At 42.8% G+C, this 121,896-nt stretch overlaps 1 protein-coding gene across 3 annotated transcripts; it reads right to left on the minus strand.

Moving 5' to 3' along the window:
• Positions 1-2,190: 2,190 nt before the first annotated feature.
• On the minus strand, positions 2,191-121,114 carry CPVL (carboxypeptidase vitellogenic like). 3 transcript variants are annotated; one of them, XM_047849030.1, is made up of 13 exons: positions 121,092-121,114; positions 117,520-117,705; positions 109,340-109,458; positions 94,832-94,946; positions 93,625-93,683; positions 91,891-91,970; positions 85,496-85,562; positions 71,157-71,279; positions 70,498-70,629; positions 65,415-65,513; positions 63,515-63,688; positions 36,774-36,956; positions 2,191-2,330 (listed from the first exon to the last, which is right to left on the minus strand). In XM_047849030.1, the coding sequence occupies exons 2-13, from the start codon at positions 117,680-117,682 to the stop codon at positions 2,226-2,228; spliced, it is 1,419 nt and encodes a 472-aa protein (XP_047704986.1). In that variant the 5' UTR covers positions 117,683-117,705; positions 121,092-121,114; the 3' UTR covers positions 2,191-2,225. The 3 variants fall into 3 exon arrangements, with proteins under 3 accessions (XP_047704986.1, XP_047704987.1, XP_047704989.1); XM_047849031.1 differs by lacking the exon at positions 70,498-70,629; XM_047849033.1 differs by lacking the exons at positions 70,498-70,629; positions 71,157-71,279.
• Positions 121,115-121,896: the final 782 nt, after the last annotated feature.

The raw sequence follows: 121,896 nt of genomic DNA on the forward strand, positions 1-121,896 counted from the left end.
AGCCTTCCTGCACCGAGGGAACACTACACGGTATTTCAGTACTGTGTGTAGGAACGCTTTTGAATGGCAAAAGCACCAACAAAAAGCACAAAAGTGCCAAAAAAAAAAAAAAAAAACAAGGAAAACAAAAAACACATGGCACTAAATAGACTACAAAAAGAACACTTGTTTGGCCGCAGCTGAGAACATGCACGTTGGGCAACTCAAATTGTTCATCACTTGGTACGTGTTCGTGAATGACCACAAAAGTGAGCAACTATTGGTTTTGGGGTTACAGATACATTTTAGTGAACAGGTCATACGAACGTGACATCTATGAATAATGAAGATTCACTATATCATCTCATGGTACCCTTGTGAAATGGACACTAGTACAGTGACGTGCAAACTGAAAGGAACCTCAGCAATCTCTTCGGGCTGCCTCCTTTAGGACTTGGCAAAGCGAGGACAGTGAGGTGACATACCCAGAAATGTCCACAGCAGGTGTGACACGCATGGCACTTTCCCAGCCACGGTTGGTACCTTTTCCACTGCATATTTTTGGGACCAAATGCAACAATGTAAATGGCAGGTGGGGCCACATACAAAACTCTAGTTTATTCTCTGCAATAATTAAAATCTGTTTTTGATCAGAATGTTTGATTTGACGACTCCTCCTACATGGGCACAAGGAAATATAAATATATATATATATATATTTAATTTTTTTTAATGTTTATTTCTGACAGAGACAGAGCATGAGTGGGGGAGGGGCAGAGAGAGAGACACACACACACACACACACACAGAATCCAAAGCAGGCTCCAGGCTCTGAGCTGTCAGCACAGAGCCTGACGCGGGGCTCAAACTCACAGACCTCGAGATCATGACCTGAGCTGAAGCCGGACGCTCAACTGACTGAGCCACCCAGGCGCCCCGGAAATATATCTATTAAAAAAAAAAAAAAGGAAGATCACGAACCTGAATGAAATCAGGCACAAAATGAGAAGTTGAAAAGACCCAAAATATTTGCAGCAAGAATGAGTTTTGACTTTTTAAATTCAGTTCTCCAGTGAGCCAATTCATAAATGGGTAATATGAGAGGGAAATGATGTTGAAAAAGCCAAACATGCTGTAGAAAATTAGAGATGAGAGCACATGATGCATAAATAGGAAAGATGTGCCAAGATGTGATATTTTAGCTGGAAAATTACTAATGTGTGCATATTTATAAATGTATATATTTTGATGCCAGAGTATCTCAAATTTTTTTGAGATTCCAACAATTACACAAAATTAGTTCGTTCTCTATTTGGCTACAAGAAGCACAGAATTTAAAATCCAAATTGAAAACGGCTCATAACTAATGCGGCCTGCAGGCTGTTTGGTAAATGGGGACACTTGAACCAACAAACTAAAAACCCCCCAAAAAGCAAAAAAAAAAAAAAAAAAACAAAGAAAAGAAAAGAAAAGACACAGATTCAGTGTGTCCTTTGAATATGATCCTCTACGTATTGCCAGTTGGCGCATTGTTACTTTTATATGTAAAATTTCTATTTCAAAGAATTCCAAGCTACCACACTATGACAAACTCTATTGTTACTTACAGAACAAAATGTTGTGACAACTTTACTCCCCTGCTGCACTTTGCACACACTCTTAGAAGGAATTTAAAATTCCTATTCAAGACCTCCGCCTTCCGTTTATCTGTTTCCATCTGAAACACTGTCTCTGAATCCATTCTTCCCATCCTTTCGGTCACAAGATACCATTCCTAATCACGGGTAGCATTTTCTTAAAAAAATTTTTTTTTGTTTATTTATTTTCGAGAGAGAGACAGACAAACAGAGACACAGCGTGAGCAGGGGGAGGGCAGAGAGAGACAGAGAGACACAGAATCTGAAGCAGACTCCAGGTTCTGAGCTGTCAGCACAGAGCCCGACATGGGGCTCGAACTCATGAACTGCGAGATCATGACCTGAGCAGAGGTCGGACGCTTAACCGACCGGCGCCCCCGCATAGCATTTTCTTACAGTTAATTTTATAATGAGCCATCTCTCACCCAAAACAGAACCTTACTTGTTTCAAGGATAATTTTTTATTGATGAGAAACATTTTAAGGCTATAAAAAGCTATAAAAAGGTACTTTTCTTATTTATACGACATTTTCAGGTTTGGAAGTTTTCTTCTCAAAGATTAAGTCCCCTGACCTTTTTTTTTTTTTTTTTAGGACAGCAGCTTATCCATCAATAAGGATCCCATCCTCTCTCGAAAACAAATCGATTGATCATGTCAAAAGATCTCAGCGGCTGGTCGTAGGGTAAAATGTGCCCTCCACCTCGAACAATTACCTTGGAGAAGAAAAGTAAAAGGTAAAAAAAAGTTAGAGAAATGGATGTTCTACATGAAGGGAAAATTTTAGTTCAGATTAAAGTGTTTTTAAAGCTTACATGAAATACGGAACATATTCTATCAATCCAGGCCTTTGGGGCATGCTGATTGTCTTAGATTTGATAGCTTTCATAACAGGTACGTTAAGGTAGGATAAGGTCTACAAGTGTGTGGTTAGCTACTTTAATTTTTTTTTTTTTACATTTTTATTTTATTTTTGAGAAACAGAGTGAGACGAAGCGTGAGCGGGGGAGGGGCAGAGAGAGAAGGAGACAGAATCTGAAGCAGGCTCCAGGCTCTGAGCAAGCAGTCAGCACAGAGCCTGATGCGGGGCCCGAACCCACAAACTGTGAGATCATGACCTGAGCCAAAGTCGGACGCTCAACCGACTGAGCCACCCAGGCGCCCCGTGGTTAGCTACTTTAACACAAAGTTGTGTTCATCTTTCACATGCATGAAGCGTGAGAATTGTCTTTCTCCTCTTGGGAGGGAGCCGTCTGCTGCCCCGTGGTCGGTTATTCTTACCTGGTGAGGACTACCCCGGGGCCAGGTCGGTCCACAACCAGCTGGAGGGATGCACCCAATTCCCCCCCTTCAGTCCGCTGACCCATGTGGCCCTCACCCTGCGCTCTCTACCTGGCATCTCAGCGTTTGCCATTAATACAGGGGATATTTGGATTCTCCAAAAAATTAAAACGACAATAAATGGAAGTCTTTGACACCTGAAATGTTACAAGGCCATCGTTTTGAGTAGCACAGAGTACTACTTTCCCCCCCCACCTTTTATTGTGAAAACTATTCAAACATACAGCACATCTGAAAGAATTTCATAGACTTACCACTTAGGTTCTCTCGTTAACGCCCACGGTACTCATTTTCTCACTGTCCATCTATTAATCCATCTTATCTTTTTTGACACGTTTCAAAGTAAAATGCGGGCATCAGTACACTTCCCCCAGATTTTATGTAAAATTAACACACCCTGAAATGCACTTGTGTTTAATACGGACTCACTGAGTTTGGATGGCACGGTTACCTGTGTCACCTAACAAGATGTAGAACGCATTCTTTTTTTTTTTTTTTTAATGTTTTTATTTATTTTTGAGACAGAGAGAGACAGAGCGTGAGCAGGGGAGGAGCAGAGAGACAAGGAGACACAGAATCGGAAGGAGGCTCCAGGCTCCGAGCTGTCAGCCCGGAGCCCGCGGCGGGGCTCGAACTCACGGACCGCGAGATCGTGACCTGAGCTGAAGTCGGATGCCCAACCGACGGACCCACCCAGGCGCCCCGATGTACAACACATTCTTAAACACATATAGTTAAGGTGAATTCAGACCCTAGTGCTAGGTGCCATACTAATTTAAGAAAGGGGTGGGGTCAGGGTGGGGGTACTGGTCTTTGTACTCAGAAAGACTGTAGGCTCAGCAGCAAGTGCCCCAAGTAGAGGACCAGGAGAGGCCTTCATGATTCAGTACCAAAAGGGAAAGAACTGACAGCGGGTGTTGGCAGGGCTCCTGCATGGGGGAGTCACTGTAGCCTGAGATATTCTATGGCACATGTGGCAACCGGACAGCGGCCAGTAGTGGATGGAGTGAGGGATCCCATTCAGCGCGTTCTAGCTGCTAAGTCACAATCGGCAAGTAAGGACCACTTTGACGAGGCCCTTCGTAGTGTGTTTTACCTGTCTCAATAAGAAGGGAACGGAGGCAGAAAAAGAGTACAGATATATTTCCGTAGTGCATTTATTATATTACAAATCCACCCCCAGCCCCCAGCATCTTACAACCTTGCCATGCGGCCAGTGGGGTCAACATCAGTAGATGAGTTTTGCTTTGCAGCTCACAGCTAGCCCAGGTGTGCAGAGAGATGGTAGGGATCACCATTCACACCAGCCTCGGTGACAGAGTGACACGGAGCTCTTCGGAGGCTTGCCCAAGTCACACAATCGTAACTGAGAGAACAAGCTAGAACCTGGCTTCTGATGCAGACACCAGCGTTTTTATTCAAGTCGCGGTATTTGTACAATCATTCTTCACATTTGAGCCAAACTTTGCAGCTTAGTCACAGAACATTTCACCCATCTCTCAACAGCCCTCTGAGTCAGGTAAGGGAAGCAGACCACCATTACAGACGTGAGCTAGGACTTGACCCTCACATGCGATTGGAAACACCTGCCTCATGCAACACTCCATCAATGGCCGTTTGTCCCTTGCTCCAATGACAGTGGAGCCCATCTACCATTTGTGTTCAAGCTTGCATCTGGGAACCCAACATGTCTTGCTTTGTCACAGACTGAAAGTGAACATACGTGTGACATGAGTCCCTGTAGGTGACTCTGGAGGAAAACTTTTGCTGCCCCCACAATCCCAGGCTAGAATTCTCTCCTGTAGATTCCCATCCAAATCTCCAGCCTTGGCAGAAATCTGATGAGTGATTTTGTGCCACTTCAGCTCAGCTGAGGACACTTAAGAAAGTCATGTTTGTGACAAAACCCAGCTGCTGCTTCGACTGGAAATGAATTTGGCAGCAATGGTCCGGAACGGTGGTATGCTGAATCCAAGAGCTAAAAGGTCAGTCTGCCTCCAGGACCAGAGCTGCAGCTAATGGGGGGGGGGGGGGGGGAGCCTTTATGGCGTGGCTTGGAGTCAGTGTGCAGGAGCAAGACTTGAGGCACAGCAAGCTGTGTGACACTGGACAAGTAATTTACCTGCTCTGAGCCTCAGTTTCCTTAACTGTACAAGAGAGAAGAAAGTATTACCTCTTGGGATAGTTGGGAATTACGTGAGAAATTAATGGAGTAATATTCATGGAACACTTAGCACGGTGTCTGGACTGGGATGGAACTCAATAAATATTAGCCATTGTCATTATTTTTCCAATGGTCCTCCCTATTCAAAAGCCAGGATCAAAATGCTTGTATCAAACTACCCTAAAGCCTTGTATTCCTACATTAGCATCAAGAAATCTGGGTTTGAGTGGGTTGCTGAAAACAGTGGCTTTCAAACGTGACTGTGCCCCAAGATGCTTGAGCTTCTTAAGACAGATTGCTGAGCCCCAACCCCTAGACTTTCCAGCTCTGAAGGTCCAGGGCAGGGCCTGACGCTTCTAACAATTCCAAGGTAATGCTGATGCCGTTGGTCCAAAGACTACTCTTTGAGAACCACTGTTTAGAAAACCTTTTTCCATTCTGTGGCAAACCGGGCAATTCTCTATTTATATCAATAGAGAACGCAAACAGAAATTAACACCTAGTCATGATCTCACCTTAGTGTATTTCTTCCTCATCATCTGCCCTCTTGGTATTTACACACACACACACACACACACACACACGTGCATGCGTGCGCGCACACACACACACACGCACACACTTCCATGACCATGATAATCAAGTGGTGAAGAAGAGATTGGGTTGGGTGTTAACAATTCTTATTCTCAGTAACCTGCATGACCCCCCAGCCCGGGACCAAATCACATCATAAACGGTGCCATGAAGATTGGAAGGAAAAACTCATTTAGGAACAAGGTCGTTTTCGCATGTCACAAAATTTTCAAAGTATATTCCCTAGCAGATTAATATAGAGCATTTTACTGATGTTAACTTCAAAAATAAATTTACGAGTGCCAGAAAAAAACCAAAAGATAAATTTTTGAGTGCCGAAAAAAATCACTCTGTTGTTTATAGCCAAGCTGCTCACCACTCACAAATCAAGGGCACAAACCACGCCACGGTTTTTAGAGGTGTGTAACAAAATGCGACAGGGCTATGATTCCATATTTAAATGTGACAAGATTAATCCCAAGGCTCCCTGGGTAGAATTGGTCTCAGCAACAGAAACTGCGTATGTTGGGTGTTTCTACACGAGAGCTGAAACCTCTAAACTCATGTATTCCAGATGTTCCAGGGGGTCACAAATGTGTCATGAATCTTAAAAGGGTTATGCAAACACTTTCAAGCTTCATTCCACTTTAATTTTTAGAGAAGGATATAATTCTCCCTGGAACCAGAAACACGGACCTGGCCGTAAAGGTTTCCCGGTTGTGCTTTTATAGGCGACAAGATATAGTGGGAAATTCACACTGGGCGTGTTGATGTGGGTGTATCAGGGGAGACTTCGTGGGAGCCTTGGAGGAGCAGATATCTGGACAGACAATGCTGGCTGGGGTGGGGGAGGGACCACACCCAGAGGAAACTGCCCTTGCAAACACAGAGGAGTGCGAAAGTGCACAGACACCCCACAGCCCACGAGCGGTTCCGCACATGAACTGTCAGCACAGAGCCTGACGCGGGGCTTGGGCTCACAAACCACAAGATCATGACCTGAGCTGAGGTCTGACACCCGACCAACGGAGCCACCCAGGCGCCCCACCCTTCTAACCATTTTTATTTTATTTTTATTTTTTTTTAAATTTTTTTTTTCAACGTTTATTTATTTTTGGGACAGAGAGAGACAGAGCATGAATGGGGGAGGGGCAGAGAGAGAGGGAGACACAGAATCGGAAACAGGCTCCAGGCTCTGAGCCACCAGCCCAGAGCCCGACGCGGGGCTCGAACTCACGGACCGCGAGATCGTGACCTGGCTGAAGTCGGACGCTTAACCGACTGCGCCACCCAGGCGCCCCACCCTTCTAACCATTTTTAAATGGACAGTAGCATTTAGTGCATTCACAATGTTGTGCAACCGTCACCACTATCTTGTTGCAGAATGTTTTCATCACCCCAAAGGGAACCTGATATCCATTAGCTATCTCTTCCCATTCTCCTCTCCCTGCCAGCCCCTGGAAATCACTAGGCTGCCTTCTGTCTCTAGGGAGTTGCCTCTTCTGGACATGTCTTAAAGGGTTTAAAGCATGGTAGTGAGTGATATGCTCAGATTTGCATTATAGAAAGATGACTTCTTGTGTATTGGGGGGGCTGATTTAGAAGGAAATGATACTGAGGCAGGGAGGCAAATTTGGAGACCAGCTGTCCAGGGGAGAGAGGATGTGGGCACACGGGAGAAATGGGGAGGAGGGGAAGGAGAAGAGGAATGTCGGGCTGGAACCAACAAAATCAGTGACTAATCAGACATAAAGGTAAAGTGAGAGCATCCCCCAGCACATACACACATCGCCCCATTTCAGGCTTCTGTCCCAGCTTTGCAAGGGGAGATGCTATTAACCAAGAAAGAAGAAAAAGAGGTGAGTTTGGGAAGCAAGCAATGTGGGATAGATTTATAAATCTCTTTTTTCACTACAGGACGATGCAAACCTGGAAGAGAATCTTGCTTGTTATGGTTTCTGATTTATACTAGAGTTGTTTTATTATTTTTACCTTATTTCATATTTACAAAATCTTAACGTTTTCATTTGCAGACCGTAACCATGAGCAGAAACGGAATAAATAGGCCCTGAAAGAAAAAAATATACTAAAAACAAAAGGTACTTGGGAATGAGAATAAAAAAACAAGCCACAGCTTGTTATCAAAACCAACAACGATAACCCTTCCCCTAAAAAAAAGAAAAAAAAAAAAAGCAGAGGTCAAAGTTAAGAGCTGCTCCCAAAACATCCGGGAAAACTTGAGATTTACCAGTGTACGTGTCTAGTGTAGCAATGGATTATTGAACACAACGGGGAAAGGTGCTTTAGCTGACCGAAATGTAGCCATCACAATGGAACACATCCTTGTATCCAATACATAGCTTTGATGCTATTGACAGTTCCCTAAGGGCCTCCTAGATATACCATCTCACTTAATCAGTTACAACAATATCATAATTTAGGATTTCCACTTAAAAAAAATTTTTTTTAATGTTTATTTATTCTTGAGGTGGAAAGAAGGAGCAGAGAGAAGGAGAAGACACAGAATCCAAAGCAGGGTCCAGGCTCCAAGCTGTCAGCACAGAGCCCGACGCGGGGCTCAAACCCACAAGCAGTGAGATCATGACCTGAGCCGAAGTCAGATGCTTAACCGACTGAGCCACCCAGGCGCCCCAAGATGTCCACTCTTGACCATGATGCAATAGCATGTGTCAAACCAACCCCACCCCACAAGAACACCAAAAGCCGAATTAAAAAGAAAAGAACGCTGGGGCGCCTGGGTGGCTCAGTCGGTTAAGTGTCCGACTTCGGCTCAGGTCATGATCTCACAGTTCATGGATTCCAGCCCCGCGTCGGGCTCTGTGCTGACAGCTCAGAGCCTGGAGCCTGTCTTCGGATTCTGTGTCTCCCTCTCTGTCTCTGTCCCTCCCGTTGTTTCTCTCTCTCTTAAAAATAAATAAAACATTTAAAAAAAAAAGATAAAAAAAAAAAACGCTGTTTGAAAACTATCAGAAAGCAACGAGGGCTTGAGAGGCCAAGACCATGGAGAAAAGAGAATCGCGGAGAAGTGAACCTAACATTTTGTGCTGCTTTTCTCTCTGAGAAACTCACCAATGCCTAAGCTTCTCTTGCCAAGAAGCCAAAAAAAAAAAAAAAAAAAAGTGACAGATAAAAGGATGAAAAGCGAAGCAAGGCTTAGGGTGTCTGGGAGACCAAAAAATAGAAAGAAAGAAAACCCCAAAGAAACAAAAGATGTGATTTGAAATTGCAGGCTTGTCATGGAGGTGAACATCACAGGCTTTCTGTTAGACCCATCAAAGACAAGGTTAGCCCTCCAAAACCTGAACTCTAGCACCCACTCGCCATGTGAGCCCCTGACTGAAGCCAGATGATCCGCCCTTATACTAACTGGCTTTCAGAAAAAAAAAAAAAGCCTTTTTTGAAGAAAGATAACATCATTTTTCATACATTTTGTCCAGCATTCAAGAAAACGTAGTGGGCATGCCAAAAGATAAGATCAAAGGTCCAGAGACCAAGGGAAAAAGCAGAAAACAGAAAGAGACCACAGGGATCCAGATACTGGAGCTATCAGGGATAGATTTTAAAATAACCATGACCAGGGGCGCCTGGGTGGCGCAGTCGGTTAAGCGTCCGACTTCAGCCAGGTCACGATCTCGCGGTCCGTGAGTTCGAGCCCCGCGTCGGGCTCTGGGCTGATGGCTCAGAGCCTGGAGCCTGTTTCCGATTCTGTGTCTCCCTCTCTCTCTGCCCCTCCCCCGTTCATGCTCTGTCTCTCTCTGTCCCAAAAATAAATAAACGTTGAAAAAAAAATTTTATAAAATAACCATGACCAAATTATTTAAGAAGTTATGGAAAACACGGAGGAAAAAAAAAAAAAGACATGAGATGACAAAATATTTAACTGTGTTTAACTGGAGTCCTGGAATAAGAAGAGAAGGAAGGAACAGTACAAAAGAAATAGTAAAGTTTAGAGACCGTGAGTAAAAAACTCACCAAAATTGGCAAAAGTCAACAAGCCACAGCTTTGAGGAGCTCTACGAAACTACGTGGGAAAAATCCAAAGAAAACTGACCACATCTGGGCACACAACGGTAAACTGTTAACACCAAAGACAGAGAGAAAATCTTAAAAGTTGCCAGAAAAAGAAATCGCACTTTCAATAACTTCAAAGAAACAAGAAAGCTGACTAGTTAACGGAAACAATGGGAGCTAGAAGACTGTGAAATCCTATCTTTCAAGTTAGAAAAGAAAACAGCTACAACCTAGAATGTCCATGTAAATGACCGCATACAGATATTTTCAAGGAAAGAAAAAACTGGAGAAAGGTCTTGCCGGCAGGTGTGTAAAGAAAGGTTTGAAGATTGTTCTTCAGACAGAAGGGTAATGGTCCCTAATGGAAACATGCAAACACGGAGGAGAATGAAAAGCAATGGAGAATCTACATGTGTACATAAAAATAAATGGATGGCAATAATAATAATGTCTTGTGGAGTACAAACCACATAGAAGTTAAAACAAAACAAAACAAAAAAGACAACAGTTGCACAAAAGGTGGCACAGAGTTAAGGTATTTTCAGGTATTTGCATATCTGGCAAATGATAAATGCACTGATTCAAAGCCAACTTTCTGTTTGTTTTTTAAATTATTTATTTATTTATTTATTATTTATTTTAATGTTTTATTTATTTTTGAGAGAGAGAGAGAGACAGAGCATGAACAGGGAAGGGGCAGAGAGAGAGGGAGACACAGACTTTGAAGCAGGCTCCAGGCTCTGAGCTGTCAGCACAGAGCCCGATGCAGGGCTCAACTCACAAACCGCAAGATCATGATCTGAGCCGAAGTCGGACACTTAACTGACTAAGCCCCTTTTTATTATTTTTTTAAAATTTAAATCCAAGTTAGTTAACATCCACTGTAATAATTGTCTCAGGAATAGAATTTAGTAAACACCCAGTGCTCATCTCCAAAGTGCCCTCATTAATACCCATCACCTATCTAGCCCATCACACTACCCAACTCCCCTCCAGCAACCCTCAGTTTGTTCTCTGTATTTAAGAGTCTCTTGGGGCGCCTGGGTGGCGCAGTCGGTTAAGCGTCCGACTTCAGCCAGGTCACAGTCTCGCGGTCTGTGAGTTCGAGCCCCGCGTCGGGCTCTGGGCTGATGGCTCAGAGCCTGGAGCTTGTTTCCGATTCTGTGTCTCCCTCTCTCTCTGCCCCTTCCCCGTTCATGCTCTGTCTCTCTCTGTCCTAAAAATAAATAAACGTTGAAAAAAAAATTAAAAAAAAAAAGAGTCTCTTATGGTTTGCCTCCATCTCTGTTTTTATCTTATTTTTCCTTCCCTTCTCCTATGTTCATCTGTTTTGTTTTTGAAAGACCACATGTGAGTGAAATCATATGATATCAAAGTCAACTTTCTTAAATCCGCACGTGTGTTGTAATCTCTAAGGACATGGTCAAAGGATGGATAATATCCCTACATTTATTGCAGCATTATCTACAATAGCCAAGTGATGGAAATAGCTCAAGTGTCCATCGACAGACGAATGGATAAAGAAGATGTGGTATACATATGCAGTGGAATATTACTCAGCCATGAAGAAACAATGAAATTTTGCCATTTGCAATGACATGGAGGGAGCTAGAGACTATAATGTTAAAGTAAAATAAGTTAGAGAAAGACAAATACCAGACGATTTCACTCATATATGGAATTTAGGAAACAAAACATATGAACAAAGAAAAAAGAGAGAGAGAGAGAGAGAAACCAAGAAAGAGACTCTTAACTATAGAAAACAAACTGATCGTAACAGAGGGGACATGGGTGGGGGGATGGGTGAAATAGGTGAAAGGGATTAAAAGTGCACTTATCATGATGGGCTCTGAGTTATGGATAGCATTGTTGAATCATTATATTGTACACCTGAAGCTAATATAATATTATACGTTAACTATACTAGAATTAAAATTTAAAAATTAACACAAAATAAAATTAAAGGAGAGATGATAAAACAATGTATTATTAACAAGGTAATAGTGGTTTTTTTAAAAAAAAAGACATTTTGTCTCCAAAGGAAAACACAAGATAGAAGGATGAGAATAAATGGCAGAGACCTTTCTGTGTAACATGAAAAACAGACTCCTGACAATCAGGGAGCCTTGAAATGAGAAGAAATCTGGTGATCAAGTCATACCCCCCCCCATCTTTTTAGAGAGGCACAAAATGAATGCCTCAGAGATGAAGGCCCTTCAATCACATCTCTTAGCCTAATCTCACCAGATCAAATCAGTTAGATGTTTCAATGTGCTATGAATGTCTCTGATTAAAAAAAAAAAAGTCATGGAAATTCTCTTTAAATCAGCTCCAAGAATTTCTATGTTAATTTCAGCAATGTTGGTATGAATGACTAAGGTTAGAACCTTCTCCCCCTTGATCATTTTTGTCAGTGGAAAACTAAAGCACAGGACAGTGTCGTAGGAAGCAATTCGGCTTAGTGGTCAAAAGCATGAACTCAGGATTCAGCAGATCTGGATTTGAGTCCAGCCCCTTGACTTTGGCACAGGGACTTAACTGCTTCAATTTTCTCATCTGTAAAAATGAAGGTAAAAATTAGGGTGACCAGTTGTCCCAGTCTGCCCTGACCGGAGGGATTCCTGGGAATATGGGATCTTCAAACTGTTAAAGTTGAAAAAGGGTCAGGCAAACTCTAAGAATATCTAACTTTTTGTATGGATTCAAAGAGATGCATATTAAACATTGCACAGCACTCAGTTGGTAAATACATAGTAAGCTTGTACCGTGTGCCATACAGACATATATCAACACTCATGCAATGGTCATCAGACTATTATCTCCTTTTTTATCGTCAGAGGAGTATGTTTTCCCTTTAAGAGTGGAGTAAGATCAGAAGTTACAACACTAATAAATATAAAATGTAGTACTATACTTGTTCAGAAGAAGAATTATATTGTTCAGGAGGGACAAAAATTCTCTTCCAGGCTTTCTTTATTTCCATGCTATGAATCCTTCCTTCCCACGGGAAAGGTCCCAATTAAAGTAAGAAAGCAGATTGAATGTGAGCTCAAACGTCTGTCAATATGCTTGACTTAACTGTCTAGAGTGAATTTTATCCCTTAAACCTGCCAACATCATGATCCGTCCCATCCTTTCCCCCCACCCCCTTTTACCACTTGCAATGCCAAACACCCTCTTCTCCCCACATAGAAATGTCAAGCAAGCAAGACCTCACTTGTCTTAGCAGAATGGCAAAAAGCCATTCTGTCTGTTTTTATCCCCTTTGAAGAACTCACTTTACAACCTAGGATTTGATGCAGTTAAAAAAAGCAATCGAAACTTCACTTCCTCCATGTCCAGTTTTATATGTGAAATCCACAAGAGGGTAAAGAGCACAAAATCTAGTTCATTAATTACTCGTACTCAATATCTAGCTTTATGATCTGTTTGTAGTTTTCTTTGGGAGGAGAGAAGGGGGGCGCCAGGGAGCAGAGGGCAGACGTTACGGCAGCAAATGCTCTCTACTGGGGGTGTATCGAGTACGTAGAGTCCGACTCGCTGCCTTCTGGGGAACAGGGAGACAAGAGCCAGCCATCCCGCTGAAGGTTGACCTCCTACAAACATCAGTGCAGGGAGGCTCTAGCATTGTGTGCTGGAGCTCTGGCACTGGCTCAGGACAGCCGATTGTGTCTACTGCTGCCCAACTCCACGTTCAGTGGTGTTATGTTGGTAGCCTGAAATCAACCACAGTGGAATATTTACACCACGAAAATGGGCAAACACTACAGATCAATGTCCCCCCCCCTCTCCCAAGCCAGTTTACCTTCCGACCACTGGTTCTCTGACATCTTGGCTCTCCTGGGGAAAGATGAAACATTAGAGCATTCTTTCTCTGTCCCAAAATAAATAAAAGAAATATCTACTCAAATCAATAAATTATAAGGTCTAAAACGTCTCTGAGATCTTGGCTTAGGAAATCAGATGGGCAGGGTTTCAAATATTTGCAGAAAGATGAGAAGGTCCTGCTGCCTGCTTCCAGTCCTGCCTACCCCCACTGAGTTCTGGTATAATAGGCAATAAGAGTTTCAAGACCACACCACAACATTCATGGATGCTTCTGTTTGTAGTAGATCCCTTGCAACACCCCAAAGCTGGTCCGTTTGGGACAACTACTGACTAGAAAGGGTACCTAGATTCCACTGTGCTCCTGACCCACAGCCTAAGGGGACCCCAGACCCAAAAATATCCCCAGGAATTGAGGATATGGGACACGCCAATGATCACAACATTTTCATGATGTTATTGGTTGAAATAAAACAAGGCACATGGTTTTCACTAGCAAAGCAAAGACTGTCCCAGGCACAGGTAGTGCCTTTGGTCCAGTTGATGATGTGGCGGTTTCTTAACACAACTTTATTTCATTCTTGCCCTTTTCTCGGCCCCACTCCACCCTCCACCTTGTTTATTTTTTGGCTCTGTTTAACATTTCCACAAGCAATTTTGTGGATCTGGTTACACTTCAAATTGAAACACAAAATGTTGCCGTTTAAAAAGCAACCCCAGTTCCCTTTGTTCCTCAAATATCATTAAGTTTTAAAACCTATTCTCCATGTGTGGATAATACTTTAAACGTTAGTCTTCTTAGTATTTATTCACTTCTCATAATGAAATGGTTCTCTGTTAAATTTCAATAGATATTAAAAACCACTCAACAGCTAAGAGAAAATTATGCATCATTGCCTAGCTGTTATACCTCAGTAAATAGATTTGCTACCCAATTTGTATTTTAAATAATACAATAAATTAGCTCCCTGAGTATTAACTAACTGCATATTTGGGTAGCTTAATTTAGAAGCATTCTTTTTATGCTAATCAGCCCTCTCTAATGAAATAGAACCACATGAACTAAGATGACTCTTGGCAAATAATCAGAGTAAAATTGGGAGTCGCTATTGTTTATTATTTCCTTTGTTTTCAGGAAGCAAGCTGTGTGGGGTTTTTTGTTTTTCTTTTTTTTTAGGAAAAAAAAAAAACCCAAACACCAAAAACTCAATTTTTTTAAAGGACAGGACATTCTAGTCAGCCACTGAGATAATGAAACTTCTCTACTCCTCCCATACGTTTATTTCCCAGAATATTTCTCCTTTCTTCTCCTGTGTAACACAGAAAGGAAATCGTCTTCAGCTGACATGAACAGGGCATCCTTTCGTTTGAAGGGAATTGCTTTGAACCATTCATGATCTTAGCACACCTAGTCTATTTCCTAGAAGACACTTCGGTACATGCAATTGGTAGGCAACCACAGCACTCCTTGAGAATTGCATTTTTCACACACACACACACACACACACACACACACACACGAATGGGCGTGAATATAAGGTAGGGGCCAATTTGATTTTCATTCACTGGACATTTACTGGGTGCTGGGAACGGTGCTAAGGGGTTTGCTACATGTAGAGATAAATGATATCGTATTCTTGTCTTCAAGGAGCTCAGTGTCAAGGAGGGGAGAAAGGCAATTAAGGAGGTAAACTAAAGAGAAACCCCAGTGAGGTACATGCACTAGAAGATGTACATAGAGATGTAGAGCAGGAGGTATTCTGGGAGAAGGAGGGCTTCCTAGAGGTCAATTTATTTATTTATTTACTTATTTATTTGTAATCTCTATGTTCGAATGGGGCTCAAACTCATGACAAGATCAAGAGTGGCATACTCTACTGACCGAGCCCCCTAGAGGTAGTTCTTATCCCTGAAAGGCAAATGGGGGTTTTCTGGGCAGCCAGAGGAGCAGAAAGGGCCTTTCCAGGGGGATTGCTGACTAATAAAACAGCAAGGTGGGTCTGGGGAATTATAAGGTGTTTTGTTTCGTTCTTTAGGATTCTAATGGAGAAGGAGGGAGGGTGAGAATTCAGGTGGGGGGAAGAAAGCCCAGGCCAGACTAACCTCTTTACTACTCTATGGAGAGACTTCAGGCTTTATTCTACAGGTAGCGGGGATTCCGTGAGGAGGTTTGAATAAGGGAAAACATGATCAGACTGGCATTTGGAAAAAGCACCGAGAGACGAGTAGAGTGGAGAGGAGGACCACTCTAGCTGGAAGACCAGCTATTGTCAAAGGAAAAAAAAAAATTTAAACCACAACTTAAAACACAGAGTGTTCTTGAATAGCATCTTCTAAAGCCTGTGCCTTTTCTTAAAACACCACAAAGCAAACACAGTTTCGTTTCCGAATGTATAAAGTAAGGGAGCCATCTTTTTAAAAATGTGCCCAAAAGGCTATACGGGTTTTTTTTTTTTACTGTGTTATATAAAATCGGTGTCTTTCTCGTTAAATAGTTCTTTGCGGTTTCTGTGTCAAGCACTAGGATATGAATCAAGTCAGGCTGCTGAGAGGGATCTATAAAGCAGATGCGGCGAATGCTAGTAATACTTATCAATTACTAGTCTTCTTAATTTTCTGGCAAGACACATAGCAAAGCAACTGGCTAAGTCACTTCACCTCCTTCTTGTCTCAGTGGGAAAGTAATGGAAGTGGGGGTATTTTTGATGTGCTGGGAAAAGATTCAGACTCTCCTCCCAATGGTCTAGGTCTTGCCTGCAAATCCGTGGCGTACATTAAAATCTGTTTGCTTTTTAAAAATTTATTACACTTTTTTTAACGTTTATTTGAGAATGACTGGGACAGAGCAGGAGCGGGAGAGGGGCAGAGAGAGAAGGAGAGAAGAATCCAAAGCAGGCTCCAGGCTCTGAGCCATCAGTATGGAGCCTGACACAGGGCTTGAACTCACCAGCTGTGAGATCATGACGTAAGCCGAAGTCAGACGCTTAACCGACTGAGGCAACCAGGTGCCCACGTCTACTTTTTTCAGTTGCTTCTTATATTCAGTCACTGCTGGTGAGTTGAAGTGAAAAGGGGCTGAGGAACTAAATTTCTTATTTTTTTTTAAGCTGGGTATTTCGGTAGCCAACCTTAGCCCTGGACATCCAGAGAGAAAAATGCATCTGCCTAACCAGAGCAGTGCCAAGACTTGGACACGATGTGTTCACTTCAGCCTTTCACCGTGTGTGGAAGCCTTTCCATTTGATGATAGCCAGAGAAGACGGGAAAGACGGCAAGAGAGAAAGAAGACAAACTGAATGGCAGACGTGAGAAAGGGCATTAAGCCCCCCTTCAACCAAACAAGCCCACAGGAGAGAGGACTAAGACGAAGTCCAAGAGTTGGTGAGAAAGTGAAATAATCATATCTCTTATACATTACTGGCAAGAATATAATCCGTTTGGAAAACAGTTTGGCGTTATCTGAGGAAGCTGCAGATGCTCAAACCCTGTGAACTCATCAGTGCCACTTCTAGGCATTATTCTTAGAAGCTCTTGCACACAGGCACAAGGACATATGTTCAAGAACGTTCACAGCAGCAATGTTTGTAGTAGCAGAAAAACTGGCAACAACCCATGTGTCCAGCAGAGGAATGGATGAATGGTATAATCATGCCGTGGAATACTATGCAGCAATGAAAAAGAAACAAAGCACAACCGAACCTATTGACATGGATGAATCTCAGAAAGCACTGAACAGCATAAGCATGTTATTACAAAAGACATATAGAGTAAGTCCTTTTATATCAAATTAAACATGAAAAGAAAAATATTGTTTATGGAGATGCATATCTGTAGTAAAACTTAATTTTTTTTATAAAAGGAAAAGGATGGGGTGGGGGTGGTGCCTGGGTGGCTCAGTCGGTTGAGCACCCGACTCTTGATTTCAGCTCAGGTCATGATCTCATAGTTCATGGGTTCGAACCCCGCGTCAGGCTCTGTGTTAGCATGAAGCCTGCTTGGAATTCTCGCTCCCTCTCTCTCTGCCCCTACCCTGCTTGTGCTCACTCTCTCTCTCTCAAAAATAAACAAATAAGCTTTAAAAATCCAATAAAAAAGGAAACGGATGATAAAATCAAAATCCAGGACGGTGGTTTACCTCCAGAGGCAATGAGGGAAGGGAGTGGGATTGGGGAAGGTAAGTTCTTGGTAATGCTGCATTTCTTAAGCTGGCTGGTAAGTACAAAGGTGTTCATTCATCATTATTTGTTTTATCTCACACAAGTGTTATATTTACTCTTTGGTTACTCTTCAATTTTTAAATTTTTTTTTTCAACGTTTATTTATTTTTGGGACAGAGAGAGACAGAGCATGAACGGGGGAGGGGCAGAGAGAGAGGGAGACACAGAATCGGAAACAGGCTCCAGGCTCCGAGCCATCAGCCCAGAGCCCGACGCGGGGCTCGAACTCACGGACCGCGAGATCGTGACCTGGTTGAAGTCGGACGCTCAACCGACTGCACCACCCAGGCGCCCCCTTTTTCTTTTTTTTTTTTTTTTTAATTTTTTTTTCAACGACTCTTCAATTTTTAATTAAAAAAAAAAAGTAAAGCAAAACCACCTACAGATGCTGCCAAAGTCACAAAAAGGAATCTTTAAAAAATTTAACATGTTCTCTGTCACGCTCTTCTCATCTGTCCAACACAGACCTGATGAGATGGGCCATGTGTCTAAAACAGCAAGTGGGGAGGATATAGAGAAGCAATTAAACGGAAACCAAAGCAAAAATGGGAAGTGCCCCTCTGGCGCGCGGCTCTGAGAAGACCGGGCTGGTGCCAGAATCTAAACCTTGGGACTCTGGTTGCCGCAGAAGAAAATAAATATTAGGAACAAAAATAAACACCCACATACTCCAGGCAGGACAGCAGAAGAGCAGAAAGGAGGCCAGCTAATTGGAGGTTTTGTTTTGCTAGACATTTTTTCCCTCTTTAAATCTAAATTCCTATAGTCCCCTGCTTCCCTGGTTCCATATGTTAGAGGCTCAGTACAAATGGCACAGAAGAAAGACAAAAACAAAAAGGCTGGACGCTTCATTTATTGTCAACAGGGATGTTTCAGATTATTGTTGGACTAGAAGGGACTCATTGCTTTAGAAACATCTCGTTACTCAGTGTATTTTTATATATTATTATTAGACTGCCATGTGGCAAAATGTGGACTGTGTCCCCAGCCCCTCTATTTCTTCTACCTCTCACGGAAATTGTTGAGTAAAGTTACAACAGGATACAGCTGCTGTAGTTTCAAGCCTTTCTGATAAATAACATTTAGTTGAGCCTTTAAAACATAGTATCTATTTAGGACCCTATTAGACTGGGAAGAGAGCTTCTTGCCCTGTGAAAACAGATTAACGCTAGGAGAGGCAGTAGGAATATTTATTCCATGCTTACTAGGTGCCAGGTAAGTGTCAAGTGATATATGAAATATATATGAAATATATTCAATATAGTCAAGTGAGATATATATATATATATATATATTTCTACACACACACATAGATACACGCATTATCTCATTGAATCCTAGCAACTAATCTTTTCATGAGAGAGAGAGAGATTAATGTTATCCCCACTTCCTTGATGAAGAACCTCTTGGAGAGGTTAAGTAACTTGCCCAAGGTCACACAGATAGTAAGTGGTGGAACAGGGTCTAGAGCTGTATCCAATCTTTTAATCTCTGCACTATGTCACTTGTGTATGGCGATAGCAGTAGTTAGAATTGCCAAGGTCATGAACTCGAAATACACTTCAAGGCTACTTGAGAGCTAAACTCATAACTCATAACTCACTCTCCAAAGGTGGTCTATGGTTGGGGGTGGGGAGGATCTAGAAATTATTCAGTAATTCAAATAGTCTAATGCATGGATTCTTGGTCATTTTGTGTCATGTGTCCATGGGTCTACTGTGGCCTATGGACACTTCTCTGAATAATGTTTTAAAATACATTTTATATGGGGGCGCCTGGGTGGCTCAGTCTGTCGAGCATCCGACTTCGGCCCAGGTCATGATCTCACAGTTTGTGAGTTCAAGCCCCGCATCGGGCTTTGTGCTGACAGCTCAGAGCCTGGAGCCTGCTTCAAATTCTGTGTCTCCCTCTCTCTCTGCTCCTCCCCTGCTCATGCTCTGTCTCTCTCTCTCCTTCAAAAATAAATAAAAACATTAAAAAATATTTAAAAGACATTTTACATATATGTACATATATAACAGATTACAAATGAACCCATTATATTGAAATTAACAAAGTAGTAAAAAATAAATTTGCGATATAGCATTATGTGTACTTCCATATGAACACATTCAACAAGAGCGACTAATGGGTCTGGTAACTACCGTAATTAAAAAAAAATTTTTTTTAACATTTATTCATTATTTGAGAGAGAGAGAAAGAGAGACAGCATGAGCAGGGGAGGGGCAGGGAGATAAAGAGAGGGAGATGCAGAATCTGAAGCAGGCTCAAGGTTCTGAGCTGTCAGCACAGAGCCCAACATGGGGCTCGAACTCATGAACCGTGAGATCATGACCTGAGCCAAAGTCAGACACTAAACCGACTGAGCCACCCGGGTGCCCCCGATAACCACTGTTAATTTTAAAGTAGTAGTGATGTTGATAAATGTTGTTTCAAGGTATTTGAAACAGTATGTGTATTTGATATGAAAGTATTTCTGCTTTCAATTGGTGACAGAGTCAAAGGTACTGCTAAGGCCTCTGCGGTTTGTTGCCTACATTCATAATGGGAGGAAATGCTAAATTTCGTAATTCATAATGGAAGGAAATGCTATTTAAGTTTGAAGTCAGTGAACATAAAATGCATTTTTTTCCCTTCTAAGTTCACTGACCCTTTGAATACTAACCACAGATGCTTGCCCTAGGTTAAGAACTCTTACTAAAGAACTGAACGATCACCTAATAAAAATGTTACGTTTACTCTTGATAAAGTTTCAGTTGAAATCATTGCATTTTTATTTTTGCTTTGACATGACGTTAATTGTATCTAATCATCATAGTATTTTACCAATGATGAATATCCAGAAATAAATTCAAGATGCATGGTGGACACCCATCTTTGTCGAGAATCGATCTGGATGACGTTTACAGCAGTCGATCTGGTTGTCTCATTTTTGATAAGTAGCAAAGACACGGTACTATCTAAAGATTTTGCACAGAAGACCATGGCATTTCAGTACAGCACAGAAGTCTGCTGGGAAAAGGAAGCTAATGTTTTGAGTAAATAACAGAGGCTCCCTACGAGTCCAAATTACTAATGGTCTATCAGTATTTTGAGAGAACAAAGACCACTTGTGAAATCTACAATGCACAGCAGGGACTGAGGTCTAAAATTTAGCTTAAGGTTTTGTCTCAGGATTTCAGAGAATCAGAGCCCCACAAGTAGACACTGTTGGCTATAGGACACTCTTCTAAAAAGTGAGGTTTCAGATCAATGGCTGGTTTGTTAAGAGTGAAAACTATGTTCTCAGGTTTCTGGTTGACCTGTGTAAGGAAGTAAAATCGGTCAGGATTTAGAGCAGCCTGTAGGCATCAGAATAGAACTTTATCCAAACATAAGCCACATGGGGTTCCTGCAAGAGGAGGACATTTGGGCATCAGTAGAAGGGCAAAAGACATCACAATTTAGGGTTCCCCCAAACAGGATGCATTAGAATTCTCTAACAAGCTTATATACCGATTCTCCGGTCCTACCCCAGACAAAGTCAGAATATTTGGAGATAGGGCCTGGGAATCTATATTTGCAAGCATTGGCAAAATGCAGCGGATTAACAATGGTCCCAAATTCTTTGCCATTCTTCCCATTAAGAGGAATCTAGGCCTCTTCTGTGATTTGCTTTGACCAAGAGAATGCAGTGGCAATAATTTTCTGGAACTTTTGAACCCACCGACATCTTTGGCTTCTAAATTTGGGAAGCCACCTGCCATGTTGTGAAGCTAGGTCGGGACACTGCATGGTTAGGGGCCATATGGAAAGAGCACTGGAGAAGAAGAGGCCACCTTGGATGTCTCCGCTTTTGCCAAACTCACAGCTGAATGCAGCTGCCTGGGTGGTCTCAGGCTATCTCAGGTGAGTCAGAAGAACCATCGAGCTGAGCCCATTCCACCCACATAATGAGAAATAATAAATTGCTTCTGTGTTAAGCCACTGACTTTTGGAGTGATCGATTATTCTGTTAATAAATAACTGAAAGAGGGAAATATTTGCTGACAATTCTTTATTCTTTTTCCTGAAAAAAAAATCTGATCTTCGCTTGGAATCTTGCTAGGAGTTGAAGAGCAAGGCTGGATCCATCTTTCTAATGCAGATAGACTAATTACACTGAGCGCTTAGGGGAAGTCTGATATTATGCAAAGACCTATATCTCATGTGGCATCAGGCAAACCACCAGCCTCTGATGCCATCCCCACTCCCCCTGCCAACCCTGAGAGCTCACAAGTACATTATCTGGGTGGCCTTTGTGGCACCCTCAGATCCCCCTTTGAAGATGGACCAGCTCCCAGCCTCCAGCCTCCAGCCGTCAGCACCTTCCGGTCTGCCTCAGCTGCAGACAGCAGCCTTTCCCAAGATGATGCCCTTCGGAGGGCAGCCCGCATTTGGTGACTGAGTGAGGTGGGGGGTTAAAGGCTTGGCCATTTTGGCCCAATGTCGGACGTGGATGGAAGAAGACTCTCTCCAGAGCTCCCTGCCGGGTTGGCCAAGGTTTCTCAGGCATGCGTCACTGTCTGATTTCCTCTTCTGTCAATTCTGCTTCCTCCCCCCCCCCCCTTTTTTTTACAGGTGTTGATCCCTAATACGCATCTTATACCCCAACCTTGGCCCAAATGCCTGATTCTGGAGAACTTAGCCCGTGACTACCATGGAGCTCTCTGATGATAGCAAGCCATGGCCATTGCCATCATCGTGGTTTGACCGCTATGTTCTGGTCTTCTGCTCACCACCTGATTCCCATGCGTGGACAGAACTTTTCCCAGATCTAGTGATGGAGACAAAGAACCTATGAATCAGGACAGCACTCTTTGTAGAAAGCGACAGAGCTGGGAGAGAGAGGAAGACTCTGGGTAACAATTTCTGTAACAAAGCCAAAACATGTCCCCAGGGAATTAGCTGCATTTGGTAATCATCATCTCAAATCTATTTAACAGTTACTTTCTTCCATTAAATACTGTTTTAACTTCATCGCCTCCCTTCTCAACTAGTCAAACACACACAAAAAATCACATTTGTTGCTCTTTGCTTACTCTGATTTTGTCAGGGGCACCAAGGACTTGATGAAGCCCTTTCTGGAACTGTTAGTTCCTTGGGGAATAGTTCTTAATGCTCCCTAGGGTGTTTAAAATTCCAAAAAAACCCACAAAACAAAACAAAACAGAAAACAAAACAACAACAACAGTTGTCAGGAGGAAGTCCAAGAGACGCAAATGGCCAGCTCTCTGTCACTCCCTCTGTGGATTATCTGTGGAAAGGTTCCAATCCCAGCCTGGCCTCCCTTTGGACTCAAAGGACTGTGGTTATTCTTGGCTCCGTTCGACAGTTGTGTGTAGTCAAAGAAATAAAACAAAGTGAATGTTCGTTTTAGAAGGGCACACCTGGGAAGCTGGGGTTCTTACTGCTTTCTGTCTGCACATCATGCTTTCCCTCTCCTCCTCCCTCTTGTAAGCACCCTGCTTTCCTTTAGGAAACGGACTTTTCCACGTGGACCGGATGCACTGCCAAGTATACTGGCCATCGCCCCCACCTCCGTCACCACCACCACATACGCACCCCGAGGCCAGACGTGTAGACTAGTCCGGCCAACAGGAGTATCCCATCCCTTCCCCCGACACTGCCCTCACTGCCATACTTAGAGGCATGGTGGCGCAAGGGAAAGGTTGAGATTTGGGTCGTCAAATCTCAGATATTACTACTCTTTGACCCTGTCAAACATCAGACGCTGCCACGATTTGACATTGTCAGATCTCAAATACCACTACCGCGATTAAGCACGTTGCGCAGGTGAAACTTGTGTTTCCTCCTTTGTAAACCAGTAAGTACGATCACGTAATTTACAGGGAAGCGATTAGCATTCCGTAAAACGGTGGCTAAAAAGGGTGTGACAGGCCGCGGGCCCGAGCGCTGACAAATGCGGAAGAACTGGTGGCCGTCATTAGCCATTCCCTTGGGCCCTCCCGACACCCTTCTCGCTCAGAGTTTACAGCACCAGAAGGGGCCCCCAGCCAGTGAGTGGCAAGAAATTCACACGAGGTTTGTCTAGCTCCAGAGTCTATCCTCCTCTCCTGACACCAGACCACCTTCCATTGGTCACGAGTCTCCAAAACAGTGAGGGGCGAGGGGGGCTCCTTGCCTTTGGCTTCTCTTACATAACCTCTAGCAGAAGGTCTCATTCCTGTTGGAAACTCAGGGAGAAGCCCTTGAGGAGAGTATGGCAGCCCACCGGCCTGAGGGTCTCACAAGACACACTCAGGTCAGGGTCAAGGTGCAGTCGTGGCTCAGGGCTTGTGCTTTAGGGGGCTGGTGGTGCTTATTGTGGCTGCCCAAGGAGAACACTAGAATGACACCAGCATGTAGGCTCTCCCTGTGGATACTTAGCTTTTAAGTAGGTGTGACCACAGAGTAAACACCACTTCTCAAACAGCGATCAGTCCTCACAACGTTCCAAAGCTTATCGCCACAACCTCCATTTCAGGACCTCAGAATCAAGCACTGGGCTCAGGAAATAGGTGAAGAAGCTTCTTCCAATAGAGCACCTTACAAGACTCCTTATTTCCCAGGATCCCCTTCCCTGACCTCTCTCCACCCTGAATTCATCCGATTGCTGCCATTTTAAACTTCCCAAAGGACAGCTTTGCAAACGTGCTTAACCACCTTCCATGGTGACAAACATTGTATGTTTCCATTTATTAGAGATACTTAGAGCCGTCCAGTTCACAGAGACAGGAAGTAGAATGTGTAGGACAGTGGTTGGCCAGGGGCTGGGGTTGGGGAGTGGGGAGGTAATGTTCAATAGCTTCAGTTTCAGCTGAGGAGATGAAAAGAGCCATGGAGATGGACGGTGGTGATGGATGCACGATATCATGAAAGCTTTTAATACCACTGAATAACACACTTAAAAATGGGTAGGGTTACGGGGGAATAGCTGGCTCAGTTGACTCTTGATCTCGGGGTCATGAGTTTAAGCCCCATGTTGGCTGTGGAGCCTACTTAAAAGGAAATAAATAATTAAATGAAATTAAAAAATGGTTACGATGATAAATTTTATGGTATTAGTATTTGACACTTTAAAAAACTGGAGGGGAACCTGGGTAGCTAAGTTGGTTAAGTGTCCAGCTCTCGGTTTCAGCTGAGGTCATGCTCTCATGGTTCATGAGTTCGAGCCCCATGTTGGGCTCCATGCTGATGGTGTGGAGCCTGCTTGGGATTCTCTTTCTCTCTCCTTCTCTCTGCCCCTCCCATGTTCATTCTCTCTCTCTCTGTCTCTCTCTCAAAATAAAAATAATAAACTTTAAACAAATTGAAAAAAATTTTGAAAAAGAAAAGCCACCTTCAATGGCTCCCACTGCTTCAACAATGGAGCACTCACCACTTTCCTACCATTGAGGGCACAGGACCTTTCCCAGTCTCTCTCCTGGTTTTCATTCTCCAGGCTCCAGACTGGAAACCAGTAAGCTGTGTGCTCTGCTGGTGGCCTGCTCTTCAGGCACCCACCTTGAGGCTCTGCCTACCATGTTTTCTCTGCTCATTTTAGCTAATTTCAGCATCTGTTCTTTTATCAATATCAGAAGTTCCCAGATGAAGCCATAACTCTTCTTAACATTGGGTGAGCCTGACCTCACCTCCTACTAAGCTCTAGTACCTGTTAAAAACCCTGATGCTCTGTCCATAGGAAGTGGGCACATGCATGTGACTTCACAGCTAACATCAGATGTGAAAACATCAGATGTGAGATTTCCCAGGCCTTCTCGAATTATAGCAGACAGGTATGCAGGTGGCAGTTTTCACTGTGCTAGCATGCAGCTGCTAATGCATCATTCCAGAGGTGTGTACCCTTGTGAAGTAGAAAACTACTGGGCTGGAAGCCAGGAGGCCTGGAATCTAATCCCAGCTCAGTCGTTAAATGGGTAGGAGACTTTGGACAGTCACTTAACCCCTGGGCTTCAGTTTTCCCACTTGGAAAATGAGATCTAAAATTTGCTTCGGCTGTAAAATGCTACCTAGCTGAGACAATCCATCCTGTAATTATTAAATAACCTGAATTGATATTGATAACGAAAATACGAAATAAAAATAACAATGACTCAAACTGCAGTCGGGAAAAATAGGCTTGTTTGAAATTCTGCAAAACTCATGTTAGCAGAAACTTATGCCCAGTAAGATTTGATAAGAATGAAAACGGACCGGTGACTCAACCCTTTCTTTCAATGTGTACATGGAAAATAATTAGTCTCAATAAAATATTTTCAGTGAAATAAAGATGGAAACATTTGAAATGGTTGCAGTGCTTTCTTCAGAAACTTTAGCCTCATGAAATTTATTTTTATTTTCTTTAATGTTTATTTATTTTTGAGAGAGAGAGAGAGAAAGCGAGTGAGCGGGAGAGGGGCAGAGAGAGAGGGAGACACAGAATCCAAAGCAGGCTCCAGGCTCTGAGCTGTTAGCACAGAGCTGGACGCGAGGCTTGAACTCAAGGACTGAGAGATCGTGATCTGAGCCAAAGTAGGATGCTTAACCAACGGAGCCACCCAGGCACCCCTCTGAAATTTATTTTAGAAAGATATTCTTAAAGAAATTCACCAGTGTTATTCTGCTTAAAATTTTATATTTCTAAATGTGGAGTCAAAACTTCCTTAGGGTGAAAATGACAATTCAATGATATAAAAACAAAATAGCGTAATAACAAAATAGCCCGCATTTCAAAAGCAGTGACAGCATGCTCACAGATCATGAACAGTAACTGACTTTTGGAGAAGGGTGGAGAAAGACCCCAAAAGGAGCAACAGGTGGCCATGGGTTGTCACCAGCCAAGGAGAAAGAGGATTAGACCTTTGGTCTACACTGTAACACTATTAAGTCCACACACACACACACACACACACACACTGAAGGTCACTGTACTATTCTATATTGCTTGCTAACTGAACCCTTCTGGGGATTAATGAAAAATAGGTATTTCAGATCTTTCGTAGATATCTTACAGATAACTCAGTCCAAACCTTGCATTTTACAGATGAACAAACTGAGAGAAGCCCACTGCCCCAGATGATGTAATACGGCTGTCTCCAATTCTCAGAATCGCGTAGATACCAAAGGCGTGCTGGCTTCTAGGGAACGAAACGAGTAGGAGGCAACAACCAGCCCTCCTTCTTCACCTGATCTCCGCAGGCTGGCTGGAGCTGCCTTTGGTTTTCCCAGGCATCGCCTGACGGGAACACGTGGGCAGAATGGCGCTCTCTCCACCCCGTTGCTCCCCAGGGACAGCTGTCATCCTCTGAATCGGACATTTTAGGCAACCATCCGGAGACAAGTCTACTTTGGTTTCGATTTTTAAATTAAGAGCTGTGGAGTCTGGCAAAGAGTGAGGTTTCTTTCTTGGCAGACACATTTACACGCTGCTGTTGCTGAAAAGCAAGTCCGTGGCTCAGGCCCGTTTTTTTCATTATCAAACGCTTGACATTTGGGCGGTATTCTCATCCGAAGGCTCACAGAGAATGCCTTTGTTAGCCCCGGAGCTCATTTCCCTCCTTAATTCCCCTCGTCTCCGCGCACCACCCCCAATCCTACACTGAAGCATAAGGGGGGGGGGGCGGGAGTTCTGCCAACATTTTAAAATCACCTACATAAAATGCGGATCCCTGGCCGTGTGGTAAAACACTCCCTATCACAAACACATGTGGGCCTTGCTTCTTTTGTTACCACTTTTTGGCAGCCGGAGGAGGGCCATTTCATCGCTCAATGTGCTTCGCATTCACAAGAAGAGTCAGTGGGGCTTAGTGGGGTATTTGTCACAAGTTCCTGAGTGGCGGCCAATCCCTTTTCCCACCTCTGTGGTGCACACTGCCCCGTAGCCTGGTCACATGGGCACTGCCAAGTGCTGGCATGATCCACGAGGCTGGTTGAGGGACACAGAGACACAGGTGGGCGGAAGCAGCCATCAAGGATCTGGAGGACGTGTTGAGTGTGCCCGGTGGGATTGTCATCATAAAGCAGTGCAGCAGGCGAGGACAAGGGACACGTCCATCGCTCCCTAGCAGTCCCACTTTCATGTTTGCCCTTAATAGCCTAAATCTTAATATTTAAACTTTCCCTGGGGCGCCTGGGTGGCTCCGTCGGTTAAGCGGCCGACTTCGGCTCAGGTCATGATCTCGCGGTCCGTGAGTTCGAGCCCCGCCTTAGGCTCTGCGCTGACAGCACAGAGCCTGGAGCCTGTTTCGGATTCTGTGTCTCCCTCTCTCTGCCCCTCCCCTGTTCATGCTCTGTCTCTCCCTGTCTCAAAAATAAATAAAACGTTAAAAAAATAAAAAATAAAATAAACTTTCCCCCAAGGGTTGATTTTCAATCAAACACTTTCCCTGATCTTGACTTACCATTTACAATTTACCTTTTGTTATGTAGATTCTTATATGTGATTTGGGATAATAATAATAAGCATTTACTATGAAAAGGGTCTGCTCTATGCTAATCACTTGTTGAATTCCCTTAATAATTCTATAAGGATAACATAGAATGTTCTTTTTTAAATTTTTTTTAAGTTTATTTATTTTGAGAGAGACAGAGAGAGAGCACAAGCAGGGGAGGGGCAGATAGAGAGGAGGGACAGAGGATCTGAAGCAGGCTCTGTGCAGACAGCAGACAGCCTGATGTGGGGCTTGAACTCATGGACCATGAGATCACGACCTGAGCCAAAGTCAGATGCTTAACTGACTGAGCCACCCAGGCATCCCACAAACTGTTGTTCTTAGACAACAGAAATTTATTTCTTATAGTTCTGGAGCTGAGACAAAGTGCTGGCTGTTTTGGTTTCTGGTGTAAGCTCTATTTCTGGCTTGTAGAGGGCTGCCTTCTTGCTGTGTCTTTATGTGGCAGAGAGAGGGAGAGCAAGTGAGCTCTCTGGTGTCTTTTGTTTTGTTTTTTCTTTTTTTTTAACGTTTATTTATAGTGAGAGAGAGACAGACCAAGTGTGAGTGAGGGAGGAGCAGAAAGACAGGGAGACACAGAATCCAAAGCAGGCTCCAGGCTCTGAGCCATCAGCACAGAGCCCGACCTCACAAGCCGTGAGAACATGACCTGAGCCAAAGTCGGATGTTCAACTGACTGAGCCACCCAGGCGCCCCTGGTGTCTTTTCTTATAAGGACACTAACCCCATAGAATCAGGGCCTTGCCCTTACAACCTCATGTAACTTTAACGACTTCCTTATAGGTCTTATCTCCAAACATCATCACATTGTAGGTTAGGTCTTCAACATATGAATCAGGAGACACACAATTTAGTCCACAGCAGGTAACTATTATTATTATCCCTATTTTTTAGAACATTGTGCTCAAATATTGCTGGAGGTAACTTCAGAACCTAATGAGTTTCAGTAAGTAACTCTTTTATATTGCACCTAAAGAAAGCTTAACAAATACCTTTCAAGCACATGAAAAAATTACATAAAGGAGTCTTTTTTTTTCCTGAGAACCTCTCTTCTACTGAGCTAACATTCCCCACCCGGCTGGCAATTAAATATCAGAGGCAATATGACAGACATTGGCAAACGCGCTATGGGAACAAAATGAATAAAGTTTGAATCCCCTTCCTGTCATTGGATGATACAGGGTTGCTAACCTTCTCAGGGTCTGTTTCCTCATATGTAAAATGGAAATGACACTGTATGATTTGCAAGGATGTTCTGGTAATATCCACGAAGCGCCAATCACAATGTCCAGCACACGTGCTCCAGAAGCAAAGCTACTTTATCATTACTGAACACAAATGATGAACCCACCCTTATAACTCCTGTCTTTGGTTGGTATATCTTCTGTTCCTTCCTATCTTTTGTTATTTTGCACACACAAAAAAATTATAGTGTGTTTTTCGACTGATCAGAACTACTGAAACACATATTTGTTAGAAAATAACAATAACAACAACAACAACAAACAATCTTAAAAGGCCAACAAGAAGAGGATTGTTTGGAAAATTAATTACATCCATTCAATGGAATATTACTTAAAGATAAGTTAAGAATTTATGCCATAACTCTGAAAATGTGATATATTTGATATAAAATCTGATATATTAAAAGAAGAGAGCAACAACTGCCACTTCCTGTCTTGGCAAAGAAATTTGTTGCTCTCAATCCTCCTGCTAAAACACCAAAACCAACGATAAAAACTAGAAAAGCTGGACAAAATACAGAACACGCCCATTTAAAAGTCATGGTGATCTACCAAGGCAGCCAGGATGTGAGGCGTGTGTGAGTTTCCCATTGTTGCTGTGACAAATTACCACATATCCAGTGCCTTTGTAACAACACACATTTCTCGTAATCCTGAAGGTTAGAAGTCCAAAATGGTCTTGATGGACTAAAATCAAGATGTTGGCAGAGTTCTGTTCCTTCTGGAGGCTCTAGAGGATAGAGCCTCTATCAATGTCTTTTTTTTTTTTTTTTTTTTTAGCTTCTATAGGCTGCTTGAACTCCTTGGCTCACGGTTGCTTTTGCTCTTTTCAAGGTCAGCGGTGTATCATCCTCAAATCTCTGGCTCTGACTCATCAGCCTCTCACTTGTACTTAAAAAAAAATTTTTTTAATGTTTATTTACTTTTCAGAGACAGAGAGAGAGAGAGAATGAGAGACAGAGTGTGAGCAGGCAAGGGGCAGAGAGAGGGAGACACAGAATCTGAAGCAGGCTCCAGGCCCTGAGCTGTCAGCATAGAGCCTGACACAGGGGTCGAACTCATGAACAGCGAGATCATGACCTGAGCTGAGGTCGAATGCTTAACTGACTAAGCCACCCAGGCACCCCTCACTTATTTTTTTGTAAGTAAACTATATCCCCAACATGGGGCTCAAACTCATGACCCTAAGATTAAGAGTCGCATGCTCTACCAACTAAGGCAGCCAGGTGCCTCCTCCCTCATTCTCTTACAAGGATCTTTGTAATTGCATTGGGTCCATCTGGATAATCCAGAATAATTTTCCCATCTCTGGGTCAGAGGATTAGCAACCTTATTTCCACATGTAGCCTTAATTCCTTCTTCCATATGATATAACATATTGACAGGTTCCAGAGATTAGAAAGGCTACTTTGGGGAACCATTATTCTGACTACCGTAAGGGGCCAGGCTTACAAAGTAGAGAGGAGGGCAAAAAGCTAATCGGACATCCTGTGGTCCTTTCACCATAAAAGCAGTGGTTGATTCAGGGCCAAAAGGCTACAAAACCTTTATTAAAGGAATAGATAAGAGGCTGGAAACCTGCGTGGAACTTTGGGGAGACAAAAATTGGTGTTCATAGGCTGCCAAAGAGCAGAGGCCCTGGTTAACGCTACAAATGTCAATTTAGGACCATGGAAATAGACCAGCTAACATACAGATTTAAATATAATCAATTCCAGACTTGATCAAAGTGCTTGACCCCTATTCTAACTGCCTGACAGAAGCAAAGTAAAATCTCTTTGATGGAAAGTATCATCAGCCACAAACTCAAACTATCTCTATAATTCTACCTGCATAATGCCTGACATTCACTTGAAAACTTGTAGGCATACCAGAGAAAAGGATCCGGTTACCATGAAAAAATAGAATCAGGCTAATTGGTGATACAAATCTAAAATTTATCAGCAATGGGCATCAAACTAAGTGGATTAATGTGTTCCCGAAAAATAGATAACAAGGTGAGGAATAGATAATAATGTGAAAGTTGAGATCTATAAAAAAGAATAAAACTAAAATTCCAGAACTATAAAAAAACCAATTGCCATGATTAAAAAATAAATGGGCTAAATAATATATCCGGAATAGCAGCAGAGAAGAACAGAAAACTAGAAGAGAGAATTGAAAATATCAAAACTGAAGAATGGAAAGAAGAAAGAACAGAAATAAAGCTATATGAAATGAAAAGGTCTAACATTCGCATAATTAGGTCTTCATGGGAGAGGAAAGAGAGAACAGAGAACAAGCAGGATTTGAAGAGATAATGACAAATATGACAAAAGATATCAAGTTATAGTTTCAAAAAGCTTAAGAAACCCGTATAACACACACACACACACACACACACACACACATACAGACACACACACACACACACACACACACACACACATACAGACACACACACACACACACACACCCCACACTTAAAATCACAGCTACATACACATAGTCAAATCTTTTGAAAACCAAAAACTGAGAAAATCCTAAAAGTAGTCAGGTGGAAAAAGAAACCACCTCCAAAGGAGCAGTAGTAAAATGGACAGCTTCTGATCGGAAGTGATACAAGTCAGAGGACAACAGAGTAATATCTTTTCTGTGCTGAAAGACAGTAACTGCCTAGCTAAAACTCAATTCCATGAAAAATGTACTTCTCAATCAAAGGTGACACAAAGACATTTTCAGACAACCAACAACAGAAATGGCTGCCAACACAACTTTACTAAAGTAAATAATAAAGAGATTTTTTTTTTTTAAGCAAGGAAAAATAATTCCAGTCTGAAGCATGGAAATGCAAGAAACGCTAAGGGGCAATTGAATGGGTAAATTTATGGGTAAGTCACAGTGACACTGGTTGTGTAACATGATGCAAATAACGGCTTGTGGTGTTTGAATTACATGTAGAATATTTTTTGCTTTTTAATTTTTTTAATGTTTTATTTATTTTTGAGAGAGAGAGAGACAGAGTATGAGTGGCAGAGGGCCAGAGAGAGGGAGACAGAATCCAAAGCAAGCTCCAGGCTCTGAGCTGTCAGCACAGAGCCCAATGCAGGGTTCCAACTCACAAACCGCAAGGTCATGACCTGAGCCGGTCAGACACTTAACCAACTAAGCCACCCAGGCGCCCCCGCCCCCCCCCCGGCCTCTTTGTACTGTTTTTTTTTTTTTCAACGTTTATTTATTTTTGGGACAGAGAGAGACAGAGCATGAACGGGGGAGGGGCAGAGAGAGAGGGAGGCACAGAATCGGAAACAGGCTCCAGGCTCCGAGCCATCAGCCCAGAGCCCGACGCGGGGCTCGAACTCACGGACCGCGAGATCGTGACCTGGCTGAAGTTGGACGCTCAACCGACTGCGCCACCCAGGCACCCCTGTACTGTTTTTAATGATAACACAAAAAGGAGGAGAGTTGGCAAGGAAGATCTAAGGCTCTTGCATTTATCTGGAAAGTGGTAAAATTCTAATTTATATTAGGATTGAATTAAGTCTAGAATTTACATTGTACCCTTGAGTATAATCATTAAACAAGATTACAGAATGTATACCCTGACAAGCTTACAGAATAGGGAAAGAAATGAAAATGATGTAAAACATTTGAGTAATATTAAAGGACACAATGAGGAAGAGAACATTGAAATACAAATAGGACAAATAGGAAATAAACAGTAAAGTAGTAGATTTAAACACAAATATATCAGTAATTACACTAAATGTAAATGGACTATCCCTTTTAAAAAATATTGTCAGGCTCCATTAAAGAAAAACAAAACCCAATTATACACTACTTAAAAGAGAGACATCTTAAATATAAGCATTCAGAAAGATTAAAATCAAAGAACTGAAAAAGGTATCCCATGCAAATATTAATCAAAAGGAAGTTGGCATTGTTACCCTACTATCACCAAATTAGATTTTAGGGCAAGAAGCATCACTAGACATAAAATGGGACATTTCATAAGAATAAAAGATTTAATTTGCCAAGAAAGTATAACAGTTCTGAAGTTATATGCACTTAATAACAAAATACATAAAGCAACAATGGATGTAAAATGAGAATAGAAAAATCTGGGGCGCCTGGGTGGTGCAGTCGGTTAAGCGTCCGACTTCAGCCAGGTCACGATCTCGCGGTCCGGGAGTTCGAGCCCCGGGTCGGGCTCTGGGCTGATGGCTCGGAGCCTGGAGCCTGTTTCCGATTCTGTGTCTCCCTCTCTCTCTGCCCCTCCCCCGTTCATGCTCTGTCTCTCTCTGTCCCAAAAATAAATAAACGTTGAAAAAAAAAATTTAAAAAAAAAAAAAAAGAAAAATCATATGTTAAATATATATTACTTGTAAATAACAGTCATATTATATAATATTACATATTATAATAATATAAAAATATATATTAGAATACTGTACCACAATGAAAATAAAGTGGCAACTGCTACATGCAAAAGAATAGGTAAATGTCATTAATATAAAGTCAAGCAAAAATGCCACACAGAAAGGGCATATAGAGAATATGTCCATTTGTCAAAATTCAAAATCTAGCAAAAGTAACCTCGGATATTAGAACTCAGGACAGTGGATACTCTGGGAAGAAGGGGGAATAGTGACCACAGTGGGGACATTGTTCTATTCTATTTCTTTATCTAGGTGATGGTTACATTTACCTATACATTTGCTCTGTGAAAATTCATTTACCTATACATTTGTGACTTGTGAATGTTTTCTATATTATGCTGTAACTCAATAAATAATTTTATTATAAGAAAGAAACACGGCAGAATCAATCTTATATAACATTGTTAAAATTACGTAAAATTTATGTAAAATTGTGTACATGGGCATCAATTAAAATGCAATTTCAGACATTGAAACGTTGACTTTTTCTTTTCTCTTTTAAAAAAAAGTATTTGAATTGCTATAGAACCTGTTATTTAAATTTTTTTTTTCAACGTTTTTTATTTATTTTTGGGACAGAGAGAGACAGAGCATGAACGGGGGAGGGGCAGAGAGAGAGGGAGACACGGAATCGGAAACAGGCTCCAGGCTCCGAGCCATCAGCCCAGAGCCCGACACGGGGCTCGAACTCACGGACCGCGAGATCGTGACCTGGCTGAAGTCGGACGCTTAACCGACTGCGCCACCCAGGAGCCCCTAGAACCTGTTATTTAAAGACAGACAAATAAATACCAAAAAATGAAGTCCAGATTACTTTCTGCAAATGGAGAGCCTCCACTTGTCCCGGAATTCCAATCTTTTGGAATCAGTCTTCAGAGTTAACCTGCTATTGTGGTTCCCAAGTCAATATCCAGTCCAAGACTGCCTGTGCTCCAGTTTACAGAAACACACAGGACAAGACACAGCTCTCACCGTCTTATCTCCAAATCCCTCTGCAGGTCAACAGACCCTCCACTCTTCATCCTTCTCCGCACCCCCCCCCCCCCCCCCCCCGCGTTTTCAAACCTCACATGCATTCCACCGGAACTGTTTCTACTCTGACTCATTTCGTTTGCCACGGCACTGGTTTTTAATTCTGTGGTGTAATTTATCTTGATTTAGAAACTATAATGTTATAAATTTTCCAACATAGTTTCCCTTTACGTGAGCCCAGAAATATGTCTCTCTACTGTTTCCTTTGTCCCAGGTAGTCAACGTTACAAGATATTTAAATTTCTTACGTTATTCAATGGCTAGAATGACTGGGGCAGGGGAAGGAAGAGTATCTTTATACATTAGACTACCAGTAATTTCTACTTGATCTATCATTCCTTCCAACACAAATGTATATCATAACCCAGTGACCCTTATGAAATTCTTTGTAAACTTATTTACTATCCCAAAGTACCCAGTATGCCTCTGAGATTAATTTCTTTTTTTAATGTTTATTATTTTTGAGAGAGACAGAGCACGAGCAGGAGAGAGGCAGAGAGAGGGAGACACAGAATCCAAAGCAAGCTCCAGGCAACAAGCTGTCAGCACAGAGCCGGATGTGGGGCTCAAACTCACCAACCGTGACATTATGACCTGAGCCGAAGTTGGATGCTTAACCAACTGAGCCACCCAGGCACTCCTCTGAGATTAATTTTTATTTGGAGCATGGATTTGCCTAGTGGTAAGCTCGGGTACTTGGAAAGCTGTAATTCCAAATATTCAAACCTATAGAATTGAGGTCCCATTGTTGCCTCAAATAAAAAATTGAGGAAAGGGGCACCTGGGTGGCTCAGTCGATAAGCATCGGTCTCTTGGTTTCGGCTGAGGTCATGATCTCGCAGTTTGTAAGATACAGTCCCGGGTTGGGCTCTGTGCTGACAGTGTGGAACTGCCTTAGGAGTCTCTCTCTCTCCCCTCCCCCACTCACACATGCTCTCTCTCTTTCTCTCTCTCTCTCTCTCTCTCTCAAAATAAATAAATAAACCTTAGAAGAAAATTGTGAAGGGGTGCCTGGGTGGCTTAGTCCATTAAGCATCCGACTCTTGGTTTTGGCTCAGGTCATGATCTCACAGTTTTGTGAGTGAGTTCGAGCCCCACATAGGGTGCCGCACTCACAGTGTAGAGCCTGCTTGGGATTCCCCATCTCCCTCTGTATCTGCCCCTCCCCTAATCACGCTATCTCTATCTCTCTCAAAAAAAAAAAAAAAAAATCAAACTAGTCTGGAAGATTTAAATTTCTTCTCTTGACTAACTAAGCAAAAGCTTACTAGGGGACATTCTTAATTTCTCCAAAAACTTTCTGGAGGTAAATAGTGTAATCATCACATAGTCACCAAAGGAGCCCTGCTGATCCTTGAGAAGCTGAGACCTGCAAACTAGAGGCACAGTAGATGGGCTTCACCAGGAGCAACATCTGACCTCTAAAGTGGAGGTCACGCTAGGGGCATCAGATAGACAGATTTTGTCCTGGGGCTCCATGTGTAAGACACAAATGTGAGCAAAGAATTGCCAGAAGAGATGACGCCGAATCTAACTCAGGTTGTTTGTTCAAGCTCTCCTTTGTTCCCAAATAGACTAAATCTCTGATTAACGATTTGCCTTTTGGGGCTGCGTATGGTCTTTTTGATCGTCACGTTGTCTCTTGAACAATATCTACACTTTCCTCTTGTTTTGCATGAGGGACTATGTACTTGAGTGAACTCATACCACCCTGCTCTCTGGGAAGTAGGGCTGCAGAAGGCACACTTTGGCTACTGCGTGACTCTGTGTAGGGTCAGCCATGCCTTATTGGTACTCAGGCTTTAGTTCCAACCCGCCCATCCCATTCCTCACAGCTTACAGGTCCCAAAGTGTCTCCATACCTGACAGAAGTCATCCACTTGCCGCACATAACCGGCCACTTCGTTATCGGATTTAAAGATCTTCCAGACTTTTCTTTCTGCCTGCTTGTATTCCTGGGATCCTTTCCACTTCATGGCCATCAGAGAGCGCTCTGTCAGGGAGGCTGCCACAATGATGTCCAGTTGGCCATTGTAGATCAGTACCTGAAATGAAACGGATCCGGGGGCAAATGCGGGATTCAGCAGGGGAAGGCAGCGAATCTATCTACGTATAGATAGTGTGTGCACGAGAAGAAAGGTAACGTGAGAGAGGCCAGTCCAGCAGGGGAGCGGGGTCATTTTTTTCCAGTTGGCCACACACCCCAACAACCTGAAATAAACTCAAGCCTGGTCTCAGCCACTGCAATTCTTCCAAAAGTTTGAACCTTCATAGGAATCTGCACAAAGCCTTCTCTCAGTAGCTGAGCATTCTCTCGGGAGCTGAGAATCCATATTGTTCTCCCCTCTGACATTGACTTTACAGGGGCAACTATGATTTTTTGAGGCGGACAGATAGACGCAGGTCTCAGATTTGTTACACGTTGGAGGCAAATATGTTTGCCATGCAACTTCTAAGACCTCCTTTTCTTAAACATGATAGCCACTTGTCGACAATGAGGAATGTCTTTTTTTCCTAGAATACATTTGTGTGTGTGTGTGTATGCGTGATAAGTTGGTGGATATTATAGGAGAACCAACTCTGAAGCAAGGTCTTGTCTTTTCTCCAAAACTAATATTCATTTGGCTTGAAAAAGAATTCATATACTATCCAATGCCGAGGAAGTGTAAAAATGGCACCACTCTTGAGGAAAGCAATGATCCATTTTTAAAAAAATTTTTTTTTCAACGTTTATTTATTTTTGGGACAGAGAGAGACAGAGCATGAACGGGGGAGGGGCAGAGAGAGAGGGAGACATGGAATCGGAAACAGGCTCCAGGCTCTGAGCCATCAGCCCAGAGCCTGACGCGGGGCTCGAACTCCCGGACCGCGAGATCGTGACCTGGCTGAAGTCGGACGCTTAACCGACTGCGCCACCCAGGCGCCCCAGCAATGATCCATTTTTAACAAAAAGATTTTAACATGTTGAGGCTCGCTGTCCCCGTAACCCCAGATTGTGAAAGGAATTCTATGAAAATAAGCCCAAAGAAATATCTATATATATAGCGCCCTGTTTATCACGTCTTATAATGAAAAACTTGAACACAGTCTAAAAGTTCCATAATTAGTGACTGGTTACATAAACTATGGTACAGATTTTCTATCGGATAGTGCAAAGCCATTTAAAATGTTTCATTGAACCGTGTGGCAATGTGATAAGCAATACTTATCACACACGGTTAAGTATGAAAGCTGAAAGTCAAATATATTTCACAATTATGAGCGTATAAAATAGGTATACATATTTACATATATGGCATGCACCTTTAAAGAAAAGGAATACGGTTGGTTAATTTAGGTGGCACAAAGCTGAGTAATTTTCTCCTTTGTTTTCCACTCTTCTTAGGTTGTTTTTATGCAACTAACATGACCTTAGTTCTCCTAAGACATTGTCACTCAACCCCCAACAAAGAGGTTTTCCTCAACTCCACGCTACCCTTTGATCTACTTGGAAGTTCTGGTTTTGCTCAAGTGAAGACCTTTGGTCGAATCCTCAAATTGGATAGAAAATGTTTCACTGCATATGTTTCCATCTCTGCCCTCCTGGTGCAGGCTTCTTAAAAGGCTTGCACATAATTAAACAGCCCAGGACTTTTACACACTCCAAATCCTCAAGCAGCAGTGGGCCAGGATTCAGCCTAAGATGAAAGGGCCCTGGGCCTCTCATGTTACTCCGTCACCACCACCACCTCCGCTCTCCTGAGCAGAAACCCAAAGGGAAAACTCCTGATCGATTTAAAGCCTCTTTAAAAAACTCAACTCAACTATAGCCATAAAAATGTGCGTTGTTTATACAAAGACATTGCCTCAAAGACCTTGGGTACTTACGGTGCATGCAAAACTCCTACAGCTGTCTTGCCAACAGTATGGAAGCAATTACACATGATCTGTACCAAGGAACAAGGCTTAAATACTCCATCATCCTAGGAAGGCCTGATTAACAAAGATAATTATCTATAAAGTAGTTCCTCTTCCAGAATTCAATGAAAAGATGCTGATTAACTAGCAAATACACAAGTGCATCTGGCTGGTTTCCACTCCGTGGCTACTAAATGAAGCCTGCCTCTTTCTGAGGGTCTCTTGTAGCTATCTCACTATCATCAGTGTATTCTGAAATTGATTTGAATGTGTTCTCCTTCGGGGATGCAAATCCACAGGTCACGGCAAAAAGCAGGCTTATTTGTACAGCATTAGAGCACAGGTTTGTTGGACTGAATTGAAATGAAGTCCATGCCTGAGCCGTACCCTTTGCTATTCAAGACTCAACACAAACGAGAGCACTAACTCTCGGGAACGAGGCCGTGAAGAGCTGAACTGCCTAATTTTGTGCATGTGATGGGTAGAAGGCCCACTTCGGGGGGAGGGTGGGCAATGGAAATCTTCTTTTTAAAGCAAGGAAAACATTTTTAACTTCGAAAGGGCACATAAGTCAAATGCAACAAAAAAAAAAATGAAAGATTAATGATCAAGCAAAATGATTTCAAAGCTGGCATTTAAGGCTGCCAGCATTAAATATAAGAATTCCAGAGCTTTTATTTTTATCTAAATGTCACATTTACTCTCATCAGCCCTGACAGGAATATTTCAGTTGCCTTTAGGGCTGGATGAGTGGGGAGATATCCCAGGATCCAGTAAGCCAAGAGGCTGGGGGGAGGGGTGAGCGTGGAGCATGGGGTGGGGGGGGGTGGTGGAGGTGGGGGTGGGGGGTGGTCCTGAAGCCCAAGGGCACACGTTGGCACACATTTGTTCCACTCCTTCTTCTAGGGTGACCAACAGCCCCGGGTTTGCCCTGGCCTGAGGCGTTTTCCAGGACGCTGGGCTTTCAAGCTAACCCTGGGACAGTCTGGGGCAAGCTTCTCCCCAAGGCTTGATGGTATTTTAAGCAACGAGATCTAAAGACAGAGAGGAGGAGACAGAAATGAAGGCGGCTTTCAGCTACCCTTGTCTTCTCAGTAGTGACTGTAACAAAACCAGGCACAGGAGGATCACTGGCTGCAGCTGGCCTCCAGTGACACGCGAGGCAGCACCCCTAAACACTTTCCTTCCTGTTTCCTCGCTTTCCTTCCTGGACAGCTGCGAAGCCTCCTTTCAACGGCAAAGGCACTCCCTTTGGAAAATTTTCTTTTCTTTTACTCGAGGTCTGACCAGTTAGCGCGGTGAAACGGATGGTTTTGCAAAGACGTGAAAAAATACTTCTTATTAAAACATCAGCGAAGACTATGATTCTTTGTACTCTATGATTGTGACATTGTTTTTTTAAAAAGATGCTTCATCGGGGCTTCCGGGTGGCTCAGTCAGTCGAGCGTCCGACTTCGGCTCCGGTCATGATCTCATGGTTCGTGAGTTCGAGCCCCGAGTCGGGCTCCGTGCAGACAGCTTGGAGCCTGGAACCTGCTTTGGATTCTGGGTCTCCCTCTCTCTCTGCCCCTCTCCCGCTCGCACTCTGTCTCTCTCTCTCTCTCAAAAATAAATAAATAACCATTAAAAAGGTTTAAAAGATGCTTCAAGCTTGGGAAAAGAATACATCAAAATACCAACAGTTAAGGTAGCTGCAGTGTGGGTAATTTGTTTTCACTTGACTGTTTGCTAGGTGGGTTTTTTGTTGTTGTTGCTGTTGTTTTGGTTTGGTCTGTTTTTGAAAATGTGATTAGGGGGTTTTATAATGAAAAAATAATAACACAAACAATAACACTAAGTTTGGGGAACCATGGGTGGCAAAAATGGGTCTTTATTAAGGAATAATTTGTATTAACCCAAATAGTACCAGCTCTCAATTTTTTATGACAACTAGGCAAACAGCATAACTAGTTTGTTTGTAGATGATCTTAAAAATCCATTCCAGAATTCAGGCATTTATAAGAAATGGTAGAAGGTGGTTTCGATTTTAAGCATCTTGTTTGTTTATTTGTTTGTTTATTTGGTAGAGGCAAAGGCAGAGATGAGAAAAGCATTTTTTAAAAATTTTTTTTTCAACGTTTATTTATTTTTGGGACAGAGAGAGACAGAGCATGAACGAGGGAGGGGCAGAGAGAGAGGGAGACACAGAATCGGAAACAGGCTCCAGGCTCTGAGCCATCAGCCCAGAGCCCGACACGGGGTTCGAACCCGCGGACGGCGAGATCGTGACCTGGCTGAAGTCGGACGCTTAACCGACTGCGCCACCCAGGCGCCCCGAGAAAAGCATTTTTATTATGTTCTTTACCTCCCAAAGTGCTTCCACGTACATATGACTTTATTCTCACACTGTTTCTTGAGGTCAGGACGAGAGGAATTACAACGTCTGCCTCCACCTTACTGTTAAGGAAACTGTGACACAGCGAGGGGTCAGAACATGTCTGAGATCCCAGACTTCCAAACTTCTACCCAGAACTCCTTAAGAAAGGAGCCAAATTCCTTCAAACCAACAGGCATTTACTGACTCCCCGTAGCTAAATGTTTTGTGCTACCGAAAGCCTCTGGCAAGGGAGAGTTGGTTGAGTGTGAGACACAGTTCACGTCTCCAGTTCAGAAATAACGTTGGTCTGTTGGTCCAAGTCTGGTGACATCTCTCAGTCATTTCTCACTTTGGCTCCATGGACAATGATGTGTGCAAGGACGTTATCCAGCTGGCAACAGATGTCTCACTTCTGTTGAAGGGAGTACCACTGATGAAGCAGCTGTGGCAGAGCTTGGGCTCCTTGAGAACGAGGCTCTCCTGGCTCCATAGCCCTTGCTCAGTGCTGGGCATCCCAGAAAAAGTACTGACACTGGGAAGAGTCAATTGCATTCTCTAAAGGTTTTCTATAATGCTGTACATCGATCGTCTGTTGCTTTGGCCTGCCTAGGTCCACTCTCTCTTCCCCTGGACTCCCACCCCCCCCCCCAATGGATCCAGCCTTGGTGGAGGCTGTCAATCACAATATCCTGCCTCCTCTGTGCAAGGGATGAGCATGTGACCCAAGCTAAGGCATTCAAATGCTCTTTTCATAAAATGTGAATTGTGGGCAGAGTAACATAGGCTTCCCTGATGAGTCTGCCCACTAGCTTTTTGTCCTAGATCCCCAGAATTTTCCTTAGTCTCAATCCAGTGCTTCAATCAATTTTTTTTTTCTGGGAATTCTGTGACCTATCATGTCATCTGATTAATTTCTTTTATGCTTCAAGCAAGCACAGTTGTTTCTGTTGCTGAAAGCATGAAATCCAAACTCATACACCAATGGACCAGTGCCCCCCAGGCCCCAGTATACAATAACTGGGAACCCCTGGACGTGTGGCTTAACCTCCATGGGCTTCATTCCCTTTTCTGGATATGAATATGGTTAAGACCTACATCTCATGGTAGTGACAGTAAATGAGATAATGTGCACAGAGCTGCTAGCACAGTGCCTGACACAAATTAGTTCAATGAGTGTGAAGTCCTCCTCCTTTTCAGGGGGGTTGATACGCAGATAAGGACTTGAAAGACTCAATGAAGCACTTCTTCTAAAATAAGCCTTCAGAATATGCGTATGGTCCTTCTGAGTCAAACACTTAGTTGCCAATCTCACCCTTGCAGAAAAGGCCTACAGTAGGAGGAAGTCCAGCTGGGATAAACCTGAACTCCATCTATTCAAACGCCTGAAATAACATGCCTTTCACTATTAATTTTACACACATTGGCCGCGATACCTCAGCAGTCTTTTTTTGGTAGTCGGAGCCATGAGTTTATAAATTACTCTTTTAAAAGGAGTTTCAGTTTTGAAGCATAGGGTTCAAGACGGCAAGGAATTTGCCCATAATTCACGGCTAGAAAAGTATGGTCAAGAGCATAGCTTTTAAACGGACAGTTTGGAATCAGAGTGGAACTTTCTCATTCCTCTTATGTTGGGGAAGCTATGCTAAGCATTTTGCATCCATGATTTCACAGCACCCCCAGAAGGCCGATGTTATTTATCCCATTTTAGGGACAAGGAGACAGAGGTACAGGGAGAGGAGGCAAACTGGGGACAGAGCCTCAAGTTCAGATCTGCTTGAGTCCCAAATGTGTGCTTCTTAGCCCTCTTCTGTACTGCCTCACCGTCTAAATCACTGCCCCCAAAGGAGCACGTTGAATAGGTAGTTTATCCTATATTTGTAATTCCACAGGCAGGAAGCAAACCTAAAGATAAGCATGGAATGAAGGATGCATGTTTATAGTTAAGAGCACAGGTTCCGTGGCCGGGTTTGAAATCCTAACTCTGCCTCTTACTAGCAAGATCATCTTAAGTGACTCAATCCATCTAGAGTTCCGTCTCCTCATCTGTAAAATGGGTGGAAGAGAAACATACATGGCAGAGGGTCACTGGGAGAATTACATAACGTAATGCAAGTAAAGCTCCCTGCACTCTGGGCACACAGTGAATATTCAATTAAGCTAATTATTATTATCACCACATTTGAATAGCTCCACATAGCTAGTCAAAGAGCTCCAGGGTTTCCAAGTGAGACGTTATCTGTGGATTACAATCAGGGTTTAGGATGTAAGAGTTAAAATTCTAATACAACCGCCCTAGGTCATCAGTTTAACAAAACAAACAGCAGGGGCGTAGAAAAAGTAGTAGGATGCGTGCAGACAGAAGGCTTGAGCTCCAGCCCCAGCGCAGCCTCCCAAGGCCTGGGCAAAAGAAGCGACCTTGGGTATGTCATCGACCCACTCCGAGCCTTAATTTTCTCCTCTGTGAAGGGGAATATTTATGTTCTAGGATTGCTGAGAGGGCCCGATGGCATGTGAGATGCAAAACGTATCCTGGAGCCTGAAGAGCAGCGGTTTAGCAATGTTGTTGTCACTCCCGTTCAAAAATTAACCTGAAAAGTTAAGTTTCTATAGTGGAGCGCATAACTTTTAAGTGGGCTGCCTGAAGTCGGCATTCAGCTTGCAGATAAACACTCGCGTAGTCTACACAGTGTTGCAATTAGATGCCGGTGTCTAATTACTGGGAGATCTGGCCATGCCGTGCCTGTATTTCCACTCACCCACAACGAGCTAACACTGTATCCACCCCTTCCTCAGTGTCCCCCCACCCCCACCCCCCGCAAGGGTGCAAGAGTACCTGTCATCTATTCAACGCTTATGCCACTGTTTTTCTTAGAAGAGGAAAATATTTCTCTGTATCTGTGTCTTTGTCATCGGTAAAAAAGAAAGATCAGTAGGTCTCGATCCAACTCTCTTCATTTATTTCCTTCCCTTCCAGGATTCACGGGCAGCTGAGTTTCACTTCCATTGAAAATGGAAGGGAAGTGACCTTTTGTCTGAGTTGGAGGATAGAATGCATGCTCAGTTATACATGGAGTGTGTTTTGTTTGTTTGCTTGTTGAATCTGCTCACGTGAAATCTCCACTTATTCGATAGTAAATATTGGTGGGGAGCCTGAGGACGAGACACCCAGGGAACAGGGATCAAAAGATGTGACCCCCTCTCCTCCTAATGCTCCATATTTTTTAACTTTCTAAAAACCAGCGAATAATTAGAAGAGGAGAGGCAAATTTACTCTTTCATGTCTAAGTTTTCCTTAAAAGAGGGGTCAAAAGGGGCGCCTGGGTGGCTCAGTTGGTTGAGCGTCCCACTTTGGCTCAGGTCATGATCTCACGGTTCGTGAGTTCGAGCACCACATCGGGCTCTGTGCTGACGGCTCGGAGCCTGGAGCCTGCTTTGGATTCTGTGTCTCCCTCTCTCTCTGCCCCTTTCCTGCTCCTGCTCTGTCTCTCTCTGCGTCTCAAAAATGAATAAACGTTAAAAAAAAATTAAAAAAAAAAAAGAGGGGTCAACAAAAAAGTCAGTTCCACTTAAATCTTTCTAAAGTCTAGTCATTTCAACACTTCAAACCATAAACCTTTCAAGGTTCTGGATGTATATAAATCAGGTTTTTTAAAAAAATTCCTTATTTATTATTTTTGAGACAGAGAGAGCGAGACAGGGTGCAAGTAGGGGAGGAACAGAGAGAGGGAGACACAGAATCCAAAGCGGGATCCAGGCTCTGAGCTCCCGACGCGGGGCTTGAACTGTGAACCACGAGATCATGACCTGAGCCGAAGTCAGATGCTTAACTGACAGAGCCACCCAGGCACCCCTAAATCAGTTTTTTTTTCATGGATTTAAGTCTCTCAGCAAGAAAACCCCTCCTTTGTAAAGATCTGACGAACAGAATCAGATAATTAACCTTATTTTACACAGTGTATACTCCTGAAGGGTAAATATTTTCCAGGCAGATAAAAAGCAACCAACTGTTAGCCAAAGATAGCGGCAGACCAGTTTGCCTGCAGAGTCCAGTAAAAAGACCCCATGCCTTCTGAAATCAGATTTTGACTTCAAGTTGGGAGGTCCCACGTGATACTCACAGGTGGAAAAAGACATCTGTGCGTTTTCACGGTGGCTATACAACTGAATACTTGAAAGAAGAGATTTGGGGAAGAAATGTATATGAATGTGATTTTGATATATTTTCATTGTCACCGGTAGAAAAGCGCAAGACTGAAAATAAATCATGTGAGGGCCCCTTACTGATCTAAACGATAGCTTCTTTTTTAAAAACCCAAACCGAAACACACGTGTCACCCACAGAGAACACAAAGGTTTTCTCTCTGTTTCCCCCACTTTGCTCCTCCACTTATTAGGACAATTTCTGAAATGCTGCCGAAGGGGCAGCAGCAGTATGACAGGAAAGCAAACTGTGCTTTGCGAGAAGGCTGGATTTTTATTGTTGCATTTTTAGACGAAAGATTTATGCTTCTATTTTGGCCCATTTACAATCCATCATAATACTTTGCAGACAAAGTTATGCTCTTTTCCCAATGATCTAGTGACCTTAATCTCTAACATTTTGTGGTTTCCTGTTTGGGGAAATGATTGAACAGCAGCCTAAGCTATTCCAGGCTGCACAGCATTCCCAGTTGGCCGCTATCTGTCTTAGTTTTGAATGTTCTCCTGTTCACTAATAAAAAAAAAATTTTTTTTAAGAGAAGCTTTCCCTACAGATGCTAAATCAATGAAACTCCTACAAAGCAGCCCTCCACACTTCCTCTCCTGGCCGCCTTACTTATCATTTTTCTATTACAAACTCCAATGTAGCTGGGAGTTCTTTCCTGCCTGAAGCAATTAGCATGACCCACCAGTGCCTTTCTCCTGAACAGAAGAGAATTAACTTCACTAATATCCACTTCGACACAGGGTAATTCCCGAGGGTTTCCCAAAAACTCGACCGCAAAAGAAAAACTGAATTTCAGCTGCGGAGTATAACGTTCAAGAAATGTTCCCGACTGGAGGCAGAGTTGTTATCCTTGCGTGGACGATGCCTCAACCCTACCTACCCACCGCTTGTGCTTTTGGCCCTACTTCTTCCTGGGGATTCTGTGGGGATATAGGACTGCCATGCTCAGGAAGCCTGCATCCCCAGGGCCTGCCTAGAGAGGACTGGTGGAAAATTGTGCAACGATCGAATGCAACAGTAGTCACTTCTGCAACCAAGCTGTTCTTCAAAAGGGATGTAATTTGCTTCCAGGTTTAAGGAAAAGGGAAGACAAAGACAGAGGGGGAAATGAACTTAGAATAAACACCCCCATGTGCCTGCCATTCCCCTACCAGCTGGTTTTGCCAAGACGAGTAAAGAAAAACGAAAGGGGAGAAACAAGTTTGAGTGAGTGTCCGGCGATTATACAAATAATGTCTTTTGGCTAAAGAAAATGCTTCCTGCTTTCTTGCAACTTAACTAAATAATTCAGTTGCTTTGCGAGGGGAACAAGAAAGCAAAGCCAACTTGAAAAGGATCCAGCAAGCCATCACTGCGACCCTGAGCTCTTTGAAAGAAAATTTAACTACCTAGAATAGCACACTTAAAATTACTTCTAATAATGACCCAGAATAATGCATTTCCTCCGGTTTGAATAGAAAAGTCATGGGGGCCCACTTGAGGGGATTCTTTACTCGGCTTCTTCTTCAGGGTCTGCTCTCGGAGCCTTTTCCTGATTTCCTAACCTCTTAAGAGTCGTCTCTGACCCTCATTACAATAACTGGATTAACGAACTGAAATTGCTCCCGGAGCAGGACTGTCCATTCCCCCAGACAAGCCTCTCGAGAGAGGAATTGTCCTCCTGGTCATCAGAATGTCAGCTTCAAGATCACACCAAGGGTCATCTCCAAAGACTGTCTCATGCTTGCCAATGTTATTATTCTACTGAAAGGTAGGCCAAGGAGCCAAATCTTTCCTTTTTCCCCATTATTAAAAGGACTTCATTAATGAGTACACATTTGCACTCAACCCAAGCAACAAGAAACAGCCCCATGGAACAAATAAAAAATGCTATAATTTATAATAATTAAGTCCACAGATACTGACCTACACTAATCAATACAGTGGCCACCAGCTACATGTGGCTGAAACATGGCTAGTCTAAATTGAGATGTGCTATAAGTCTAAGATACACACTGGAACTGTGATGGCTTAGTACAAAGAAAAGAATGTAAAATATCTCAATAATTTCTTTTTTAATGTTTATTTATTTATTTCGGGAGAGATCATGCGCGAGCAAGCACATATGCAAGCTGGGGAGGGGCAGAGAAAGGGGGAGAGAGAAAATCCCAAGCAGGCTCCCTCTGTCAGCACAGAGCTTAACGCAGGGCTCGAGCTCACAAACTATGAGATCGTGACCCGAGTTGAAATCAAGAGTCGGAGGCTTAACCGACTGAGCCACTCAGGCGCCTCTCTCAATAATTTCTTAATATTGATTGCGTGTTGATAACATTTTGGGTATATTGGGGTAAAGAAATGTTATTAAAATTAATTTCACCTATGTCTTTATATATTTTTAATGTTTCTTCCCGAAAAATTTAAAATTACATATGTGGCTTGCGTTATATTTCTATTGGACAGCCGCCATTATACCTTGGGTTTGGCATACCCTGTGAAGAAAATCTGTCCCTTTGTCAACAGCTGCCAAAGGACAGGCACAACTTCCAAGGACAGCCACTCTTAGAGGAGCAATCAGCAGTTCATTGAGCGGGACAAAGGAAACTGGAAAAGAGTTCATGGGCGGGAGTAGAAGTCGTTCCTACAGCCTCAGTTTTTACAGGAAGACAGGAGCTACGGGACACGTTCGAGTCCCCTTCCAGCTCCCGGTTCCTCCACATCGCGGTCACTCAAGTTCAAAAGCAAATAGCACCGCCACAAAATCGAGTGGGTCCACCAAGGTCTTCGAGAGGACAAAACAGGGAAGCGGAGCCCCTGCCACCGTGCAATGTCACCGTTGCCTGCTCTCCCTTCTGCCTGGGCAGGGCAGAGAAATGACCTCCTGCTGAAGCTATCCCAAAGACTGACAGAAAGCAGGGTGGTCTTGTCACAGGAGAAGTACCAAATAACCTTAACGGGCATCAGTTCAGAAGTGCTCAGACACTCCCAAAGGGAATACGGACAGTGGCAAGGCAGGCCCTCCACTACCCCGTGAGTAGAACACTCAGCAAAGTGCGGTCCACTTCAGATTCCGGCTGGCCTTTGACACGTGTCAACCCGTCCACATTCTCTTCTCCCAGCACAAACGTCCCTTCTAGCCTGAGAAAGTTCCAGTTCCCTGCAAATGAGGATTACTTTGCCTTCATATTAGAAGAGGACAAGAGTAAGTAGGCACCCATCCAAAGAGCCAGAAAAGCCACTCCTATACGTCTAATTCCCAGAGGCTGCGAACATGGTTTCCTCAGGCCGCAGGAAGGGCGCGAACACTGCCTCCCCTTTTGAACCAACAGACAAGGTCCACTGCCACTGAATTAAGTCACATTCTGATGGCAGAAGAGGAAACTCACGTGGAAAAAGCACTAAACCCGGAGTCAGATCCTGGAGGCAAATGGGCTCAAGTGATGATGGCGAAGGTTAGAAAAACTAAAACACTGGCTCTGTATTCTGGCTCCGTCACGGCTGCTAGGTGACTCTCTAACACACAGACCACATAAGCGCCCAGTGCCCATCCACCTACTAAACATTCTCCCACACCGGTTTCCGACGGTCCGGTGTTTTACAACATTTCCATGATTGTTTTTGCATCTTCTCCTATTATACTATAGCATGAGGACTACAGATGGGGAAGCTACTGCCGTGTGGTGACATTTATTGCACAAGAGATACTCCTCACTGTATCCAGAAAGGACTACTCTCCTCACTCTTTCCCTGTTTATCTTTTCAAAGTGAAGTCAACTGATACAATTGCCTTTATGTCACAGCAGTTGGGTTTCCTGGCAACTGGATTTAAATATGCATTTCTTTGCTTATTGATGTTTAGATCCCTGGAGCCTACCTAGCAAATGGTACCGTCATTTATTATCTTTCTCCTCATACCACCCTCCCCCTGCCGTATTTGGGTAACTCCAGATTAAATTCTATTTTTCCTACCGCCATAAATCACAAATGTGCCTTCTAAAGTTTTGAGCGTGAGGTACCTTCACACAACAAATTAAAGCCCTTGCAACTGATGACGGTGCTTACCAGGCAAAGCAACGGAAAACAAACCAATTTACGTGGCATGTGTTTTCACACACCTTCAAGAAGTAAGAAAATAAAAATATGTGTTGGTTGTCATTTAAACATTTCATCCCAACATAAATTAATTTTTTAATGTTCATTTATTTTTGAGAGAGAGAGAGAGAGAGAGAGAGAGAGAAACAGAGTGTGAGCAGGGGAGGGACAGAGAAAGAAGGAGACACAGAATCTGAAGCAGGCTCCAGGCTCTGAGCCGGGGCTTAAACCCACGAACCATGAGATCATGACCTGAGCTGAGGTCGGACGCTTAACCGACTAAGCCACCAAGGCGCCCCTGGTCCCAACATAAATGTAAAGGACAAACAAGAAAAGGTATCAAAAGCATGACAAGTTTGGGTGAAATCAAAGTCTGTTTCATAATTTATGAGTATTCTCTTTCCCTTCTATTCATTGAAATGCTTAAAAATTAAAGGAGCCCAGAAGAAGTTCGGCTCATAAAAACATTAGTACTACTCTTGTACTTGGATTATAACTGAAACAGGAAAAATGAATACATAATGACCTCTGCAGTATAAATTGATTTTCAAATGTATGCTATTTTTGTCTGTAAAGTGGTGGTTGCTTGTCTCTAGGCTACGATTACATAAAACAAATGTCCCAGGATTAGCTTCCCTCTCTTTAGTTGTATTTCACTGGGAGCTCCTTCCTCCTTCCAGAAGCTTTTCATAGAACGGGCGCTGGTATCCCTTCATTGTCTTCAAAGGGTTTGGAAGAAAAGTGATCACAGCGGCTTACAGTCAACAAAGGCTGACTTTTCCCATCATGCTTTGTGGAAGCTTAGAGTCCAACTAAGAAGTTGAAGGATCAGACCTATTTAAGTGTTAAAGTTTTCTTGGACGCTAGACATTTATCAAATCTAGTTTCCTGGCCACTGTTGCCATAGCCATTTTGCCATCAGAAGATGTCATTAAGGAAAATGTCACAAGCAATTAGAATGACCACTAAAATGAGTTAGATTTGCTAGAAATATCTCCCTTTCAAATTTCTAACTCACATTCACTAATCAGGACCTGCCCATTTCTAAACGAAGATCTTTTGATAGCCTAGGATAAGTTAATAGAACTCTAATGACCTGGGTGTTAAGATTTTTCATCTGGTGGTAAAGCTGAGAAACATTAAGGTCCTGAATTCTGAAGATGCAATTAGTTGAAACTTAATGAGCTGCAGAATGATAAATGACAGGGAAATGTAACTTTATATTTACAATTTCCTGACAAGATGAACTTTCAAACACAGCAAACTGAGCCCTACCCCAGGGCAATTTAACCTTTAAAAATACAAGCATGTGGAGGTAAGAAGTGGCATTTGGAGATGCACCTCTTGCAACTGCAGTGGTCTTCCAATTTAGCAACAGAAGCAACTTCAAATCCAAGGTCACTGCTTTGATTTGGATCCAAATGACCCTTAGGTATAGAGCTGGAACTCCCGTTCATTCAAATAATGGTTTCACACAGGAAATCCACCCCTGCCCCCACCGCCACACACACACACTCCCCCTCACATTCTCTCTCTCGTGCGCATTTAGTCTTTGAAAATATAGCTTATATATTTTGTGGAAGGCAAGAACTATAACCAGACAGAGAAAGGGAGGTTAAAAATATATTCAGATTTTTCTTTAAAAAAAATATTTTTGGGGGGCGCCTGGGTGGCTCAGTCGGTTAAGCGTCCGACTTCGGCTCAGGTCATGATCTCACGGTTCGTGGGTTCGAGCCCCGCGTCGGGCTCTGTGCTGACAGCTCGGAGCCTGGAGCCTGTTTCAGATTCTGTGTCTCCCTCTCTCTCTCTGACCCTCCCCCGTTTATGCTCTGTCTCTCTCTGTCTCAAAAATAAATAAACGTTAAAAAAAATTATTAAAAAAATAAAAAAAAATTTTAATGTTTTTATTTATTTTTGAGACAGAGAGAGACAGAGCATGAGCAGGGGAGGGGCAGAGAGAGAGGAAGACACAGAATCTGAAGCAGGCCCCAGTCTCCGAGCTGTCAGCACAGAGCCCGACGCAGGGCTCGAACTCAAGGACTGTGAGATCACGACCTGAAGTCGGACGCTTAACCGACTGAGCCACTCAGGCGCCCCAAACATATTCAGATTTTTAAAGAATCATCACAAGAACAGTGTAATTTCTTTATCAGAAAGGCCTAGGGACCAGGGCACAGGGTTCTACAAAGAGCAAGGTATTCAGAGCCAATAGCTCTTATAGAGTACGGGCTGCATTTCCTAGATTCTAGAGATACCCTCCACACCCTACCACATTTTATTCGTTTAAAAATCAAGATACATCTTATAATCAATGTATGAGAGTATATTTGTGTGTGTGTGTGTGTGTGTGTGTGATTCTGCTGCAAGAGGAAGGAACATAATACACATAATATAATCAATGGCAATCAGACCGGTGAATTATCTGCAGTTACTAAAATCAAATAGGAGCTCATTGTAAAGACCTATTATGTTATAAAGGAACAAGCCACTTGTCTTGTGTCTGTGATTTTGTCCTTTTTCCTGCCTTTCCTTCCAAGTTTATTGCACACTATGTGGTAGTTGCTATACTAGGCAACTAAATCAGAACATTTGGTGGAGTGGGCCATGATTAGCGTTTTTGTTTTGTTTTGTTTGAGGCTCCCCAGGTGTTTCTTTTTTTTTTTTTTTTTAATTTTTTTTTTAACGTTTATTTATTTTTGGGACAGAGAGAGACAGAACATGAACGGGGGAGGGGCAGAGAGTGAGGGAGACACAGAATCGGAAACAGGCTCCAGGCTCCGAGCCATCAGCCCAGAGCCCGACGCGGGGCTCGAACTCACGGACCGCGAGATCGTGACCTGGCTGAAGTCGGACGCTTAACCGACTGCGCCACCCAGGCGCCCCTCTTTTTTTTTTTTTTTTTAATATTTATTTATTTTTGAGAGAGAGACAGAGTGTGAGCAGGGGAGGAGCGGAGACAGAGGCAGACACAGAATCCCAAGCAGGCTCCAGGCCCTGAGCTGTCAGCACAGAGCCCGACGCGGGGCTCGAACTCATGAACCGTGAGATCACGACTTGAGCCGAAGTCGGACGCTCAACCGACTGAGCCACCCAGGCACCCCAAGCCTCCCCAGGTGCTTCTAAAGCAAAAGGAGCGATGTACCCCATAACCAACAAGGAAGTGCAGTTTCACAATGGTAAGAGAAGGGCAAATTAAAGGAAGTAAAATGTATGAAGCAACATCTACTCTCTGCCAAGCCTTTTGACCTTACTTCCTTTTTCCCATGACAATTCTTTCATCATCAAAGTTTACTGAGTGCCCGCTATATGTCAGACACAGTGCTAGGTCTTGTATAGAGTGGTGAACAAGAGGGTAAGATGACTGCCCTAATTATGCTTATTGTCGATGAGATAAATAGAATTTTATAGCTTTGGAAGTGAAAGGGAAAATTTAAATTCTGACACTGAACACACCTGGCTACCACTATCAGGGAGCTGGACTAGAATATGATTTGTAAGGTAAATTTGTTGCCCACCAATAGGCCTATAGGGCCAGGTAGGAAAAGATTATTTTGATGACCTGCTATTTCAGATTATGTCACCAATGTCTACCCGTGAGGAAGAGTGATGGAAGTCTCTGAGAGTAGATGGGTGTCTGTCTTTGCCTCCACGATAATGTCTTGCAAATCTCTGTCATACGCTGAAGGAGTTTAAAGGCATGGCCATACTAAGCAGTCCATATGCTCAAAACATGGTCAATTAAACCTCTGCAAAGCACTAATCACAGTCTGGCTCCTTCAAAATTTTATTATGAATACTATATATATATATATATATATATATATATGAATATATTATACTGTATCTGAGGTTAGGAAGCGTAATAATAAACAGATATCCACAAATGCACCAGCCATCCTAAGAACTGGTATGTTACCAATACCATTGAATGTACCCAGAGCACTTCTCTGTGCCAACCTTCTGTCTACCCCCCAGAGAGAACCACTGTCCTGAAGTTGAGGTTTAGAATTTCCTAACTTTTGAAAACAGTTTTGCTACATATATACGTATCTCCAAATAATATGTTATTTATTTTGGCTTGTGTTCGTGGTTCGTTCTGTATGTATTCTTCCGTAGCTACGAGTCCTTATGTTGTTGCATTCATCTGTGGTTTATTAATTTCCTTTAATGACAAAAAATAGCCAAAACTATAAAACCCAAAAGAAAACATAGGAATAAATCTTTGTTACCTCGAGTTAGGCACTGGTTTCTTAGATATACTAGCAAAAGCATTAAGTGACAAAAGAAAACAGAGACAAATTGGACTTCATCAGAATTGAAAACTTTGGGGCTTCAATGGACACCACCAAGAAAATGAAAAGACAGTCCACAGAATGAGAGACAATATTTCCAAATCCTATGCTGGATGAAGGACTAATTAATATTCAGAATACATCAAGAACTCCCACAACTCAACAATAAAAAGGCAAATAACTCAATTAATAAATGGGTAAAGGACTTGAAGAGACATTTCTCCCAAGAATTTACAAAAATGAACAATGAAAAGCACACGGAAAGATGTTCAACATCATTAGTCATTAGAGACACGGCAGTCAAAACCACAAAGGGATAGTTCATACTAAAAATGTCAAAGTGTTGACAAAGATGTGGAGAAATTCAAACTCTCATCCATTGCTGGGGAAATTGCAAAATGGCGCAGCCACTTTGGAAAGTTTGGCAGTTCTTCAAAATGTTAGATGTAGAGTTACCATATGACCCAGAAATTCCATTCCTATGGATATGGCCAAGAGAATTGAGAGAGAATTGAAAACACATGTCCACACAAAAACTTGCACATGAATGCTCATAGCAGCATTAGTCATAATAATCAAAAAGTGGGAACAACTGATGAATGGATGAATAAAATGGGGCATATCCATGCAACGGAATATTATTTGGCAATAAAAATGAATGAAATACTGACACAAGCTACGTGGATGAACCTGAAAGTATTATGCTAAGTGAACGAGGCCAGTCACAAAAGGCCACATGTTACAGGCTTCCATTTATAGAACAATGTCTAAAATAGGCGAATCCATAGAAAGGGTAGAGTAATAGTTGCTGGGACCTGAAGAGAGGGAGAATGTGGGCGTTACTGCTGAAAGATGAGGGATTTTTTGGGACATGATGAAAATGTTCTGAAATTAAATAGTGGTAATATCCTAAAAACCACAGATCTGAACATTTTAAATGGGTAAATTCTGCAGTATGTGAAGTGTATCCTCAATAAAGCTGTTATATAGTACAAAGAATTTCTGTGTACCCTTTATGTAGCCTTCAAATTATTAACATCTAACATAATCACCATAAACTCATTAAGGCCAGAAAATTAATATTGACATAAACCATTTCCTATTCTACAGATTTTATTCAAAATTTTCCATTTGTCACCTAATAAGCTTTTGAGGGTCCTAGATCCAATAAAAGGTCATGCATTGTATGTATTTAGGTTTCAAGTCTCCTTAGTCCCTCAGGTTGGGTTTTGTTTGTCTTCTTTTCTTCTTTCTCTCCTCCTTCCTTCCTTCCTTCCTTCCTTCCTTCCTTCTCTCTCCGCCTTCTTCTTCTTTCTCAACCTTCTTCTTCTTCTTTCTCTTCAATCTCTTCCTCTTCTCCTTCTTCGTCTTTGGTTTTTTGTGACCTTTTGACCAGTACTAGCAATTATTTTGTGAAATGTCCCCCAATTTTGGTTTGCCTGGTGTTTCCTCATGATCAAATTCCTCTTAGACATTTTTTGAAAGAATATCACATTAGTGTTATTGTGTCTTCTTAGTACAATACATCGGAGGCATATAATATTGATCTGTCTCATTAATGGTAATGTTAACTGAGACCATTTGGTTCCTACATGCCAGGTTTCTCTACTGTAAAGTTACTAATTTTTTCCTTTCATCATAAATATTTTGAAGGGGAATACTTTGAGACGACATTGATACCCTGTTTCTCATCATAGTTTCCCTCACTGAATTTAGCATCCATTAGTGATTCTTGCCTGAAACAACTATTACTGTACTATTTGCCAAATAATGATTCCATTATTCCTTATACATTTAGTAATGGGAATATCCCTCCATTCATTTTTTAATTCATTTGTTCATACCATAATGGACTCTGATTCTAAAGCAATGTGTATTCTGTTTTATGAAACAGAATAATCCTTATTGTAGGCTTTTGGTAGATTTTTTATCAAGTCAAGGAAGTCTCATACTGTGCTAAGCTGAATAATCGCCCTTTCTCAAAAATACTCAATCCTAATCCCTGGTACCTGTAAATGTTACTTTATGTAGCAAATAAAAAAGGAAGAAAGGAACAGAGGAACAAAGGAGGAAGACACACTTTGCAGATGTGACTAAATTAAGCATTTCGGGAGATTATCCTGGACTATCCAGAATGTCCCTAAATGCAGTCCCTAAAATGCCTCCTTATAAGAGGGAGGCAGAAGGATATTTGACCATAGACCAGAAGAAGTCAATGTGACCACAGAGACAGAGATTAGAATGATGTGGCCACCAGCCAAGGAATGCTAAGAGCCACCAGAAACTGGAAGTGACAAGGAATGTATTATCCCACAGAGCCTCTAAAGGGAATGGGTCCTTGCTGACACTTTGATTTCTATTCTCCAGAACTATGAGAAAATAAATTTCTATAGTTTATGCCATCAAGTCTGTGGTAATGGTATTATAGTAGCCATAAGAAACTAATACAGATATTGTTACTAGTTTGCCAAAAATCTTATCGTAAGTGCATTTTAATTCTATCAAATCCACTTTTCGCATCTATTTAGATGAAACAAAAATGTTTTTCTTTTTTAAAATTTTAGTGTGGTGGGGCACCCGGGTGGCTCAGTCCGTTAAGTGTCCAACTTCAGCTCAGGTCATGATCTTGCAGTTTGTGAGTTTGAGCCGCATCTCAGGCTCTGTGCCGACAGCTCAGAGCCTGAACCGTGATCCGGATTCTGTGTCTGCCTCTCTCTCTGCCCCTCTCCTGCTTGCACTCTGTCTCTGTCTCTCTCAAAACTAAACATTTAAAAATTAAAATTTTAGTGTGGTGAATTTTATGATAGAATTTCTTTTCGTTTTTTTAAATTTTTAATGTTTACTCAGTTTTGAGAGACAGAGACAGAGCGTGAGCAGGGGTGGGGGCGGGTAGCAGAGATAGAGGGAGACACAGAATCCAAAGCAGGCTCCAGGCTCTGAGCTGTCAGCACAGAGCCCAATGTGGGGCTCGAACCCATGGACCTTGAGATCATAACCTGAGCTGAAGTGGGCCGCTTAACCGACTGAGCCACCCAGGTGTCCCTATGATAGAATTTCTAATACAAAAGTGTCCTTGTATACACGGGATCAACTAAACTTGACCTTTTTTATTCATTGGTAGATCAGGTTGTTTTAATATCCTGTTTAGGATTTTTACATACATGCCCATAAGTGAGATTGTTCTAGAGTTTTCCGTCTTCTTCCTGAAATGTTTTTGGTAACAACATGATAGTGCCCTAGAACAATTTGAGTAGTATTTTCTTTTTTTCTGTTCTCTGTAAAAAAGTCTGTATAAAATTGGATTAATCTAGTTCATGAAAGGCAGAATTTACATATACAACCCTGTTGGTATGGTGTTTTTTTGTGGTGCAATTTTCACCTATTGACTCAATTTATTCAATGGTTAAGGACCATTACGGTTTTCTATTTCTCCTTGAATCAGTGTTTGTAAATTCTATTTTCCAAGAATTCTGCCCATTTTATCTGCTTAAAATTTGTTGCCATAAGTTTTTTTTCTAGTGATACTGCATTACGTTTTAAATCACTATACATGTAGTTTTCATCCTTTTTTGAACGTTACATTTTTGATACCTAAGTGACACAGATTTACATTTTCATTTGTATTTTTTGACATTTTAATGTATACTGTTATTTTTGATTTTTAAACTAATTGTATATGGGCAGAGAATACGGGCTGTATGATGCAAATTCTTTAAAATATTTGAGACTTGCTGATTATGACGTTTAGAGATTTATATACATTCATTAAATCAAGCTCACTAATCATATTGTTCAACTCTTCTCTGTCTTACTGTGTTCCATTTTGGTTAATTTCTTCTAACCCGTGAATCTTATTGGCAGCAATGTCTAATCTGTTCTTTATCGCAAGCACTGGGCTTTAAATACAACAACTGTATTTTTCATTTGTAACAGCTCTTACTGGTTCTCCTTCAAATTGGCCTAGCCCTACTTGATGGTTCCTTGTTCACTGCTTATTTTAAACTCCATTTCTATGCGTGTAAATATTTCATACCTAGTTATTCTCTATTCTGTGCCTCATATTTCCTACATCGGAGGTGCCTTGGATAGCTCCACATTTTATAATTGCTTCCGCTTATCCTTAGCAATGGGTAGCCTGTTTCCCAGCATACTGGGTGATTTTTGATTATGAGATTACATTTGTGTCAAACTTAGCTAACAAAAATCTGAAATATTTTGTTTTTCTTTTCTGGTTTTTTTTCTCCCGTTTTGTTTTGTTTTTCACTTTGAGGTCTCCTTCGGTTAAAAGCATCGCAATCACGTTTGTTGTAATTTGCTCTGAATTTAGTTGTATTTCAACGAAGGGGTCTTTCAGTGTCTACTTTATCATTGTGCTGGAAGCAGAAAATGAGTCTACCTTTTATCAATTCTACTGGTAACTATCTTTTTCACTAGGCAGACAATCAAGTCTTTTCGCTTTTTAACTCGTAAGCTTTCCTTCTTAGAGCAGTTTCGGCATACAGCAAAATAGAACAGACAAATCCATTACATCCCCTGTCCCCACGTACGCACAAACTCCCCCACCATCGACTTCCCCCACCACAGTGGTACATTCGTTACAACACATGAACCTACACTAACACACCATTATCACTCAAAGCCCCTAGTTTCCATTAGGGTTCACTTGCGGTATTGTGTATTTTATGGATTTTGACGAATGTATAATGACATGTCTCCATCACTGTAAGATCATACAGAATAGTTTCACTGCCCTAAAGATCTTCTACACCCTGCCTATTCACCTCACCCTCCTCCCTAACCCCTGGCAAGAAGTGAACCCGTTACTGTCTCCATACTTTTGTCCTTTTCAGAATCTCATATAGTTGGAACATACCGTATGTAGCTTTCTCATACTGACTTCTTTCATTTAAGTTTCCTCTATGTCTTTTCATGGCTTGATAGCTCATTCTTTTTAGCGCTGAGTAATACTGTCCATTGTCTACACTACAGGTCACCTGCTCACCTACTAAAGGGCATCTTGTTGCTTCTAAGTTTTGGCAATCATGAATAACGCTGCTACAAACATCTGCATGAAGGGTTTTGTGTGGACATGAGTTTTCAACTCACTTGGGTAAATACCCAAGAGTATGATTAGTGCATCATACGGTAAGAGTTGTTTAGTTGTACAACAAACACACAAATGGACTGCCAAGGTTCTGTACAAATTTGCATTCCCACCAGCAATGAATAAGAGTTCCTATTACTCCATATCCTCCCTAGCACTTGGTGTTGTCAGTGTTTTGGATTTGGGTCATTTTAATAGGTATGTAGTGGTATCTTATGGTTTAAATTTGCAATTCCCTAATGGCATATATCATGTTGAACATGTCTGCATATGCGTCTATCCCACCTGCATATCTTCTTGAGTGAGGTGAAGGTCTTAAGACTGGGCCTGGTAGTTCAGTTGGTTAAGCGTTGGACTTTGGTTCAGGTCATGATCTCATGGTTCATGGATTTGAGCCCCGGGTCAGGCTCTGTGCTGACAGCTCAGAGCCGGAGGCCTGCTTCAGATTCTGTGTCTCCCTCTCTCTCTGCCTCTCCCTCGCTCAAACCCTCTCTCTGACTCTCAAAAATGCATAAACATTAAAAAAAATTTTAAAAAAAAAATTTTTTTTTCAACGTTTATTTATTTTTGGGACAGAGAGAGACAGAGCATGAACGGGCGAGGGGCAGAGAGAGAGGGAGACACAGAATCGGAAACAGGCTCCAGGTTCTGAGCCATCAGCCCAGAGCCTGACGCGGGGCTTGAACTCACGGACCGCGAGATCGTGACCTGGCTGAAGTCAGATGCTTAACCGACTGCGCCACCCAGGCGCCCCAAAAAAAATTTTTAATGAAAAAACAAAAAGACTTGGGTCCATTAAAGTCTTTGACTATTTTTTTTTTTAATGGGGTTGTTCATTTTCTTATTGTAAAAACTTACAGTGCAGGCTTTCCTACCCTGGCATTGGTTCCTATGGAAGTTTCTGCTTGGATTAAGTTGTGGTATTGGCCTCTTTCTAATTTGTGGAGAAGTGGTTTGCCCTCTGACCTCACTTCTCTCACAGATCTAAGAAGAGTTGTTGACTTTTCGGTTTGTTTAACTTTTTACTTGTTCTTGGGATCGAGTGGTAACTTCTAAGCTCCTTACATGCTGGACTAGAAACCAAAAGTCTGTTAAGTCTTTCTTATTTTTGTGTTTTCCGGGGTTTCCTATATAACTTTTATATATAGCACATGCTTAAGGACTTTTGCTAAAATTTGTTGAACATCATTGATAATAGTTTATATTTTCAAGTACTTTCTAACCATCAGTCACTGTTCTAAGTGTTTTCACATACGTAATCTATTTACGTTCTCACAAGAACTCACCTACAAGTGCTATGATTATTCTCCTTTTATGGATGAGAAAGCTGAAGAACAGAGAGTTTAAGTATCTTCCTCCAAGGGGACACAGCCAGTGCATGGGGAACCAGAATTCAAACTCAAAATATTTGAGAACCCATGCTCATAACCACCATTCTCTACAACACAGCTGACTCCTAAAATTCCTGATAATATTGTGACTTCGATTTAATCACGAAGAATTCCAATAGTCCGAGAGATTATTTCTCTTCCTAGTTATTTTGAAAACTGCTACTATATTTCAATTTACTGCCCAAAGATCTGAAGTTAATGAAAGAGAATGACTTTGAATACACATTCCCTGTAAGGCATTGCTAGAAAATGATTATATGTTTATGCAGTCCACACAGAAACTGATGTGGCCAGGAGTTCTATTAGTTCCCAGAAACTGTCGAAGGTCTCCTCAGCTCATCAGAGATACTTCGTGTTGCTGAAAGTGAATCTAGTACCGGAAAAAGACCTCCAAGTTCCTATGAATCGAAACATGTGCACTGTTTTCTATGACAAATTAGCACTGAGACTTGCATAAATATAACTTTGAGGGTACTAATGTTTTAAGCCAACGTAGGTTGTTCTGATTCTATTGCATATACATTGAGGTTCACCACCATTAACAGACAAGCCAAAGATCATCGTTGCCCTGGAGGCAACCTCAGCTGTAGCAAAATACATAGTCTGCTTTAGAAGCGCCATTTTGTAGTCTGTACTTGGACTGACGGCACATTTTGTTCTCTTTCTTTTTTTTTTTAATGTTTTTAAAAAAAATTTTTTTTTTTAATGCTTATTTACTTTTGAGACAGAGAGAGACAGAGCATGAACAGGGGAGGAGCAGAGAGAGAGGGAGACACAGAATCCGAAACAGGCTCCAGGCTCTGAGCTGTCAGCACAGAGTCCGACGCGGGGCTCGAACTCACGGACCGTGAGATCATGACCCGAGCCGAAGTCGGACGCTTAACCAACCAAGCCACCCAGGCGCCCCTTGTTCTCTTTCTTTATGGAAACATGGTTTATCTGTACCACTGATCTACTCTCTTTTTTATCTAACAACTGATTCAGAGCTTCAAGTCTCAGAAATATTCTGATTTCATTAAAATTCATATTGGTTGGTTTAAGACACATGGGAAACAAGGACAGAGAAGACTACATATCAAAATATTGGGTTGTTTTTAGTCAATATAGTCTTTATCAGTTAAGATAACTGGATACTCCATGGATACTCTATGGCAATTAGCCAATATCAGGAGAGTTTATATTCTCAGGGGAGACGCACAGTCCACCCTATCCTCACGTGGTTGAGAAAAGAACCACATTCTAGTTAAATGTATACAGTGAGAAAATGTATCTCCCAAGGGCACAAAAAATGTACAAACTTCCTTATTTGCTCTCCCCTCAAAAAAACCCACTTTGCATTCTTTGATGTTATATTATAGTCTATTGTTTATGCCTTGAAAACACAAGCGTTCACCTCTTTATGGCCTAATAAATTTGTAGATAAAATCTAATGATTTTTTTTTCAACGTTTATTTATTTTTGGGACAGAGAGAGACAGAGCATGAACGGGGGAGGGTCAGAGAGAGAGGGAGACACAGAATCGGAAACAGGCTCCAGGCTCTGAGCCATCAGCCCAGAGCCCGACGCGGGGCTCGAACTCATGGACCGCGAGATCGTGACCTGGCTGAAGTTGGACGCTTAACCGACTGCACCACCCAGGCGCCCCTAAAATCTAATGATTTATGGAAAAGTTCATAAGATATATTTTCGATGTATCACTAATTTATGGAACTTATTTTTCATTCATTCATTCATTCATTCATTCTTTAGATCTGCTCCAGTGCTGGAAATGACAGCCTGTAATGGCAGCCCTGTGTTCTAAGTGTGCCCACAGTTGTAGAGACAACATGGTCTGAGAGCTTGCAGAAGAGGACGACCAGCTAAGTGCTTTAAACAGGTGTGCAGAGAAGTCTCCAACTGGCAAGCATGAAGGACCCCCCAAAAGAACCAAACACTAGGACGGTTGAAATTCTGACCTCATCCAGCCAGACCCTTTCTTTCCTAGAAAGCATTTCATAAAGTTCTGCAAATTTGTAATGCATTTGTAGACTGCATGGCATCGGCCTTAGATTATTTTCAGTAAAGGCTGTATGTATGTCTAGGGACTCAAATCATCAAAAAAAAAAAAAATGGGGCCTTCTAGGTCTGGCATATTTCAAAATACAATCGAGTAAGGGTACGTGTGGTGATGGACTCCCTTGCACGGTAATGACAGCTGTAGCCTGAATAATCCTGAGGGAAAGTATTCCTAACAGAGACATCGTAGACCTGTGTATTCCTCATGCAGAAAATGGTCGTAAAGGGTTTGGCTCAAATTAAAGCAATCTATTTGGAGAATTTTTTGACCAGTGGAACTAAAGTATCCTGAGGTGAGGTTGCCTTTTTTCTAATTTATACAATTTGTGCTGGAGAGCAGCTGCCCTGTTTTTGGCTCATCTCAAACATTACTCTTGCGTCTGCCAGGAAATAGAGAGGAAGTGGATCACCTCAGGTGGTGATCTCGATCATGAGCACACTTACCCTGCAGAGCTGGCCCATATACCACGCCTGGGACAGATGATAAGAGCCCAAGAAGATCAGAGAAGGAAGTGAGAATAAAGGAGCAGCAAAGAAATTCACAGGATGACTCTTCCCTCCATCACTTGCTCTTGGTGCCCATCCCTCACGGTGAGAATTCTAGGATCCATGACCCCTTTGCCTGAATTTTCAGGGCTTTACGCTTTCACTTTCCTTTGGTACATCCAGCACCAAATCAGGCAGAACATCTCAGACAACGCAGTACTTGAATTTACACTCCTCAAGACAGAGACTCTTTCTCATTCATTGTTTCAACTTGACAGCCTAGCACGCTCTTGGGCTTAACGTAGATACTGAAAAAATCTACTAAGCAATGGGAATGAATACAATTATTAGGTAAAATGCATCTTTTGGAATAACCAGTTGGCTGCATTTATTCCTGACTTCATGGGGATTAATATTATAAAGCAGGCAATAAGGCAAAACCGGCTTCCACAGGCCAATCAACTTCTTGGCTCTGCTGTACTTCTTTTCTCAAGAAATGATGAGAGGTGGCATGTGCCAAAGAGAATTCCATTTTAAGGAACTATCAGGGGACAGTGATTTAATTAGAAGGAAAAAAAAACTTAGTTCAACGAAATCAAACAGTAGGGGAGCTGTTATTTACATTTGTAAAATATCTTAAAGATAAAAACATGGCGGACGTCAAATTACAAACAAAAGAAAGTCACCTCTGCTCTAGATAATCTAAAAAGTTCTTGAAATCAACAGTAAAAGAAGTAACCCTCTTACCTTATAATTATCCATGATTTCAGCTAACCATAGCTTAACGGACTTTACTGTATCTTCTCGCATGTACTTTTCAACTTGGGATCCATCACTAAAAGTCCGGTTTCCCACGTGGATGGCTTGTCTCACTTGTGGGAGGGACAAAAATTTCCCATAGTAATTTTGGTCCTCGGGTTCCTGGCGGAAGGAGACATCAGAAAAATATCAGAGAACATGACTTGGTGACAGGAACAACGTGCTGGGAAAGCTTCAAATTTCTCAGAACATAAACCATCATGAACAAGATGAGACGTGGCTGTTAACTCTGGTCTCCACCCTGACATTTTTAACTTGGGGGTTGTGAGGTAATTTAAATGTTACTGACAATAAAACTGGATGATCTGATACCTTCAGAGCCTAATAGCCAATTTGCAAATGCTCGATTTTCCTTTCTCGGTAACGAAACTTCTGCAGTCTAGGACTCCAATCAACAGCCCCGCTTGAGGCCAAGACCGGAAAAACGGAAGAGGTGGGATTATCAAAAGCAATTTGCTTCTTGTCGGAGGCTCTTCAGGAGGAGGGTCAAACAGACCACAGGAGCCAGGTGGTGGCATGGCGGACTAAAAGCTGGGCATTCTTTTGCATGTTCTTCTGTTTATTAAAACCATACATAGAAAATTATCAGCTAACCATAATTGAAAGTGGGAAATATACCAAGTGTAAAAACAGATGATACCTTATGAAGGACATCAGAAAAAAGAAAAGTTGCCCATGATCCTTATTTAAAAAAAAAAATATTGCATAAAAGTCTGTGGTATTGAAAAGTCTGTGATATTCATCATACTAAAAGACAAAGGAGTAAGTGCTATTTTAAAAAATGACAAAAATCATAAAAAAACTTAGAGTTTGAGATCAATAATTTTGTGCATCATCAATTTATGCTAATTTGTTGAATACATTAGTTTGTAAGGAAAAAAGGAATGTAATTACATTCTGTTTCTCTCTTGCCTACCACATGTTTTCCTCTTGGTAGACTCTAGATCCAAAACCACAGGGTTAGCAAATTCTATTGAAATTAGCTTTGTATTTTATTTATGAAATAGTTAATAAATAAGGCAATTTTAAAAACAAGATACATTGTCATATACACTAGACAAAGATTGTACAAATCCAAATCCCCACTTTGGCTCCCTTGGTTATATTTGATTAATTCTTCACAAAAGACATCAACTTTGGCCTGCTTTTATGAAAGAAAACTACTTGAATACTTTAAGAAATATTCCAGAGAGCTTGAAGTGAGGGCCATACTAAGCGCACAAACCTTCTTAAGTTAAAAGTAAGACAAAGCAAATATTTTCATAAAGGCTTTGGCAGTTTTGATTATCCAAGCTGCCTTAAGTACAGAACAAATAATGTGGACACTTTCAAGAAATTCACTACAGTCTTGGCGTTCTGGAACCTAATACCCAGAACTGCAATACTGGCCTATCCTTGACAAAAGAACTTTTGTATCACAGGTTCTACTGGGGGGAAACTGTTAATCAGAGATTGTTCTGAGTTATCTGGAATATCATACATTCTTGATGGTCAGGTTATAACATATACAACATCAGTGGGGGAAAAAATCCTACAGATTAGTAGACCAAATAATGCACTACAGTTAGGACATATTTATCTAGTATAAAGTCAGCTATAGTATTTCTCTCTCTTTTTTTTTAATATATGAAATTTATTGTCAGATTGGTTTCCATACAACACCCAGTGCTCATCCCAAAAGATGCCCTCTTCAATACCCATCACCTACCCCCCGCTCCCTCCCACCCCCCATCCCAGCTATAGTATTTCTCAAGTTGAAAGACGTTTGGTGTTACCAAAAGGTTTAAGCAAACACTAGTATAGTTTGTAAACTGTTGCAACTCACTACCTTGCATTGTAACAGGTTATAGTAACTAGGACATCCTGTGACATTCTGGAAGTAAGAAGGGCTGTTTGTTAAGTCACCATCTAGTAGTTTATCCAGTACCTAGGTCGGGAGAAAGGGAAGAAAGAAACAAGGAAAACATCAGGGTAGGTAAAAACGTACAGACATTTGTCATTGCGTTGACACTCCTCCGTTGTTTTCTTCAACAACCTTTTATTGCACATCTTCTCTGTGCTAGACACTGTCTCAGGCATTGGGGACACGGCCCTGTGAACACGACAGAGCAAAAGTCCTCCCTAATGTAGCTGATATTCTAGAGGAGGACAATAAGCAAGCATTCATAGGAAAAACATGCAGTAAGGTAAGCGTGAGAAGTCCTAAGGAGAAAAGTAAAGAGCAGAAGAGTAGGGAATGTCATGGGGGTGTGTGGGCCTGTGTGTGTGTGTGTGTGTGTGTGTGTGTGTGTGAGCACAGATGCCGCGGGGAGGAGGAAACAGAGGTCTCACTGAGAAAGTGGCATTTGAGTAAACACCTGTTGGAAGGAAGGAAGTGGACCATGGAGACATCTAGGGAAATAACATTCCAGGCAGGGGAAACAGTGAGCCCAAAGGCCCGACTGTGGGAGTGAGCTTGTCGGGAAGGACAGCCGTAACACGGACGGCTGACCACTCACCCACAGTTTGAGGAGAGAGGGCAGAGGGTATGGACAAATGCGCAGGTGCTTGGAGTTGGCGGAAGTTCCCTTTGGACTCCTGACCTTAAAAAGTGGTCACCAGCGGAGGTGAGAACAGTGGTTGCGTGCTCTTCTCCAGTCACGTGCAGCTGCACAGAGGCAGGCGTGGGGTGCTAGAGTGGCACTTGTAGCCAGGATGGCGGTCCAGCCAAAGGAGGTGGACTGGCCTTGAATTTCAGTTGGGTAATTAGAGAAGCTAAGATTTAGAGGGGTTAAGGATCATGAAACTGTAGTAGGATCAATGGACCGAAAGACAGTGGGGTTGCAGGACGGTTATTTGAGTTTGTATATTCAGAAAAGTGAGCTGGCACAATGGGAATCTGAGATCGTGGAGTGATTTTCAGATTTGTTTTTGGGAGGGGGACTGAACAGTTAAGGTAAAGAGGAGAACAAGATCACTAAAAGAGAGGAAGCTAAAGAACTAAGGGGCCAGGTATTAAAAGGGTCATTCATGCAGATACTGTGATCACTAGAAACAATGGCAAGCATGATGCCCTTGAGAGAAGGACAGTGAGGCAGGAGCTACAATACTCAGAGGATGAGAAGGAGAAAGCCAGAGGGTTGTAGGTAACTACAACAAGAAGTGGTGGGTGGTGGGGCGCCTGGGTGGCTCAGTCGGTTGAGTGTCCGACTTCAGCTCAGGTCATGATCTCGTGGTCCGTGAGTCTGAGCCCCGCGTCGGGCTCTGCGCTGACAGCTCAGAACCTGGAGCCTGCTGCGGATTCTGTGTCTCCCCCGCCCCTCTCTGCTCCTCCCCCCACCTCTCAAAAATAAACATTAAAAAAAAAAGTGGTGGGTGGTATCATGTGAGGATATGAGAGTCAACACTCAGAGCTTCCCGAAGGATATGATCTGGAAGTAGCACTGAGGAGCAAGGACATCCCCTCTAACCTCCTAACCAAGTGCCTTACAGAGTAGGTAAGAAAGAACCCAGCCCCTGCATGGGGACGGGGGGTAGGGGGAGAGTGGCAGCAGCAGGGCTGAAGCAGGCTGTGGGGTAGGGCAAGAAGATGAAAGGGATTGTCATAAAAGAGATTGAGAACACTGGGATGTTTTGGGATGAGGAAATTGAGTCTGTAAGGAGCTCTTATAAAAGGATGAATTCAGCACATTTTCAAAATCGACGATCAGGTGCGATTTTAGGTTTTCTTACAAGGCAAGAATATAGGTTACCAGTATCCTAGTTCTACAGGGGAGGAAACAGGCACACAGACGTTAAGCCACTTGCTAAGGACGCCTTACTAATAACGTCAGACTTGAGATTCAAGCCCAGGCCACGCCTCTTCAGCCCATGTGTTCTACCACACACACCCAAGGGTCACACTGAGGTCTCTCCTAGTCTTCAATTCTTTCTGGCCATGCTCTTGGGTTTAATACAAAATTTTATTATTGTATTAGATTAGTTTTCTGTATCAAAGTTAATTAATCCAAGTTACTAGGGCCACAGGCCTAGGGACCATGTGTGAAAAGGATCATCGCTGTAGAAAGGAGAGGAGGCAGTAAGTATGCTCCAGCAATGCCACGGTCGCTCAGGACCACTGGCTCTGGCTGTGCAGATTGTGCACGTCATGGGGATGCCTGGTGGAGGGGTGAGAAGGGCGGGAGAACCAGCCAAAGTTCTGCTTTGCCGAGCTGGATAACTAGGTTTGGGCTGCATTTGGAGAAACAGCCATTGTGTGAGCCATCTCATGGCTCATGTATGAGACAGCTCATACAATGGTGGCATCCACTTGCCAAGCCCTGAATCCATAGGACTATGTCAGCCCAGAGGGAGACGCCTTTTTCTAAATTGTCCACCCAGAGGGAACACTGTAGGCCAGCAGTAGTCCTGAATGGATGCAGCATTTGGGGTATTTATCTTTAGAAATGATCAACACCAACAGAAGATGAATTCAATCCTTAAGCATGGATCTGATTTCAGAGTAAAAAATCATTTGTTATCAAACAAATAAAGAAGGTGGGTGGTCCAGACCTGTGAAATCCAGTTTCTGGTTGAAACTTGCTTCACAAAAAGAACTCTGTGATCCAGAACATTGTCATGATAAGGGAGACAATACAGGACCAGAGACGGGCCACTGTGCACCTTGCAGAATGTCTAAATGTCCCAGGATTTTTATTTTTATCTTTTTATTTAAAAAAAATTTTTTAATGTTTACTCATCGTTGAGAGAGAAAGAGCATGAGCAGGGGAGGGGCAGTGAGAGAGGGAGACACACAGAATCTGAAGCAGGCTCTAGGCTCCACACTGTCAGCACAGAGCCCGGCATGGGGCTCAAACTCACAGACCACGAGATCATGAGACCTGAGCCGAAGTCAGTGCTTAACCGATTGAGCCACCCAGGTGCCCCTGTCCCAGGATTTTTATAGACTGCCTGAAAGTTAGCCACAGGAGAAATACTGGGGTGGGAATGGTGTCGGGGCGGGGGTGGATTCTAGCTCTAGGCCTTCCAGAATCTATTAAGTGGCTTCTGGCAATTGAAGGCAGGCCCTTTGGGCCTTAGCCTCCTCCCCAAGGAAGTGTGGATGTGTGTGTGTGTGTGTGTGTGTGTGTGTGTAGGGCAGAGGATGATCTATAAAGTTCTCTCCAGCTCTGAGTTACTGCTCTTTGATTAACTAAATCATTTTAAGGGATGAGAGCATCAAACAGGCTCTATTATTTAGGCCTGTGATTTTGACATTTGTATTCTCTCAGGTCTCAGGATTTCTTGGGAGACTTCTATTGCATACACTGAAACACATTTGACGAGTACTTGCTTACTTTCCCAAGTGCCATTTTATCTATTTCCCTTGAAAAAAACAAAGGTTTTTTTGTTAATTCATCACTCCAAATATTGGACCGATGGTCACAGAGACATTGCATACCTTCAAAGATTTCAGGTTTTGTTGTCGTTTTTGTTTTCGTTTTGTTTTGTACTGTATTTTGGTGTCTTTCTGCATTTTTTTTCCTGATGAATCTAGTTTGGCAGAAACTCTAACCTTACAGGGCGTCTCCTCATTACCTCCGAATGCAAAGAATAACCTGAACTTGTCAACTGTTTCACTAAACCTGTGGGTGCTCAGGCTACCGCATCATGCATCATGGACATCTTTTCTGCTTTCCTTATCCCTCAGGGCCAATCAGATGTTTTTCCTCTTAACATCGATAATTCTTGGATGCTTCCTCACAAACACATCAAATATCTCACTTGCTTATTGGTCTCACATGATGTAAAATTTGATATTAATTTTAAATTCTAACGGTTCAATCCTTTCACCCTTTCCACTTACTACAACAGACAGCCTAACACTAGACTGAAAATAGTCATCGCAAGTTGAAAGGCAACCCTCCCTGTCCCCATAAGATCCCTCTTCCTTGGCATTTACAATTGCACAGGAGATTCTGAATCCACACTCTGTAGCCACACCAGGCGCCCTTACTTATAAAATGGAGCATTTTATATTTGCTACCCCCTTCTAAGTTTGTATGTCTCTCGTTTTGATCTGAACCAGCTGACCTGCAGTGCCTAGAAGACTGCTAACACCAGGCCTCAGCATTAATGATACAGGATGTGCTCCCAATAACAAAAAGACCGAAGTCCTCAAAATGCAATCCTTGCCTCATTTACTCGTGTAGAAAACATGATGGCTCTATGGCAAAAGCAGCAAAACAAAACAAAACAAAAACCCTTCAGGAAGACTGTGGATACACGGTCTTTGTGTGCACTGGCAAAACCAAATCAAACCCAAACAAAACCCCGAATGTCTTACTATCTACTATATAGTCTCAGATTTGAAATAGCTCTCCCCCCAACGAAAAGGGTGAGGAATATACCCATATTATTTGATCCTCAAATTCGGCTTTGGGGAAGTAATGTGACAATATTTACAAACACCAGTGGCCCTCTGTAAAAGGTGCTGGTTTCTATACTTCATAACCTTTGTTCCTGACGCACAGGAACGTGTGACATTTGTTACACACTGGGGCCACTTCTCCAGCTGAGACACTGTGTGTGGATACAGCATAGGTTGAAGCACATGCACCCACTTTCTGGGTAGCCTTTCTTCTGATTTCCTTGTGATGGGGTATGCCTTTAGGGCTACACAGCATTTAAAGAAATCAAAACAGTTAACGAAAGACACAGTTAGATAAACACTCCAAGGTGATCGAAGGTTTAAAATACAGCCCAAGTAAATTCAAAGAGGCCGGGACAGTTCTTTTCTCCATTTCCAGCCCACACATCTGCCTCCTGAGCTCAGACAGCATCCCAGATAGACCTTCTCTAACAACAACAAAATGCCTGAGTGCCACGGGGATTCTAGGACCCTCCTCAGATGGTTCTCATTGCTCCAGGGCAACGCAGGCCCCAGAACTCACTTCAAAGGCTTGAAACCACCTCTCCTCCCTGATGTATTTCACGCAGTCATCACACTGCTTCTGGAAGTACTTTCTCTGCTTCTCATCCAATAAGCCAATTTGGTACAGGAATGTTGCATAGCCCCCTATGATCTGAGGAGAGAAGAGAAACACAAATGCCACACGGAGAGAAAGAGAGAAGCTAGGGACCCACTTGCTTGATGAAATAACCCTTTGTAATTCGTTGAGCGCGTGCTGAAATTAGCCAAGCAAGACAATTACACACACACACACACACACACACACACACACAGATCTCACAGAACACACAAACACGTACACAACACGTACAAACATACACAATACACATACCACACACAATGCCCACACATACCACAAGCATACACACACAACCCACATGTGCACAAAATTCACACAAACGGTATCACACACACGTGCGTGCCCCACATTCGCACTCACACCCAATCTAGGCTGACATAGGGAGTTGACAGCTTAAAACATTTTGTAGAAATTGGAAGATGTCAATCATTAGAAAATCAACTGGGCAACATTATTTCCTTCTACCAAGTTAGGTCTCTAAGGTAAGAGGAGCCTCCATTTGACGAAAGGGGATTTAATGTTTTCAGGGACAGAACAGAAAAGAAAAAGGAGACACCTACTGATTCGGGATCAGAATACGCGTCCCCAATAGCAACTCCTTTCAGGTTGATTTTCGTTGTCATCACGGGGTTCAATGTATGGATATAGTGTGCGAGGGCTGGCACGTACTTCCCTGCGTAAGACTGAGAAGGGCGGGTGTTAAAATGAACCATCACAAATTGGTGCTATTAAAATTATGTGTTTATGGGGCGCCTGGGTGGTTCAGTCAGTTAAGCGTCCGACTTCAGCTCGGGTCACGATCTCGCGGTCCGTGAGTTCCAGCCCCGCGTCGGGCTCTGGGCTGATGGCTCAGAGCCTGGAGCCTGCTTTGGATGCTGTGTCTCCCTCTCTCTCTGCCCCTCCCCAGCTCACACCCTGTCTGTCTGTCTCTCAAAAATAAACAAACATTAAAAAAAAGGTATAAAATTATGTGTTTAAGCGAATTAAAGAAAGACAGCAGTATTTCCACATGAGACATACCATATATTTTCTTTACCTCACGCTGTAAATTCCACAATAGCACAGAGCTCTGTCTGTCACTTCTTTTGGCATTCCAAATAGCACCCGTGACATGCAAGTCATGGGTGAGGTGCACAAAAAATGACAAGTGGATGTGTAATAGGCGAACCGTCTAACTTCCTTCCAAAATAACATGGGCCAGTGAATACGATTCCGCCACCCACAGAACCTTTCTTACCAGAAAGCTCCATTGAAAACTTCATTTACAAAGAAAAAGAAACCCCCAAGGCCAAAATTAAGATTTCAAAATACTTACGATGATGCAGCTTGAAAGCAACATGTATTAAAGCAAGAGGAAAAGGAAAGTAGTATTTATTGGCTACTGAAATTGTCACTTGACAACTATCTCTGTTTCCAACCTTTCCAAGTACAAAGTTCTTTTCCAATTTTAAAATATTTTGTGGATGCAAACATTATAATTCTGCTTTTAGATTATGCTGACAAAAGCTACTATTCAGGGAGATTTAAAAAATCGTTTTGTATTTTTTACATTAAAAAGCTTCCTTTTGGACCATCACCTTCATGTCTAATATCAAACTTCGTATGTTCAAAATGAAGCTCTAATCCCCAAGCCTTCCAACAGCCTCTCTATTATTAACTCTGTTCTAACTGCTTAGACCAAAAATCTTGGTGCCATTCTTTCCCCCCGCCCCCCCCCCACCCCCGCCACACACACTCTTCTCTCTCCCCCCACAAAAGTTCATCAGCGAGCCTTGTCAATTGCACCTATTCTGTCAAAATAGGTCCAGGATCCGGTGTTTTCACATACCCATATTTCATCACCTTGCTCCAGGTTTGCTCCTCTTTTGCCTGGATTATTGCAGTGGCCTAACCACCACCCCCTGCCCCCGCTGTTGTCCTTCCCCTCATCCAGTCTATTTTCAAGATGGTGGTCTACTAGAACATAAATCTGAACCCTCTGATGACGTCTCATCTCCTCCAGAGTAAAAGCAAAAGTGCTTTCTTGGAGGCATAAGGGTTGGCATGATCTGGTCACTTCATTAACACTACCCCCTGCTACCTTCTTGCTCATTCGTCTCCAGCCCGTCTTGGACCATAATCATGATTGTGATCCATACTGGCCTCTTCCACCAGGGCCTTTGCATTAGTTGTTCCCGCCAACCCGGAATACTCTTCCCTCAGTGTCCTTATGGTTAACTCCCCTACTTCCTTCAGTGAAGCCTTCTAGGGATGCTTTTCCTCTAAAATTTGGACACCCCCTTTTTTTGACATTTAATATTTCTTTTCTCTATGTTTTCATTGAATCCTATTCACTTTCCTATACACTTCAACTAATTCATCTTGTGCATCGTTATTCTCCCATCCACACTAGAACCAAAGATCCACGAACACAGGGCTCCACGTCTCTTTTGTGGGTTAGTATGTCCCCTGTGCCTGATGCTGTTTATCTGTTAGTGCTCAGCCAACAGTCATTGAATGAATGGTCTTGAATTAACTTACTTGCATTTGAAAAACGCGAATGCATGTGTGTTCAAAATAGACTAAAGGCATCATGTGGGTACTTATGAGTCTGCAGACCCTTTGTAATATTTCCAAGGCTCTGCAGGGGTCTGTAGTTCAAAGGCTGGGAGCCCCCGAGAGCTCTATTAATTCTACACCATAATCGCATGCTGGAGATGCCATTACTCCCATTTCAATACGAGGGCATTGAGGCTCAGAGATGTTAAGTGGCAGAATCAGAATCAAACCTGCCCTGACCTGCTCCCAAACTGACACTCCTTCCAAGGTATGATACAATTACGTAATCTGCGTAATTTATACAGGATCTCCTCACTGATGCAGGCCTCTGTGGAGTAGTAATTATTTAGGCAAAGTATTGACTCAAAACAACGTATCCATTCATAACCATGAGCACATTTTAGAGTCCTTGTGGTAATAAGAAGATGTGTTTACATGCCTGAAATGCAGTTTGCTGCCCCAAAGTGCTATCTTCTCTTGTGAGGAACAATAAGTGAACATTTATCGAATATAATTTCTGTAAGGTGAACAAAAGAGGCCAAATTTCCTTGAGTAACCGTTTCAGTGGTAAACCTGTATTGTACAGTCTTCATTCAGTAATGGTTTATTAGGCAACTCTTCTGTCAAAGGCATCACAGTAGATATTTGAGAAGGCACGAAAATGAATACAACACAAGACTCGTAAAGCTAATGCTTTCTTTTTGAAAAAATATTACAGAAAACTTGACTCAAATATGATAGGGCAAGGGCGCCTGGGTGACTCAGTTGGTTAAGCGTCCGACTTCGACTCGGGTCATGCCCTCCCGGTTTGTGAGTTCGAGCCCTACGTTGGGCTCTGTGCTGACAGCTCAGAGCCTGGAGCCTGCTTCGGATTCTGTGTCTCCTCCTCTCTGCCCCTCCCCTGCTCATGTTCTGTCTCTCTGTCTGTCTCTCAATAATAAATAAATGTTAAAAAAATTTTTTTTAATGTGATAGGGCAAAGTCTACCATTTCATGGATTATTATTCTCACAAGGTGTACCTTGCCCAGCACATAGTAGGACCATGAAGACACATTTGAGAAATGAATGACTAACCTGTCATTACTGCTAAACATTTTTTCTCTATTGGAGGTCATCCCTTAAGCTGTCTTGTTATAAGACCTAGCGATAGAACATCTCTTTGGCTCTTTCTGAGATGGAAGGGCGTGTACTTTAAATTGCTCTATTGAAGGTGATGACAAATTTAGGCGAAAACAGCCACATTTTTATGGCACCTTTCCTCCCCCTCCCCCCCCCCCTCCCCCCCCGCCCTTGACCATCATGTGTATCTGGGATATATCCAGGCAGGAAATTAAGAAGGAACATCCACTCAATTTCTGAGCATCTACTATGATCTACTATGAACAGGCTACCTCCCCCACTTTAATTTGAGCCACCTGACAGTTAACATTATCTTCCTATGTTTTAAAATGATGAAAGCAAGGGTCTATGCGTTTCAATCACGTGCCTGGCTGGGATTTCATCTAGGCTTGGCTGCCTCCACATCTCCCATCTCTCATATCAAATCACATTTCAGTCAAGGGTCCTGGAATAGACTACGAGTCTATGGTCTCCCAAGCTGGGGCTCAGCCCTGGGTTCATCCCCTACAAGCTTGCTAAGTTGGCCATTCAAAGAAAACACGGGTAGTTCTACAACCACGTCCAAAACAGATTCCTCACTGTTCAGTCCACATCTGCTCTCCTAACGATGATGTTTATCTCATTTTTGCTTTCTAATGACTATCACACACTTCCGTGCCCTGTGTCAGTGTGACAAATCCTTCACTGCTGTTTTCATTAATCATTCCATTGGTTGAGTGGCTCAGGCTGTCACACAGTAGACAATTATGGGATTATTTTATGGAAAACAGACACTGAAACATTATAATGAAATTTCAATTATTTTCACTCTCCTCGTGGAGACATTTATTTATTTATTTATTTATTTGCAAGATCGGGTTCGTTTATTCTTCCCAAATCATTTATTTCTCAATTTAACGATCTCTGACCACCACAGCACTTTCAAAGACAACCAGACAATAAATCAAATGTTTTATTTACCCGGCTTTCTCTTTTCTGGATGTATTTTAAATAGAATAGAGACGTATACTTTGGGGAGAGACTAGGTTTGTTCACCTATTAGAAATGAACTCTATGGCCCTTAGGACTTCCAGTCGCAATCCTGTAATTTTATGAACTCTTGTTTCTTTTGTTCTGAGTCCTGCCTATAACGACGATGGGAACAACAACCAGCACAACTATCAGCCCTGTGGTTTCTCCGATCTCTTGCTGGTGTTCATCAATGTGGGCAGCAGCTGGCCGGCGAAGCTCCTAAAGCCTGTGAATTAGCACTAACCCTCTACCAGCAGATCAGACCCTGGCCTCATAAAAGCTCGAAACAGCATCAAAGCGATTATAAAAGAAGAAAAGAGGAAAAGCGTGGCCACTAACTATCTGAGCACATATTGTTTCAGAATTCAGCAGTGACCCTCGAATGAGGACCTCAGCCAGACAAAGGTATTTTTCTAACACAACCACTCAAATTAGGTTAGCCATCGACACGTCAGGATTTTAGTCTGCCCTTATTATTCCTTCCTAATATTTAAAGAAGCTTCAAGCTGCAGTTTCCAGCACCGTTGTTGTGTGGCTCACGTTTTCCCATGGTGACCATATTTTGAGCTCGGCTCTGACAAGGAGGACCAGAGATATTAAGGTGTGTTTGTATATGCTTGTATTCCTGGGGCTTAAAAAAGCAATAAGCCTCCAGTTTTCCTCTTACATCGGAAGGATCTCGGAATTCAGCTCTCAGTCTTGTATTTCCCCCCACGAGAGGAAAAGGTCTCAACATCACAGCTGAACAGTGGTTTTCAATCTCAGTCTGCAATCTTTCTGAGTTCTTAAAGGATGTTTGGAACAGCCTAATGGAAATCACGTTGGGAGCATATTGTACTTGTAAAAATAGTCTAGAGAGAATGTAATGCTTGGTTAATTATCCAGATGTGTGAAAGCACAATGAACTAGGGACTTAAAGAAACTTGTAATTGCGTATTCCGTCGCAGCCCTCCCTGCTTACATGTTCCCGCAACATTCACAGCGGGCTTCCTGTACCCCTGCCACCCGGTTACTTTTAAAGGAGGAAAAAAGATTTCATATCTAAAATCAGCTCCCCTAGAAGAAAAAAAATCGTGTCAGAGAATAATACTATAATGGAAACAATGTCCTCTTGCAGAAATTTCACATATGTTAGCAGTTACTATTGTTTAAGCTGCTCTGCGTTTCTCGTCTGCATTTCTTACTAAAGTTTAGGTTAAAAAAAATAGGTGCAGCTATACTCATTCTCTGCCTTGCTTCTAGGTATACGTTTTATGGTAAAACATGTGGAACCTTCACCCAGGATAACGAGCAATGGCCTTGGAAATGAGACACACCGAAGCCTGGACACAAAGCGTCACTGTCCACGGGTCCTAGTTCCTAAGCCCTGCCTGGAAGTGGAAAAGGCGGAGTTTGTCAGCCTCAGGACTGGTATGTTGAGCACCCCCTGCTCTGCTCTGTCCCCGCTCCCCCAGCCACTCCACCTGGAATGAACATCTCTTTGAAGAACTCACCTATGGGCTGGTCATAACTCCTTCGTGTCCCCAGAAGGACACAGGGCGGGTTACCCTTCTGGAAGGAGTCATAGCAGTGCTGTATCCTCTAGCATATCATCAACCACAGACTGTTGGTGGAACCACCCCCACTTTTGGAGGCGATCAAAGAGAATAAGGGGATAGGCCTTGAAGAGAGCTTTATACACACATTGAAAAACCTCAAAAACGGGCGAAGAGCCCAAGTGTAATGGAGTAACAGATGATACAGCAGCCCAGAAGACAGGACTGAGTGAGAGGGACCTTGACTTCATCTGGCCTCAGGGTAGACTCTTATTTCACTGGGGACCATTATTTTCTCTGAGAGAAGACGTGTGTCCTTAAAATGGCCAGTTGAGAAAATTGATGAATGGGAAAAGCTGGAACTTCGGTATTGTGGTAATCTGTACAACTTCTTAGACATTTCTAGACCATGTGTCATCTAATTTCCAGACCACACTGCTGCAATTAAAAAAAAAAAAAAAAAGAGGGGCGCCTGGGTGGCTCGGTCGGTTAAGTGTCCGACTTCGGCTCAGGTCATGATCTCACAGTCCGTGAGTTCAAGCCCTGCGTCGGGCTCTGTGCTGACAGCTCAGAGCCTGGAGCCTGTTTCAGATTCTGTGTCTCCCTCTCTCTCTGCCCCTCCCCTGTTCATGCTCTGTCTCTTTCTGTCTCAAAAATAAATAAACGTTAAAAAAAAAATTTAAAAAAAAGGGCAAAAAGAATAAAAGAAGGCTCCCAACAAGAGTATGAGTTTATCTAAACATCTATTGTTCTGCAAAATGAGCTTAAAAGAAATGTAGAATCTCTAGGAATAGACACATAAGAAAAACATCTTGATCTGTATCTCTTGGTCACATATTTATGCAAAGGTACACGCTATGCGGCCTTCCAAATGATATATTCTTATTTTTTATTCAAAGGATGCTTCTCTAAAAAAAAAAAAAAAAGAATCCAGCACAGCCAGTATGGAAAACAGTATGGAGGTGCCTCAAAGAATGAAAAAAAGAACTAGCATATGATTCAGCAATTCTAGTTCTGGAAAATATATCCAAAGAAAACCAAAACACTAATTTGAAAAGATAGCTGTGCCCTCCCATGTTCACTGCAGCATTATCTACAACAGCCAAGACATGGAAACAACCTAAGTGTCCATCGATGGATGAATGGAGAAAGTAGTTGTGGTACATACATACAATGGAATATTATCCAGCCATGAAAACTGGGGAAGCCAACCATTTATGACAACGTGGATGGAACTTGAAAGCATTATGCTAAGTGAAATAAGTCAGACAAGGAAGACAGTGTATGATCTCACTTACATGTAGAATCTAAAACACATACACACACACACACACAGAAAACAAAGAAAAAGAGATTAGACTTGTGGTCACCAGAAGCAGAGGATTTGGGGGAGGGGGAGTTGGGGGAAGGAGGCCAAAAGGTACAAACTTCCAGTTCTAAGTCACAAATTCATTTTCAATTCTAAAAGGAATATTGGCAGGTCACATGACCAAAACTGAAACTAGACATTTGTCATGAGCTCAAGAGTTAAAGCGGCTTGGGGGCGCCTGGGTGGCACAGTCGGTTAAGCGTCCGACTTCAGCCAGGTCAAGATCTTGCGGTCCGTGAGTTCGAGCCCCGCGTCAGGCTCTGGGCTGATGGCTCAGAGCCTGGAGCCTGTTTCCGATTCTGTGCCTCCCTCTCTCTCTGCCCCTCCCCCGTTCATGCTCTGTCTCTCTCTGTCCCAAAAATAAATAAACGTTGAAAAAAAAATTAAAAAAAAAAAGAGTTAAAGCGGCTTGGATGTCATCTAATAAAATTCAGCAAGTTCTAAGCTTTAATAAATAATTGCATTCCATGGACTTCAAGCCTTTATATCACTTGAAACTTTCATTTACTCCATAAAACTTTATGATCAAAGCTAAGTCTTTACGATTAAAACTCAGCCTTCGCCAGAAAGACAGAAACGTGCAAAAGGACAAGGAACTTCTTTTATGTTTGTATAAGGTTGATAACCCTTAGACATTCTGCACGAAACAGGGAAGGGATGTTGACTCCCCTCTAAGCGCAGTGCACCTGCTTTCTGGAAGAGGCAGGTCTTAGAGATGGAGGTTTTGAGGCTCCAGACAGCATCTACACAAGCAGGGTTCCAATCTTTAGCCAGTTTCTTGTCTACAGTCTTTGGGCTCCGGAATCCAGCTGCTTAGTCCCAATCCTCGCTGAGTGACCTTGGTAAGACCTACCTCGCCTCTCCAAGCCTCAGTCATCTCAACTGTATGATGGGGATGATAAGAATAGTGCCAGCTTCAGAGGGTTGCTATGACATACATAAAACAGTGCTTAGCCCCATGCCTGCCCTACAATCTACTCTCAGTCTTCTCAAATAAGAGCTACAAATAAAACTAGTGAACTATAGACTCTTGAAGGCCTCCTCCTAGCTGCCAGATTCAAGCCTAGGCTAAAAGGATACTGGTGTGGGCCTGCAGAATAGTTCTCTCCCGCTTCTTGCTTGTATATCAGTGCTGGAAAATTCCCGATTACAACTATGCCTTCTATTCAAATACAAGCATGTTGAGAGTAAGTTTAATTTATCAGATCCTTTCTAATGGACAGTGCGCTGATGGCAAGTCAGAAAGGGGGAGAGGAACAAAACAGTCATGATGGAGAAACAGGACCTGAGCACAATAGAGCCAAGGGAAGAAAGGGAGGCTGGAGGTGGGAGGTAGGGTACCGGAGGGACCTGGAAAATAAAGGAGTAGAAAGGAGGGTTCTCAGGGCCCGGGACACAGAGCAGGGAGACAGGGGCGATGGAAGGGAGATGAAAAGAAACTGGTGAGAAATGTCATCAATATTTTTATTTTGTCCAGCAACAACCTTGCACAAGGCTGCTCTGTAACATTCAACAAACACTTTGCTTAGTAGTGTAGGAAACACATTACACAAACACGGCTCTCACCTACTGGGAGCCTGCAACCCGAACCCAGTGGACCATGATGATTCCAGTAAATGTTGTCAGACTCCATGATCCCAGCAGGACTTCACTCATGCAGATGAAGATAAAGTATCCTATTAAGCTCACTAATTTTTAAATAGCTTCAAAGCTTTGCCTTTATTTGGCCCTCACATTAACCGTGGTTACAAAATTGCCTCTGAGGCAACTTGGCCCCTTCCTCCCGATCAGGGAGAGATGCTCAGTTGTAACCACATATTCTGCCATTTTGGACACGCTCCCCATTCATTGCCACAACCACCCATAGGCACGGAATCTTTCCGGGGAGAGGACGCAAAGCCACACGCTCAGAGAACAATGGGCAGTCCCCCTTCCTCCCGCCGCCACCTTCCTGCCTTCCAGTGAGGGCTGTTTTGCTTTAACTTCTAGCTGGGCCCACGTACACTTGAGAGGATTCTCAAGTGAGTCTGTACCTCAAGAACAAGAGCAATCTCACTAATAGTTACTGGCTCAGAAAGGATAACCCTTATAAAGAAAGTTAATTATGTGAATTAAATGCAGCTTGTTTCTCTTTTTGAAGTACATTTTTTTCATGCCTTGAGGAGGGTGATTTACAGACACATTTGTCTCTCTTTAGAGAAAATTAATTCCAGTTGGTGTTCTGTGCCGAAATGGAGAGAAGGAGGGAAGGAGACAAGGCGGTTCTTCCTTCTGGATCGTACCGCCGGCAGATCCCACAGTATGCCTGGTTGTGGGCTCGCCATGGGCCACACGGCTGTGGCAGGGGGCCTGGGTCGGTCCCGGCACATTTCGCTACTATCCCAAACTTTCAAATATCATCTTCTAAGCCCCACCATCGTTGTTTAGACAAAGCAAACTATTTCTTTTGAAGATGATTTCAAAATAACAGGAGAGACAATGCCACTTCCCAGAAAGACGTGAGCAGAACTTTTAAAATATCTCAGGCCCTGTCTACATGCATTAGGTCATATGCTCTGGAGCCATAACGTATTAATCCAGCTTTTCACCAAGAACGGTAATAACAGTCATCGTGTGTTCGGTACTCACCACAGCCATCACGTCATTAAATATTTGAGGAGGATTATCTAATTAGATGCTCAAAACAATCCTATGCAGTAGGTATTGTTATTACTTCCAGACTCTCTTGCACCAAATTCAGGGTGCTGAACAGCTGCTCCAGACCTTTTGAGATCAGGCTATACCCCTCACTCATAGTACGCAAATGGAAAGGATATTTAGGTCCAGTACATTTGCGCTGAAAAGGAGAAGACCATTTCTTTTCTTTTTTTATTTTAAGTTTATCTATTTTGAGAGAGAGAAAGAGAGAGTAGGGGAGGGGAAGAGAGAGAAAGGGAGAGAGAGAATCCCAAGCAGGCTCTGTGCTGTCAGGGTGGAGCCCAACACGGGGCTCGAACCCACGAGCCATAAGATCATGACCTGACTCAAAAACCAAGAGTCAGACGCTTAACCAACTGAGCCACCCAGGAGCCCCAGAGAAGCATTTCTGAGTTTACTCATTTATTTTTCAATCACGATCCTGCTACTTTAGTGGCATTGTTTGTTCAGCCTCCGGAACGGTGTGAGGAAATTAAAAGTTCTGAACAGATAGGATTTCCCTTTCTTGAAAAATCTATCGCAACGGTTTTTTTTGGGGGGGGGGGGGGATGGAGAGAAGGAGGGTGGGTATTACATTAAAATTGCAATTGTATACAGATGCTATAAGAGTACATCTAGGTAACTACGGTTGAACATCTAGTAAAGCAAAATATCCCTGAAAGTGATCTAATTGAAAAGCCAAGCCCTCCGACTATAAGATGAAAAGCAGAGGCCAGGAGAGGTTAAAGAACTCGCTTGGAATCACCCAGAGAGGCAAAGCCAGCAATGAATCTCAGGTCCCCTGATTATTAACCCAGAACTACTTTTCCATTCTGCCTCCTAACCTTAAAACAGAAGACCAGATGGAACAAACTAGACTGGAAAAACACAGCATTCTAATAAAACAAACCACCAAGGTGTTATTATTTAGTGCTCTTCCTTCTAGAAAGAGATGTGGCCCTGGATTTAACATATCCCCTGTAGCCCCTATGAAAATGCTGCTGTCTGGTGACTGCATCTCATCCCGGCTCCTGCCTGCCCTCGTTCACATCTTCCTTCATCACTCAAAAGGCACAGGTTTCCTTAAAAGTATTCATCCTGGCAGCCAAGAGTGTAAAAAAGAAAACTGTCCCTTCCTACACACATTCAGTTACATGCATGAAACCACCGGGCAGATGTGAAATAGACAAATTTCTCATCCAGAATCGGGCAGCTTTGCTGAAAGTCCAACTTCATGGTTAACAGCATCACCACATTATTTGCAAGGCAGGAATTACACAGTAAGCAGATCGCTCCTCTGGTGGAGGTGGAGACTGGGAATTTTTCAGGGTGGCTTCCAAAATGACAGAGGCATCGCTTCCTGCCCCTTTGCCCCACTTGCCTCTGAAATGGGTTAAAAGTCAAGGACCAGCAGGGAATTACTGGTAGAGATCCTAAATAATCCTGACCAGATAGCTGGCTTAAAAAAGATGTAAGTGGAGTAAGGCAAACAGTTAGAATATCCTTTCCAAATAGAAAAGAACGCAGGCAGAAGATGAGGAAGTTCCTGGTTCCATTAACTTGCCATCTCCTTGGAAAAACTGAGACTGTTTTCACCTTGTCTCCCTTACGGTGGACCTCTGTGGTTTGAGCTTATCCAGCATCCTTCCAGCCCTTCCTCTAGTATCGTCACTGGGGTCTTCCCTGGTGTACCACCCATCTCCCACTCTCAGGCCTTGTGATTCAGAGGCGGAGGGCCTCACTATGATCCCACCCTTCCCAGGGCACTGGGTGGGCCTCAGGCACCATTATGGCCAACGTGTATGTCCATCCCCTTGACCCCAGTTAGTAGTTCTAGAACAGGCATGGGATCCAAATGGGTCACATGAGATTCAGGAATATAGTGGAATTATTGGGGAAGAAAAGTTGAGCTGATAGGTTATACTTAGAACATTAGGATGGGGTAGAGGTGCAAGGCTACCAGTGAAAAAAACATAGCTTAGAATGAAACTAGTGCAGTACAAAGTCAAGTGAATAGATCAAGAGAGAAATTCCTGATGACAACGTTTTGAGCACCCAGACACAGCCATGACCCCCTGTTTTACTTAAGCCATTTTGGATAGGGTTTCTGTCACTTATAAGCAAAAGATCCTTGACTAACCCACCCCTACGCATCTTTCAAAATCCGGTTTAACTGTCACCTCTTCTGTCCGGCCTTTCCTGAGGATCCCACACTGAGAGAAGTAAGCTATTTGCACTCTCCTTGTGCTGTCTGTCTCTCCAGCCACTTCTCTAATCGTCCTTTTCATTCAGTATTTTACCTATTGCCAGGCTTTCAGATTAAGGGTAGGCTCAACGTCTTATTAATGGCTGAATTTCCAATACGGGTCCAATGCCTCAGCCACCGTAGTCACTCGATACAGGAGTGCTGAATTGAATCGAATTTGATTCTAACTACTCTTTCAGCGAACACTGCACCCCTCAACGATTTCCCATCACCCTCGGGATAAAGTCCAAAATCTTCCATGGGCCAGATCATCTTACGTGATCTGTCTGCCTCTCCCATCTCAGCTCCTTCTACAGTGGCCCCGTGCTATTCCTTGAGCACACCAAGCCTGTCCCCACCTTAGTCTTGGCATTTGCTATCCCTCCTTCCAGGAGAGTTCTTCTCTAAGATAACCGCAGCTATCACTCTACCAGTCTCATCCACTAGTCTGCATCTACTAGTCTCGGCACTCTGCCCAGTTGTGTCCTTACCGGAGAGCCTTTCTAGTATCCAGGAGGGCACCTGCACCACTCTGCAACCCTCACCTGCTTCATCTTTCTTCATGACACTCATCACCGCTTGACGCATAGCGCATATGTATCTCTTCACTCATCACTGTCTTCGCCTCTACAATGTATGAAGGCAGGAAATTGTTCTGTTTTGTTCACAGTGGTGTTCCTAGCACCTTGGGATTCCTGGGCTCTCAAAGTATTGGCTGCTATACGTGTTTAAAATAACTTTAAATTTAACGGGATGGGGAAAAAAAAGCAAACCCTAAAACTGAAGCCAACCTAGGCAAGTGAACTTAACTGTACGTTAAATTGTAGCATATAGTGGCTCAGTCGGTTGAGCATCCAACTTCGGCTCAGGTCATGATCTCATGGTTCGTGGGTTCGAGATCTGCGTCAGGCTCAATGCTGACGGCTCAGAGCCTGGAGCCTGCTTCGGATTCTGTCTCCCTCTCTCTCTGCCCCTTCCCCACTTGTGCTCTGTCTCTCCCTGTCTCTCAAAAATGAATAAATGTAAAAAAAATTTTTTTTTAATTGTAACATAGAGGGGCCTGGGTAGCTTAGTTGGTTGAGGGTCCGACTTCGGCTCAGGCTGTGATATCCCTTCTAGTGAATTCGAGCCCTGCATCAGGCTCTGTGCTGACATCTCGGAGCTTGGAACCTGCTTCACATCCTGTCTCCGTCTCTCTGCCCCTCCCCTGCTTGCACTCTGTCTCTCTCAAATATAAAATAAAACATAAAAAAAAATTTAAAAACTTGTAACATAATCAGCCTAGGGAAAAAATAGAGTTAATTATTAGAACTTTGAAATATGGTACTTTTAAACCTGTAGTGAAATATAGTCTAAGGATAACAGTAATTGTAGCAAAAAATATTGAATGTAACTTGGAGGTTTCTTTGTTGGTAGCGGTACTGATGTCACCTTCTAAGATCATTTTGCACATATTGTTAGGATCCAGCAAAGGAATAAATACACTGATGCTGCTGGGAAACACGGTCCACAGTGTGGGAGAAGGGGTATACAAACACAGAATGGGGAAAGGAGAAAAGAACCTCGTGATGTTGAATTAGAATTAAGGGTCAGTATGAAGTCATTCAGTTCCCTGGTTCTGCTTACAAAGAAAGCCTGAAAGAAATGGCATCCCAGGAGCAATGGGCACACTTAGTGCTCAGATGTTGAGAAAAGAAGAAAAGGGGAAGATCTTCTCTGTAGAAGACTACTAGATGACATCTATAGGAAGATAGACCCCCTCAAAAAAAATCACCATTTACAACCCCCCAGTGGAATGACGGATTCAGGCAGGAATCATCAATGAATGCGAAAACTAGAGGGTGACAGATCTGGAGGGAACAGATTTCCACATGGTCTCATGCTACTTATTAATTTCAAGAGAAAAAGGTGCCTTTCCAACGGTGAGATCTGGGAGAGACCACCTGGGCCAAGTGACCAAGTGTAGCATCGCCAATAATGAGACAAACTGATGTTACGAGCCTCCTGACGTGATAAGATAGGAGGCACACGCATCACCCATGTCATGTTCTTGCCGAAATGTTTTCACTGAATCTACGCGTTGAGGAAAGAATCAGCCAAATTCAGAAACGGGACATGCCACAGGGCACCTGGCCTACACTCTTCAAAATCATCATCATGAGACAACCACAACAATATGTCACGGGACTGAGACCATCGTGATATGCAAAACTTTACTGAGCCCTATATTTATTTTTTAAAAAAAGGGTTCTAGAGAACATTTGGGGGATAGAGAATTCTGAATACGGGCTGAATTAATGTTAATATATATTTGTGTACGTGTATGTACATACTGAATGCATGAGTCACCGTACTTCAGTCCCGAGGATATTGGAAGCACACAAGAACACAGGACTTCAACTTACCTCCCCCGTGGCATAAAAGTCATTGTTTTTATATTCAGGGAACAACAGGAAAAAGTGAGTTAGTGCACTGTGAAAAGAAGAACGACAACAATAAAAAAAAATCACATGGAATCAAAAATGCTTAATGCTATGCTACCAAAACTAACCTTTTGACGGTAAGTTTCACATTTGAAGGAAGAGGCCATTAGGCTGTGAGCTCCTGTAAGCGTTGTTTTCAAAATGTCACGTATGTAACATTCCACACCGTGGATGGTTAGAAAATAATTGTGGGCTTACTTTAGGATACTAAGAGGTTGAGACAAGGGGACATCAACACTCTGGGCAGGTTTCCAAATCTCTGGGTTACCAACCTAGATCTTCTAGCTGTTGAGGGTACCCTTGAGCAAAGTGATACAGGCTTTCACCTATTATTACAGCAATTCCTTAAAAAAAAAATTTAATGTTTATTTATTTTTGAGACAGAGAGAAAGAGAGAGAGAGAGAGAGAGAGAGAGAGAGAGAGAGAGACTGAGCATGAGCAGGGGAGGGGCTGAGAGAAAGGGAGACACAGAATCCGAAGTGGACTCCCGGCTCTGAGCTGTCCGCAGGGTTTGAACTCACAAGCTGTGAGATCGTGACCTGAGCTGAAGTCGGTCATTTAACCCACTGAACCACCCAGGTCCCCCTACAGCAATTCTTAGAGGTAGTTCTGCAAGCCTTATGACCCCATTAACTTGGGTTTCTGGTGAAGTAATGAGAATGTTACTTGCTTACCAACATCTTCCTGTGAGGAACCCCAAACATTTCTATTGGGGGGGGGGTCCCAAAATTTCAGCATTTTAATAACCAAAGAACAAAAAGGCTGTAAAATGACCATAATTTAAAAGAAAACCACCAAATGGCCAGATATAGAACTAACAGTACAGTGGCATCTAAGCTCCAAAAAAATCACACTTATTAAAGAATGCCAACAGCCACTTCAATGAGTTCTCCTGAAATAGATTTCAACAGACTCCAGAAATTGTTTCATAATAACCAAGAAAAGGGTAGATTATTGAATGATTCTCTACTTGACCAAATCTTTCAAAAAGGAAACAAAACTTGTGGAATTCAGAAGCTCTATCAGTGTTTTGACCCAGATTGCATTGTCTGAGAAGTCAGGCAGAGCTTTGTTCCAGCTTCCTGCTGAGGGACTAAAAGCCACGAACCATCCAGTGAAGATGAAAGGCAAGGAAGGAGGCCCTGCAAAACCAGGAGGAGGAGAAAGTTCAAGGGTTACAGAGAGGCAAAACTGGGTCATTATGATCACGGCTCACTGCCGGGTCTGGCTGCACTTAATTTGCAAAGGCTCCATAAAAATCCATCATGAAAGACCACTGTAGAGTTTTGGTGTATTTCTGTATTTATTATTGACAGGAAGTAAAGCCTTTGTAGCAACTAAATCTGGAAAGCTGCACTATATAGCTTCCATGTTTGTTCTGGCAATAAGATAGCTTTAGCGTAGAGATAAAAATAGGAGTTTATTTTCTACCCTTCCCTCGCCAACCTTCAGGCTAAAAACTATTTCTCTTCCCTCTTCCTGCTAGTTGGAATGGCAATAGACAGTTTAACATAGTAAATCTCAATTACGCCTCGTGCTTTGGCTTAAAGTTTATTTCCTTGGAGAATCTGTTAAAGTTTTAGGGTTGCCAGATTTAGCAAATAAAAATACAAGACGTCCAATTAAACTTGAATTTCAGATAAACGACAAATAATGTGTTAGCATAACTATGACCCAAATATTACATAGGACATACTTAGATTTATAAAAATTATTCATTATTTATCTGAAATTAAAATTTAACTAGGCATTCTGTATTTCATCTGGCAATCTTAATTCAAGGAGCTAACCTTCCAGGTTACTTCTAGCTTGAAAATGCCAGGATTCTCTAGCTGAAGTTTCCAAGTTCTCCACTTGAGGAAGTTACAGTTTTAATATCACAAGAGGAGCAGAGCAAAAATTTGGCTAATCCAAGCCTTTGGTAGGTCTTTTTTTTTTTTAAAGCTTATTTATTTTTGAGAGACAGATCATGAGCAGGAGAGGGGCAGAGAGAGAAGAAGACACAAAATCTGAAGCAGGCTCCAGGCTCTGAGCTGTCAGCACAGAGCCCAACGCAGGGCTCGAACCCACGAACCGTGGGATCACGACCTGGGCTGAAGTCAGACGCTTAACTGACTGAGCCACCCAGGCACCCTGGTAGAGCTTTCTTAAATGGGAGTGAAGGAAGAAAAAAGTAAATTTAGTAAGTTAGATTTACATATGCCATTTGCTTGTTTAACTGTGTCTTAGTCAACTATATGTAATTCTTATTCCATGGTGAGGGTTTGCTCAAAAATACAATCTAGAATCACGCCTACAGAAAATTTCAAATTTAGAAGCAGAATTGCTAAAATATATAATACACGATAGACACACATTTGCACGCACGCGTGTATGTGCATAGTCACACGAGCTCGCTGTCCACGCACAGTCACAAGAGCTCGCTGTCACAGGAAGCTTGCCTCTGCCAGACGATGCCATTTGGCAACATTGCTAGCATTGTGCCAGGGGCTTTCGCTAACAGAATTTTAGTCAAAGGCCATCTGGTGGTAGAAAGTTACACTGAAGGACAAGAAGAAGAAATCTACCTCGCAGGGGAAAATGACTAGGAAGAAATTATTCCTCAGATACATTTTGTAAAAAGGGAAGCTGGTAGGTTCGGGGCACAGCAAGTAGATGGAAATGATAATGCACTAGAGAATTTGGAGAGGTCTAATGGAGTCAGAGGCATAATGAACACAAGACGTTAAAAAGAAGTTAAAACAATCTAAGCAAAAGTTCCAGGCCAACAAAGGCCAGACAAGGGGGAGCTTTTGTCAGTAACAGTGTGACTGAAATAAGCACAGTGCCAAGAAGCTCGGCAGTTTTGTTCAGCAGTGGCACACGGGCAGCCATCCTTCGCATTCATTCCACCCCCACTATGGCCGGGCCATGATCTGCTCCGTCCAGTGTTCTCATTTAATATGTGAAGCCAGTTTCATAGTCACATGGTTATGAAACACGTTTTAGCAATTGATACTATTTCCCATACAAAGCGGCAGGTGGAATAGAATGATAGTAGCGTTTCCATCTGGCTGCTAAGAAACTAACTTCAGGCACGCTCAAGATGGGTAAGCACCAGACCAAGGACTAGGGGAGCTTGTTGACTACTCTATTACCAGCATCAGGGACAATGTCTGGCACGTAGCAGGCAATCGATAAACAGTGGTAGAAGGGGAATGGTACCAGACCATACACTCCAGATCAAAGTTAGTAAATTTGTTATTCTTTAGTATATTTAGTTATTTATTTTACCTAAATCAGAGGGGCATTGTGGCTCAATAGCATGTTCCAAATTAAAAAAAAAAAATCGAATATTTAAATGTCTGGTTAGCAAAAAGCCTTTGCTTCCAAACAAACACACACAAGGGCAGCCTAAGTGTGAATGTCAAATGCCTCTTTAGGAGTCTACTCCTTATAGGCACGGGCTATTAATAGTCAAAAGGAATGGGTTTTTCAGTGGAAAAAAAAAAAAAAGATGGTTTTCAAAAGGAGAAAAAGAAGGTCTACTCTTTTTTATTTTTTAAAATTTTTTTTTTCAACGTTTATTTATTTTTGGGACAGAGAGAGACAGAGCATGAACGGGGGAGGGGCAGAGAGACAGGGAGACACAGAATCGGAAACAGGCTCCAGGCTCTGAGCCATCAGCCCAGAGCCTGACGCGGGGCTCGAACTCACGGACTGCGAGATCGTGACCTGGCTGAAGTCGGACGCTTAACCGACTGCACCACCCAGGCGCCCCGAAGGTCTACTCTTTAAACCTACGTTTATGGGTTTCAAAGCGACCTTCTTATTCCAAACACTCATCTGGAGAGCTGGAGAGAAGAATGTAGTCACAAAGGGAAACAAATAGTGTAAACTATAAAGGAAACAGCTGAAATCAGTTTTCTGCACTACCCTTGATTAGCTATTTTCCAGTTCTAAGAGCCTGAAGCAAAAAGAACTAAAACAGCTATAAACAATGGATGCTTTGAAATAGGTTCTCTTTACATGTCATCTAAGAGGAGATGTACCACATGTCAGCAGTATACATCCACACGGAGGGTCAACTGGAAGCTGTAACCATCTTTGGGGGAGGGGAAGAAGAGACAGAAAAAGAATGGCGGGTTGCATGCTCTGGCTTAGAGGGGATTGATGCATTTCTTCACCACAGAACCTCCGCCCTCTGGGTGTTTGCTAGTTAAACAACTGAGCTTGTTTGGATTTAAACCAAAAGAGGGTCAGAGAGGGCAGGGAGGAATAAGGGGAGAAGTAGGTGTTCTATCTGAAAAATGAGAGCACACAGTCACTGCTCATGGCACTTGAGTAAACTTGTAAGGACAGCCATCATGATTATGTGTCTATAGGGAAAGAGGAGGTGCCTGAGCTAGGGGCAGAGGAGGGGGAATCCTGTGGAAATCTGGCTAATCTGCTCCCAGGACCCAATGTACCTGGAAGCAGAAGTGTGGGGTCCTAGCCATGCCCCTGGACACAGAATGGAAGCGACTAAATAATGGGACAAATGACAAATGAAAGTGTAGAAAACAGGGGCGCCTGAGTGGCTCTGTCAGGTAAGTGTCCGACTTCGGCTCAGGTCATGATCTCATGGTTCGTGAGTTCGAGCCCCGTATCGGACTCTGTGCTGACAGCTTGGAGCCTGGAGCCTGCTTCAGATTCTGTGACTCCCTTTCTCTCTGCCCCTCCCCCGCTCGCACTCTATCTCTGTCTCAAAAATAAATAAAATGTTAAAAAAAATTGTTTTTAATAAAAAATTAAAAAAAAAGAAAGAAAGTGTAGGAAACAACAGCCATATTTGTTTTCTGGGTCCGCAGAGAAGACAGAAAGAAATGTCTCAGGAAGAAAGGCCAGAAGTTACTCTTTCCTCCGTTCCCTAGCCATCTGCCTTGGGGAGAAAGAATAAAATGGAAAACTTTTGTCAGAGATCAGAAAACTCTGATTTGTTATTAGACTTACTTTCACTTTAGCAATTGGTTGGGTTTGCTCACCAAGTAACCAGCAGAATGAGTGTGCGGTACAATTAGGAAATAGGGGAGTTGGTTATCTCATTCTGGCCACTAGGGTTCTGTGAGTAAATGATTATAGGGCATAAGGTGGTACCTTACTGATCTGAAAGAATTCGGGACTTGACCTCTAGTAACAATTTACAGACTGGAAAAATGTGACCAAATAAGAATGATCACTTACTTAAAAAAAAAAAAAAAAGTACTAAAAATAGCCATAGCAAATATGGGTACGAAAAAAGAAGAACTTCTATGTGCAGTGTTTGACCAGGCTTACAACTTTACATCTTCTTTCCATTTTTTTTCTTTTTTTTAAGTAAAAGAATAGTTGTGGAAGATGAAGGAAAAAGTCAGAGACTAGCTAACAAGCTAAGCTTTCAGCCTGGGGGTCATGAAGGAGAAGCAAGAGAGGGGAAAATTGCATCTGAAGGCCACAGAAACAGGAGTCCCGAGAAAAAAGAGCAACGAGCAAGAAGATGTTGTTTCTGGGCAAATGCAAAGTTCAAATACAATGTTGGAAAGCACACAACATCCTCTCAGGCACCTAGCTGAAAGGCTTGAAAATAATCTTTGGTCGGATATTCTGTTCCGTTTCTGTTGTCTCTTAAAGGATATTTTTACAAAATTACAGTCGTGCCTTAGGATTTCAGCCCTCCTTGTTATTTTCTTGCTGAACATTTGTTGTTGTTGTTGTTGTTGTTGTTTAATTTATTTAAATTCAAGTATAGTGCAGGGGCGCCTGGGTGGCGGAGTCGGTTAAGCGTCCGACTTCAGCCAGGTCACGATCTCGCGGTCCGGGAGTTCGAGCCCCGCGTCGGGCTCTGGGCTGATGGCTCAGAGCCTGGAGCCTGTTTCCGATTCTGTGTCTCCCTCTCTCTCTGCCCCTCCCCCGTTCATGCTCTGTCTCTCTCTGTCCCAAAAATAAATAAACGTTGAAAAAAAAAATAAAAATAATAAATTCAAGTATAGTGCAGTATGGGTTTCAGGAGTAGAATTTAGCAATTCATCGCTTACAGATGACACCCAGTGCTCATCCCAGCAAGTCTGCCGGCCATTTTCACAGTTATCAGTGATAAAGTAACAAAGCAAAAAGCAGACTGTGTGTACGCACATGTGCGCACACGCACACGTGTGTGTGTGTGTGTGTGAGCTCCTCACGTAGACGTATTCTTAATATGTCTTTAAGAATTAGTCCATGAGGATCCATCAGTACTACTGACACCATTGGGTGAATTTCCGTATCGAAATAGAAAAACGTTTGGTCTGAAGAAGGTCAAGAGACAGCCAAGACCTTTTACCTGTATAAATTCCGTGCCACATCATCCTCATTGACTGCGTATCCCTGGGGGTCGTCAGTAAAACTGAACCCTGTGCCCACCTGAGGATGAAATAAATAAGCAGGTATAAACACCGACAAACACATGCCTCGGAGCCCTCAGGGAGATACCACACGGGAAGGAAATCGACCTTATTCCAAAGGCCAAGCCTCTGAGCTGGGATTTCTGCCACACTACCCCATGTGCCTTTACCCATCCCCATGGTGGGGGCAATGCTGCATTTCACCTTTTGCCTCTCCCCTCCACCAACCCCAAATAGAACAATAGCACAAAGCTCTGCCCTGGGGTCAGTGGCTGAGCTGTCCTGATTCCACAAGGTGGACTCTGCCAGATATTGATTTAAAGGGGAGCCATTCACCTTTCCTGCCCCCCGCCCCCCCACCGCTGCACTATCAAAAGACCCAAAGTTGTCCCCTCTCTGAAACCTGGAGGGCGCATTGCTCTGTCCTGCTAAGAAGGAACTCTCTAGGCTGGAGATGAACGATAGTTTGTGTGTGTGTGTGTGTGTTTTCATTTTTTTTACTTGTGAGAAATATGGCCACTAAGCCCCTTCACCTTCAGTAGAGAAGTTTTAAAATAAAGATTAGTTTGAAACTAACACTTCCTTACACCTAGAAGCGCATAGACAACCAAGCTGTAAATCCAGAAGAAGCTGCCACTTACTTTGTGTCAAAAATCTGCATAAAGGATGCACCTCAACTAGGTGTAAACATTTTTGTTTTTGCTTTCCCTAAACACACAAGGGAGCAGGACATTTCATTCGACTTCTTTTGAAATACGCAATTGTAGACGAGGAAAGAGGATGGCTGGCAAAACTTGGTGGGTAAAGAGGGAACAAGTATGTTGGACTTTTTTTTTTCTCCCTATTTATCTGTTTTCTCGGAACCATCTGGGGCGTGAGAGAAATCAGAGAAATCAGTTAGGGGGCAACGACACTCCTGATCTGCAGAAGCTAACTCTAAAGTTACTCTCCTATTTTTCTGTTTATTGGACTCAATTTCAGAAGAACTTCCAAAGGAGAACCCCACATTTTGCTCCTAGATGGGGCTCACTGTGATAAATGAAGGAGACCAGCTTTGACTTTTGAAATCTACAACTCTGCTAGAAATGTTAGGAATTCCAATATTATACAATAACCCATGATATGGGGAAGGTGGATCATCAGTCGAAAGAAACCAATCCTTTATCCTGGATGATATAATTCAGTGAACAGGACATTTCATAAGATTAAAAATGAGAGGAGAGAAAGTAGCAAGAAAAATTCCTCCAAACTCAGATTTAATGATATATGCTGGAAAAATGCCATCTCAGATGGTGTTTAAGAGATTAAATTCTGTTTTATAAAGAAAACCCTAAACCTGTGTCTTTTCCCTATTTTTTTTAAATGTTTTTTAAACGTTTATTTTTATTTTTGAGAGAGACAGAGACAGAGACAGAGTGTGAATGGGGGAGGGGCAGAGAGCAAGGGAGACACAGAATCCGAAACAGGCTCCAGGCTCCGAGCTGTCAGCACAGAGCCCGACGCGGGGCTCGAACTCGGGAACGGCGAGATCATGACCTAGGCTGAAGGGGGTCGCTTAATCAACTGAGCCACCCAGGCACCCCTCTTTTCCCTTATTTTTTAAATGTACCTTATATAAAGGAAAAAGACAAGAGAGGCCCACTTGGCATTTCATAGGACCATCGGATACTCACTGGATTATCAATGTAAAGCATGGAAAATGTGGTGATCCAAGAAAACTCTCTGGGACGCACTAGTAAAACAGAGAAGAGGTTTGAGACTGGGTCGTTAACCAACCAGCCCACCTATGGCCTGGCTTTGGTCAGCAGCCCAGCAAGCCCACCTGTCCCCATCGTGTTAATGAACTCCTGGGTCCCTTTGACACTGCTTCAGCCTCATACCGTAGGGAACAGACACCAGCACCTTTTTTCTTCTCCCCTCTTCTCCTCTACTTTTCCCGGACCTAGAGAAACCCCCAGAGGGTTTCTCCATCTAGGATAAAGTTTGGAAACAAAACCCCTTGCAACTGTTTCGCTTAGAAAAAAACCTATAAACCTCCTATCTGTCTGATCCAATCAACCATTCTTAAAGTCTCTTCTTCTAAAGCCTCATCCTCATTGACTGCGTATCCCTGGGGGTCGTCAGTAAAACTGAACCCTGTGCCCACCTGAGGATGAAATAAATAAGCAGGTATAAACACCGAGAAACACATGCCTCGGAGCCCTCAGGGAGATACCACACGGGAAGGAAATCGACTTCCCGTCGATTCCTTCCCAGCGGCTTCTTCTAAAGCCTCTTCTTCCTTCCTAATGCCAAAGAGAACAACTCTTTTATACCTGAGTGACAAAGTCGTTCGCCCTCCAAATTCTGTCCCAGGGAAAGTAAACAATCTTCCCCAACCCCCAAAATGAGATGGAGGTGACCCAGGGTTACAACCAGATGTGGTTCCTCTGCCCCTTCCTTCACCCCTGTCTCCACCCACAGCATCTTGCTTCCAGGATATCTGACCATTTCTGCTACTGAACCATACGGTGTTCTGTTGATGTGAATAATTAGGGATACAATTCCACCCATTAGGCTCATGCAAAAGAGCTTGCCCAAATAGTAATAAATACCAACTGCTTTCATAAGCCCAGATTGCTTAAGTCAGCAGCAGATTGCAAGAAAATAGCTTAGAACCTTTCACTCAGATTTCAAGGGAGAAAGCAGCCCAGCCAGGACACTCAGCCTGGTGGCTCCTCCTTCTTGGACAGACATTGTCAGAAAGCTATGTTTTTATAACCTGAAACTATCAAGCTATTCCTAGTGGTTCTGTGTATACTTTAATTTTTTTTTATGCAGCAGATGTAAGTTTCAGGTGAAAACCTCTCCATGGGGAAACAGAGTCCAAGTAATACTTACCAGTCATGTTACTTGTGACAATATAAGGTCCGTGCTCCACAAAAAGTCCAAACATGGATGAACCTCCTGGCCCGCCCTGCAGCCAGAGAACTACTGGAGCAGCCATGGGCTGTACCTAAGGGGGACAAAGAAGCCGATGACCACACGGAGCACTAAGCAAAAGAATACACCCAAGCAAACATATCCAAACCCTGTGTTTTTCACTGCCTCGACTAAATCTCATAAAGCCTGCCCAGACCCTGGTGTCTGCTCTCCATTACAAGCACAGTGCTGGTTATCTCTTGTTTTAAGCTAGTATTTGCCTCATCATGCTGGTATCTATCTTGCTCAGTTCATTCTTTTCCTGCCAATAGCCAGAAAACCCACTGAAGATAGAAGCTTTGCCTCTGTAGGCCCCTAGAGACCCAGACATTGCCTAGGGCGTGGCTATATTTTTTAAATCTGTTTAAACTTGCATTTGGCCAACATGTTCCCAAAGAGGCACAACAAAGAACCTGTCCTCCTCGGTGACAGTTCACCTGCTTCACTGGAGCCCAAACTGCCTTTCTGATTTCATTCATTGAGAGGGTGCCCACAAAGACAACAGCATCTTTATTCAACATGAGGGAACTGTGGGGCACCTGGGTGGCTCGGTCGGTTAAGCATCCGACTTCAGCTCAGGTCATGGTCTCACACTTCGTGAGTTCAAGCCCCACGTCGGGCTCTGTGCTAACAGCTCAGAGCCTGGAACCTGCTTCAGATTCTATGTCTCCCTCTCTGTCTGCCCCTCCCCTGCTTGCATTCTGTCTGTCTCTCTTTCTCAAAAATAAATAAACATTAAAAAAAAAAAAAACACGAGGGAACTGAGAAGAAGTGCATAGGCCCAGAATCAGTTAGTAACAAAACCCCAAACAAGGTACAAATTGATTTAGGAGACAGGGAAGAGGTAAATAAGAAAAGGTCATTGGCAGAGTGGGGATGATGAAAAATCAGTTTCTGGCAGTAAAGAAAAAGAAAAAGACTTATTCTCTTTTGCTTCTATTTTCATGTGACACAGAGACTATAAAGAATAAACCCAACGATTAAAGAGTATGAAGAGGCAATAAAGGCGATGTTAAGAGAGTGGGTGAAGGCAGAAAAGAATGGTGTTTCCTTTAAACACAGGTGATCAAGGAAAGACTGAGTGAGATCCTGAGTTGAAGGAGATCTGAATTCTAGATGGATCCAGCCATGAGAGGAGCCAGGGAACAATGCCACAGACAGAGGGAAATGGCGGAGGAAAATCGTCAACACAGAAAAGAGCTGGATGTGAGAGTGGTGAACGAGAGGTCACCAGGCCCTACGTGAATCCTCCAGAGCAATCTGAAAGGAGCTCAAAGTGGCTTCAGGGAGGCTCACAGTTGGATGTGACAGTGAGTGTTGGCTGGAAGTCATGGCTCATTTGATGTTCAGTCAGCCAGGCTTAGCAAGCAAGATCTCATTGCTTTAGCTCAGAACGAAATCTACAACCTCTTACTTAGCCCAGTCACGTAGAGAGCAGTGTTTCATTTGCACGTTTGAGCGGACTGGTTCCATCTACCCGGATGATGTGAGAAGGCTGTGGGCAGAGGCAAGACTAACGCAGGGGGAGGAGATCTGGGCACCACAGCCAAGAACCTAGAAGCAGAGCTGACCACAGGGTTCTAACCATAAAGACAGATGTGAGACAGGGATTTCTCCTCTCGGGTCACCAGGAGTCTGACAAAGTCAGCCTTGCAGAAAGGGAGGTGGTGGTAAGAACAGCCGTAAGCTGGACAAGAGCCTCTCTAGGAGGGTCTACCCTGAGGTCCCTTCTCCCGCATCAAGGAATTAAATGAGGTAAAATCTGTAAAGCTTTTGGAAGAATGCCTAATGTGTGATAAAGGTATAATAAGTACAAACAATCACTGTGGTTAAAGAAACAGGCAGAAAAGGTAGGAGCCCAGAGTCAGACTGGGAAACTTGGGTCAGCAGGACTGTAGGGCTGTATACAGGGCTAAAAATCAGCCCAGTATAATGGAAGTCCGTGAGCTCTTACCCCTAACTGGATTCAGATCTGGGCTTTCCTATCTACTAGCTGTGTGACCTTAAGCCAGATGCCCAAGCTCTCTGAACCTCAGTTTCCCCATCTGTAGAATGGGGATCAGTAATAGTACCTATGTCATGTGGTTGATGTGAGGGCTAAAATTAATCTTCGAAAAGCTCAGTTGAGTGGGATATAATACGTGTTCTGCACACGTTAGCGACTGATGTGAGAAAGAAACACTAGGAGTTATAGATGGTTTTAAGATAAACGCTCTATAAATGAGAGGACCGGAAAAGCGGCTTGTTTGGTGTTTTCCCTTGCACCTTTGGCCAATACCTTCCCTGGTCAGTTTTTCACTAGTTAGTCCCCTTGCAAATGTCCATAAAGAATTCAAAAGAATTAGGGATTTCTCTTATAAGTTGAGCTAGGAAATATTAAAATCAAAGACGGCTTTCTAAGGCTGCTGTGGGGAAGTGGGGCATTGGTATGCCAACTGGAATTGGAAGCCCGGCAGATTCTGGTTCTACTTGGCCACAAAACGGCTGTGTGATCCTGACCCTCAGAATCTTCCAGCCCTCGGCTTCCCAGTCCAGCAAATGGCAATAATGCCCACCTCACAGGCGTGAGAAAATGGATCATGAAATGATACTGCAAACTCTGCTGGGCCAGATAAACAGAACCATCTGTACCCTAACCTGCCTGGCCCTGACTGTGTGCTTGGTCTGAATAAGTGATTTTTAGCTCCCGGCCCACGCTCTAACGTGCTGTTCAACACCACTTACCGGGACCACCTTCCAGTGCATCTCAGTGGATGCAGGTCCAGCCTCCCTGGGAATGGGAGGTACTGTGCACCCACCCATTCCAGTGGACGCCCAGCCCCCACTTCTTTCCGAATGTGCACAAGAGCTTCCAGAAGCCACGGTATGCTACATGTGAGCCAGTGGTTCTCAACCTTGGCCACCCATTAAAATACCTTCTTGAAACGTTAGTGCCTAGGCCCAAATCCCAGTGATACCAAATCAATTGGTCTGGGGTGAGGCAGCCATCAGACTTTTTCAAAGCTCTCGGGTGGTTCTCATGTGGAGGCAGGGCTGAGAAGCTGCAAGGGTAAAGGAAGTTTGTCCTCTCGGGTGCCCTGGCCCTCTGGTCTTTGCCCTCCCCTCCCCTCCCCTCCCCTCCCTTTTCATGTCCCTTCCTGTGACCTGGCACAATGATGGGACCTCTGGGCTCTCAGAAAAATAGCCTGACCCTGAGAGGCCACACTACAAAGTCAAGTCAAACACATCGGTGCCAAACATCTTTATTATGCAACTTTGAAGTACAGGACACTGCATTCTTGGAATGCTTCAATAATAAGAGATCAGCATACACACCTCCAACCTCAGCCGACCTTGCTCCTCGATTGTACTTTCCTGAAGGAGGTAAATGAGCTCAATACCCCATGAGGAAGCCCGTTTTTAAAGAAAACTCCATATTACTCGGCAATCAAAACGAATGAGATCTTGCCATTTGCAACTACGCGGGTGGAACTAGGGGGTATTACACCAAGTGAAATTAGGCAGAGAAAGACAAATATCATGTGACTTCACTCATATGAGGACTTCAAGAGACAAAACAGATGAACATAAGGAAAGGGAAGCAAAATAATAAAAAACAGGGAGGAGGACAAAAACATAAGAGACTCTTAAATATGGAGCACAGACAGAGGGTTACTGGAGGGGTTGCGGGGGGGGTGGGTGGTATGGGCTACATGGGTCAGAGGCATTACGGAATCTACTCCTGAAGTCACTGTTGCACTATATGCTAACTAACTTGGATGTAAAGTAAAAAAATAAATTAAATAAAAATTTAAAAAAAAGAAAAAAGAAAACTCCATGCACACATCTTTCTACCACACTCCAACCAACCTATGAGCTAATACTAGCCTCATCTGTAATGAAATGCAAAAGTCAGATGCTGGAAAATCAAGGTTTACGTATTCAGTGCTAAAGCCCCAAGAGTTAGTTATATCACAGCACACAGACTTTTGTAATCTGATATGACATCCTAATGACATGGCCTGCAACAATAATTACATCAAGAATAATGGCATAAAGCTGTAATGTGATCATTCCTAGGGTGACATATTTAGCTCTCAGTTGTGAGAATGCAGCCCTCTCCCCCTCTGCACCCCCGACTTAGGAATGAATAAAAGTAAACAAAGACATCCTGAACAAAAACCCACATTGAAAAACTTATAAGAAGCAAGTGCTTTAATTCACTTAAGACTTAACAAAGTTCAGGGCTTTTAAAGTACTTATTATTTTGAAGCGATGATTCAAGAGCATATGGAACACGAGAAATAGTACATTTATTTTTGTGAAAAGTTCTAGAAATTTTCCTTAAAATTTTTTATGTTACAAAGAAAGCACTTACTCTTCATTAATTTTTATTCAAGAGGGTATTTAAAAAATCTCCCTTATCCCACCAGTTGTAGTCCCCAGAGATGATCGTGGAGATGGTTAGTTTTCCAGGTTTTTCTCTATGCTCCCCCCATACACACACATATAAATATATTTTGCAGATGTTATATATGCTGTGTGTGTAAATACTTTTTTCCAAAAATAGAATCAGGCTATATAAGATATTCTATATTTACTGTATTCACTTAACATGTTGTGAAAATCTTTTCGTAATAGTGCATATCATCTTTTGGCTAAACCATATGGCATTCTGGATTTACCACAATGTATTAACCCATTTAACATACAACACTGACAGGCATTGTTCTAAGGTTTGGACAGTAGGATACTTAATGTTTAAGAGCATGTATTTTGGCACAAGACTAGCAAGGTCTGAATTCCAACTATCTTATTTTATAGCTGTGTGCTCTTGGGCAAGTTACTTACCTTCTCTGTGTCTTAGTGTCCTCTGCTTAAAAATAATAATAATAATAATGCCGATCTTATATGGTTGCGATATAGATTCAAAGAATTAATATATGCACAGCACTTAGAACAGTGTCTGGCTATTAATAGCCAAACATCTATTTATTTTTTTTAATTTTTTTTTCAACGTTTATTTATTTTTGGGACAGAGAGAGACAGAGCATGAACGGGGGAGGGGCAGAGAGAGAGGGAGACACAGAATCGGAAACAGGCTCCAGGCTCCGAGCCATCGGCCCAGAGCCTGACGCGGGGCTCAAACTCACGGACCGCGAGATCGTGACCTGGCTGAAGTCGGACGCTTAACCGACTGCGTCACCCAGGCGCCCCGACCAAACATCTATTTAAATGTTAGCTCTGATTATTTTTCTGGGGAGGTAAGAAGACAGGAAATAAATAAGTAATTAAATAAACGGGTGATATGAGAGAGTAATAGAAAGCCATTAGATTGACTACTTAAAGAAGGCGTCTGGTGAGGGGCTAACATTCGAGCTAAGACCTTAAAAGTAAGTAATCCTCTACTAATAAGCATTTATATGTTTAATTATAAAGAAAATAAGATCTCTATTAATGTTGTGTAGGTCCAAGTAGTGTAGCAAGAACTGATGATCACGAAGAAGGGACGAAGAAATTATAAATTTGAGAAGGGACATAGGAATAGTAAATGTTTGAGCGAGAAGCCTCTCCACTGGAGAAGAGTGTGGGCACACAGGTCCCACAAACCTGCACCTTTTGTTGGTGAGCAAGAAACCAGGGCTTTGCTTCAGAAGCCCTTTAAATTCTTCTGGTGACCCCTGGTGGCCAATTCATGAACTTGGACACTCCTTTCTCAGGGTTTGTTCCCAAATGAAGAGCCCAGAAGGAAGCAGGTTATTTATTTAGTGTTTTAGAACCTCTACACACAGAAGTTTCACCAAGTCTCACATTAGCGCATCCCAATACTTATTCATAACGATGGTGAACAAATCTACCCGACGTCTTAATAGATCATCATTCCAATAAGTGACACTCATTCATTCGGTTTGACATTCTGTACATAAAAGGATACTTGGAAACACCCAGTTTCTCCCTTTCTCTTTGCTTCTAAGCGAGCACAGAGGAACACAGGTAGACACTAATGAAACCAAGCCCTCCTGCCCTTTGCTCCCCATGTGGACGTGCCCTCTGTAGAAGGCATCCCCTTGTGCTCTGAGCCTTCCTTGTCACCCCGCTCCCCGTCAAACCATACCCACCTTCTTTTCTGTCCTCTGAAGCCCTCTTCTGTATTCCACGGTAAAGATAACCTTCTACTCAGGCCTCACACATATCACTGAAGCAGGAAGTTCATATATCTGGGGGTGGGAGTGGCACTAAAGTCTTGCCAATCTTGGTACTCGGAAGTCACTTGATTGCATTTTATACAGAAGACCAGGAAATCTGCCACCAGGAAATCTTAGGTATCTAAGCCAGTATTAGGGCAACATTGTCCGCCAATGCCCAGGGCTGGGTACATACTCTAGCTACCCTCTTCCTCCCACCCACCCCACAAAGGGCACCATACTTTGTAAGAGAACACAGCAACCAAACCACTAACAGGCCCAAATCAGTGGTACCACTTAAGATGAGACGTGCAATTAGTAAATTAATTAAAGCTCCCTTCACACTTCTATATGCAGAGGCTGATCATTTGCTGGGTTTAAGTAATGTGTTCTATCTTAATTGAAGTCATTAGTACCCCAAGTAAATGTCTTGAAATTCCCCCAAGTATGTTTGAATGGACTCCCATTTTGCCACACAGATCCCAGTTCCGCTGATACTTCAGCTGCTGCATTAATGGTTTAATCAAGGCAGCGAGTTTTATTTAACGCAATTGGTTTTGTGGCTAGAATCGCTAACTAGCTAACTAGTAACATTTTAATTCTACACACCCACTCCCAATACATATAAACAACTTGCTTAAGACATTTTGTGCTTTGGGGAAGAATTTTTACTTACAGTGGTTGCTGTTGACCTCTCGCTAAATCTTCCTCTACTACGATTGTTGCCATTGCCCCATCGTCGGGAAAACTAACTTCCTCAAACGTGTTTTGGTTTTTCTGTTTGCTTGTTTGTTTGTTTTCTGTTTTGAGGCCTCTTGACATAACTACCAAGCTCCCACTGACTCTCATGGAGCTTTGAGTCATCTCATTAATTTGAGCCAACTTCCACACCACTAGAATCTTCTTTACCTTTCTCCTTCTTAACCTTTGTACTTGGCTCTCATTCCTTCATGAGGCAGTTATGGCTTCTCTGTTGGTGCCTCATGCCATAAAGTTGGAATTTAGAATTTAGGCGGGGTGGTGCTGGAGAGAGGCCTGTCTTTCCCATTCTTGTTGCAAACAAAGAAATGGTTGAACAAGTTAGTCGCCGTCTTCTCCATGTTAAATCAGGCACACAACGGTTTCTGCATTTTGAATATGTCTATGGACGGAATGATCTGTCATTTATCACTTTTAGCTGCTTTCTCCTTGTTTTGTCTCACCTACCTTCTCTTCCTCCAGATCTCCAGTGCCGTTATTACAATAATAGCAAAGACGATAAACAGTGCAAGTCTGAGGACAAATATCTACGACCTCCAAATCTTGGTCGTATGACTAATGGATTTACGGCCATCTGTGGTAGACATAGTTTCCAGAGATCTGTTCTATCCACAACCCCTTCTCTAGGAACTGACTCTCCATTTACCAAAAGAAAGGGCCCATTAGTCATGCTTACATCACACGAAACGGCACCCTCAGCTTTAGCTGACTGGACCGAGAAAGAACACCTGACCCAGAGTGGGCCAATCACATCTGCCCCTAGCAGAAGTGCTAGTGGATCTTTGGTGACTGCATAGTTCGAGAACAGGTAAAGGCAGAAACTGTAGGGCAGCCATCTTCTGCCAGATACCTGGAGAAACAAAGCATGTTGATCTGCCAAGAGAGAGGAATGAGGCACAGATAAGTGATCCTGTGGCCTTGGTCAGAATAAGGCTGAGACAGAAAGACTGGCTGTCCCGGCTCCTGATGCCTTTCCAGTTGACCATACTTTCTGCCCTTGGTGTCTCAGGGCAGGAGAGAAGGATTTAGAATGGGGTGGATATATTAGTTAGGGTCCAATCAGAAGACAGAAACCATGTAGCAATTTTAATTTTTAAATTTTCCCATTTTAAAGTTATTGTTACTTTTCATATGGAAATGTTGACCTTTAATTCTGTTACAGGTTCCAGTGTTTGCTCTGGTCCCCATCCACCATGGGTATCACACCCACCCACCGGTGGGCAGAAGTGGGGATGTAATGCCAGGGGGGGTCGGCTCCCCCAAGAGGCACATCCTCAGTGTTGGCCAAATATCAGTATGCTGGACAGGCTTCCTGGGTCCACCAAGGAACAGGGAAATTTTAAAGAGATATTCATTATAATGGGGGATAACCATAAATATGTGAGGAGAACTCCAAAGAGTACTCTGGACTGAGGGAAAGTGCCCAGGGATGGGCAAACTCATATGGCAGGGATGGGGCTCTTCCCAAGGCTTATACCCTAAGGTGTAAGTCCCAAGACTATGGTCTAGACCTCCTTGGAGAAGGTATGGTTATACCCACTGGGTGGCTGAGAAGTTCACTGGGTTGCCTGGCTCAAAACTGGCCAGGAATCCAGGGGCAAGGAGGAAAGGCCTCCAGGGAAAAGCGGTCTGTGGCTGGTGGGAGCAGGTACAGAGCAAGTCAAAATGTTGGGAGTCCACTTGTGTGAAAGTGGCACACAACCTGGAGTGCACGGGGTCCCCGTTGGGAAGGCGGTGGGAAACCAGCCTCGGGTACAGGTGGCCAAGGCTGCTGAGGGTTGGCTTAGGGAACCTGCTCGCTGGCATGGCCTAGGATGTTATGGCATCTGTGTTGAAGGAGCTGCAGCCAGGTGGTCACTGGGACGGAGCCAGGATTATAAGGTTGTTGAGGGTCTTTGCGGTCTGGGCGCCCAGCTAGAGCAGAGGGCTACTGGATGTTCCCACACACGCCCTGCTGACGGACTGGACAGCAGGGCCAGGAGAAAGTGAAATGCAGGACAAGGGAACAGGAAGAGAAGCCAACTTCCTCCTGCAATGTCTCTCCAGCACCCTCTACTGACAAAGCCTAATATCATGTTCACTGTCCAGGGAAAATGTTGATAGCTCTATTACTGTGAAGCAAGTAACAGGACAGAACCGGAATGAGTTCTAGTTGTCATAAGATATCGTAGTCACAGCCCAAAGAGTATAGGACGTGAGGCTATATTAGTCATCTAATGCTGTATAACATGCATCCAAAACCTAGTGGCCTAAGATAACAATATTCATTTATCATCTCTCGTGCTTTCTGTGGACCAGGAATTTGGGGACGTCTGACTGGACAGTTCTGGCTCAAGATCTCTCACGAAGTGACAGCCAAGATATCAGCCAGGGCTACAGTCATCTGACTTGGGCTGGATGAAGATCATCTAATGTTGGTGCTGACTGGTGGGTGGAACATTCACTTCCTCTCCAAACAGGTTTATCCATATGGTTGTCTTAGTGTCCTCCCAATGGCATCTGGCTTCCCTCAGGGTGAGTGATCCAAGAGACCAAGGCGGAAGCAGCACTGCCCTTAATAGTAGCCTTCTAAGTCACACACCATCACTTCTGCTATAGTGTATTGGTCGCGAAGGCCAGCCTTAATTCAATATGGCGGGTGACTACACAGGAGCATGGACATCAAGAAACTAAAGATCGCTCTTGGGAGGCTGGCTACCTCACTCTGTTCCAACCTTGCTGACTCCTCAATATGATACTGAACTTTCTCAGTCACCAGATACTCAGATTCTAGGAATCCCAGCAACTCCCCGTGGCCAGAGGAGCAAGATGGGGTCTAGTAAAGGGGCTTAGGCCTAAGTCTAAATGCCTCAGGTTTGGGCTCCATCACATTTGATGCAAATAATTCAACGAATTACCTATATTCCTATAAGACAAAGTCAAATACTGCGTATCTTTCTCCATTGGGAAGGATTCTAATTTTAACAATAATAATCTTCTGCCTTTTTATCTTCTTAAATGTGGAAAACCCCAGTTTCGCTTTGTAATGTATTAACACGCCCCCCCCAACAATTAATTTGCATTCTTCGCTGGCATTCAGGGACTTCCAGTTTGGAATGGCCCATTTCCTGTCTTCTTTAACATCCCGCATTGTGACTGGCTTAAGAACTAAGCTTCATTATACTTTTTATATACAGTATTTGTGTTAATAACAGGAAAACTAATGATACTGATGATAATACTGATGATAATTATGAAATAATAAGAATAGCAACACTACTTCCTATGTATCAGGCACCAATCTAAGGTTTTCCCACATTCTCTCATTTGTCTCAAAATCATCATCAGGTAGGTACTGTGATCCTCACATCTGGCGTAAGTAGTGGAGCCAAGATTTTACGCAAGCTTGACTAACTCAAGAGCTATAATGTTAATGACCGGAGTCTAGCACCTTCCATGGCTAGTTGATTCTCAGGACCGACACACAGCGATCAAGAGCAAAGATTTCTCTACCAGAGGCCTAGTTTTAAATTCAAGTTCTGCCAATCTCTAGTTGGTCAACTTGGGGCTAATTATTTACCCTGTAATTCTCTTCATCTATTAAAGAAGGATTACAATTCATTCCCCATGTGGTGCTCGTAAGGTTTAAATAAGAATATGCACGGTGTTTTGTACCTAGTTAATGTTCAATTAACAAAAGCCATTACAATTGTTACATTTTTATTGGCTTCATTATACTTTTTATCCCACGGAAAATGCCTATTATTTCTCTCACAGATTGCCTCCCGGCTACACACCAAAAAATTTCCAGCTCTGGAATCCATTATGCACTGATTTGTATACAATAACAGGGGAGTCTCACAGAAATAACAGGAAAACAAAACTAATTTGAGAAACAGCATCCCCCCCCCCAAAAAAAAATACTCAGAGGATATTACAAGTGCAGCATCCTTCCTGAGTCTCTTATTTTCTCCACCTTCAATTTTTGTAAAGGGTCATTTCTCTCCTGATGAGTATCGGCTGCCTCCCCGTGACAGGCAATGAACGGATATTTCTGCCAAATGAGAGGAACTCTCCCCCATCTCGGTGACCACTGCTTCTCCTCACATGCTTTATCTTCTACACTCAAGAAGGAGATATGGCCTGTTCCATAATTTACAGCCTGACTGGCTTGGCAAGAATGGTTGCTTGGGGGCCTCAGATGCCAGCTCTGCATGTGGCCTCCCTGGGTAAGGAGGTCTCAGAAAAATCTATCCTGGCTGCCACATGGTGACAATTGTCAGCCTTTCATCCCTGTCCGTTTCCCCCCTGAAGCTGAGCCTATCACTTCCAATAGAACACGCTGTGCTCTAACATCTTTTTCCCGTGTGGCGGCCTCGAGTTTATGTCGTTTGGGCTCATCTAAGAATGTGTTGAGGGCTACAGTCCTGGGCCCAAAAGAGCATAATCTGGCCAGTGGATGCATCGCTAGGTCTTCATTGAATTAAGGGGGGCCCCTAACAGCCCGTCACTGTTTAATGCAGCGGGGGTTCAGATCTCGGTCTGGCAACCAGGAGAGGATGCAGAGTCTAGGCCCATTTCCCTGACCGGCTTTCCAGTCCTGGAGCACCACCTCTATTCTAGATAATTCTGTATACCTGCTCAGAGGCCACCTCAGAAAGAAATGACTGAGTCTTCGTTTTGTTTTCATTGGACCACTTCTCTCCCCCCGCCCCACCCCATTAATTCCTGTTTTCACAAATCTGGATTATTACTATTGGAGACTCAACATGCAGATGTCAGTGGGGAACTCACTGCTATCAGAAACAGCCATCCAAGCAGAAGAGAAAGTAGGAAATGGGGTTTCTCCGAGCTAAAGGAGGCAGAGAGCGCGGAGGGGGAGGTAGAGCCCCCCCGCAGGCCTCAGAGGAACACTGAGCGGGATTAGGAAAGGTGACCCCATAGGCTACACTCGCGTCTTCAGGCCCCCATTCCAGCCCTCCCCCAAGTGGGTACGTGGGGCAACACTACACCTCTGTCCACACCATTTTAGCTGTGCAAGGTGTTTCTTTCTGGTAAAAGGACAATGGCTCTCAAAGGTATCCACATCCATATCCCTAGATCCTGTAAATAGGTTAAGCCACATGGTAACAGGGAATTAAGGTAGCTGATGGGATTAGGTTGCCAGTCAACTGGCTTTAAATTTTTTTTTTTTCAACGTCTATTTATTTTTGGGACAGAGAGAGACAGAGCATGAACGGGGGAGGGGCAGAGAGAGAGGGAGACACAGAATCGGAAACAGGCTCCAGGCTCTGAGCCATCAGCCCAGAGCCTGACGCGGGGCTCGAACTCCTGGACCGCGAGATCGTGACCTGGCTGAAGTCGGACACTTAACCGACTGCGCCACCCAGGCGCCCCTCAACTGGCTTTAAAATGGGGGAAATCATCCTGGGTTATCCCGTGGGCCCAATGCAATCACAAGGGTCCTTAAATGTAAAAGAGGGCAGCAGAAGACAAGAGTCAGAGACGGTCATGTGACCATGGAGTAGGCCAGAGTGATGCAACGTGAGAAGGATTCAGCCCACTGACGCAGGCTGTAAAGATGGAAGAAGGAGCCATGAGGCAAGGACTGTGAGCAGCCTCCAGAAAATGCAAAAGGCAGGGAAAGAGATCCCCCCCGAGAGCCTCCAGAAGGATCACAGCCCCGCTGACACCTTAATTTTAGCCAGTGAGGCCTATGTCAGACTTCTGACCTACAGACCTGTGAGCTAATAAATCTGTGTTGTTTAAACCACTAAGTCTGTGGTAATTTGTACAAGAGCAATAGAGAACTAATACAAAGGGGTTCATGATAAATGCCTCCATTCAAGGATATTGAAAGGTGTGATATCAAAACTGCACATGTATCGTATGGTTTCTGGAAGGCATAAAGTTGAAGAGATTTCCAAGAACATGAGAAAAATGTCCACCTGTTAGAACTAGGTCTTATTGGTAGGCTTAATGTACACCAATTCTCTTTAAGACAGTTGTATTGAGTATTTGGATGTTTTCCTCATTGCTTCTCTATTGCATTCTCTACTCTGTTCTGTGCCCTGGTAGACAGACCTCTAGAACTGGACTCCCCCACCCCTCACCTCTGGTTTCCAGTTGGATTCCACCAATGGGAGGTGGCAGCAGGAGTCTGGGGGACACTTGGGTGCCAGCATGGCACCTATATAACCCTGAGGGCAAGTCTCTCCTTCAATTTTGTGCAGTAAGCACCCCGTCCGCGCACTCAACAATAACATCAAGGAAGAACTAAGAAATTCTCCAGGGTTCGGGAAAGTCTTCCTGGAGTAGGCAACAGTCTGAACACTACTATGAGCCCAACCAAAAAGCATCTGGAATTCTTCACCAATTCTAATATGTTTCCTCCCATTCACATAGTTGGCTATGCGGCCAACTATGTCAGAAGCCGTGGGTGGGAAGGCAGAAATGAGAAGTCAAGAAAAGCCAACCCAACAGTACCAACAAAGGCAATTTGATTTGAAAACTATCCGAGATTAAACAATTTTCTAGATGCAACACGACGATATGCAAATCACATGCAAATATAAATACAACCCTCCGCAGGGATAGCTTTTTCTTTGTTTTCTCTGGCTTCTAAACCAAATCCAATTTGGAAAATGAAAATAGAAAATTATCCTGGGGTGGGATACAATTTATTTATGCAGCTCAGCACCTCTACCAATTCTGCCCAACAGTACCCGTAAGGCAAAAGTGGTTTGTTCACGCTGAAGAGCTGTGTGACATGCATATATGTGCGTGTGCATGTGTGTGCACCTGGGTGTGCTAAGTCAAGACTGGTAAAGTACAAGAATGTATCCAGCTGTGTGTATGGACCTGAGAAGGTAAGTGATTCGCCTTCTGGAAGCCATCCTAGATTAGCACTGCTTTCCCACTGCTCCCCCAAAGCCCCATCATAAGTTTAGTTCTCTCTTCCATGTTCCCATGGAGTAGCACTCAGTTAATGGATACCGGATGCATGAAGGAGGCGGCGCAAAAATAAGAGCTGGCACTGCAAAGCCCACGGGGACAGAGGACAGAGCAGCCACAGAAGTCCACAATCAACTACCTTTCGACATGTATCACACCTGTATATTTCGGGAATCTCCCCATCGCTTATCATTCTTCGGCTCTTCGGCTCCCCACCGCCCAGCCTTGCCCAAGGTATTTTTAGAACAAAACAACGACAGAATGATTTAAGAAGACGGTGGCAGGAAGAAGGTGGTAATATTAATATTCTGAATAAGGCTGCAAGGAATTTAAGAGCTGGACCTTGCCTGCAAACATTTGTTTCCTGCACATAAACAGGAACACCACACGGAGTCACTGGCGCTTATTTTTAGAAAAAAAATCTAAAAGATGCGAAAAAAAAAAAAAGTTGGTTTTTTTTTTGTTTTTTTTTTTTTTTAAAGTATGGTTTCCTAGGCTAACATTTCTGCGCTAGGGAGCATTCTCAGCTCCTGAGGGTTAGTGTCCTCATAGAGTGCTCTCGCAGGCCTACCTGAGCTGGAAAGAACCAGAAGAAAATGTTGCTGTTGTAGGTCTTATTCACAGTGATGTAGCCAGCGTAACTCTTCACATTCGATGCAGGGAAAGGAGGAACCAAACTCTGTTTTTTTGCTAGTGGAAAAAAAGAATGTAGCCGAGGATTAGAGAAATAATATCGAGTTAGCTATCTCTGCCTCATCTCTGGTCTTCTCCCTCTCATGGGCCAGGTCTGGGAGGGAGCCAACAGAAAAGCTACCAGGAGACTGGCATAAAGGTACGGACTATAGCAAATTCCAGCTTGCCCTGGCCAGTTCCACATATTCCACATTTACAATGTAGCCAAGGGGCATTTTTAACCTTTTTTTCTTTGGTCCCCAAATATATTTATGAGCTATAATAAGATTTCTTTCTAAGAAAAAAGAAAGAAAATCACTTATCCTCAGCTCCACTCTAAAAAGGAAACCAAAGTGGGGGCACCTGGGTGGCTCAGTTGATTAAGCGCCCGACTTTGACTCAGGGCATGATCTCACAGTTCAGGGGTTCGAGCCCAGCTCAGAGCCTGGAGCCTGCTTCGGATTCTGTGTCTACCTCTCTCTCTTTCTCTCTCTCTCTCTGCCCCTCCTCTGCTCACGCTCTGTCACTGTCTCTCTCAGAAATAAACATTAAAAAATAATAATAATAAAATAGAAATAAATAAATAAAAAGGCCAGGGCAGAAGTCACCAAGTCCCAAAAGGTGAGGCAGGTACAAGGAAAACAACATAGCTAAGCAGCTCTCAGCCTCCGGAAAGCCTATGTTCTCCACACTCTCCTTATCATGAAAGCAAGGGGCCTGCCACTTCCATTAAGGGAAATAGGCTGACGCATGTGGGGAGTGGGGATGGCTGGGAGGGTAGGGAGAGGCAGGCAGTGAGACGAGGGGTGACCTCATGGCCTCATAGCTACTCACAGGAAACCAAATAAGACAACAGGATAGTTGTAGAGGGCAGAGGTCTGGCTTTTTTATGGCACCAAAGGGACAGGGACAGGGAGGGGGAAAGAGGGACTGCTCAGATAGCGTGAGGACACCCAGGAGTAAATAATACTAAGAGGGGCTAACACTTTAAAGGCTACAGTACCGAGGGCTTTCCATTATGCAGTAGGTGTAATTATTATCCCCACTTTACAGATGAGCTGAAGCTCAGAGAGGGTGAGTAACTTGCCCAAGGTCACACAGCTAGTAAAGGAGAGCTGGGATTCAAACCTAGCAGTCAGAGTGCAGAGTTTGCTCCTTCTCTGACCCTGCTACACTGCTTCTCAACCAAAGAGTTAGTCCCAAAGTAAGGGTGGCACGGGGGGGGGGGGGGGGGGGGGGGGCGGGAAGGGAGCTCAAGCAGTGATTAGGAAAACAATGGAGGAGAAATGGGACATGGATGGCAGGGGGTAGGGGGAACTGAAGGGGAGTTTAGGTGAAGAAAGATTCCTTAATGCTGACAAAGCAAGTGTCCCCAGTAAAAACTAATGATTGAAGAAAAGCTATTTATGTCTGACACATATTAAGTAGGAGACTGGTTAGAGAGAGGAGCAGGTCAGGAAGCTTAGTCCTTCACACACACCACCCACTAAAGATGCCTTCAGCAGGGTGCTGGAGCCCATAGGCTCTCAAGCTGTTAGCGCCTCTTCCCACCTTAGCATTAGCAACATCACCACTAGCAGGCAACAAGCCATGGTAAGAACGTCTACATGCACAGATCAGCGTGCAAATCAGGACCCCGTCCCCACAGAGCTGCTTGTGACACTTACCAGCACACCATGGCATCGGGGCTGCAAGTTCCTCTTTTAAAATGAACCTGCCTCCTGGCAGGGAAACTCTCATCTAGACAGCACTGTTCCCTTTCCTTCGTACTTTGCTGATCCTTACGCTGCTACTGACCGTCTCTGTGGTCCCTGGGCAGTCCCTTGACCTGCCTGTGCTTCAGTTTCTCATCCACGGAAGGTGGATGACTTCACGTGTCAATGAGAATAAGGGCCCATGCATGTACCACCTTTAGAAAAGAAGCTGGCTCGTAGGGAGCACAGCTATTGTTACCTGTGAAATGCACCTGCTGATTAGGAACAAGTAGCATCTGGGAGCAGAAGAGATGGTGGGATAAAGGCAGGGTCTCAAGAGCAGTTTCTGAAGGGTCCTGCTAGGCTAGTACCATAGGAAGAACATGGGTAGACCCAGGTTTGTGATTCTGACCAGGCCCCCCCTGGCAAGCTGCCTTATCTCTCTGAGCCTCTCTTTCCTCTTGTGCAAGATGTGGATACCGATTCCCCCACCCTGGGCTTTCTGTGGGGATCAAACTCAGCACACGGAGTTGCATCTAAAATAAGGGCTCGGGCAAAGGAAGCGAAGATCATCACTGGCTTGTGGGCCACCCCACGTGCTGTCTAGAAAACTCTGCCTTTTTCTGGCGGCGTCTGGTTCCCCCAGGGAAGATTGCTTAACTCAATCCAGCTTCTCTAGCTCTTCCCATGCTCTTCTCAAAAAGACCTATCCCTTGCTGCCAGAAAAAGAAAAAAGAAAGGGAGAGGAGCATCTCAAGCAAAGGAAAAGGGGGATGTTTAGGGAAAGTGGTGATTGCCAGCCTCCACCCTTCCCTCCAGCAGCCTTGCCTCCACCCCACCCCACTTTGCTTCCGCTCTCAATTAGCCCAAAGAAGGCTGACCCTCCAGGGCTGGGCAGCCTTTCAAAACTTTTTTTTTTTCTGTTTAAAAAATTGAGATATATTGGACAAGGAACATTATATGAGTTTCAGATGTACAACCTAACAATTTGACGTTTGCATATATTGCAAAATGGTCACCACAACATCTAGGAAACACCCATCACCGTACGTAGTTACAATTTTTTCTTCTGGTGATGAGAACTTTCAAGATCTGTTCTCTTAGCAACTTTCAAATATGCAATATGATATTACTAACTGTAGTCACTATGCTATAGATCATATCCCCAGACTTCTTTTGTAACTGGAATGTGGTACCGAAAACACTTCTGACATATTTTCCCCCAAACTATCAATCTTCTCAGAATCAGAGAACCCCCAAAAAGGTGGATAGAGACCTGAAGGTAGAAGGGTTAGGAACAAATGAGATGTGACTCACAGCGAGGTATGTGAGCAGCAGGGATTCGAGAAAGAAGACAGAGAAAAATGAGAAAGGTCGAAGAAGAATGAGAAAAGAAAATATGTAATAGAAAGGAGCTGGAGGGAATGGAATATGGGAGAGAGATGATTGAATCAATCAATCTCTCTGAGGCCAGCACAGCACAAGGTCTGCTGGCCTGCTCTGACAATGACTCCGATGTTCCCCCAGCCCTCCCTTTCTGAAGCTTCCAAAGTTGTTTCTCTGCTACCTTGTACCTCCTCAGGTACATTTCCTGCCTTGCCTTGAAGATCAGGGGCTACTGGAAAGCAGGGAAATTGTCTTGTCTTCATATCCACAGGTACAGCTGATTTACGCATTGGCAATGCACTAGGATTAGCATATTTCTACAAAATCCTCCGAAAGAAGGCAGGCCTTATTAAGGTCTTAAGAATTTAGAAGGACTTTTTCTGGCTCACTAAAAAGTGTTTCACCCCATTTCAATTCTTAAATTTCCTTTAACGAAGTCACGGTAAAATAATTACAAGCTCTTTCAACTAAAATGATATTTTGTATTTTCAAACGTTCGGTTCATCCTTCCAGAGTCTACCAATGGAATGTGGAAAATAAACTCCGAAGATGTAGGGGTTTCTTACTTCCTGGAACCATGACTCACAATTCAAATGTTCAAAACAGTTTAAAAAAAAAGGAAAAGGTTTTCTTTGAAGTGATTTCACTTCCTCCTTATTATTCACTGCAGTTACCAATGTTTATGATATTAACACTTTGAAAAAGATCGGATTGTGACCAAAGAAGGACTTGAAGCAGCTAATCAGGGTGCATTTCACATTTACAAAGTCTTCAGTCATCAACAGTACTGCACAAGACACGGCCAGACCGTAAGTGATAATAAAGTGACACCTAATAACAAAATAGTCTTTAAAGTTCGTGAAAAGGCAGTGTTTGTAAATATTTAAAAATTTGCCTCCTTTATTCATTTTGTTTCAAGGGTTTATTCTAGCTGCAGAGAAAGTAAACGTGCAATTACAATTACACAAAACTAAGCCAGCTAATTGGGAGATTAAAAAATAAAAACGCCCTTGTCTTTTTGTGAATTACTGTTTATCTCAAGAATGTTCCATTGCGATACTAAGACTCATGCGCCTAAGGTTTTGACAGACTCAATAAACAAAAGGGATTTAGGGGAATGAGCTGACCATCTGTCCAGAGCTTCCTGAACTTTCAGTAAAGCGGATGAATAAAATTATCCTTAATTATGTTATCAGGGCTGTATGTGAATACCCAGATGTACCAGAATTTGGATCAGCCACTCAAAATTCCATTCAAAGATTTTGACTGCGTAACAGAACTTTAGAAAGTGACATTACATCAGTTTTACTATTTTAGAAGTTGTCATCCATCAGATGGCGATCTATCAGACTTGGCACAGAAGGGCAGAAGATGAAAACTACCTCCCTCAGAAACCTTCCTTGCTACTGCTGATGACCGCAACAGTGAAATGTTTGTAAACAAGGAATACAGGAGTGGTAGGGATGTGGACAGTCTCTCAGATGGATTTCTCTGTGTTTTCACTTGGTTCCTCCAAGATGTATGAAACAGACACACCACCACACGTCGCTTGCGCTAAATGCCTTAACTGTTTTCCTCACTCAGTATACACAGATCCTTTCCTAGTTTGGATCTAGTCACATAGTACAGTGGTTCATACCTTGGGTTCTGGAGCCAGCAAAGATAGGTTTTAATGCCACCTCTGGCATTACTATCTTCAGTAATTACTACTATAATGGCACCACTTACTATCATTAAATGGCTCTGAGCAAGATATTTAATTCCTCTGGGCCTCAGTTTCCTGATCTCTAAAATGGGAACAATAATTATGCATTCTTCATTGCCATTGCTCTGAGAGTTAAATAAGCTAATGTGTGTGTAAAACCCATGTCTGGCATATATTCAGGCTTAAAATTTAAATTCTGCAAGTATTTATTATATATGCCTATTACATATAGAAACTGTGCTATGTATTGGGAATATAGTTATTAAATATTAGGATTTGTTATTTTTCTTACTACACTATTGCTATTTTCTGGACTCTACCAACCGATAGGATAGCTTCCTTCTCAAAATTTCCAACATGCCTACCTCAAAATGTGACACTTTAGTATTTTAGTATTCACTGCCTTATTCCTGAATTGGTTTCATGTGTGTGCATCTGGTCACTCCAGAAGAGCACCAGATTCTAAAACAAAGGGAAACAAATTAGAGCAGGCAGATCCCAGAGCAGAAGTCAGAAAATCTGGGTCTTAAACACATCTCTGGTCCTATTACCTGCATATCCTTGGGCAAGTCATGTAACGTTTTGGGAGTCTCAAATTCCTTCTGTGTGGATTGGTAGGGTTGGTTATGAGTATTCAACGCCATTTCAGCTCTAACTAAGTGATTTGGTTTGATTTGTTGTTAATGAACATAATCTAAGCCATCAGTACCCACTTACTAAAGAAGCCCAAATGAATGCATGCGATCCGTTTTTGTAGATTTGGGTGATATTTTGCCTCGTCATATATGTCTAGTGATATGAGCCTGTACCATTGGAATACCATCTTCTCATGACTTTTCTACATCAATAACAAAATGAGTCTTTTTTAAAAAAGGAATGACTGCATTCTCTGACTACACTGTCGCTGGCTACATCATCAAATGTACACAGGGGCACCTGGGTGGCTCGGTCAGCTAAGCGTCTTGACTCTTGGTTTCGGTTCAGGTCACGATCTCACGATTCGTGGCTTCGAGCCCCACATCAGGCTCTGCACTGATGATGCGTAGCCTGCTCGGGATTCTCTCTCTCCCTCTCTTTCTCTGGCCCTTCCTGGCTCTCTCTCTCTCTCAAAATAAATTAATAAATTCTAAGAAAATGTACACTAATATACACTGACGATTTTATCCAAGTTTTCCACCTCTTCTCAGGAAAGAGATGGTAAAACATGGAGTCGACGTGTACGTCAGAAAAAAGACACATGACCAGGACTCCAGTGCACCCCCAAGATACAAGAACGTTTTGGTTTTAAACCAAACAAAACCCAAAACAATAATACCCTGTTAGCTGTGAGAATATTTTGAATGAAGAAGCGTTGCTTTATTTTTAACCTTCTTTGTGGAGTACATAGATTTATTTTTGATCTTGAAAATCATTATTTCCCTCAAATTTCCAGCATCACTTCCACATCCCCCTGCTGTCTACCAACCTAGCAGCCTCACAGCCATGAACTTGGTTGTCCCGCCTGTGATTCGAGAGCAGTCAGTCCTCCAAAGCAAACACCAACGTCTCCATCTATGGGCCAGCTTCCCCATCTTTCATCTAAAGAGAGTGCTCCTGGAATAGTCCCCCATCCCAATCAACTGTCCCCTCTTCCCAATCATTTCTATCAGCAAATACATTGTCTCCTGCTCTCTCTCTCTCTCTCTTTTTTTAAATATGAAATTTATTGTTAAATTGGTTTCCATACAACACCCAGTGCTCATCCCAATAGGTGCCCTCCTCAATGCCCATCACCCACTTTCCCCTCCCTCCCACCCCCCATCAACCCTCAGTTTATTCTCAGTTTTTAAGAGTCTCTTACGGTTTAAAGACCCTTCCTGGTCCCACAGCTCCCTCCAGCCACTACCCCATTTCTCTGATTCCTTTTACAAACAACACTTGAAAACAGCTGCCTATATACTATTTTATAGTTCAGGAACCCACTGATGTCCAGAAAGATTAAGTAGTGTTATCTACCCAGTGATTTACCTAAACAGAAGGAAGAATTAAGAACAGAGGCAGGTCATAAATTCTAGTCTCCGATGATGCCCAATAACATCTTTTTCCTATTAATAATAATTATTGGAAACCCCACAATTTCCAAATAAAAAGTGATTTGCAAACACTAATATTTAGAGAGCAACGTACAGGTTATAGAGCTTTCATGTGCGTTTTCTCATCTGATTCTTATAACATCCCTGTGACTTAAGTGGTTGTGACTCCATGTTGTTAATGAGGACACCGAGGTCTAGAATGTTTGAGTAACTTGCCGTGCAGAGGGGCCCAACAGTATGCCTGTGGTCATAGACTCCGGAGGGAGGCTGTCTGGGTGTAAACCCTGCACCTACCAGCTGTGACTCTCCAAGTAACTTTAAAAAAATTTTTTTAAGTTTATTTATCTATTTTTTAATTTTTTTAAATGTTTTCATTTATTTTTGAGAGAGAGAGAGAGAGAGAGAGAGAGACAGAGTGAGTGGGGAGGAGTGGAGAGAGAGAGGGAGACACAGAAGCCAAAGCAGGCTCCAGGCTCTGAACTGTCAGCACAGAGCCCAGTGCAGGGCTCGAACTCACGAACTGTGAGATCATGACCTGAGCTGAAGTCAGACACCTAACTGACTGAGTTACCCAGGCACCCCTATTTACCTATTTTGAGAGAGAGAGAGAGAGAGAGACAGAGAGAGCAAGCAAACAAGGGAGGGCTAGACAGAGGCAGAGAGAGAGAATACCAAGCAGGCTCTGTGCTGTCAGTGCAGAGCCTGATGTGGGGCTCGAACTCACAAACAGTGAGGTCATGGCCTGAGCCTCAATTAAGAGTCGGACGCTTAACTGAAGAAGCCACCCAAGTGCCCCCAACTCTGGCAAGTAACTTAATCTCGTTCTGCTTTAGTGTTCTTAGATGTGAAATGGGTACACCTGCCTGGGTTGTTAAGATGCTGACGTGAGTTTACGTAGAATCCTCGGAACCAGTATGTGTAGTAAGTTCTAAGGTTAGTATTTATTATTGCCCAGCTGGGGACAGGCACTACGCTAGTTTTATAAATAGAAATGTAGGTACTCGACCGCCAGATAATCTGTCCCTGACCAACTCTCATTTCAGCTCAAAACTCTGATAATACATGACATCAAATCATTAATATTTGAAATAAAACAGCTGGGTTAAAAAAAATACCAGAATGTATTTTGAATCCTGTAAAATAACTGCTAAAAAACCAAAATGAAACAAAACCCCAAACTGTTGAAAGTACCCCAGTGGTTTTCTGATTTTATTAAACTTACCTTCTTCAAGTTTCCCAGCTTCAATATAGGGAGTAAGAAATAATGGCTCTCCTACGTTTCCCTTATGTGGTACGGAAACCCGAACATTTTTGTATAAGGAGTGAAAGATCCCGCTACCAGGGCTGAACATGAACACGACCACCAAAACAATCGTCTTCCACATGGCACCAACCGGTCTCTCTAGGCCTAGGATGAAAACAGATGAATCCAAAGAGTAAATATTTACCCAGCCCTTTTATATACAAGACATTCATTTATTTCATTAAAAAAAAATGTATATTGTAAAATAAATAAATAAATGTTCTGTGTAAAGGCCCTTTGCTAAGCACCTTGGATACCACCTGAACAAAACAGACCTAATCCCTGCTTACCCTGAAGTCCACAGTCTAAGGGAGAGGAAGGGGCTATTCAAGGATTCACAATCTAACTAGAGAAACAATTTCTATTTCTAAAACTGTGGTCTGAAAAGTAAACTCAATGCAGGATCAGGTAAAACTTCAAGACAACAAGGACTCTGTAACTTATCACCAAATGTGTGGTAGAGATGCTTACCTACCACGGGAAGGCACAGGACTGAGAACATATCTCTGGCCAAGAGGACCTAGGAAGGCCTTAACAAGATTAGGTGTGAAGGGAGGGTGGGTGGAACCCAGATGGGCAGGAGAAATGGAGAAAGCATCACTTATGGGGGGGACAGCTTGAGCAAAAGTGAGACTTCAGTTGTCCATGGGCACTTGGGCAGAGAAATTTAAAATAAACCAAGTGGATTTCTGCTTACCTCTTCTGTCTCTTACAAATCACAAACTTTGCATTCAAGAACAAAAAAGAAAGAAGAAAGGGAAGGTCCTACAACTATCTTCAGGTCTCTGCCCTTATTGCTAGCTGATAAACTCAAGAGCTAGGCCTCAACCTTTGTGAACAGTTTTTCAAAGGTCTTCAAATCTGATGCTTGCTTAGACTACTCACCTTGGCTGATAATAGTAGTGACTTAAAGTCGGCGATTTCCCTACATTTGTAAATAAATATGTAATTTGTATTTTCAATGGGCTTCCCCATGTATTTTTAGCTGATTTGAATATCCTAATAACTCAACCAGGAAATCAAAGATTAATGGCACTAATGTTAGATAAGGAAATGTTGATTCCTTGGATAAGGAATGCCGCAGCCAAGAACATGGTAAACCCAGTCAAGGCCAAGACCCGGCACAAGGTGAGTCAGGGGCAGATGCAGGGTCAGATCTCATCTTTTTCTAAAATTGTGATGTTTTGTTCATCGTGGATTTTCTTGCATTATTTTTATTTTTTTCCAGATGTTGCATTAAAATACTATTTATCATGATTATCCAGTTTTTTGGCACTCTCTTACATTTTAGACCCTAGTCAAGTGCCTCACTTACTTCACCTTAATCCTTAACGCTAAGAATTAGGACCTTCCATCAGTGCTATTACATTACTCGGCACCTACTACCATTTAAGCAAGATCCGAATTCTTAGCTCTAAAGTCTAAATAGAGTACATGAAACTAATAAATACTTTACTCACTTAGGTTTCTGGATGTAAAAATAAATATACAATTATGCAAATATAATGCCTGCCTCCGACTGTTCAGTGCCTTAAAATACCACGCCATTAAAACATCTTAAAAACATGAAATGTATAAAAATCTATTACCACAGGCTTGTCGCAACCCAAGTTAGCATAAAATGAAAATACTGTTTGTAGCAAATTTTAAAAGCTTTTCAGACACATTTCCCCAATAAGATAAACATTTATAATTATAATGTGATCAAATATATAATTCTTGTCAAGTCTTTCATGGTTAACTTAATAGAATTCCCCATGCTTCATGTAAACAAGCCCAACCAAATACAATATGCAGCTAAAAACTGGTCTTGCCTATTATGGACTATCATAAGGAACAAAATGAATTTAAAAACTGAAGTTAGTCCCAAGAAGCCCAAGGTACTGACCATTATGGCACTAAATTAATTATGTGAACTTGTGGGGCGCCTGGGTGGCGCAGTCGGTTAAGCGTCCGACTTCAGCCAGGTCACGATCTCGCGGTCCGTGAGTTCGAGCCCCGCGTCGGGCTCTGGGCTGATGGCTTGGAGCCTGGAGCCTGTTTCTGATTCTGTGTCTCCCTCTCTCTCTGACCCCCCCCCCCCCCGTTCATGCTCTGTCTCTCTCTGTCCCAAAAATAAATAAACGTTGAAAAAAAAATTAAAAAAAATTATGTGAACTTGTTTTAATACTGTAGCTACTTTCAAGGAATACTTGAAATCAACAATCTTACTCTCCAACTGGTTCGGGGGAAAAAAAAAAAGAAGATCTGTGGAATTAAAAAAATACTGGAAAAAGCTCTTCCAGTAAGAGGTTTTTTTCCTGGCGGCAGAAATAAGGAACTAATCACACCATCTAATTTCTCAACCTTCCTGCTGCAAACTTCCAGCTCCCTTTAATGGAAGTCATTAATATTTAAATAACCAGGGTAGTTACAACACCTCCTTTGAAAGCAGATGTTGACTCAGAGATGTTAAAAAAGGAAAGAGGTAAAACTCGTCTTGTTTTAATTGACATAAATCTAATACATAAAAGTAAGAGTTCGGTCAATTTAGTAGATCTCATTAACATTTAATCAAATAACTATTAGAGTCATGGTTTCTCATGGAGGTGAATTAAAGCAACAACATACTTCATTGCATAATTTTCATTTAACTGCCAGAATTCCTGAACTCTGCTTGGCTGTCATGTCTCCTAATGAAAATGAAGGCTATTATCACGAATAAGGAAGTGTTGTTTTCTTCTTAAATCCCTCTCAAATGTTTTTGTTTATACTAAATTAGCCTGAATCTTTTAATGTATTGAACATTTACTGAGTACTTTCTAAACAAAACATCCTCTACTAGAAGCAATTGCCTTAAGAACTGGAGGGCGGGGGCGGTGGGGGGCGGGGGGGGGGGAGAGGGAGTATTCACCATACAATTTATCATATCTATTTGGAATAATATGAAAACATTGGTGCTATTTCCAGTTCAAATATATCATATTGAAGGATTCAGACAAACTGTTCCTCTTAATGTTTAGAAACATAAAATCTAAGTAAATACAAAGCAATATTGGCAGAATCAAGTAAGCTAAAGGTCAAAGGTATATGATTTGCTAAAATTGTCTCACTAATCCTTAAATATTACAGCTGGAAGCCATATGTTCAGCATACAATTTTTTAAATATAAACACAGATATTTATCACTGTGTTCCTTAGAATAACAAAAACTATCAACACTATAAACAATTTACAATAAGTCAGTTATTATACAACAAAAAGATGGAATTATACACAGCAATTAAAATGACAAGAATGGGAAAAGGAAAAGCAGGCTATTATATTGGATATAGGGTAGTTTCTCCTTATTTAATACTTCTTTAAAACTTCCAAATTTTCTACAATAATTAATCTTATCATCAGAAGAAAATAGTTTTCGGCTTTGCTTTTTTGATAAGAGAAAGTGAAACAGCTGATAGATGTGGCAAAAAAAAAAAAAAAAATGCTTGTTCCTCATTCCTTGGTACTACCTGGTTATGACCTCTCGCGTTTCCCAGGAATAAGTGTTCTGTTTGCTCTTCTGGAATGCACTCTTCTTTCTCTAACATTCTATGGAGGTCTGTCTTGATCTCCTAGAACCACAGAACCTCAAGACTCAAAGGAAACTTTCTCTTTGGTAAATTAGAAGGCTCTGCATAAATGTGAGGGGCTGTTATAATAATAATTACAATTATTATATAGTATTTAATGCCCCCCCGGGATAGAATCCATAACAAATGTGCATGCGATTGGTATCAGCAAATATTTGTTGAAGTGATGTGTCTAAATAATGAGTCATGGTATTTTAGACAGATGTGAGATATTAGATATTCGTGTGGACCAATTCTTTCATCTTGGAGACTAGAAAACTGGAGCCAGAGAAGTACATAAGTGACCTCCTTAAGATTACACCACTGGTGAGTAGTAGGGCCAAGACTTAAAGCTAGGATTTATTTGTGGCTCTACATCCAACCTGTTTTCCACACTTCCAAACTTGGTTACAATTATATTCAGATATTCTGTTCTTGTCTCAATAGACAATTCATAGCCTGTAACAGTCGTAAAAAAAAATAATAAATGAACAAACAGAAACATAAATAAGTGAATCTTCCTAGAGAAATTTGATTTTTAGAAAAACTGACACTAATCCAGCTTCTGCCAACTCATTCACTGACCATTTGTCAAGACTGTGACTTCTCTGGGCCCCAGTCGCTATGTTAAAACCAATGGTTACCTTTCCAGGAACTTTGAGAGCTAGTTGTTGAACAAAGGCATTGTTAAAGATTAAACTATGAA

The sequence above is a fragment of the Prionailurus viverrinus genome, chromosome A2 (assembly GCF_022837055.1).
Source record: "Prionailurus viverrinus isolate Anna chromosome A2, UM_Priviv_1.0, whole genome shotgun sequence".
NCBI lineage: Eukaryota > Metazoa > Chordata > Mammalia > Carnivora > Felidae > Prionailurus > Prionailurus viverrinus.

Excerpts from the sequence above, each read along its gene's own strand:
- CPVL (XM_047849030.1), bottom strand. The coding sequence starts at position 117,682 with ATGTGGAAGACGATTGTTTTGGTGGTCGTGTTCATGTTCAGCCCTGGT. Across the intron at positions 91,971-93,624 it reads TGCTTTACATTGATAATCCA|GTGGGCACAGGGTTCAGTTT; the intron begins GTGAGTATCCGA and ends TTTCATCCTCAG. Across the intron at positions 2,331-36,773 it reads AAGTGGATGACTTCTGTCAG|GTAATTGTTCGAGGTGGAGG; the intron begins GTATGGAGACAC and ends TTCTTCTCCAAG.